The sequence below is a fragment of the Neovison vison genome, chromosome 7 (genome assembly GCF_020171115.1).
Source record: "Neovison vison isolate M4711 chromosome 7, ASM_NN_V1, whole genome shotgun sequence".
NCBI lineage: Eukaryota > Metazoa > Chordata > Mammalia > Carnivora > Mustelidae > Neogale > Neogale vison.
In genome coordinates this window covers 156,777,071-156,921,249 of record NC_058097.1, presented here as the reverse complement: position 1 = coordinate 156,921,249, position 144,179 = coordinate 156,777,071, and the positions used below count along the sequence as shown (strand labels likewise).

General features: G+C 38.3%; 1 protein-coding gene across 1 annotated transcript; it reads left to right on the top strand.

The window, feature by feature from the left end:
* The first annotated feature begins 60,632 nt into the window (after window positions 1-60,632).
* Window positions 60,633-129,603, top strand: STK33 (serine/threonine kinase 33). The gene is made up of 12 exons (XM_044260896.1): window positions 60,633-60,952; window positions 62,096-62,209; window positions 66,332-66,445; window positions 68,693-68,797; window positions 73,137-73,275; window positions 75,624-75,712; window positions 77,564-77,648; window positions 84,267-84,342; window positions 89,489-89,601; window positions 90,040-90,125; window positions 110,556-110,762; window positions 128,776-129,603. Exons 1-12 carry the CDS (start codon window positions 60,728-60,730, stop codon window positions 128,986-128,988), a joined length of 1,566 nt encoding a protein of 521 aa, XP_044116831.1. The 5' UTR covers window positions 60,633-60,727; the 3' UTR covers window positions 128,989-129,603.
* Window positions 129,604-144,179: the final 14,576 nt, after the last annotated feature.

Sequence of the window (144,179 nt, the reverse complement as noted above, 5' to 3'; positions counted from 1 at the left end):
TTTGATTTATTTTGACAAAATAACATAGAATTCTTAACCTAGCAGTACCATGTGACACTGGATCCACAAGTGCCAGAATTCCCTTCTAAGTCTGTAGTGGAATTCTCTAAGGCCAAAGTGCCTACTTTCTTCCAAGAGGCTTTTGGGATTGAATTTACTTCTCTATTTTCAATCCATAGATGTCCAAAGTGAGTTCTCTCTCCCATTTGCTATTTCATAGAGAAAGAAGATATTTGATGGGAATTTCCCTACCAACCAAATCTACAAACCTGCTTGTACCCAACCATTCTTCCTCAAATAGCTTCCCAACCCGCTTTCCTACTGGTTTCTGCCCTTGATTCTCCTATATCCTGTAAATAAAGTCATATTTTACAAAGGCAGATCAGATCATGTCATAGAGTTTACATATTACTTTTATATTGCTCTTAGGATAAAGGCCGAAATCTTTAATGTAGACTACCAGCCTCTTTACGAGACGGACCCTGGCCTCCCTCATCATCTTTGACTGACAAAAGCATAGCCCTTCTTCACAGTCCAACCATCCTGGTCTCCTTTGGTTTCCTCAGGTCTGCCATGTTCCTGCCTGGATCCTCCTTTTGGAACACATTTTTTGCTTCCCCTAGTTAACTGCTCATGGTCCTTCAGATCTCTGCTCAAGTGTCATTCTTCAAGAGAAATCCCAATGTAGTCATATCTCTTTTAATATCAACTTAATTGCATTTTTTCTACATGTTTTTATTGTCAAAAAGTTAAGTTTCTCCCTGATGAGGACTCTCCCTTCACTTTATATATTGTCTGAGAACCTGAAGTTTCCAAATGAGTGTTAGTTTCGGGTGCCAGGTAGAGAGGGACTGGAAATCTGGAAAGTACAATACAGCTGTATAAAGACTTGCTGTTGAAGACTGATCCTGCATAGCCCCAAAGGGCAAATTATCTCTGACATTGTGATGACCTGCCCAAATTACAGGATGTGTCAGTATTTGACACTCATACACGAAGTCATCATTCCCCAACACATAATCTTGTGTTATGGCGGTTATAGGCTAGGCTAGAGCCATTCATCGCTCCTCCTACATGAGCACTTGGGTTGAGTTGAGCTTGAGTCACCAACTAAGACAGCTCCTGCTTAGCAAGTACTCTTTCAGTGACATTTGCTTCCCTTTTTGCCAGAAGACTTCAGTCATGGCCATGTCACGTTTACCCCAACAGGTTTCCTTAACTTTGAATCTCAAGGAATACTCTCAGAAGGCCTATGGGCTTTGCATTCCAAGAAGAAAGGTAGTTATTTTTAGGTTCTACAGCTAAAGAAAAATTCTATTACATCAGATATAGGGTACTTACTCATCGTGCAGTCTGTCACTAAGGGAGGCAAACCCAAGAGACACTTTACAAAATAAAATTAGACTCAAGGTCCCTTTTGCCTCTCCCCATACTGAGAAGCACGATTTCTAGCTAAAATAATTTAATCCATACCTCGTGGGCACTCTATTTAATCTCTGCTTTAGCAACCACCCCTTTACTCACTTATTGATCTATTATCCTTGTGATTATTTGTTTAAAACCTGGCTTCCTTGCTATAATGTAGGTTCCTAGAAGGTACCAACTATTTCTGTCTTCTTAACTGATATATCCTCCATGCCTTTCAAAGTGCTTTGCACATAGTTAACATTCCATGCATATTTGGTGAGTAAATGTATTGTAAGTTTTTCAAAGTAGATTTTAATAGTAACAATGACTTCTAAAGATTCAGGAGATATTTAAAAAGTAAAGGCATATTACCCATACTCCTAATCATGGAAATAATTAAAAACTCAACAAGCATAATGAAACACAAAGAAAAATTCTGCATAACTAGGAAATGGCTCAGTTCTAGGCATGGACTGGTATCTAAGAAGTATAGTGAAATATGGATCAAATCTAGGAGGATGCTAAAAGCTGATACACACTTCTCTGGTCTATAAACAGAGTGTGAATTTCACTAAAGGGAAGTGGAAGGCTTTGAGTGTCCATCCTATGAGGTTTAGGAGTTGGAGCAGGCCATGTGAAAAATTGGAAAATCCCAAAGGGAGCTAGTTCCATATCTCAGAATAGTGGGAAAATAAGGATAAGAGAACAGTATATATATTTTTTTAATATTTGGCTTCTAACCTGTATTGAAATGAGAGGGGAGAAAGGAAGAAGTGAGCTTTGCAGAAGTTGACCAGAATCAAATGAATCAAGAAATAAATTAGCATACCAAAGTTGGCCAAATTGCTTTACTCTAATTATACAGAAAAAGTGCATTTTAAGTTAAGAATTATTTCAGGGGATGGGGTGCCTGGGTGGCTCAGTGGGTTAAAGCCGCTGCCTTCAGCTCAGGTCATGATCCCGGGGTCCTGGGATCAAGCCCCGCATCTGGCTCTCTGCTCAGCGGGGAACCTGCTTCCTCCCTCTCTCTGCCTGCCTCTCTGCCTGCTTGTGATCTCTCTCTCTCTCTCTCTCTCTTTGTCAAATAAATAAATAAGATCTTAAAAAAAAAAGAATTATTTCAGGGGAAAAAATTATTTTGGGAAACAGAAATTCCAGAAAAATGCATCTCTGTTCACTCAAATAATATGAAGGGAACATAGAGTTTTTAAAAATTGGACTTAAGGAAAAGAAGGCAATTCCCTTCTAGTGATGAGAACCATGGGCTATGAGGCTTTGGAGCTGTTGCAGCCACATTCTCTGCCTCATGAAGGAAGCTGGTCTCTATGATAGTAAGAGCAAGTCAACATGTAGAAGCAGAAAAAAAGACAGGAGACAAACCATCCTGGTTGAGACAAAAAGGTATGGTGATAGTGACATTCAAGTGTTATCAATAAGGTCCTGATACTTTTTATGCATTTCTTAAAGATAGATGAGGTACTCCAGTATCCTTCTAATACATTGCTTTTCTTTGAGCTAGTTCACATTAGGCTTCTACCATATGCTTGCAACTAAGAGTTTTGTAAAAATATAATTTAGATATAAAGACAGGCAGAGAAGATCCAACATATGCATTATTGGTGTGCCTGATAAAGAGAGCAGAACCGATGGACCGAAAAAATTTAGATAGGTAATAAGAAAAAAACTTTAGAAATTAAGGAATTTTGTAGTAGGTAGAATCAAAAAGGCACATGTGCTTTCTAGGAAAAACTGAAACAGGATGATCAACAGCAAGTAAGCACAAGGTAGTAAAGTTAGTGTGCTTCAAGTTTAAGAATCTTATAGGCATCTGGGCAGAAAAAGTGAGTCACTCAAAAGGTAGAGAATCAGAGTGGCCTCAAATATGGTGATAGTCAAAGCTAGGAGGCAGTGGATAAGTGTTTCTAGAGCTTTGGTGGGGTATGTGTGGGAAGACCCAGTACCTGGTCAAGCTATGGTTTATGTTTATAGTTTATATTTAAACAAAATTCTCAAGTATTCAAGAACCTTGAATAACTGGTTCCTGAATAACTGGTTCCTGAAAAACTGCCTCGTGAGTCAAATCAGTTATTTATGTGACAAATAAGGGAAAAGAACTTAGGAATGGAGAAGCAGATACTCTTTGAAAGGATTGGCAGGACATGTGGAATCCACTTAAAATACTGAACTAAGTCAAATCTAAATAACTGCATTTTATGAAAACAGAAAAAATGTAAGGACTATACAATTAGTAGCGATGGAGGATTTATAACAAGTATAAGGTGGAGGAAGATAGAAGAGGTAAAGTTATATATAAATGGGTGAACTCATTTTTCTTTTTTCTTTTTTTTTTTAAAGATTTTATTTATTTATTTGACAGACAAAGATCACAAGTAGGCAGAGAGGCAGGCAGAGAGAGAGGAGGAAGCAGGCTCTCTGCGGAGAAGAGAGCCCGATGCGGGGCTCGATCCCAGGACCTTGGGACCACGACCCAAGCTGAAGGCAGAGACTTTAACCCACTGAGTCACCCAGGTGCCCCTGAACTCATTTTTCTTAGTGGAGAGAGAGTCAGTAGATCCAGCCTAACGTTGATGAATTTGCTGGTCTGAGGTGAATCTTGGCACTGCCACATACAAGCTGTGTAACTTTAGATAAGTTTAAACCTCATCTGTAGTCACAGAATCTTCATCTGTGTCATGGAGATAATGACACTACCAACCTATTGAGATTGTGGCGAGGATTAAATGCAGTAATGTATGTGAAGTGCTCCAACCAGTGCCCAGCCCAGAATGAGAAGTCAATAAAATTGACTCTTATATATTATTATTATTATTATTTTAAGGAAAAAATATGGGCAGATAGTTTTATGAAATTAGGATGTGGGGGTCTTTCTAAGCATAACTCTAAGCCCGGAGACCATAAAGGAAAAGATTAATAACTTGACCTCAGAAAAAGTAGAGGCTTTTGCATAGCAAAGCCACCATGATAAGAATCAATGAACAAATACTCAAGTAGGGGAGAATAACTGCCATCTATTTGACAGAAGAAGGGTTGATATTATTAACATTCAGGGGTCACAGATAGGTAAGCTAATGAGAAATATAAAGAACCCAGTGTAAAAACAGATAATCTAAGTGAATATTTTGCAGAAAAATAGCAATGATAAAAATTTGAAAAAATAGTCTTACTTATAATTAAAGAGGTAGAAATTTAAAAGGAGATGCCATTTTTCACTTATCAAATTGATGCAGATGAGAAAGTTTGAAAATATTTAATGATAGGGTATGACAAAATAGGCATTATTGGACCTTTTCTGGGGGGCAAGTTGGCATTTTCAAAATTAGAAATGTTCATACCTTTTATCTCTGCAATACTACTTTTAAGAATATATTTTACAAATATATTGAGAGTACAATGATATATGTAAAAGGGTATTGTTTTATAGCATTGCTTAAAGGAGAAGGGATTTGGAAACAATTTACTTGTCTACTGATAAGAGTTTTTAAAGTAACTTAAGGTTCTTATGTACCTTGGAATATTATATAGCCATTAAAACAAAAGATATATAAATTTATGTACTGATAATGGGAAAGTGGCCAGGCTATAGTATTTAGACAAAAAAGTAAGTTATATGAGACTAGATACAGTATTATTTTATTTACTAAAAATAATACATAATTTATTCATATAAATGCATAGAAGAATTCTAGAATGTTACATAAGAACCATTAAAAGTAGCTGTCTCTGAGGTGGAAAATGGAGATGTTATGAACTTCTGTTTTCATTTCACACCTTCTGGACTCTTCCAAATTTTATTGCAGGAGTCATCTTTTAATTTTATAGTAACTAAAAAAAAAAGTAATCTTCCATTGATGGTGACTGGTGACTATGTTGGTTTTGAAAATTGAATTTAATATTTTGGGAATAAAATTGTGTGGGATAAATAGCAAAACAAATCAAATAAGGTCAACTATTCAACAGAGATTATAAGTCCTAACTTTGCATGAAGCACTGAATGGACTTTTCCTGATGCTTGTGGTCCTGGGGAACAGATAATGCCTGATAAATGCTATGAAGAGAGATTCAGACATTTCTCCTAGAGGTTGTGTTTTCCTAATTAAAACCAGATGAAAGGAGATCTGTTTGCAAACACTGTTTTCACTACACGACCATTGTGGCAATACCAACCCAGAAACTAGCATCAAGGACAAAAGCAGTGCTTGTTCAGCTTTCTGAATTCAGCTATGCCAGTTTGTTGTCTTTGGTTTCAGTTATCATAAATAATGGCTGCTGATGGGGGAGAGAAAATGTGAGCAGGTGTGCTCATGATGATACTGATGGTGATAGGAAAAGGAGATGCAGTATTCCTGAGCAAAAACTGGGTTTGATCAAATCCTCTATCAGTGATGCTTAACTTTTATGTCACTACATACTTATTGTTGTAAAGGCAATGATTTTATGAAGAAGATTGTACTTTCATGGAACCAAGCAGATCCCAGCATTTCCTGGAGGATGGCCATATAATTCATACAAATCTATTTAGAAATTGTGACTTTTTTCTATTAGAGACCCTGTGATTTCTCAAAATCTTGTGATTCCATTGAGCTCAAGACATTTGAACAATAGGAAATGATTCCACTCTCTCATTGGCATTGGCTGTTTGATCCTAAATATCCACATAGTTCTGATATTTTTAAAATTTTTATTTATAGTCATTCAATTAACATATAACGTAATGTTGGCTTCAGATGTAGAGTTCAGTGATTCATCAGTTACATGTAAACCCAGTGCTCATTACATCAGGTGCCTTCCTTAATGCCCATCCCCCGTTTACTCCTTCTCCCTACACTTCCCTCCAGTATACTACCCTCTCCTCCCCTCCAGCAACCCTCCGTTTGTTTCCTAGAATTAAGAGTCTCTTATGATTTGTCTCCCTCTCTGATTTCATCTTACTTTATTTTTCCCTCCCTTCCCCTGTGCTCCTTTGTTTTGTTTCTTAAATTCCACATAGGAGTAAAAGCCATAGTTCTGCTATGAACTGAGCGCTTGTTTTGAAAACCTGAATTTGCTGCAGAGTAGCTGATATATTAGGAAACACTTTGAGCATAAATGAGCTTTGTATTTGCTTATGCGCAATTTTGTCAGCAAGAAATACCAGGTGAACCACAGAATACTGCATCTAGTTGAACTGAACCGTGCAGGAGTGTACAAAACGGCACCTCCACACGCCTGGGATGTCTCCCAGCTACCTCACTCGGTGTGCTATGAGCCACACCCACCTACGGCTGCCGCCACACCCCTTCTCTCTGATTCGCTCTGATTTCCGAGAGCCTTCTCTTCGGGGCTTAGCAGTTTAGCTCCTGAACTCCAGCCTTCCCAACACTCACATTCACAAGCAAACTTCAGGTCTTTTTCAAAATAAGGTAGCCCTCAGGGAGAATCAAATTAAAACCACATTGAGATATCACCTTACACCAGTTAGAATGGTCAAAATTAGCAAGACCGGAAACAACATGTGTTGGAGAGGATGTGGAGAAAGGGGAACCTTCTTACACTGTTGGTGGGGATGCAAGTTGGTGCAGCCTCTTTGGAGAACAGTGTGGAGATTCCTCAAGAAATTAAAAATAGAACTTCCCTATGACGCTGCCATTGCACTCCTGGGTATTTACCCCAAAGATACAGATGTAGTGAAAAGAAGGGCCATCTGTACCCCAATGTTTATAGCAGCAATGGCCATGGTCGCCAAACTATGGAAAGAACCAAGATGCCCTTCAACGGAGGAATGGATAAGGAAGATGTGGTCCATATACACTATGGAGTATTATGCCTCCATCAGAAAGGATGAATACCCAACTTTTGTAGCAACATGGACGGGACTGGAAGAGATTATGCTGAGTGAAATAAGTCAAGCAGAGAGAGTCAATTATCATATGGTTTCACTTATTTGTGGAGCATAACAAATAGCATGGAGGACATGGGGAGTTAGAGAGGAGAAAGGAGTTGGGGTAAATTGGAAGGGGAGGTGAATCATGAGAGACTATGGACTCTGAAAAACAATTTGAGGGGTTTGAAGTGGCGGGGGAGTGGGAGGTTGTGGTACCAGGTGGTGGGTATTATAGAGGGCACGGATTGCATAATGAATACTGGGCACCTGGGTGGCTCAGTGGGTTAAGCCACTGCCTTCGGCTCAGGTCATGATCTCAGGGTCCTGGGATCGAGTCCCGCATCGGGCTCCCTGCTCATCAGGGAGCCTGCTTCCTCCTCTCTCTCTCTGCCTGCCTCTCTGCCTATTTGTGATCTCTCTCTGTCAAATAAATAAATAAATAAATAAATAATAAAAAATAATGAATACTGTTATGCTGAAAATAAATAAATTTAATTAAAAAAATAAGGTAATAAACTTATGTCTTTCTTAACCATTTAACATATATAAAGCTGGGCTACCATTTTTCTTAGGTTCCTATCTTTTGTGTGTGTATCACAAAGTTTTTGAGTATTGTGTTCCAAACTGCATTTCCCTCATAAGTCCTGTGTTTTCTAGTGTGTGATTTTTCTAGTGTAGTGATTTTTAGGGATGTAGATGTCTCTTTATAGCAAAAATAACAACCTCTTTGAGCAAATCTATGCTGATCCTTTTTCCTTTTCATTTTAAGTTTATATAGCGCATCTGATTTGCAAAATTTCTTGAGCAAACACCCCCTAACAGATGATGGAAATCTCCTTTTTCCTTTTGTTGCAGGTACTCCATTGCACCAAGTTAGCCAGCATTTCCAGGGATAAGCCGACTTCTCTAGTTCTTTACTGACAATTGGTTAGGCCTTTATAGTTCACATATACTAATGAATTAAGTGATTTTTCAACATTAAAATTTTGCAAAGAACTTCATCTTGGAAAAAGACCTCAAATACTCCATGTTGAACTCCTCTGGACTTCTCTAGATCTCTATGACTTAAGTTTCATTATACTGCTGACTTTCCATACATTTATTGTTATATGAAGAAAATACCATACCAAATTTGTGGTGTGAAATACAAAGGTCAAGTAGCATGGGATTGAAAGCCATATATTTATTATTTGGAAATGAATTATTTGGGAAGAAGTTAGCCATCTTTCTTTGAGGGTTTTGTCTACTACAGTGATGATTTAGGTTTACATAAAATCTTTCATGTTGCAAGTTGAAGTTCTTTTTGAGGTTCTAACATGATATGCATAGATCCAAGGAGTCACAAGTTTATAGTCACCTTCTTAACATCTGACTTAGAACGCTTACCCTGTACTCAGATTCTGTTCCCTGTTGTATTTTGCTCATTAGTTGCCTTGTGAATTATTTCTGTAAAATATGAAGAGTAGGAATGTATATTTTGGCTTGATACTTGGTTTAAGATTTACTTTATGTTAAAGTACAGACTTAAAAAAAGATTATTTATTTATTTATTTATTTGAGAGAGAGAGAGAGAGAGAGACAGAGACAGAGATAGCAAGAGGGAGCATGAGTGGGGAGGAGAGGGAGAGGCAGGTTCCCTGCTGAGCAGGAGCCTGATATGGGGTTCAATCCCAGGACTCTGGGATCATGGTCTGAGCTGAAGGCAGATGCTTAACCAATTGAGCTACCCAGGCACCCCTGAAGTATAGACTTTTACTCTAACTTTGGAAGATGGGAATGTGGCCTTCCTTAATTGACATTTAAGAATTCTTTTAATTTTCTCTTTGAAAGAAAGTATCTTTGCCAGTTTAGCAGAGGGACATTACAGCCATGACCTTAAAATCTCCTCCTTTTCTTCACTCATTCTTCAGAGAATACATACTTGTTAAGTGCCTACTATGTATTGTACTGTTTTATATCTGGATAATATGATGATGAGTAAAAACAGTACTGTCCTTCCTCTCTAATCTAGTGGGGAAGATAGACATTCATCAATTACTGACCAAAATATGTAATTATAAATTGTGTTAAGTGCAATGAAGAAAAAAGCACAAGTTCCTTTGGAGGAGAAAAAACCAGGGAGACCTAATTTGGATAAGTGATTAAAAAAGGCCTTTCTGAGGAAGTGACATTTAAACTGAGACCTACAGGATAAGGAGTTTACCGGAAGGGAAAGGGGGTGGAAGGATTTCCAGGCAGAGGCAAGAGGTTTTGTGATATCACTTTATAGTACTTATGACCTTTTTAGATGCTTATATAATTAGGTACTAGTCTATGAGCAAGACAGTTTATAGAGCTGTGTTACTGAAAAGATGCATATAAATTACATTTTTATAAATGAATTCCTGAATTCCTGCAGGCTTACATTATATTCACTGTGCTATATCATCTGCATTTGATTGATGTTCAGTTACTTCAATTACTGCTAGATTGATCTTTCTAAAGCACAACTTTGATGATGCTTTTTCCTGCTCAGAAATCTTTACCAGCTCCCCAATTACTCAATAAAGTCCAGACTTCTCAGCCTTATGGTCAAGCTATTCCAAATTGGTCCTAGTTTCAATGTCCTCCTTCATCTTTAGTTATTCTTCTTCGGGCAGTACTCTGTGTTAACCAACAGAATTTCTAGATGAGTATGGATACTTTCCTATATGTCTGCATTCACTTGTGTTAGCTTCTCTTTCCTTGCAATATGTCTGCCTTCTTCCAAGCTGGTCATGCATATTTCCAGGCCCATCGCAAATGTTCCCATCTAATCTCAGCATCTTTCTCCTATCCCTCAAGCTGTATGTCACTTCTTTCTCTTCTCACTTCTTATGACATTTTATTTTTACTGATCTTGAGGCACTTCTCCCTTCTTACTTTGTTTTGAAATTATTTCTAGGCATGTCTTATCTTCCCAGCTACTTATAAGCTTCTTGAGGCCAAAGTCTGTGATGGGTAAGTCTTTGCTTCTCTTGCTGTGCCTGACACAGTCCCTTGCAAATGTAGCCTCCAAAGAAAAATTTTGGAAGGAATTTGTAAGTTAATTTTTGGTTGCTTGATTGCTCTTCAAAAGTAGTTAATGATTTCTAAACAGATGTATCCAGGGACTGAAATATAAATATATATAAGAATCTTTTGTAATGTTAGTCTTCCTAAATTCAGATTTTCTTACAAAGGGATGCTAGTTGTTTGGGATGTTTATATGTCTTTTTGCCCATTTCAGTGACATTGATTCACAGAGATTATTTTAGATTCATAAGTGGTGCTGTCATTTCCATTTTTGCCTCCCTTTTGAAGGTTTGCATGCTCATTTAGCCGTAAAAAAGAATGAAAAGAACAAATCAGCACCCTCTCTGGTTGTTGATACCCAGCGGGGAGAAATAGATTTGAAAGCATGTCTAGGTAATGTATTTATTTTGATTGTTTTGGGTTTTCCAAGTGAATGTGACTTTAAATGAGTTTGGAATAGTTCCATATAGAATTTCGTTATTCATTGGTTCATTTGGACCTATACTTTTGGTAAACAACTTCCTATTTATAACTTTTTATTAAAACCTATTTCCCTTTGAGAAGTTGTGCCCTTCACTTCTATTTGAATAAACATTTGAACAGCTTTTAGATAGCTCTTCAACGTATGACTGTAAGACCCATGTCATGACTTTAGTTGATATAATTCTGAGGGTTTTTTTTTTAACTGAAATAACATTATCTCAAGCGATATTTAAATATACAAGTGGTGATATATTTCTTATAGAAATGTGTATCTCCAAGGACAATTAAAACAAAGTATGTGTAAATATTTATAATTGATTTAGTATTTGTAATTAACTTTATTGTTTTGGCTAGAAGCATTTCCTTATAAGTCTCAGTTATATTCATTTTTTCCTCCTTTTATAAGTGGTAGTTTTTAAAATGAGAAATCATTTAGGAATTCCACATCTTTACAATTAGCTCTGTTGTTCTTAAAATTTAGCCCTGGGATAGGCTAAATGATTCTGTACCAGTTAATGAGTGTATATGAATTATCAGAGGGTTTTTTCCTTAAATATATTCTTTACTTTTCATATAAAATTATAAAAAAACAAAAATATTAAAGAGTTAGAAGGAAAATGTGTCCTTCATTCAGAATTCTTCAGAAACAATCATCACACTAGCTATTTGTTAATAAAGATCAATCTCTGACTACATAGTAATTATGACCACATATAAATCTGGGTTAAAAAAATCTGACTTCCTCTCTGGAGGCAGTTTTCATATTGGATTAAGTTGGGGACCCTAGATTTTTCAATATTTTTTAAAGATTATTTTGACATGATAATTGTGGATTACTATTTAGGAAGGTCATGTGACAGGAGACTATTAAATTTTTCTAGTTACAGTTGTTCACATGATGAGTATTTCTAAAGACTGTGTGTTTTATTTTTCTAGTCTTATAAATTTGAAATACCTTGTTTTATCAACAAATGTGGCCGAGAAAAGTAGTAGTGCTGTAATTCCCATAGTTAAAAACTATGTGTTTTTGAGCCATTAATCACTGAAGGCATTTGAAAATGTTTTCATCTGCTAATTTGAGTGATGGTTCAATTGTCAATGTAGTGTTCCTCTCTTTGATTCCTTGGATCCATGTCATAGGGCAAGATCCTTTATGTAATTTTCATTTGGTCATATGTGACAGCATGTCGGGATCCAATAAATGACTAGAAAAAGACCTTGAGAACAGATATAGAGTCTGTATTCAGCAGCATCAAATTGAAGGAGGTAATAAGAATCTCTAAAAGGTGGAGATGAAATCATTTTGTTTATTAAGGTTCTTTCATGCATTCAGAAGTTTGATTTCATTGAATTATGTACTTGATATTGTTTTGGAGTTTTTCAGCCCTGGCACTACTGATAGTTTGGACTAGACAATTCTTTTTGAGGGGTCATCCTATGCATTGTAGATGTTCAGCGGCATCTCTGGCTTCTATCCTAAGATGCCACTAGTGCGATCCCAGTTGTCACAATTAAATATGACCCCAGATATTGCCAGATATCCTCCAGGGGACAAAAATCACCTCTGGTTGAGAATCATTGTTTTAGATGAACACTGTAAAAGCAAATTTTTTGAAATGCATTTTGCATTTTTTCCCTGTTTCAAATATTGTACATGTTCCATGTGATTTGATCTTTCAATATTTTCCAGGTAGTGCCCTACCTGAAAAAAATGGCTTAGGTGCTATAATGGAATATGGAACTAGCCATATTAGCTATAGAACTGCTGAAAAACCTTACATTTGAAAATTAACAAGTGATTTAATCATGACTATATAGCATTTGTAACATCCTGGATCAAAGAATCTACCTCTTTCTTGATCTTTTGAAAAATATGTTGGAGCCTAAGAAAAAATTTTTACAAAGAAACCTTCTAATGCCTGTTATTTTTCCTCCTCTAAGTATGATCCTATTCATCTTTTGTTTTAAAGGCTCTGTAACTTATTGGTACTGCATAAAAATTCCATTATTATAGAGACTCTTCTCTGCTGCATCCTTTTCTGAAGTTATGAGAGATGGGAAACATATTCTGAAAATTCATTCAAAGCTTTAAAACTTATTATATCCAGGAGAGACAGATTTAAGATTGCTGAAGTTTCTGGTTGGGGTACTTCAAGTAGAAATCCATACTCCATTAGGCTGTATAACATTGTGACCTTAATTTTCCAGATATTTTACCCTTTAAATTGAAAGCAGTATTTTAATACTATTTAAGTCTTCTGGAGGGGCTTGTAATATTACAGACTTAAGTTGTGAAACATTTGAAACAAATGAAAAGTAAAATAGCAAGTGATTTAGGCCTGTAGAATTTTATATATTTTTTATTCTAAAATATACAATGATAGAAAGATATGCATGGAATGTGCTTAATGCACTGAAGTTGGTGGGGGAATAAAAGCTATTTAGTAAGGAATTGTTCATACTGTACTTGAGCAGAATTTCTTTCATGGGTTTTTTTTCTTGACATTGCCTAAAGAGTTTCTCATTAGGAATAGTTAAGTTCTCTGAAGTTAGGAAATTTACTTTGTATAAAACTATGGTCTGGGTGAAATGAAAATCTACTTGGACAATAGCTACCGAGTTATCTTGCTTCAGCAGATAAAGCAGAAAATGTAAAACTGTATTATACCACAGAGTCAAGAAACCGAGAACTATTTAAAAAAAAAAAAACACAAAAACCTCTATGGAAAAGGAGAGATGAAAAGCCTCTTGTTCTTTCATTAGTAAATTAGGTCAGTTTTAAAATAATACACTCATTGAAAAATGTACACATTTCTCAAGTAATTGATATAATTTAATCCAATTCCTATCTTAAGGTATAAAACTGAATTCTTTAGGGGCTCTTAATTGCTTCATCTATTTTCCATTGTAAAATGTTGTTTAGAACCTAAATTGATCATATAATCTTTTCTTGTGGCTCACTGAAGGATGATGCATCAAATATTCTTTTTTAATCTATAGAAGCTTAAAATTTATTTTAGTCTCTGTTTGTGTATTATTTTAGTTATGAGTTAGCTATTAAGGGGATATGATAACCTACCTCCCTGAGTTCTTTTTACACATATTCTTGTTAGTTAAGTGCCAAGTAAATTACATGATTATGTTAATGTCAAGTGATTATTCCATGAATTACTAGGGGGCTTTCTTTAACATAAAGAAGCAATTGCAGGTAGATTCTCCAAATCTCTTGCTGTCCTGTTGCACTCCAAAATTAGAGCAGTTTATCTTTATTGGTATTGATGTTTTATGGGTGCTCCATTACTTAAGGCTAAAGGTGAAAAGATTCTTGCCTGTTTGTAGGATGTATAGCCAGTTTTTCTTTTTCCTCTGTACTTTACATATCTTTCTTTTTAAAAATTTTTTTATAAACATATAATGTATTATTAGCCCCAGGGGTACAGGTCTGTGAATTGCCAGGTTTACACACTTCACAGCACTCACCATAGCACATACCCTCCCCAATGTCCATAACCCCACCACCCTCTCCCTAACCCTCCTCTGCAACCCTCAGTTTGTTTTGTGACAGTAAGAGTCTCTTATGGTTTGTCTCCCTCCCGATCCCATCTTGTTTCATTTATTCTTTTCCTACCCCCAAACCCCCCACATTGCATCTCCACTTCCTCATATCAGGGAGAGCATATGATAGTTGTCTTTCTCTGATTGACTTATATCGCTAAGCATAATACCCTCTAGTTCCGTCCATGTCGTCGCAAATGGCAAGATTTCATTTCTTTTGATGGCTGCATTATATATATATACACACATACCACATCTTCTTGATCCATTAATCTGTTGATGGAAATCTAGGTTCTTTCCATAGTTTGGCTATTGTGGACATTGCTGCTATAAACGTTCGGGTGCACGTGCCCCTTTGGATTACTACGTTTGTATCTTTAGGGTAAATACCCAATAGTATAGCCTGTTTTTTGCTGAAAGCTTGGTTCACCGAGTCTCCGGGTCCATGTTTAGTCTCTGTCTTACTCCTTTACCTTACTCAGATACACTATCTCCCAAATGATTACTCACGGCCTCATCAGACCAGGGCACGAGAGATCAGTCCTGCTGAGAGAACAACTTTAAAGTTGCAGGGCAGTGTTCCAAGATGGCTCTCAAACACCACCCCTTCCCCCAACAAGATTGGCCTTGATATCGATATATGAATGTCTTTTCTAGGGGCACCTGGGTGGCTTGGTCAGTTAAGCAGACCACTCTTGGTTTCAGCTCAGATCCTGATCTCAGGATTGTGAGATTGAGCTCTGAGTGGAGCCCTGAGCGTGGAGCCTGCTTAGGGTTCTCTCTCTCCCTCTTCCTCTGCCCCCTCCCTACTTCCTGCCACTGTGCGCCTGCTCTCTCTCTTTCTCACTTACTCTTGGTGTCTCTCAAAAATAAAACAAGTATTTTCTATAAATTTTGAAAATCATTCAGTCATAAAACCCTTCTGGCTAGATCTGACATTTCTTGGATGGGCTGAACACCAAAGGGAGAACAGATTCTGGACGGCTCTTCAACTTACTCATTCCAGTTTATATCATCAGTATATTTAGAAACATTCCTTTTAGATTTCACGTACTGTCCTCCAGTCAGAGTGGTGAACTGGCCAGACAGCAGTGGTTCATTGTCCCATAATCATCACCTGAAACATTTCCCGGCCCCAGACTTTTAGGGATTCTTTTCTTAGGGGATTGTAACCCTAGAGCCTTCCCCTCTTTAGTACCTTTTGAAAGTAGTAGACATTCTGCTCCTTGTTCAAAGCTTGTAGGAGGTGCATATACACGTGTGTTCATTTGTTCATTCGTTCATTCCTTCATTCATTTGGCCTTTGTTGAACATCAGGCACTAGTGCAGGACACATCTTGTCTGTTTGGTCACTCAGCAAAATTCATGGGAAATTGCCTATGTCCCCAAACAATTCATTTTTCCAGAAAAATTCCTGCTATTGGCTTTTTTCTTTAGTTAGTAGCAACAAAGAAATCTATAAAATTATACTTAAGATTGCTAAAATGACATGATTCACCCTTAATATTTCCCTTAATAGAACATCTCAGCATAGGAATAGAGGACATAAAGAAAACCAAATGAAATTTTAAGGTCCTGAAAAATATAACAATTGAAAAAAAATCACTTGTATTTCAACTTAGGCTTAATTAAATTCTAGTTCAACAGTTAAATAATAATACTTGACAGGCGGTGCTGTATATTTCCTGTTGTATCACATAATGAGCACCACACCACATCATCAGACACGGGGTCTGGTTGTCCTGCTTTTGGTGAGGCTTTTGGTGAGGCTGATACTTACCAGTGAGCTCAGGTGTTGTCACCCTGACTCCCTCCCCACCCACCCCATTGTGCAGTTCCTTACCAACCTTTCTTTTCTGTAATATTTGTGTTCTGAAATTTTATGATTACTGATGTGGATCATTTTTCATTAATTTTGCTGTGAACTCTGTGGACTCTTCCAATTTGGAAATCCATGTTCTTTACTCCTGAGAAGTTTTTTTTTTTTGTTTGTTTGTTTTTCCAATTTATTTATTTTCAGAAAAACATTATTCATTATTTTTTCACCACACCCAGTGCTCCATGCAAGCCGTGCCCTCTATAATACCCACCACCTGGTACCCCAACCTCCCACCCCCCTGCCACTTCAAACCCCTCAGACTGTTTTTCAGAGTCCATAGTCTCTCATGGTTCACCTCCCCTTCCAATTTACCCAAATTCCCTTCTCCTCTCTAACACCCCTTGTCCTCCATGCTATTGGTTATGCTCCACAAATAAATGAAACCATATGATAATTGACTCTCTCTGCTTGACTTATTTCACTCAGCATAATCTCTTCCAGTCCCATCCATGTTGCTACAAAAGTTGGGTATTCATCCTTTCTGATGGAGGCATAATACTCCATAGTGTATATGGACCACATCTTCCTTATCCATTCCTCCGTTGAAGGGCATCTTGGTTCTTTCCATAGTTTGGCGACCGTGGCCATTGCTGCTATAAACATTGGGGTACAGATGGCCCTTCTTTTCACGACATCTGTATCCTTGGGGTAAATACCCAGGAGTGCAATTGCAGGGTCATAGGGAAGCTCTATTTTTAATTTCTTGAGGAATCTCCACACTGTTCTCCAAAGAGGCTGCACCAACCTGCATTCCCACCAACAGTGGAAGAGGGTTCCCCTTTCTCCACATCCTCTCCAACACATGTTGTTTCCTGTTTTGTTAATTTTGGCCATTCTAACTGGTGTAAGGTGATATCTCAATGTGGTTTTTTTTTTTGATGTTTCTTATAAAAATGTTAATGAGGATATAATTTAATATAGTTATAGTGTCTTCTTTATGAAGGCTTACGTGAATTTTCTTTTTTTTCCCAATTTATTTATTTTCAGAAAAACAGTATTCATTATTTTTTCACCACACCCAGTGCTCCATGCAAGCTGTGCCCTCTATAATACCCACCACCTGGTACCCCAACCTCCCACCCCCCCGCCACTTCAAACCCCTCAGACTGTTTCTCAATGTGGTTTTAATTTGAATCTCCCTGAGGGCTAATGATGATGAACATTTTTTCATGTGTCTGATAGCTATTTGTATGTCTTGATTGGAGAAGTGTCTGTTCATATCTTCTGCCCATTTTTTGATATGTTTGCCTGTTTCATGTGTGTTGAGTTTGAGGAGTTCATTATAGATCCTGGATATCAACCTTTTGTCTGTACTGTCATTTGCAAATATCTTCTCCCATTCCGTGGGTTGCCTCTTTGTTTTTTTGACTGTTTCCTTTGCTGAGCAGAAGTTACCTGATTTCAAGCTTTATTACAAAGCTGTGATCACCAAGACAGCATGGTACTGGCATAAAAACAGACACATAGACCAGTGGAACAAGGTAGAGAGCCCAGATATGGACCCTCTACTCTATGGTCAATTAATCTTCGACAAAACAGGAAAAAATATACAGTGGAAAAAAGACAGTCTCTTCAATAAATGGTGCTGGGAAAACTGGACAGCTATATGTAGAAGAATGAAACTCGACCATTCTCTTACACCGTACACAAAGATAAACTCAAAATGGATAAAAGACCTCAACGTGAGACAGGAATCCATCAGAATCCTAGAGGAGAACATAGGCAGTAATCTCTTCGATATCAGCCACAGCAACTTCTTTCAAGATACGTCTCCAAAGGCAAAGGAAACAAAAGCGAAAATAAACTTCTGAGAAGTTTATTTGTATTATTTCTTTGATCATTTCTTCTCTTTCAATTTCTTTATCTTTTTTCACTTGAACTCGTTATTCATGACCTCCTGGACATATCATTTAATTTTTCTCATCCATTCACTCTCATTTTCCATCTTTTTGTCATTGGGGTCTATTTTCTAAGACATTTCTCAAATTTACCTTCTAACTCTTTTAATTTTTTTTAAAGGATTTTAAGAACTCCCTCTGGTTTCTGAATGTTCTTTTGTTGTAGCTTTTTATTTTATGGATATGATATCTTTTAACTTTGGGGAATGTTACAATATGGCATAATTCTGCTCCTGGCCTTCCCTCTGTTTTCTTTGAGTTCCTTTTCCCCCATTTGTTTTTGTTTTCTTTCACTTTTGTGTCTTGCATAAAATGTCTAGCTGTACTTGCCCGTGTTTTCCCATTTAAGAATGAGGTATCAAGATTGTATGACAGGCTGTATGTCGGCTAGTCAAGGCAACCTGGTGAGGATCTAAGTCTTTTTTTCTGGGGGCTGCAGGAAAGGAAACCTTATATGTCAGTATCTGTGCATCTGGTGTGTGTGTGTGTGAGCTTCTCCAGTGAGACAGCTCTGGTCTCCTGTGTGCTCGCTATAAGCCTGGCTCCCAGCACTCTGGGACAGAAGCTGTGGATGATGACTGCAGAAACTCAGTATGGTGCTTCACTTTTGATCTCAGATATACTTGCATCCCAAGCCAGAGAAGGTACCTGCCTGAGAGGGTAACTTCTGGTCTTTTGTGGGTTGGGGAGGAAAAGTGGTCTGGCTGTGTAGAATGTAGGGTTACTTTTGAAATTTTTGCATTGATTGGGACAACTCAAATCTGTAAAGTGTTTTAGTAACATTTTAGATAATAAGCCAAATTCGGTGTCTGGACCATTTACGTTTCTTGTATTGAGGCCCCGAAGAGGTAGCGAACAGTACCAGACACGGGTAACTGGGACTAAAGTGACACCCTACACCCAGGCGGTCGTGGCAAATTTACCATATTTTTCTGTCTGGTTTGTGTAAAAGAAATAATATTTTTTCTAAACCTCATTGCTGTACCAGGTTTAGGGGTGAGTTTCCACACGCTTTCCTTCCTGAATATCTTTCTAAGGTGCTTAGAGAATTCTGTCCTCCCAGGAAATATTTGTCCTCTTCTCTTCCTTAATGTTTTATTCAGTATTTTACATTTTCTCTGAGACACCCAGTGTACAGGCTCCTTTCAGAGGCGACTTCTTCATAGTTGTTGATCTAAAGATCAATAGGACCTTACAAAGACATACTTTTACTTCTGAGGATTGCAGATTGCAGTTCTTTAATAACTGCAATTTCATTTTGGTGGATCAGGTGTCACTCCAAACAGTAGAATGCCCACTGGAACCACAGATCACCTAATTGTTTTCAATGGATGATGATTTAATATGTTACAAAATTGTATAGAGCCATTTCTCATGCCTTAGAGCAGTGGCTTTCAAACATTTTTAACCCTGACCTCAGGATGAAAAAACTTACCTTGCTGCACACACACAGACACACATACATTTGAAGAAATAATTTATAATAACACTTTATGACAAGTGTTAGACTCTCATATTTTTCTATTCTACTTAATTTTAGAATGTTGTGCCCCACAAGTGACTTACAATTCAAAATCCCTGTACTTGTGGTGCTTAATATTTGAGGGCATGATGGCAGATTGTGGACCATCTTGGCGTTCTGATGAAAGTATCGGTATCTCCTCTCAGAAAAATGGACATACACACATTTTTGCATACATTTTCAGGAGACTCACAGTCTTTAGGCATAAACATGGACTCCTTAGTTCTAGAAGCTTCTATTCTAGATAAAATTTGGAATTATCTTGCTTTCCTGGTAGATTTTCCCCAGCATGCCCAGACAAATATCAACAGCACAGCAGATATTCTCCTCTTCCTCCCTTCCTCTTTCTAAATATTATTAACATAGGCTTGTAGACCAGAGAAATAATGTGAACAGCAAAACTTCCTCTTGTGTATCAAGGTTAAAAGTTTCAGAGGAATGCAAGTTGGTGCAGCCACTTTGGAAAACAGTGTGGAGATTCCTTAAGAAATTAAAAATAGAGCTACCAAGGCCCCTGGATGGCTCAGTGGGTTAAGCTCTGCCTTCCGCTCAGGTCACGATCCCAGAGTCCTGGGATCGAGCCCTGCGTCGGGCTCTCTGCTCAGCAGGGAGCCTGCTTCCCTTTCTCTCTCTGCCTGCTTCTCTGCCTACTTGTGATCTCTGTCTGACCAATAAATAAATAAAATCTTAAAAAAAAAATGGAGCTCCCTTATAACCCTGCAATTGCACTACTGGGTATTTACCCCAAAGATACAGATGTAGTGAAAAGAAGGGCCATCTGTACCCCAATGTTCATAGCAGCAATGGCCACAGCTGCCAAACTGGAAGGAACCAAGATGCCATTCAGTGGATGAATGGATAAAGAAGATAAGGTCCATATATACAATGGAGTATTATGCCTCCATCAGGAAGAATGAATACCCAACTTTTGTATCAACATGGACGGGACTAGAGGGGATTATGTTGAGTGAAATAAGTCAAGCAGAGAGAGTCAATTATCATATGGTTTCATTTACTTATGGAGCATAAGGAATTAACACAGAGGACATTGAGAGATGGAGAGGAGAAGTGAGTTGGGGGAAATTGGAGGGGGAGATGAACCATGAGAGACTGTGGACTCTGAGAATCAAACTGAGGGTTTTGGAGGGGAGGTGGGTGAGGGGATAGGTGAGCCTGGTGGTGGGTATTTAAGGAGGGCACATATTGCATGGAGCACTGGGTGGGGTGCATAAACAATGAATTCTGGAACACTGAAAAAAAATTTTTTTTTAAATTAAAAATAAAGTTTCAGAGGAGCCTTATTCTTCCTGGGCATAGAGTTGTCTCTGTAGTATTTAGAGTCAGGGCACGAGGACTCATGCTGGTATCTGACATGTCAGGAGCCATTGTGTCCTTTGCAGAGCTGTTCCTTTGCTAGGAACTTCACATATCAGTCCTCTAGCAATTGCACACTGACTTCTGGCCGTCTTTGTTTCTGGTGGAGAAACTTATTTATTACCGGTCACCTTCCACAACTGTTCTTTATAGCCACCATCTGGTAGCGAGAATGGAGCTGTGGCTTTGTTTTGTGAACTTCTGCCTTCTCTCCCTTTCATCTTTCCTGCTTTCTGTCCTTCCTTCCACTAATATTTGTTGAGTTCTTTCTATGTGCCAAGCTTTGTTAATGTGAGAAAATCTCCATGTCTGGGTGTGCCCAGCGGACCTTGCCTCATTCTTCTGTGGTTCATTCTCTTGTGCCACCATTCTTGGACTCCATGGTGGCCTTCCTCCTTACTTCCTGCCTCACTGGGATTTGGCATTTAACTGTTTCCTGCCCACACTGGAAATTTTCATCTGTAATTTTTCTTCTATACTGTTCTATACTGTTGTTGTTATACTATAACAACAAATGTATATATTTTCTTTTGCCTAGTACCACAAATGCATTTTTCCCTTTTAAATAATAATGCAAACATGCAAATCTTAAAATGTTTCTGTTGTTAATATGTCCTGGGTCACTACTTTGGAACTAACATCATGGGAATATGGTGTTAAAGTGCAAAAATCACCCCCTGGGTTGAGAGTTAGGATCTTTGAAAGATGTCTTAATAATGGGGGCATTTTCAACTGATAAAATATAGGCTCGTAGCGTTTGAAACATTATTAGTATTCTTTCAAGAGCGGACATCAATCTCAGAAATCTTGTGTACAAACATGACAAAATTGGTCTGTATTACACTCTGATAAAATCACAAAATGATTTTATTTTCTTCACTTGTTTATGAATGTGGAATATTTGCATATTATTACAATAACTTCCACTGTAGTTGGAATGAAATCTGATACATTGTTAATGGTGTAGTTAAAAATGTGTGCATTATATCCATATTTTGTGGCAGTTTTCCAGCAGTTGTTTGGAAAGATTCATAAACCTTGTGTGTTTTACAATCAGGGTGGGCAAATAGACACCACGCATGCTTCAGGTTACTTCTTTCAGGGCCCTTGATAGATCAAACATCTTGTCTCGCTGAACTTGGACAGTCTTACATCCCTTTTAACTTAGTGATCCAGGCTGTTGTTAACTAAGTGCAAATAGTGAGACGAAAGAAAGCTATGTGTTTCAGTTTTGCACCCTAACCATCAGAATTAACAGAGGATACCAAAGTGCCGAAGACAAAGGTTGGCCAGTTTGGGGGGCAAAGGGCCAGAACAGTAAGTATGTTAGGCTTTGTGGGTCAGATGGTCTCTGTTGTGCCACTGTAGTGCCCAAGAAGGCTTAAGCAGTATGGAAATGAATTGATATGGCTGTATTCCGGTAAAACTTTACTTATAGGAATGGGCGGCAGACCACATCTGGCCTACAAGCCAGAGCTTGCTAGCCTCTGGTTTAAATCACTGCTACTCGAAGTGGACTCTGTGGACAAGAGGTATCAAGGTCATCTACATGCTCGTTAGAAATGCGGATGCTCGTTCTGCACCCTAGACCCATTGGATGGGAATCTTTGGGGATGGGGCCCAGGAATCCGCATATTTACTGGCTAGCAAGGTGATTCTGGTGCCCACTAATGTTTGATAGCCCCTAGTTTAAATAACATGGCACTTCTCTTCTTGAAAATCTTTGTGGAAGTCAGCTGAGAAACCACCTCATGCATTGAGATCTTTAACCACTTTTCTTGTCTCTTCTATGGAATTCGATCTATTCAAACTTTCCACTTCTTGGGTCATTTTTGGTAATTCACATTTTGCTAGCCAATGATCTGTTTCCTCTTAGACTTCAAATTTGTTGCTGGTGGTGATTTTAAAACATTTCTGTGAAACTTTTAACATTCCTATTAAGACATGGACTTCTGTTCACTCCCCTTGTATCTAGGCAGTCTTATGACCACTTCAACCAACAGTTTTGGCTGAAGTGCTTATGACCACTTCAACCAACAGTTTTGGCTGAAGTGATGCCATGTACCTTCCAAGTCTGGTTCAGAAAAGGCCACACAGCTTTTACCTAGGTCTCAGAGGTACTCGGGGTGGGGGTGGGAGGCTGTCTACGGCCATGTAAGAAGTCTGATGACTCCAGCTCCACTCTGTAAGCTCCCAGCTCTCAGCTAGTACAGTGGAGGGAGCCATATTGGACAGACAGTCTAAACTGAACCCTTGATTGACTGCAACTCTGCTGGCATCTCAGTGAAGTGACATGAAGGATGTTCCCCCAGATGAGCCCTTTCTCACTTCTGGACTGATACAGTCTGTGAGCACAGTACCTGCCTTTTTAAGCCACTAAGTTTGAGGGGGGAGGTTGTTACATGGCAATTGTACACAGGAAAGTTACCCTAGAATTCCAGTATTAATGATCGTCTTGTCCTTCTTATCTGTGCTTGTGATTTTCTTTCATACTCTAAATCATATATATTTTGCTCTCAATTTTTTTTTTGATTAGAGTTGAAGGGTTTTTTAAAATTTTATTAATCACGCCAAAGAATCAGTTTGTAGAATTATTATTCTACCATTTAAGATATTTCTGTTTTGGGCGCCTGGGTGGCTCAGTGGGTTAAAGCCTCTGCCTTCGGCTCAGGTCATGATCCCAGGGTCCTGGGATCGAGGCCCGCATTGGGCTCTCTGCTCAGTGGGGGGCCTGTTTCCCTTCCTCTCTCTCTGCCTGCCTCTCTGCCTACTTGTGATCTCTGTCTGTCAAATAAATAAATTTTTAAAATCTTTAAAAATATTTCTGTTTCCACAAAACAAACTGAGGGTTGCTGGGGGGAGGGGGGTTGGGAGAAGGGGGGTAGGGTTATGGACATTGGGGAGGGTATGTGCTTTGGTGAGTGCTGTGAAGTGTGTAAACCTGGCGATTCACAGACCTGTACCCCTGGGGATAAAGATATATGTTTATAAAAAATAAAAAAATAATAAATTTAAAAAAATCAATAAAGCTTTGAAAATTATTAAAATAAAAAAAATTTCTGTTTCATTAATAGAAGTTTTCCTTTATTCATTTCTTTGTTCCTACTTTCTGCTTATTTAATTGTTCTTTTCCTAGTTGCTAAAGGTAAGTATGAGGTTAGTTTCCTTTTTCATTTTTCTTCTTTCATAGGAAGTACATTAAAAACTATAAGCTTTTTTTCTGAGTACAGCTTTCACCTGTGTCCCATAAGTTTGGTAGGAAATATTTTCCTCCTCATATTTTTCTGGTGAGTTTGTAATTTCAATTTTGATTTTCTTATATCCAAGCATTTTGGAAAGTGTTTCAAAATTTCTAAGTAGTTAAATTTTTCTTGTTTCTGGGGTAGGAAGATTTTCCATTTTTCCAACATCTGTAATAAGGACCTATTGCTCTGCTACAAGAAAACACAATTCCAACTATTGTCCCCAGCAGGAACTTCTTTTTTTCCCTTACCAGTAAGTTTGCTTAATGCTTCAGAATGCTTTTACTTCCTAACTCCCCATATGAGTTCCTTAAATGCTTTTGCTTCTGCTGTCTCCCTGTGCTTGACTTCACAAACCTAAGCTGATTTTCCCCCCCAAAAGTTTAGTAATATTTGTTTCAGACTGTGATTAGGTGCTTATTCATTATTTAGTTCTGATATTGTATCTTCGTTCTCATTCCCTTTCAAGATACTGAGTGATGCTCCCCCATTCTTCACTCCATAGATGCAAAGGTTTTCTTAGAACCTAAGAAACAGGCAGGACTTGGCACACCTTTTCATCCCCCACTCCCACCAGCCTCAAGACCTACTGGAAAATGCTTAATAAATAATATGTTTATTTTAATTCTACTCCTGATTAATTTGGGTGTGTTTTCATAATCCAAATGTTTTATTTAGCATGTTGATTTCATTGAAAACTTTGGAAAGAAATATTGCTACACATACAAAGTTACAAAATGGAAATCAATTAAAGTTACATGGAAGGTTTTCATTAAAAATATCTCTTCCTATATATTTCAAAAAGATAAAGATTTAATAACTCAACCCTTATCCTTTAAATGAGAAGTATACTTGAGGTAGATTGAATTTTACCATTTAATATTTTAATATTAAAATAGTAAGTAAGTAAGTTGTAGTAAGTGCCATGTAGATTTGTTTGGGATCTTGATGACCATTCATTTAAGCTCCTATTTAAGGAAAAACCCATTCTCCACATTTCCCAACTCCTCTGTAGTGACTTCTGCGTTTTATGGAGTCAAGTGGATTTTTTTTCCTGCTTCCTTGGGCTAACATGCTTTCCTATGTCTTATAATATTTTATCTTTAAGTAACCTGCTGAGATTTTTTCTTTTCCAATTTTAAAGGTATATCAACTAATTTTTAAATTAAACATGATCTAAACTTTGGTAAACTAAAAATTGGGATTGATAGCGTTTTCTCTTACGTAAGTTGGAAAAGTTTGCTCTTTTTATCTTGTACTTTATACCTTTGTTTTTCTGCCTTGAACTAAAATTATTTGATTTGATGCTACATTATTTCCTTTTGTATAAGGGGTTAAGGACCTTACTTCTTGTTTCTTTCATAGGGCCCATAATTCCTTACACATAATGGGATCTTGACCAATATTATTAAATAAGTGACTGAATAAATACTTGTAACTGCCATTGTGATGAGAGTAAAATGATTTCAGTAATGTTCCTACAATTTTGCTATGGTAACTTTTTTTCTATTATATGGAATATCCTGTTACAGCAAAATTATTTTCTGTATATAATCAAAATATGGTACATAGTACATATACACAGAAGGCAAAATTCTAAGAAACCTATTCATATATGGATCTCAAAGTCTTTAGACACTTGTTGGTGCTTCCATTATCTGGATATGGCAAGATCAATGAGGTAAGTAGTAATTTAGCTATTCAGCACAGAGGAAGCATGCATATGTGATAGAATACTACTTCTTTTACCTCTCCAAAACATCTGGAATAGACTTTGACCAAGTTTTGATAATTCCTACCAATGCCATGTAGTGTTGGGAAGTAGGGAAATTATATGACAGGGCAAAACTGGGGACTGAAAAGCCCTCAGTACCTTGGAAATCTGAACAGAGGCAGAGACAGTTACCTTGGACAATAAATGAAATTTAGTCACTAGGCACTGGGGATTCCATGGGATCAATTGTTCATCCCAGAGGAAGACAGCAAAGACAAAAAAAAAAAATAGTATCTAAGCAACGAACCAGATAACTTTCAAATTTATGTCTTGGCTTTGCTGTTAGTTGGTGTATCAAATATTTTAGCAGCTTGTCTTCCACCCAGACTGGGGAAATAGTAGTAAAATAGTAAAATGGAAACCCATTATGACAAGTTCTTTTTTTTTATAGTTTTATGGTTTTATTAGCAAGAAATACTATGTGCACATAAGCTGTCTATTCATTTTCTTTGCTGTGTAGCCTGGCTTTGGGTATTGGTGACTCTGCTGGCCAGCTGGGTTGTTCTTTCCACAATGGCTTTGTGGTTCTTAGAGGAAAGATTTTTTCAGTATAGTTGTCTCTTTTCTCCCTTCCTTCCTTCCTTCTAAGGGGGGATTGGCAGAGGGAAAGGGAGAGAGAAAATGTTAAGCAGGCTCCATGTCCAGTTGGAGCCAACTGGGCTGGACCTCACAACGCCAAGATCATGAACTGAGCCAAAATCAAGAGTCAGATGCTTAACTAGCTGAGCCACCCAGGTGCTCCTAGTTGTCTCTTTTCAATTAATGTTTTGATGCTTTGTGGACTGAGTTTGGGATAGGTAGCCAGATGCTTTGCCATTTAAGACAAAGCCGTATTTAGTCTGCCCCTTCCAATTTACTTGGTTGACAAATTTTTTTTTATTTTTTTCCAATTTATTTATTTTCAGAAAAACAGTATTCATTATTTTTTCACCACACCCAGTGCTCCATGCAAGCCGTGCCCTCTATAATACCCACCACCTGGTACCCCCAACCTCCCACTCCCCCGACACTTCAAACCCCTCAGATTGTTTTTCAGAGTCCATAGTCTCTCATGGTTCACCTCCACTTCCAATTTACCCAAAAGCACATACCCTCCCCAATGTCCATAACCCTACCCCTCTTCTCCCAACCCCCCTCCCCCCAGCAACCCACAGTTTGTTTCGTGAGATTAAGAGTCACTTATGGTTTGTCTCCCTCCCAATCCCATCTTGTTTCATAGATTCTTCTCCTACCCACTTGTGGTGATGCAACATGGGGGCTTAAGTGGGTAGGAGAAGAATCCTTGGTTGGCAAATTTTCAGGGACAACTTAATTTTTAGAAATTTAGATATGATTTGCGTAATATGGAAGTTACTACTTTGAAGTGTATACCTCCAAGGTTATACAGCCATCACTACCTTCTAATTTAAGAACATTTTCCTCCCCACAAAAGAAACCTTGTAAATTAGTAGTGGCTTCCTTTCCTCCCCTTCCTTCCAGGCTCAGTTATATACAAATTTACTTTCTGTATTTATGGATTTGCCTATTCGGGACAATTTTTATCAATAGAATCATAGAATATGTGGCCTTCAATCTGTTTTCTTTTACTTAGCATGATCTTTTCAAGGTTAATTCACATTGTACATATATCAGTGGCCGAACAGTATTCCAATATATATGTCACATTTTGTTTATCTATTTATCAGTTGATGAACATCTGGATTGTTTCCAACTTTTTGACTACTGTGACTAATGTTTCCATGTTCATTCATGTATAAGTTTTTGTGTGAATATATGTTTTCAATTTTCTTGGGTCTATACCTAGACAATGCTGGGTCGTATGGTAACTTTATGTTTGACTTTTTGAGGAACTGCCAAATTGTTTTCCAAAGCAGTTACACTATTTTATATTCCCACCAACAATATGTGAGGGTTTCAAGTTCCAATTACCCCACAACCTCTCCAACACTTGTTATTTTTATCTGTTTGTTTTACTACAGCAACTGTGATGTAGTATCTCATTATGGTTTTGATTTACATTACTATAATGACTAAAGGAATTGTGCGTATGTTCATTTGCTTATTGGCATTTGTATATCTTCTTTGGGGAAATTTCTATGCAAATCCTTTGTTCTCTTTTTTAAAAAAGATTTTTATTTATTTATTATATATAGAGAGAAAGTGGGGGGAGTTTGAGGATCTGAGGGAGAGGGACAAGCAGACTGTGCTGAGCACGGAGCTGAATATGGGGCTCTATCCCAGGACCCCGAGATCATGACCTGAACTGAAATCAAATTAAAACCACATTGAGATATCACCTTACACCAGAATGGCCAAAATTAACAAGACAGGAAACAACATGTGTTGGAGGGGATGTGGAGAAAGGGGAACCCTCTTACACTGTTGGTGGGAATGCAAGTTGGTGCAGCCTCTTTAGAGAACAGTGTGGAGATACCTCAAGAAATTAAAAATAGAACTTCCCTATGACCCTGCCATTGCACTCTTGGGTATTTACCCCAAAGATACAGATGTAGTGAAAAGAGGGGCCATCTGTACCCCAGTGTTTATAGCAGCAATGGCCACGGTCACCAAACTGTGGAAAGAACCAAGATGCCTTTCAACGGACGAATGTATAAGGAAGATGTGGTCCATATACACTATGGAGTATTATGCCTCCATCAGAAAGGATGAATTTCCAACTTCTGTAGCAACATGCATCAGACTGGAAGAGATGATGCTGAGTGAAATCAGTCAAGCAGAGAGAGTCAATTATCATATGGTTTCACTTATTTGTGGAGTATAACAAATGGCATGGAGGACATGGGGAGTTAGAGAGGAGAAGGGAGTTGGGGGAAGTTGGAGGAGGAGGTGAATCATGAGAGACTATGGACTCTGAAAAACAATCTGAGGGGTTTGAAGGGGCGGAGGGTGGGAGGTTGGGGTACCAGGTGGTGGGTATTATAGAGGGCACGGATTGCATGGAGCACTGGGTGTGGTGAAAAAATAATGAATACTGTTATGCTGAAAAAAAAAAAAAGTCAGACACTCAACTGACTGAACCACCAGGTGCCTCTGTTCACTTTCTAACTAGGTTGTCTTTTTATTTTCAAATTTTATGAGTTCTTCATATATTCTGGATACTAGATTCTCATTAGCTATATGATTTGCAAATATTTCCTCCAATTCTGTGGGTTGTTTTTCTACTTTCTAGATAATGTCTTTTGAATCACGAGTGTTTTTAATTTTGATGAAATCCAATGATCTATTTTTATTTTGGTTGCTTGTGCTTTAGGTATCATATCTAAGAAACTGTTGCCTAATCCAAGGTCAAAGAAATTTATTATCTCTGTGTTTTCTTCTAAGAGCTTTATTTTATTTTATTATAAGAGTTTTAGTTCTTGCATTTAGGTCTTTGATCTTTTTTGAGTTAATTTTATATATAGTGTGAGGTAGGTGTTCTCATTCATTGTTTTGCACATAAATATTTAGCTATCCTAGTACCATTTGTTGAGAAGACTGTTCTTTCCCCATTGAATTATCTTAGTACCTTTCTCAAAAATGACTCAACTACAGATATATAGGTTTATTTCTGGACTTTCAATTCCATTCTGCTGATCTGTGTGTTTATCCTAGGCCAGTAACACATTATTTTTATTAGTGTAGTTTCAAAGTAAGCTTTGAAATTTTGGAAATTCAAATCCTCCAGTTTTGTTCTTTATTTTTAAAGTTGTTTGGCTATTCTGTATCCCTTGAATTTACATATGAATGTTATGATTACCAATTTCTGCAAAAAAAGAATGATGGAATTTTGATATTGAATTGTAGATCAATTTGGGGAATACTGCTATGTTAACATTAATGGGTCCTCTGACACCTGAAGACAAAGTGTCTTTTCATTTGTTTAATTTCTTTTAACAGTTTTTATAGATTTCAGTGTATAAGTCTTGTACTTATTTTGTCACTCTTGTTTATTGATTCTATTGGATTGAATTACTTTCTTATTTCATTTTCAGATTGTTCATTACTAATATATAGAAATATAACTGATTTTTTTACATTAATCTTGTATCCTGCAACCTTTCTAAACTTGTTTTTTAGCTCGTGTTTGTGTGTGTATTCCTTTAGGATTGTCTGTTTCCAGGATCATGTCATTTGCAAATAGAAATAATTTTTTATTTCTTCCTTTCTAATCTGAATGCTTTTTATTTTATTTTCAAATTTAATGCTGGAATCCAGGCTGGAGCTTTCAGTACAATGTTAAATTAAAGTGGCAAAAGTAGGTATCTTGTTCTGTTCCTGATCTTAGGGAGATAGCTTTCAGTCTTTTACCATTAAGTATGATGTTAACTTTGGGTATTTTATAGATGCCCTTTGTTATTTTGAGGCAGTTCCTTTCTATTGCTAGTTTATTGAGTGCTTTTATCATGAGAGGATGTTGAATTCTGTCAAATACTTTTTTTCTGTGGGTGTTAAAATGATTACGTGTTTATTTTTTCCTATATTCCATTAATATTATATATATTATACATATAATATATGTATACACTATATTAATACTATAGTATATATATACACTATAGTATGCACTATATTAATATTTATATTATTATATATTGTATATTGTATATAATTATTATAACTAAAAATAGAATTAATATTCTATTAATATAGTGTATACATATATACATATACATACATATACACATAATATAGTGTATTACATTGTATACATATAATATATACATATACATATAATATAGTGTATTACATTGATATTAAATGTTGAGACAACTTTGTATTCCTAGTATAAGTCTCCCTTTATCATATTGTATAAGCCTTTTTATATGCCGCTAGATTCATTGTTTTGCTGGTACATGCTGCTAATATTTCATTGAGGGTATTTGCGTTTATTTGCATCTCATAAGGAATATTGATCCATTGTACTAGTAGTACTACTACTACTACAAGTAGTAGGTAGTTAGTAATTAGTAATTAGTAGTGGTCATAGTAGTAGTGGGGGCATGTGTGTGTGTGTGTGTGTGTGTGTGTGTGAGAGAGAGAGAGAGAGAGAGAGAAAAAGAGAGAGAGATCTTTGATTGGATTTGATATCTGTGTAATCCTGGCCTCAGGCTAGTCACTTCATTTTTGAAGGATAGCTTTTGCTGGATTTAGAAACTTTAGTTGACAGGATATTTTTTCTTTTAGAACTTTGAATGTGTCATCTCACTTCCTTTTGATTCCATAGTTTCTGATGAGAATTCAGCTGTTAATCATATTGAACATTCCTTGTGATTAATCACTGCTCTCTGTTACTACTTTCGAGATTCTGTCTTTTTCTTTTGACAGTTTGATTAATATGTGTCCAGATGTGAATCTTTTTGAAGTTATCTTACATAGAGTTTTTGAGCTTATTGGATGAGGAGATTAATGTTTTTTGTTATATTTGCAAGTTTTTGGCCATTATCTTTTCAAATATTCTTTTTGCCTCTTTCTGTTTCTTGTTTTTTCTGAGACTCCCATTATGCATATATTGGTACATTCAATGGTGTCTTCACAGTTATGTAAGGCTATGTTAATTTTCTTCATTCTTTTTACTTATTTTGTTCCTCAGATGAGATAATCTCAGTTAACCTATCTTCATTTCATTATTTCTTTCTTCTGCCTGCTCATATCTGCTATTGAGCATCTCTAATGTAGTATTCATTTTAATTATTGTGCTTTTTAACTCCAGAATTTGTATTTAAATAAATAGTTTATGCATCTTTTTTATAATTTCTGGTAGTATATCCTCATGTATGGGTTCCTTCAGCTCTTTGAACATATTTAAAATAGTTTATATAAAGTTTTTGTACAATATTCTGGCCTCAAGATCAGCCAGTGATGGGGCTTAGGGGCTTCTCAGATCTTACCTGTATATGGTATACCCCTCTGTGTATGTGTGGTGTCTTAGATTCCCAAGAATATGTTGGAGCTTTCCAAAGCACCTATGGACATCTTATTTTCCAGCTTTTTCTTTTAAAGCTTTTTGATTAGCTTTTTGGCTGTTATTGCTGCAAGAATTAACCTCTGCTTCGGGTAGCTGTGAAGTTACTAACTTGATTGTAATTGTTTTCAACAAATGTCCGATGAAAGAAGACACTTTGTACAAAGTAAGCCCTGATTCAGGTCATGTACAGACTAACTTATAAGTAGGGTCTTCTAGAGAATCATCAGAAATGTCAAGTAATGAGAATTCTTTGGGAATGAGCATTTGAAAGAGCTCTAGTTCCATCTCACTACACTCTACTCCACTGCTCTTCTCAGCAACTACTAGGCTGTATCAGAAATGTGGGTTATTTTTTGGGAAGGCTATTGCAAATAAAGTGTGAGGGTTTTGGAGAGGTTGGGGGATGGGAGGTCACGTGAGCCTGGTGGTGGGTATTATGGAGGGCACATATTGCATGGAACACTGGGTGTGGTGCATAAACAATGAATTCTAGAACACTGAAAAGAAATTAAAAATATAAATAATGAATACTGTTTTTCTGAAAATAAATAAATTGGAAAAAAAAAGTTAGCTTTCTTTTAATAAACAGAGTACTATTCAAAAAATATAAATTTAAAAAAAGAGTGGGAGATGGGACTAAGGGAAGTTAAAATGTGACAAAGCATCTGTTCTTGCTTAAGTACAACTATTTACTTATTTAAAAATAAATGCTTCCTGTGTTGCTTGCTATAGGCCTTTGGTTAATTTCCATATCTCTGAAAAAGTTTATTCTAGTAATTTTGGTCAGTTTTTTCATTGCTTTTATGCAAGAACAAATTTGGGAGTTCCTAATCTGCCATTTTCACCAACAATACCCCATAACTTATATTTTAAATATAATTTTCCAGCCCTCATCTCTCTTGAAATTTTTGATCCCTTTAGCTTTCTTGACCAGTCTTTCCTTCATTAAACACCCTCCTTGCTGCCCCTATGGACATTCCTTTCCATTGTTCAGTAGACTCTCTTCCTCTGGTTAACCTTTAGAAGTTGATGTTCCTAAAAATTCTGTCCTTGGCTCTTTTTTAAACTTTAATTCCAGTGTAGTTAGTATGCAGTGCTAATTAGTTTCAGGTGTACAAATTAGTGATTCAGCAATTCCATATATTTTTCAGTGCTCATCAAGCAAAGTCTACTCTTATTCCTCTTCAACTATTTCACCCATTCCCCACCTATATCCCCTCTAGTAACCATCTCTTTATTCTCTATAGTTAAGTGTCTTGTTTTTTGATTTGCCTTCCTTTTTTCCCCCTTTGTTCATTTTTGTTTCTTAAATTCCACATTTGAGTGAAATCATACAATATTTGTCTTTCTCTGACTAGCTTTTCTGCTTAGCATTATACTCTCCAGATCCATCCATGTTGTTCCAAATGGCAAGCTTTCATTCTTTTTTATGGCTAAATTATATTCCATTCTATGTATATGCCACATCTTCTTTTTAAGTTTTTATTTAAATTCTGGTTAGTTAACATATAGTGTAATATTAGTTTCAGGGTATACAGTATAGTGATTCAGTACTTCCATACATTACCTGATGTTAATCATAAGTGCACTTCTTAATCTCCATCACCTATTTAACCTATCTCCCCACCCATCTCTATTCTGGTAACCATTAGTTTTTTCTCTGTAGTCAAGAGTCTGTCTTGGTTTGCCTCTCTCTCTGTCTTTCCCCCTTTGCTCATTTATTTTGTTTCTTAGATTTTATTTATTTATTTATTTTAAGTAATCTTTGTAGGGCTTGAAATCACAACCCTGAGATCAAGGGTTGCATGCTGTACTGACTGAGTCATCAAGGCACCCCTATTTTGTTTTTTAAATTCCACATATGAGTGAAATCATATGGTATTTGTCTTTCTCTGACTCTTTTTTTGCTTAGCATAATACTCTCCAGCTCCATCCATGTTGTTGCAAATGATGAGATTTCATTCTTTTTTATGGTTGCGTAATATTCCATTGTGTATATATACATCACATCCTCTTTATCCATTTATCAATTGTTGGACACTTAAACTCTTTCCTTAATTTGTCTATTGTTGGTAATGCTGGTATAAACATCAGGGTGCGTGTCCCTTTGAATTAGTATTTTTGTATTCTTTGGGTAAATATCTACTAGTTCATTGGATTATAGGGTAGTTCCATTTTTAACTTTTTGAGGAAACTCCATACTGTTTTCCAGAGTGGATGTACCAGTTTGCATTTCCACCAATAGCGTAGAAGGGTTTCCCTTTCTCCACATCCTCGCCAACACTTGCTTTTTCTTGTTTTAATGATTTTAGCCTTTCTGACTGGTATGAGATGTTATTTCATTATAGTTTCAATTTGCATTTCTCTAATGATAAGTGATATTGAGCATCTTTTCATGGGTCTGTTGGGCATCTGTATGTCTTTGGGAAAATGTCTATTCATGTGTTCTGCCCATTCTTAAATTGGTTTCTTTGATTTTGGGGTGTTGAGTTTTAGAAGTTCTTTATATACTTTGTATAATAACTCTTTATTGGATATGTCATTTGCAATGTCAGTAGGTTGTCTTTAATTTTGTTGATTGTTTTCTTTGCTGTGTAGGAACTTTTTATCTTGATATAGTCCAATAGTTTATTTTTGCTTTTGTTTCCTTTACTTCAGGAGAGAGATCTAGAAAGGTATTATTATGGCTGATGTCAGACAAATTACTGTCTCTGTTCTCTTCTAGGATTTTTAGAATTTCAGGCCTCACATTTAAGTCCTTAATCCATCTTGATTTTGGTTTTGTGTGTGGTGTATGAAAGTGGTCTGGTTTCATTCTTTTGTATGTAGCTGTCCATTTTCCCCAGCACCCTTAGTTGAAAGATTGTCAGACTGTCTTTTTCCCATTGCATTTTATTCCTTCCTTTGTGGAAGATTAATTGACCACATAGTCTTGGGTTTATTTCTGGGCTTTCTATTCTCTTCCATTGATCTTGTGTCTATTTTGTGCCAGTACCATACTGTTTTGACTATTAAAGTTTTGCAATATATCTTGAAGTCTGGAATTTTGATACCTTTAGTTTTGCTTTTCATTTTCAGGATTGTGGTTCCATACAAATTTTAGGATTTTTTTTCTAGTTCTGTGAAAAAGGCTGTTGGTATTTTGTTAGGGATTGCATTAAATCTGTAGATTGCTTTGGGTAGTATAAACATTTTGACAATACTTGTTCTTCTAACTCATGAGCATGGAATGTCTTTCCATTTGTTTGTATCATCTTTAATAATTTCTTTCATCAATTTTATAGTTTTCAGAGTACAGATCTTTCAACATTTTTGATTAGCATTTTATTATTTGAAGTGCAATTGTAAATGGGATTGTTTTCTCAATTTCTCTTTCTACTGCTTCATTATTAGTGTATAGAAATGCAGTGGATTTCTGTACATTGATTTTGTGTCCTGTGACCTTACTGAATTTATTTATCAGATCTAGTAGGTTTTTTTAAGGAGTATTTAGGTTTTTCTATATGGAGTATCATGTCCTCTGCAAACAGTGAAAGTTTTATTTCTTCCTTACCATTTTGGATGTCTTTTATTTCTTTTTGTTGTCTGATTGCAGTGGCTAGGACTTCCAGTACTACATTGAATAAAAGTGATGACAGTGGATACCCTTGCCTTGTTCCTGATGTTAGGGGAAAAGCTCTCAGTTTTTCCTCATTGAGTATGGTGTCAGCTGTAGGTTTTTCCTAGAAGGCCTTTATAATGTTGAGGTATGTTCCCTCTAAACCTACTTTGTTGAGGGTTTTTATCATGAATGGATGTTGTACTTTGTCAGATGCTTTTGTGCAATTATTGAAATGATCACATGGTTTTTATTCTTTCTCTTTTTGTTGTGATATATTACATTGACAGATTTGCGATCACTGAACCACCATGGCATCCTGGGAATAAATCCCACTTGATAGTAGTAAATGATTTTTTAAAATATATTATTGGATTCAGTTTGCTAATACTGTATTGAAAGTTTTTACATCTATATTTATCAGAGATATGGGAATGTAGTTTTCTTTTTTTAGTGGTGTCTTTATTTGCTTTTGTTATCAAGGTAATGCTGCCCTTACAGAATGAATTTGGAAGTTTTCCTTCCTGTTCTATTTTTTGGAAAAGTTTAAGAATAGGTAGAACCACCTGTGAGACTATCTGGTCCTAGACTTGTTGGTTGGGTTTTTTTTGATTCCTGATTCAGTTTCATTACTGGTGATCAATCTGTTTAAATTTTCTATTTCTTCCTGCTCAAGTTTTAGTAGGTTATGTGTTCTAGGAGTATATCCATTTCTTCTAGGTTTATCTCATTTGTTGGCATATGTTTTTCATAATATTCTCTTATCATCTTTTGTATTTCTGTGGTGTCAGTTGTTATTTCTCCTCTTTCATTTCTGATCTTGTTTGCTCCCCCCTACCAATACCTCTTTTTAAAGAGTCTGGCTATAGGTTGTTGATCTTTCAAAAGAACCAACTCCTGCTTTCATTGATCTGTTCTATTGTTTGTTGTTGTTATTGTTGTTGTTGTTTTTTAGTCTCTATATAATTTATTTCTGCTCTAATCTTTAGTATTTTCTTCTTCCTTCTGGTTTGGGGTTTTTTGGTTCTTTTTCTAGCTCTTTTAGGTGCAAGGTCAGTTTGTTTATTTGAGATTTTTCTTGCTTCTTGAGGTAGGTCTGTGTTGCTATAAACCTCCCTCTAACAACTGATTTTGCTGCATCCCAATGATATTGAACCATTGTGTTTTGATTTTCATTTGTCTCCATGTAATTTTTTATTTCTTCTTTGTTTTCTTGCTTGGCCTATTGATTGTTTTGTAGTATGTTACTTAACCTCTGTGTATTCATACTCTTTCCAGATTTTTTCTTATGGTTGATTTCTAAGAAGTTTCATAGCATTGTGATCAGAAAAGATACATGGTATGACTTTTGTCTTTTTTAATTTGTTGAGACTTGTTTTGTGGCTTAACTTGTGATCTATTCTGAAGATGTTTCCATGCACACTTGAAAAGAATGTGCATTCTGCTGTTTTAGGATAGAATGTTCTGAATATATCTTTTAAACCCATCTGGCCCAGTGTGTCATTCAGAGCCACTGTTTCCTTGCTGATCTGTTTGTTGATATAGGTGGGGTGAGAAAGTCCCTTACTATTATTGTATTACTATTGATTAGTTCCTTTATGTTTGTTATTAACTGGTTTATATATTTGGGTGCTCCTTCTTTGTCTCTTGTTACAGTCATTGTTTTAAAGCCTATTTTGTTCGATGTAAGTTATTTCTACCCTGACTTTCTTTTGACAGCTAACTTGCATGATAAATATTTCTCCATTCCCTCACTTTCATTCTGCATGTGTCTTTAGGTCTGAAATGAATCTTTTGTAGATAGCATACTGATAAGTCTTGGATTTTTTTTAAAATAAAGATTGTGCTTTTTTAATTTATTTGAGAGAGTTAGAGCAAGAAAAGAAGCAGAGGGAGAGGGACAAGCAGACTCCTCACTGAGCATGGAGCCTAACATGGGGCTCAATTTCATGACCCTGAGATTGTGACCTGGCCAAAATCAAGAGCTGTCACTTAACTGACTGAGCTACCCAGGTGCCCTAGTAAGACAATTTTTTTTTTTAAATCCATTTTGTCACCCTATGTCTTTTGATTGGAAGGTTAAGTGCATTTACATTCAAAGTAATTATTGATAAGTATGCATTTTAGCCATTTTGTTACTTTTTTGTGGTTGTTTTGTAGTTCTTCTCTGATCCCTTCTTCTCTCATGGTTTGTTGGCTTTCTTTAATGATATATTTGGGTTCCTTTCTCTTTATTTTTTACATGTCTATTTTTTTTTAATTTGCGGTTACCATTAGGTTTGTACTATAACACTCTCTGCATATAGAAGTCTCCATTAAGTTGCTGGTTGCTTGGGTTTCAACCTGTTTTTACTACTCTTCCCCCTATATTTTAGGTATATGGTATCATACTTTACATCCTTTTATTTTTTTAGTTAGTTGACTGATTTTTACAGATATACTTATTTTTATTGCTTTTGTGCTTCCTACTTTTCTTACTCTTACTTATGGCCTTTCCTTTCCACTCAGAAAGTTACCTTTAACACTTCTTGTTTAGTGCTCATGAACTCCTTTAGCTTTTGTTTATCTGAGAAACTCTTCATCTCTCCTTCTAATCTGAAGAATTAGCCTTGCTGGATAGACTATTCTTGGCTGCAGGTTTTTTTCCTTTCAGCACTTTGAGTATATCATGCTGCTTTCTCTGATTTGCAACATTTCTGCTGAAAAACCTTCTAATAGCCTTATGGGGTTTCCCTTGTATAAAACTGTCTTCTTTTTTCTTGATGCTTTAAAAATTCTTTATCATTATTTTTTGCCATTTTAATTACTATGTCTTTTTTTTCCAATTTATTTATTTTCAGAAAAACATTATTCATTATTTTTTCACCACACCCAGTGCTCCATGCAAGCCGTGCCCTCTATAATACCCACCACCTGGTACTCCAACCTCCCACCCCCCCCTGCCACTTCAAACCCCTCAGATTGTTAATTACTATGTCTTGGTGTGGGCCTCCCTGGGTTTATTTTGGAGGGGGATATCTCTGTACTTTTCTGAATCTAGGTATCTTTTTCCTTCCTTTTGGGAAGTTTTCAGCGATTATGTCTTCACATGAATTTTCTGCCCCCTTTTCTCTCTCTTCTTCTGGGTCCCTATAAGGCACTGTTATTAGCTTTGATGGAATCACTACATTTCCTAAGTCTTTTTTCGTTTTGCATGATTTTTTTCCCCCCTCATCTGCTCAGCTTGATTACTTTCCATTACTCTGTCATTCAGGTCACTAATTCATTCTGCTTTCTCTAGTCTGCTTTTTATTCCATCTAGTGTATTTTTTTTCCCTCGAGTGTATTTTTAATTTCATTTATTGTGTTCTTCATTTATGATTGCTTCTTTTTTTTTCATCTCTTTGTTAAAGGTCTCACTGATGTCTTCTGCTCTTTTTTTAAGTCCAATGAGTATGATTATTACTTTAAATTCTCTGTGAGGCATATTATTTATGTCTATTTTGCTTAGGTCTTTTCTGTGGTTAGGTCCTACTCTTTCATTTGGAAAATATTCCTCTGTTTCCTCATTTTGTCTAACTCCCTGTGTCTATTTCTGTGTATTAGGAAAATCAGGTACCTCTCCTGTTCTTGAAAGTAATGGGCTTATGAAGAAGAGGTTCTGTAGGGCTCTGCAATCCAGTGTTCCTTGTTCACCAGAACCTGGCACTTCAAGTGTATCTCCTTTGTTTGTTCTCTGCACCCTGCTGTTGTGTCCTGGCCACTTACCTTCAGTCCAATCATCTCTAGTAGTTCAGTTTGCCTGTTATGGGCAGTGATTGATCCCTAGCTGGGGTTGGGTGTGAAGTTTTAACAAGGTTTTCCTTACTCTTCTGTGGGACCACGGTCTTCACCTGGACTGAAACCTCTAAAGTGCGCAGGTTGGGAGATGTGGTATTGGCAAATTTTGTTCTAGCCTTCTCAGGGAGGGGACCTACAGCACCAGGACTGAGGCAAAAGTGACTGGAAAGGGCAAATCTTGGTGTAAGCAGGTTAGGCAGTGAATTCTGTGCCACACTAGTTCCTACAGATGTTTGTGTTGGGGGAAGGGTTGGGGAGAGAGATGATAACTGCCAGCTTCTTTGGTCCTAGAGGGGTCTCTCTGCAAAAACTGCCCTTCCCAGACATGTTCTGAGATGAGTAAATGCTCTCTCCTGTATGCCTCAGGCAATTTTCAAACTGTAGCTTCTATGCTGTATCTCCATAGCCTTTGTTTGACGTTTTTGTCATGTTTGTCATTCTGTCTTTTTAAGGGTGGAGGCTCAACTTCCTGTCACCTTCTGGCTCTTCCAGAATGAAGCTTGCTCATTTTTAAAATTCCGGGTTTAAATCCTCCTGGTTGTAATAACTCATGAAATTTGCTTTCAAAGCCAAATGATTTGAGGATTCATTTTCTCCATCTGAGCTCCCAGTTGTAAGAGTCTTTTTCTCTCCCTTCTCCACCCTCATAGCTCTCTCTCTCCTCTGGGCAGCCATAGTCCTATGTTTAGCTCTCTCCTCCAATTCCCAATGGGAGAAAAATATGACCTTTCCTCTACCTTTAGTTGTTGAGTTCATTCTGCCAGTCTTTGCGTCATTTTCTAGGTTATTTACACTGATGTGTGTGTTACCTAGCTGTATCTGAGGTATGAGGTGAGCTTAGGGTCCTCCTACTCTTCCATCTTTGCAGCCCTCTTCCCTCTGTTTTCTGTCCTTGGCTCTCCTATGTTTTCATTCCATGCATCCTTCTTGGGTGATCTCACCTACACCCATAATTTCAGTTGTCTCTTCTAAGATGTAAGTCTTAAATCCAAGTTTCTAACTAGATTTCTCTTTATGTCTGGACTTACATATCTACTACTTCTTAGGCTTATCTCTTTCAGAGTCCTGAAGGCAAAATTAACTTAGCATATCCCAAACCAAACAGATTATCTTACTCCAAATCTATTCTTCCTCCTCTCCTTACTTCTTGCTGTCTTACTAATTGGATCATCTACCTCAGTATTCAAGGTGTTCTTGATTTTTCCTTCTCTCTCTCTCTCTCTTTTTTCCCCCCATTTTAAAGATTTATTTATTTAGGGACACCTGGTGGCTCAGTCATTAAGTATCTGCTTTCAACTCAGGTCACAATTCCAGGGTCATGGGATTGAGCCCCACATCTGGCTTCCTGCTCAGTGGGGAGCCTGCTTCTCCCTCTCCCACTCCCCCTGCTTGTGTTCCCTCTCTTGCTGTGTCTATCTTATTTATTTGAGAGAGAGAGAAAGAGAGAGCGTACCAGTGGGAGAAGGTGCAGAGAGAGAGAGAGAGAGAGAATCTCAAGCAGACTCTCTGTTGAGGGTGGAGGCCAACACAGAGCTCAACCTCATGACCCTGGGATCATGACCTGAGCTGAAATCAAGAGTTGAACACCTAACTGGCTGAGCTACCCAGGCACCCCAACTTTTCTCTTTCTCTCACTATGGTCATAATTAATCATTTACCACGTTCTATTACTCCATTTCTTAAATATCTCCAGAATCTAGCTATTTTCCCCATCCCTGATGCTGCTTTCTTAATTAAGGCCACATTTATATCTTTACCTGAACTATTATAAGACTTTCTTGTGTTTCCATCTCTAGTCTTGTCTTGCCCTTCACACATTTTCTATACTGCAGGAATAATATGCTTTATAAAAAGCACATTTCGTTTTGTCTTTCTCTTGCCAGCTAAACAATAGCTAGGAATATAGATACTATTGCTGCATTAAGGGAACTTGGGTGTAGTGAGGGATACAGACAAATAACCAAGTACAATTCAGAGTGAGATAGAGTGAGTGAGTATAGGGAACTGAAGTGAGTGGCAAACACTCAACTGAACTTAATTCATGGACCCTCAACTCTATGGCCAATTAATCTTCGACAAAACAGAAAAAAATATACAGTGGAAAAAAGACAGTCGTTTCAATAAATGGTGCTGGGAAAACTGGACAGCTATATGTAGAAGAATGAAACTCGACCATTCTCTTACACCGTACACAAAGATAAACTCAAAATGGACAAAAGACCTCAACATGAGACAGGAATCCATCAGAATCCTAGAGGAGAACATAGGCAGTAATCTTTTCGATATCAGCCACAGCAACTTCTTTCAAGATATGTCTCAAAAGGCAAAGGAAACAAAAGCGAAAATAAACTTTTGGGACTTCATCAAAATCAAAAGCTTCTGCACAACAAAGGAAACAGTCAAAAAAACAAAGAGGCAACCACGGAATGGGAGAAGATATTTGCAAATGACAGTACAGACAAAAGGTTGATATCCAGGATCTATAATGAACTCCTCAAACTCAACACACACGAAACAGGCAAACATATCAAAAAATGGGCAGAAGATATGAACAGACACTTCTCCAATCAAGACATACAAATGGCTATCAGACACATGAAAAAATGTTCATCATCATTAGCCCTCAGGGAGATTCAAATTAAAACCACATTGAGATATCACCTTACACCAGTTAGAATGGCCAAAATTAACAAAACAGGAAACAACATGTGTTGGAGAGGATGTGGAGAAAGGGGAACCCTCTTCCACTGTTGGTGGGAATGCAGGTTGGTGCAGCCTCTTTGGAGAACAGTGTGGAGATTCCTCAAGAAATTAAAAATAGAGCTTCCCTCTGACCTTGCAATTGCACTCCTGGGTATTTACCCCAAGGATACAGATGTCGTGAAAAGAAGGGCCATCTGTACCCCAATGTTTATAGCAGCAATGGCCATGGTCGCCAAACTATGGAAAGAACCAAGATGCCCTTCAGCGGAGGAATGGATAAGGAAGATGTGGTCCATATACACTATGGAGTATTATGCCTCCATCAGACAGGATGAATACCCAACTTTTGTAGCAACATGGACGGGACTGGAAGAGATTATGCTGAGTGAAATAAGTCAAGCAGAGAGAGTCAATTATCATATGGTTTCACTTATTTGTGGAGCATAACAAATAGCATGGAGGACAAGGGGTGTTAGAGAGGAGAAGGGAGTTGGGGTAAATTGGAAGGGGAGGTGAACCATGAGAGACTATGGACTCTGAAAATCAATCTGAGGGGTTTGAAGTGGCGGGGGGGTGGGAGGTTGGGGTACCAGGTGGTGTGCATTATAGAGAGCACGGCTTGCATGGAGCACTGGATGTGGTGAAAAAATAATGAATACTGTTTTTCTGAAAATAAATAAATTGGGAAAAAAAGATATCAAGAAAATTTGAGAGGAGGTGATGTCTAAGTTGAGATCTGCAGGAAAAGTAGGAATTATAATGATGAAGGGAAGAATGGGAAAGAGTGTTCCTGGCTGAGAGTGCATGAAGGAAGATGTAAAGAAGGCATAGGATTGTAGGAAATGAAAGAAGTTTTGTAGGTTGGAAAACTTTAGGTTAGAAATAGGTTGGAAATGAAGAAGTACACCAGAGCCACATCATATAGGCTCCTGTTTGTCATGTTAAGGACTCTGTGCTGTTGGGGACCATGGAAATAATTTTTATTGGAAGGAAACGTGATCAGATTTGGATGTTAGAAAGAACACCCTGGCTATAGTGAGAAGAATGCTTTGGTTGAGACATCTGACTTGGAATCAGGATGACCAGTTAGCAAGCTCTTGCATTAATCCAGGTAAGAGGTGACATTGGTGTGAACATTTGGAATGAAGAAAATTGGATGGATTTGAGAATTGTTTTGGAAGCGGAATGGACTTGTCATAGTTGAATGCAGAGGTTAAAGGAGAGGAAAGAACAGAGGAAAATTTTATATTATTCCATTAATTAAGCTATCTATTTCAATAGTTATCTATTTAGGACATAAAATTATTAGGTATTATAGAGGGCACAGCTTGCATGGAGCACTGGGTGTGGTGAAAAAATAATGAATGCTGTTTTTCTGAAAATAAATAAATTGGAAAAAAAAATTATTAGGTACTTATGTAAGTATGTATGTACATTAGTGGCAAGAAAATGTATGGTGTTTTGTAGTTTTTTTTTTTCAAATAATCTACATCTGATGTAGGTCTAAAGACCTAAACTCCCTTGAATAGACTTTACTGTTTACTTGGTAAAAGCTAGTAAGTGTAGGCCTAGTGCCTGGGTCAATTTATTTCTTTCTATGAGCCTAACTTCTCATTTCCTACTGGGATTCATGATTAAAATATATCACTTCTTCTAGTCAACATTTTTTTCTATCCTAAGCTTAAAACTACATGTTTGATTCAACCCCTTTCCTTAGCTACAGAAGGATGTTTCTACTATGGAATTTGCACTACAAAGCAATTCAAAACTTGCAAATTTTCTGTTTGTAGTGTAGTAGATCTCGCTAGGGTAAAAGGACTTGCTGATTTTAGGTTCAGTTTTATTTGGTCAGTTTTTATCAAATGAATTTATATCTACATGACTAAGTTTGCTATTTGATTAAAAAGCATACCATAAAAATAGCATTCTTTGAATTTAAAGATCTATTTAAAAGTTTATCATTTCATCACTAAGACATGAAAAGAGAATCATTGCTCCTTTTTGCAGAAGAGGTTTGGAAGCTCATTTTTTGGACTTTCATATTCTTTTATATGGAGTTTGCAAAAATAATAATCTTACAGTCACTATTTCCTAAATTATTTCTAGTATTTGTTAAGTTGATATGTGGTTGGATATAGTAGCTTTATTTTTATTTTAGGAAATCAAGGAAATTTTAATATTAGTATTATTTTTATATGTTATAGAGGACATTTTAAATCTTCTTCATAAAAAATTTCTTTTTAATTGAAGAGAAAAATTTCTTCTCCCACAAAAAAGAAATCCTCTCTGTTCTCAGTTGCTTTTTAAAATCTTGAACCTGCCAGTGAAATTGTGTAATCTAGTAATAACATGCCTAAGGCTTATTGCCTTTTCTTGGGCAACAGTATCAGCAAATGATGTGCTCTATCGATTTTAATCACATTGTTTTTACAGTTCCATTGCAAGGTTTTGAAAACTCACCAAGTAAATACATCTGTGGATATAGACACCTCCTTTCTCTGAAAACCTAACCACTTACATATTATTCCTTTTTGATCAGTTGTTAAGGTAATACATAAACTAGTAATATTTTGAGAAAATATTTGGCCTTTGCTAGTCTAAAACATTCTGCTTGATAGTCAGCATTACCTATTTAAAAAATAAAATTCTTATAAAGGGGATATTTGACTGCCTGTAGAATTCAGAATTTAATGTGTAACTGTATGGGCAAGACATTTCCTCAAAACTCAGCTGCATACATCTTGAGGAAGCCCTTGTAATTGTTTTATAAGCCAGCTCTGAGCTAATTCGATGACAATTTGTATATTGGAGCCCGCAAAGAACAATATTTGAGCATTAGACTGAGAGATTGTTACTGAGTGATAAAATAATTTTCTGATGCTTCCATCCATTGGGTTTTGACAGAGTTTCTTCATAATAATAATAATAATAATAATAATAATAACTTCCATTTATTTAGTGCTTACAATGTATCAGTACTTTACATACATTATATTTCATCCTCATAACAATTTTGCCATGTAAGTATATAAACATCATCTATGTATATATACTTTGCATATGAGGAAGCTGAGACCAGATGGGTTAAGTAAGTCATGGGTGGGGAATTTGAGCCTTGGTCTAACAGTAGTGAAGCTTGGGTTCTTTTTCATTACCAAAGGCAAACACATTTCATCTGTAATTTTCTGTACATGTAAAATGGAGTCATTCTGAGACTTGTAAGATTTTAGTGTTCATAAATTATTTAGAAATTTGGGGTTTTTATACCCCATATGGTAGAATACTGGTATCCTGTTTTTTGGGTCTGATATAGCTTTGTTTGTAATAGTGCTAAATTTGGAGTAGGGGTGTGTGTGTGTGTGTGTGTGTATAAAATAAATAACTTAATATTTTATGTAGGATTTATAGTGGGAATCTTTCTTTTGTATTTTTTGTTACTTTGAAACTAATTAGAACTATATAATTTACATTGCAACATTGACTCTAGTCAATTTGTCACTAAATTCTAATTTGTTCCTATGTCAATAGATCTTGATTGATTACACTGGCTGGAGTCAAAAGTCTTCCTACTTTTGAGCTTTATAGTTTATATTTTCAGCATACACTGATATCCTGTGTCCCCTCCACAGCTGAGTTTCATATGCTTGCTGGAGGAGGTAGTATTGGTGTTTTGGTGGCCACTTTCTAATCACTCCAGATCTATGGCTGATTATTGTCAGGGTTGGAAGGGCTCACCTCAGCTGATTCAATTATAGAAGCCCTTTCTTTTTGGAAGCTCTCAGAATGAGAACCTTCCGTCCCACTCTACCCCACCTTTTTTTTTTTTTTAAATTAAATTAATTTATTTATTTTCAGAAAAACAGTATTCATTATATTTTTCAGCACACCCAGTGCTCCATGCAATCCATGCCCTCCATAATGTCTTTTGTGCCTGGTAGAGCCACTATTCTTCAGCAAAGACACTCTTGTTTAACCCTGATATTTTTGGGAAGTGCTTTTTCTCTCTTCTTGTCTTAACCCTGTTGGGGCTTTCTCACTCCCATTGTTCTTGGAAATCACCTTTGGAAATACTCTTCTGGATCTGTAGACTCTGGGCCCTTGCATATGCTGGTGTCTCTCTCTGGAAAGCTCTTCCTTGGCTTGTATACCGGGTGGACTCCAATTCATTCTTGAAGACTTAGTTTAAGTATTACCTGTCCCATGAAACCTTCTGTGACTTTTCCCTCAGCAAGTCAGTAATAATGATTTTTAAAGCAATAATGTAGTATATCTACCAGGCAAAGTACTAGACCGTTTACAAGTGTTATCTACTTAGTCCTCGCAAAAGTCATTTAAGATAGTAGTTAACTATCCTCCACTTTACATGTGGAGGAACTGAGCTAGTTAAGTGATGGAAAGTAGAGTTTGAATTCTGTTTTCTTCTCATTCTAAAGATTTTTTGTTTCCCATTAGACTATGTTACTTCCTTGATCACCCCCCTTTTGTATCACTTTTTACTTTGTACATACCTATTTGTCATCTTTCTCATAATCATTGTTAGGCCCATGTCTTTATTCCCAATATCCAACACAATCCTTGGTATGTAATAAGTATTCAAAAAATGTTTGCTGGATACATACATAAACTATTAGATGATTAGATTCCCAGTTGGCCTGTTCTCCTACTTGGACCTCTGGTGCTTTTTGCTTATTGCCTTTCAAATACTCTTTTTGGCCAGACTTACAGAACCCTAGCAATTAAGCACATTTTTGGTCTTATTTCCCCATTCTTTCCTAGCTTGCTGAAATTAACAGCCAAGACACATTGATTTCTGAGATGCCATATTCTAAATGCTTTTGTCTGGCTATGAGTCTGGGGTTTGTGTGCTTCACAAAGAGTGAAGAAAACAGATTCTTCCAGAAAATAAATATCCTTACTTGAGGTCATGTGGCTATGGATCCTGAGAAGGTTAACTAATATATTTTACATGATTTGTTTGTTTGTTTGACTGTGATATACATGTTTTATTTTGAAGGAAAGAATGAACTCCATTATTGCTAATTATACCATCTGCCAAAAATAGTGATCTTTTGTTGAATATAAGGATGCTAGTAATAAGGTTTATTATGACCAAGGCCTATTGGTCATAATAAAGTTCTTGTTGGGAACTCTAGTGGAAACTTTTTGAGTTTGACAGTATGGTCCATCCCTCAAAAAATACTTAATGGGTTTATATCTTTTCAGATCCCTGAAAACCACAGTCTTGAGTAGAGCATAAATATGGGAGTACAATTATAACTTCTTATCTGATAGGGAAACGTTCAGAAGCAGGTAGAAATTTAGAGGATTGGGGTCAGGACACTGTGGGGGTTTCAATGTTTTGCTCTAGAAAGAGAGCTTCAGGGTAGAGTGAGGGTTTGGATGTAGTACATTTTTTGACCAGGAGACTTCCACAAAGATTTTCTGATTTTGTTTACATGATAGGCCACTGTTCTCTTGCACTATTTGCAATATTTTATTTGTAAGCTCTAAGACATTGTTTCCCTCAATTAGTAAATGACCTTCAATCAATAATCCTTATTTAATGGAGCCCTTCTACTGGACACAAGCTGACAAGGTGAAGAGAATGTAGTTCCTGCCCAGAGGGGCTCCCAGTTAAGAGAAGTAGCTTTTGTTGTTGTTTTCTGTTACTAAATTAATATGACTTCTGCAGAAACTTTAAAATAGGGATCATGGAACCTGCTCTTGGTGTTTTGTTGTAGGCTGTTAGGAGTTGCTGAGTTTTCAGAGATCTGGCCACAGGAGGGAAGTTTCCCAGATATGTCTAAATTGTGCTTCCGGTATTGGAACATGATCTTGAGGGTCAGAATGCCTTTTCTAATATGGTATGCAACATCTGGGTTGGAGCATTATATCACACATTTTCTTAGCTAACTAAATAGCTTCAGGGAAAGTTTCTGGCTTTGGACATTTCCTCTTTTTTAGTACTTCTGGCAATATTTGACACACAGGAAAGGCATTCTCACCACACAATTTTGTTTGTATTAACATATTTTATTAATGCAAAATTATTAATCAGTGCTTGATAAATGAAGCTAGGAAATTTTTCACATTTATCATTGATTTCTTTATCTTATTGATCCATTGCTAATTGGATTAAGATTATCGAATACATATTTGCTTTTTTTTGAAAGCTCTATTCTCTTAGGAAATTTCAGTTATATAATACAATGTTATCAACTATAATCACGCATTATACATTAGATTCTCAGACCTTATTCATCTTCTCAGTGAAAGTTTGTATCCGATATGTGAGGTGATGGATGTGTTCATTAACTTGATGGGAGAACCCTTGCATATGTATAGGTATATCAAATTATCATGTTGCATACTTGAAACATCTTCCAATTTTATTTGTCAACTATACCTCAGAAGAGCTGGGAAAACACATTCCTGAGTACAAGAAGACTATTCTCTTAAGCATCCTGGGTGGAGCACAGCTGAGTGTTCATACCACACTGCTCAGTGAGGTTCTACTTCTCTTCTAGAATCTATTGGCAGCATTAAATCTCAACTGCTTTAACTGCACTTGGGCCCGTTTGCTAACTCTTTTTTTTTAAAAAAGATTTAATTAATTTATTTGACAGACAGAGATCACAAGTAGGCAGAGAGACAAGCAGAGAGAGAGGGGGAAGCAGGCTCCCTGCCGAGCAGAAAGCCCGACTTGGGGCTCGATCCCAGGACCCTGAATCATGACCTGAGCCGAAGGCAGAGGCCTAACCCACTGAGCCACCCAGGTGCTCCCCGTTTGCTAACTCTTTACCTTTCATTCTCCAATTTCATGCATGGGAAGGAAGTCTTTTTCCTTTTTCTTATGATACCTTTCCTTCTATATTTTATTTAGCTTTTTCTTTCCAAGCCAGGGCCACTCTCCTTAGCACATCCAGCCTTCCAGCTCATCCCCTTCTTTTTCATGATGACCCTGAGCCCATGGTAAATTCTAACGATGCTGCTCTGTTACAGGTGAAATTCAGGTTGGCTAAGGTGAACTTGGGGGCTAGAACTAGTGTGGCCTGGTCTGTGGTAGGAAAACAGATCCCCATTATGATATTGAGCCTCCCCAGTGGAGGTGAGGTCCACTGCCACTTGGTTCCGCTAAATGTCTGCTTCACCTCAGCTGATCATTAGGAGTGATTCATCGTTATAGACTTTTAGAGCTAGAAGGAACCAGAAGACATGCTAGTCTATGCTTCGAGACCTGTGGTTTCCTGCCAACCGACTGTCTAGCCTCTTCTTGGACACATCTAGTGACTGAGAGATCGTCTTTCCTTTTATCTTTGACAGTTCTACCTGTTAGGAAGCCCTTTTATCTTGGATTGGCACTCCCTTTTTGAATCACACAGAAGCCTAATTCCTTATGCCTCATCAATCCCCCCCCCCGTACTTATGAAGAGCTCCCTCACAGTCTTTTTAAAACCCCCTTCTTTCATGGGACCCGTCTCTTTACTTTGATGACTCTTCTTATACACCTGCCTATTTTTCTGCCCAAGTGATTTGTGACTCTGGCTCTTTCCCACAAAATGAACACCCAGAAATTTTCATTTTGTGCAAGGATGGGCCTGTGCTGGCAGAAAGGTACCTGACTTGAGGTCGCTTATGATGTATGGCAAAAAAGATACTGGATGACAACAGGGAAAAAATCAGGGCGAGGTTTCTTAGTTTTCTTCAGGCTCTTGAAGTCAAACTTTCTTAGTGACATCTCTGTTCGTGTCTTACACTGTCAGCAGGACCACACTGAAGTCCGTCCTTCCAGATGACAGCTCAATCAGTGAGGTATAGTATGCAAATTAAAATAGGGGGAAAAAAACACAATAGCACGTATCAGCTATTAAACATTTTTAAACATCTTTGTAATGATGTAAATTCTGAACACACCGTACATCCTCTCCTAAAACAACATAGACTAATTTCCCTAATCAGGCCCTTAATGGAAATAGTAAACAAGGGCTGATCTCCTTTAAAATATAGCACTACAACATAGGAAGCACATTTTGCCCCTCTTTAGGCTCTATAAGCATGTTGGGAAAACAAGTAGTTGAAAGTGAATATACAGTCATTCAGCTTGGTCTGCATAATGTCAGACAATCCAGTTTTTTTTTTTTCTTCACTTGAATAGAACACATTTTTGACTGAATTGACTGACTGTTTAGGTTCCTTGTAGACACAGTCTTAGTAAAGAAAACTAAAAATTGCTTTTGGGGAAGAAAATTGTAGCTAGTTATATCTCATAAAACCATTCTTGTGTTCATTTTCTTGAGGAAATTGCTGTGAGTGTATCTTCTAGGGCCAAAATGTAAGAGACCTTTTTATGCTTAAATAAAAGCTCAGAGATTTTCTGTATCAGAGTTGTTCCATTGACTTGTCTTAGTTCTGAAAATAAAATGAAAACCTCTAGTCAAAAGAAAGCTCACACTTCAGGTAAATACTGACATAATTTTGAACTTACTTTATTTGTTTACATTATTAGTCTAAAACCCACGTTGTCCAGTCCTTGGAGACACAAAGAAACACTACTACGTCAGAAGATTCTTTGGTTTTCTAATACCTCTTTTTATACCTCAGGTCCTGTTTAAACACAATTCCATGATTCCATAGAAAAAGAGTTATTCATCTTTGAGTTTACATAAGGATAGGTTTGCAACACTTGATTAATATTATGCCTCTAAAATATGAATGACATCATTTGGCCTGTTAGATAGTAGATTTATTTTAGTAACAAATCTTTCAGATCAATTCATAAATGAGAAAGAAATAAATGTGAGTAAACATTTGTTCTCTTTTGGTTTTTAAGCTAAAATGATTAGAACCCAGCCAGCCAAAAAGAAATTAAATTTGAAATCTAATTCTTGTCAAGAAATTTTGCATGTGGCTATTCAGCTCATTGTTTTAGAATCGCTGTGGTGAGAAAGTAGAACATTACTTTGGCAGATGCGGTGGTTGGGAGGTTGGAGAGTAGAAAAGAAACTCATTGAGTAATAGGAACTCCTGTGCCTTCTGAGTATAGCTCCTAAAAACATGTAGGGCAACAGATAAATCAGAAACTGGAGCAAGAAAGTCCTTAGAAGTCTACATCAGTGTCAGTGATATGATGAAAATATGATTTATTTTGAGAAATTGATGGAAAAATGTAAGGAAATGCTTTCTGAGCAAAGCTAAGAAAAAGATAATTGTTTTTAGATCCACAAAAAAAAGCCATCTTGAAAATGGGAAATTTAATATGTACCAATTCTGTTGAAATTTGTAGATAGAAATAGAGTAAAACTTGAAGGATATGGTTACCATGTTTTAGGAGTACTGTTTATGATGAAGGGACTTAGCTACACTTTAAATACACCTTCACATTATGAACCCTTCTTTTAGTTTCTTATAAAAAGTTCTATAAAGTCAGTATTCTTAATGCATGCATAAAATAATGCCTTACACATCTTACCTGGGACTTTTCTACACCTGCAGAGAGAAAACACAATTTTTCCTGCACAGAAAAGCTGTTATTTGCAGATCTACTCGACTGCTCTGAGTCATTGATGGTTACAGGCTTTTTATTTAACTTGAAATGCAAAGCATTTTCTTCTAAAGCCTGAAGTTAAATCATTTTGCAAAGTGTATATAGGTACATTCTGAGTTTTCTTTGTCTTGCTACCTATACTTGAAAAAACAAGGTCTGACATTTGTAAGAGAGTTTGTGTGTGTGTGTGTGTGTGTGTGTGTGTGTTTTAGTGGCCTCGGTTGCATTCTTTTTTCCCTCCACCTGTCTGGAGGGTACTTTTTATATACCTTTTCCAGTGTTTGCCATTGTGAGTTTTGATCACAGCAGGAAAATTTTTTTCACACAACTTTGATAAGAGGTCATACTTATTGGGATGACTTGCCCATTTTTTCTATCTAAATTCTTAAAATATGCTGTACACATTACCTGGGGTAAATATATGTATAGCATTTAGGATTTTTGTATCTATTCACAAGTAAGATTGGGTTGTAAGGTCTTTTCCTTTTTTGAGAAACTGCCCTAGTCAGGTTTTGGTTATTCTTGCTGAGTGAAATGAATTGGATGGTGTTTTATTACTCCAAAATAGTTTATATGAGAATCATCTGGTCCCTAAAAGTGGGAAGGAACTTTGATACAGAACTTCTTGAATGAAATGATATGTGCTATGAATACAAATGAAGGGATGTAAGAGGACAGAGTGAATGGGCCTGCTGCAGTTTCTGATGAGGTGGTTAGAAAGGTTTGCTCAAGTGAGCAGAGACCACCTTGAAGAGAGGGAGCGTCTGTGTAGATGTCTGTGGGAAGGGCATCTTGGACAAAGGAAACAAATGTTTAAAGCCATAGGAATGGAATAGGGCTGACATATTCGAGGAACAATGAGAATGCTAGCATATCTAGAGCAAGGAAGATGATATAAAATATGAAATCTGAGTGGTAGTGAGGAGTCTGTGTATTTGGGGCCCTACAGGCAAAAGTCAACTAAAGTACAGTTCTTTGTTCTGTTCATCTTAAATTTTATTCTTTAATCATGTTTTTCTGTTTTTGATTTGACTGCTCATATATATTTTTATCCCTTTTTATTTTTTAATAAAGGATTAAGAATATAATTTTTTTAAAATACGGCTTTGCTTGCACTCTGTAAGGTTCATGGTCATAAGTCACATGGCCATCTCTAAACTACATAAAAGGTGGGGAAATGGAGGATTTTGATGAGTACATTATAGTCCTGGTCAAAATCAGGATCCTCTTAGTAAAGAATTATGGGAAGAATAAATATTGGATAAACTACTAGCAATATTTTTCATAAAATCCTATGTGCCTGGAGATTTTCTTGTAGATTCTAAACTATGCAAATTGTTACCAAACATTGTGAGATGGAAGATACCCAACTTATTTGATGAAACCATCCAGAACCTTGTATCCAAAGTTAACAAAGATGGCTGAAAGGATAATTATAGACTAGTTTAATTTATGAATACAACTGAAAGCTCAAAATATAAATGTACCTGTTTTTTAACATTTGAAGACTCATCCATTGTGATTACATAGGGTTCATACTGTAAGTGTAAGAATGCCTTAATATCAGGAAACCTTCTTAAACAATGCAACATATCAAAAGATCCAATAAGGGAAAAGTATGAAAGTTACAATAGGTAAGAATTGACAAGAGGTAGACCTCACTTCTGATTAGAAAACTAGTCTTTTTTTTTTTTTAAGATTTTATTTATTTATTTGACAGAGAGAGGGATCACAAGTAGGCAGAGAGGCAGGCAGAGAGAGGGGAGGAAACAGGCTCCCCACAGAGCAGGTAGCCCAACATGGGGCTCAATCCCAGGATCCTGAGATCATGATCTGAGCGGAAGGCAGAGGCTTAACCCACTGAGCCACCCAGGTGCCCCTAGAAAACCAGTCTTATTAGACAACTGAAACTAGAAAGACATTTCTCAAAGGATATAAAAATATATAACTTCCTCTTCTGGTCAAGTTTATTCCAGTTCAAAGAGCAAAGGTATATTCCATATATCTCTAGCCTTATTAATCTGGGGCTACAAAATATACTTTCATGTAATATATGAAATGGTATGGTAAAAACCATCATAATGTACTCCCAGTTACTTCTGGAAGTTTCTCAAGGTATTATATGTACTGAAGAACACATTTCTCTTTCCTTCCTCAGCTCACATCTCTCCAACTTGCCACCAGATAGCTGCCAATAACTCCACTTCGGCAGAATGTTGGGCATACCTATTTCTACGCTCATGGAAAAATAGCACCCAAGATTTCCCTTTTTTGCTATTTGAGTATAAAATTGAATACACTTCTAATAGTGCCTTTGAACTTTCACAAATAAGTAGTTTTATAAAATCAAATTATCTACTCCTTTGTGAAAGGCTTTAATATGAATTTGCTGTAATAATAAGCTGAGTGAGGCTTAAAATTTGAAACCCTAGTAATAAATGTTTTATGCCAGTATTTTTAAGCCCTTTATTTATTTATTTTTTATTTTTTGCCACACAACCCACATTAAGAAGGAAAGGGTAGGAGGAGGAAGCAAGATGGCTGAGGAGTAAGAAACTGAAATAGCATTAGGCCCCAGGAGTTCAGCTAGATAGGTATCAAACCATTCTGAACACCTACAAACTCAACAGGAGACAGAAGAGAAGAGCAGCAATTCTAGGAAGAGAAAATCAACCACTTTGGGGATGAATCTCCTTTACTTTCCATCTTTACAGTCATATTTCATCCCTTCATCGTGTTTACCCTTATTTTTGTATATATATAAGTTTTTCTTTCTTTAAAATTTTGGGAGGTAGTTTCTTCTAAGAGACCAGAATACACCCAAAATCAAGTGGGTGGCTCTGTTCTATTCACCATCCTAATATACATATATATTAATATTATTTATTATTTAATATTAATATAATATATATTATATATATTTTACATTTCCCCTCCTTTCTTCTCCCCCCAGTTTTGGGGTCTCTTCTGATTTGGTTAGCATATACTTTTCTGGGATCTTTGTCACCCTTTTAGTATTTTACTCTCTCACTCATATATTCTTATCTGGATAAAATGACAAGGGGGAAACACTCACCACACACACAAAAAAGAACAAGAGGCAATACCGATGGCTAGGAACCTAATCAATATGGACATTGGTAATATGTCAGAACTAGAGTTCAGAATGACGATTATCAAAGTGCTAGCTGGGCTTGAAAAAGACATGGAAGATACCAGAGAATTCCTTTCTGGAGAAATAAAATACCTTTCTGGAGAAATAAAAGAACTAAAATCTAACCAAATTGAAATTTAAAAAGCTATTAATGAGGTGCAATAAAAAATAGAGCGTAATTACTGCTAGAATAAATGAGGCAGAAGAAAGAATTAGTGATATAGAAGACCAAATGACAGACAATAAAGAAGCTGAGCAAGAGAGACAAACAACTACTGGACCACGAGGGGGGAATTCAAGAGGTAAGTGATACCATAAGACGAAACAAATATTAGAAAAATTAGGATCCCAGAGGAAGAAGAAAGAGAGAAAAGGGAAGAAGGTATATTGGAGCAAATTATAATAGAGAATTTCCCTAATATGGCAAAGGGAACAAGCACCAACATCCAGGAGACACAGAGAACCCCCCTCAAAATCAATAAAATTAGGGACGCCTGGGTGGCTCAGTTGGTTAAGCAGCTGCCTTCGGCTCAGGTCATGATCCCAGCGTCCTGGGATCGAGTCCCACATCGGGCTCCTTGCTCCGCAGGGAGCCTGCTTCTCCCTCTGACTCTCACTTCCACTCTGTCTGCCTGTGCTCGCTCTCGCTTTCCCTCTGAAAAATAAATAAATAAAATCTTTAAAAAAAAAAATCAATAAAATTAGGTCTACACCCCGTCTTCTAATAGTAAAGCTTACAAGTCTTAGTAACAAAGAGAAAATCCTGAAAACAGCTTGGGACAAGAAGTCTGTAACATAAAATGGTAGACATATTAGATTGACAGCAGACTTATCCACAGAGACCTGGCAGGCCAGAAAGGACTGGCAGGTTATATTCAGAGCACTAAATGAGAAAGATACGCAGCCAAGAATACTATATCCAGCTAGCATTGAAAATAAAAGAAGAGATAAAAGCTTCTAGGACAAACAAAAATTAAAGGAATTGGTAAACACCAAACCAGCCCTACAGGAAATATTGAAAGGGGTCCCCTAAGCAAAGAGAGAGCCTAAAAGAAATAGACCAGAAAGGAACAGAGACAATACAGTAACAGTCGCCTTACAGGCAATACAATGGCACTAAATTCATATCTTTCAATATTTACCCTGAATGTAAATGGACTAAATGCCCCAATCAAAAGACACAGCATATCAGAATGGATTAAAAAAATAGAACCCATCAATATAGTGTCTACAAGAAACTCATTTTAGATCCAAAGACACCTCCAGATTTAAGGTGAGGGAGTGGAAAACAATTTACCATGCTAATGGACATCAAAAGAAAGTTGGGGGTGGCAATCCTTCTATCAGATAAATTAGACTTTAAGCCAAAGAGATAATAAGAGATGAGGAAGGACACTATAGCATACCTAAAGGGTCTGTCCAACAAGATCTAACAATTTAAAAAATCTATACCCCTAACATGAGAGCAGCCAATTATATAAACAAATTAAAACAAAATCAAAGAAACACATTGACAATGATACAAAAATAGTAGGGGACTTTAACACCCCCCCCTCACTGAAAGGACAGATCATCTAAGCAAAAGATCAACAAGTAAATAAAGGCCTTAAATGGCACACTGGACCAGATGGACATCACAGATATATTCAGAACATTCCATCCCAAGGCAACAGAATATACATTCTTCTCTAATGTGCATGGAACATTCTCCAGAATAGATCACACCCTGGGCCACAAATGAGGTGTCAGCCAGTACCAAAAGATTGAGATCATTCCTTGCATATTTTCAGACCACAGTGCTCTGAAACTAGAACTCAATCACAAGAGGAAAGTTGGAAAGAACTCAATACATGAAAGCTAAAGAGCATCCTACTAAAGAATGAATGGGTCAACCAGGAAATTAAAGAATTGAAAAAATTCATGGAAACAAATGAAAATGAAAACACAACTGTTCAAAATCTTTGGGACAAGCAGAGGAGGTCCTGAGAGGAAACTATATAGTGATACAAGCCTTCTCAAGAAACAAAAAAGGTCCAAGTACACAAGCTAACCTTACACATAAAGGAGCTGGAGAAAGAACAGCAAAGAAAGCCTAACCCCAGCAAGAGAAGAGAAATCATAAAGATCAGAGCAGAAATCAATGAAATAGAAATAAAAAGAATGATAGAACAAATCAAGAAAACTAAGAGCTGGTTCTTTGAAAGAATTAATAAGATTGATAAACCCCTGGCCAGACTTATCAAAAAGAAAAGAGAAAGGACCCAAATGAATAAAATCATGAACGAAGGAGGAGAGATCACAACCAACACTAAAGAAATACAATTATAAGAACACATTGTGAGCAACTATACACCAGCAAATTTGACAATCTGAAAGAAATGGATGGATTCCTAGAGATATATAGATTACCACAACTGAACCAGGAAGAAATAGAAGACCTGAACAGATCCATAACCAATAAGGAGATTGAAGCTGTCATCAAACATCTCCGAACAAACAAGAGCCCAGGGCCAGACACCTTCCCGGGGGAATTCACCAAACATTTAAAGAAGAATTAATACCTATTCTCCTGAAACTGTTCCAAAAAATAGAAATGGAAGGAAAACTTCCAAACTCATTTTATGAGGCCAGCATCATCTTGATCCCAAAACCAGACAAAAAGCAGAATTACAGACCAATATCCTTGATGAATGTGGATGCAAAAATTCTCACCACAATACTAGCCAATAGAATCCAACAGTACATTAAAAGGATTATTCACCATGACAAAGTGGGATTTATTCCTGGGCTGCAAGGATGGTTCAACATCTGCAAATCAATCAACGTGCTACAATACATTAATAAAAGAAAGAACAAGAACCATATGATATTCTCAATAGATGCTGAAAAAGCATTTGACAAAGTACAGCATCCTTTCTTGATCAAAACTCTTCACAGTGTAGGGATAAAGGGCCGATACCTCAATACCATCAAAGCCATCTACGAAAAAACCACAGCGAATATCATTTTCAATGGGGAAAAACTGAGAGCTTTCCCCCTTAAGGTCAGGAATATGAGAGGGATGTCCACTATTACCACTGCTATTCAACATAGTACTAGAAGTCCCAGCCACAGCAACTAGACAACAGAAAGAAATAAAAGGCATCCAAATCAGCAAAGAAGAAGTCAAACTATCACTATTTGCAGATGATATGATACTTTATGTGGAAAACCCTAAAGACTCCACTCCCAAACTGTTAGAACTCATACAGGAATTCAGTAAAGTGTCAGGATTTAAAATCAATGCTCAGAAATCAGTTGCATTTCTATACACAAACAGCAAGATAAAAGAAAGAGAAATTAAGGAGTTGATCCCATTTACAATTGCACCCAAAACCATAAGAGACCTAGGAATAAATCTAATCAAAGAGGCAAATAATCTATACTCAGTAAACTGTAAGGTACTCATGAAAGAAACTGAGGAAGACACAAAGAAATGGAAAAACGTTCCATGTTCATGGATTGGAAGAACAAACATTGTAAAAATGTCTATGCTACCTAAAGCATCTACACATTTAATGCAATCCCTATCAAAATCCCATCCATTTTTTTCAAAGAAATGGAACAAATAATCCTAAAATTTATATGGAACAAGAAAAGATCCTGAATAGCCAGAAAATGTTGAAAAAGCATGCCAAAGTTGGTGGCATCACAATTCCAAACTTCAAGCTCTATTACAAAGCTGTCATCATCAAGACAGTATGGTACTGACACAAAAACAGACACATAGATCAATGGAACAGATTAGAGAGCCCAGAAATAGACCCTCAACTCTATGGTCAACTAATCTTCAACAAAGCAGGAAAGAATGTCCAATGGAAAAAAGACAGTTTTCTTCAATAAATGGTGTTGGGAAAATTGGACAGCCACATGCAGAAAAATGAAATGACTATTTCCTTACACTACACACAAAAATAGACTCAAAATGGATGAAGGACCTCAATGTGAGAAAGAAATCCATCAAAATCCTTGAGGAGAACTCAGGCAGCAACCTCTTCGACCTCAGCTCATATACATATACATATGTATATGTATATATACATATATACACATAGTATATACTATGTATACTATGCAGATAGTATACTATAGTGTATACTGATACTGTATATAGTATAGTGTATACTGTAGTGTATACTGTAGTATACTATACTGCATAGTATTCCTATATATATAGGAATTCCTATATATATAGGAATACTATGCATCCATCAAGAGAAATGAAATCTTGCCATTTGCAATGACGTGGATGTAACTAGAGGGCATTACGCTGAGCGAAATAAGTCAATCAGAGAGATAATTCTCATGTGATCTTTCTGATATGAGGAATTTGAGAGGCAGGGTAGGAGGTCATGGGGGATAGGGAAGGAAAAAATGAAACAAGATTGGATCGGGACAGAGACAAACCATTAGAGATTCTTAATCTCACAAAACAAACTGAGGGTTGTTGGGGGGGTGGGGGGATAGGGATAGGGTAGTTGGGTTATGGACATTGGGGAGGGTGTGTGATATGGTGAGTATGATATGTGTAAGCTTGAAGATTCACAGACATGTACCCCTGGGGCAAATAATACATTATATGTTAATAAAAATATTTTTTTAAAAAAATTTTTATTTCTTTTCAATGTAACAGTATTCATTCTTTTTGCACCACACGCAGTGTTCCATGCAATCCATGCCCTCCCTAATACCCACCGCATGGTTCCCCCAATCTTCCACCCCCCGGTCCCTTCAGAACCCTCAGGTTGTTTTTCAGAGTCCATAGTCTCTCGTGGCTCACCTCCCCTTCCAATTTCCCTCAACTCCCTTTCCTCTCCATCTCCCCATGTCCTCCATGTTATTTGCTATGCTCCACAAATAAGTGAAACCATATGATAACTGACTCTCTCTGCTTGACTTATTTCACTCAGCATAATCTCTTCCAGTCCTGTCCGTGTTGCTACAGAAGTTGGGTATTCATCCTTTCTGAATACTCCATAGTGTATATGGACTACACCTTCCTTAATAATTAAAAAAAAAGCAGGAAGGTGTAGTGGATGGATAAAACAGCTGAAGGGGTTAAAACAAACTTCATTACAAATCACAAGAATGTAAAAAATACAGCACAGGAAATATAGTCAATAATATTGTAATAAATGGTGACAAACTAGAGTTTCCATGGTGATAATTTTGTAATGAATATAAATGTTGAATCATTACATTGTATATCTAAAGGTAATATAGTACTGTATGTTAATTATATTTCAATAAACAAAACCTTATACTGTGACGGAGTACGTACAGGAACACAAACATTCTCCATCTATATATCTTTATAATTAGAAGTTTTGTTGAAATTATCATGGATCTATACAAAATACTCATACTATCTTCTTAGAACTAAAAAAAATTAAATTGATGTCAGCCCACCAAATTGATTTCCTTAGACCATGCTTTTCAGCAATTTTATGGTTCTGGACAAAAATGATTCTTTCAATTGTTAAGTAAATAAAATGTCTGGAGTTAAAGAATTAAGTTTTGAAAGATGACCATCATTGGTTTTTAGAAATATGTCCTAATTTTGCTGAAAATGTTAACTTTTCATCTCTAGGCAGGATGCTTTTGGGGCTAGCTCCTAGTTTTTCTCTGATTTATAGGAGTGTGACAGAATAAGAAAGAACTTTCTAAATTATATTTCTTTTCTTTCTACAGCTCTCATGTGTGAATGTAGGTGTAGTGCATCATTACCCTGAGGACCTCACCAACTGGAAGTTACAGTTTTCACCATCAGCTTACCTTATCCCATTTGGTCTGGTTCTTTTCCTCAAAGAGTGGAAACTTCTTTCTTTCAAGTTGCTTTTATTGCAGAGTTAAGCAAATGGCCAATAGTGGCTCTGATAAAAAATCCACAAAATGTTCCAACTGTTCATCTACTTCTAAGAAAGGTTCACTTTTGATATGTCCCTGTAAATCAAGGCTTTCTCCGATGTCTGTGGTGGAAATGTCCCAAGCATCAAGCATTGGCAGCTCAGAGTTTATGGTTTCCCCGGAGAGGAAAAAAGAAAACCAAGCCAGCATCGATAGTTCCTCTGGGAAAGATATGGTAAATATTGAAGATTCTCTATCCCAACATAAATTGGCCTCTCATTTCCTAATCCCATCCTCAGATTCATCTGTATCCCTTGGGCTCTTGTCCACTAATTCATTGCCTTCTTAACTATTAAAGGAACATTCTTTCTTACATAAGAGGTGAGCAAAATTGGTTAATAATTTCTTTTATGATATTTCCATCTACTACCAAATTAGTTATTTGCCAGAATCATGAATAATTTGGAATGTTATTCCAGCTTCTTTATTTTTTAATGGTTTTTTCAGAAATGAGTGGGTTTTCAAGTTGGATTAAATCTGAATTTGGGGGCATTTTCTTCAACTGATGCAGAATGGGATTTATGGTTGTAGTTAAATATGGGGTGATTATTATTTAAGACAATTCCTGGTTATCTGGATGGGATATCCCAATATACTTTGGGATATTGGATGGGATTCCCAATATACTTTGCAAAACCAATTTGCATTAATTACAATCTATGACTACCTGGTTGGACTGGTTTGGGTGTCTTCCACCTTTATAGAGAAGAGGCAAGGGTGGAAGATTGTAGTTGATACAAAACAACTTTGGAGACAGAGAGCAGTCAGTTTAAGAAAAGTTGGGTTCCCAGTCCTCAGAGTTGCACATTTTTCAAAATTTCACCTTAAATTATTATTTTTAATTTGTATTATGGTATAGTTATTGCCATATAGGCATCTCTGAGTGTCTTGTTACTATATTGTTTTCATTCAAAGGATATTTTGTGAATGGTCAATAATTTTTTATATATAATCTACTGGGGATGACTATTATGTTTTGAAACAAGGGTGATTGAGAAAGCTCTGAAGTTGCCTTCTCTTGTGATTTTAAAGAGTCATTAGGTAAGTTCTGTTAGATTTGTGATGCAGGTTATCATGTAGACTTGCCTGGATTCAGGAGATTAGATTGAATGACTGGCTTCTTGTGGTCCCTTTTAGCGTAATGAGCCAATGAATCATACAGGGTTTAGACTTTGGAAAAAATAATAAATACCATGGCACACATTAAAGAGTTGTCAGATTATTGAAATTGGGATTTTTATTTTGTTAAGATATGAGCATATTGTATTTGTACTACACTTCTATTATATCTTAATTATTTTATTCCTTTTGGTGTAAGCCCTCGAAAACCTCAAATGTGGAGAGAAAACCATCTCAACAACAGTGGAGTCGGGGCAACATTACAGAAGGAAAGGTTCCTCACATAAGGATGGAAAATGGAGCTGCTATTCAGGTACAAAGAAAACAAAGTGAAACTGCTAGGAACGTCTAAGTCAATGGTTAATGGCAAAAATGATTAAAAAATTAGTCTCTAGGGACGCCTGGGTGGCTCAGTTGGTTAAGCAGCTGCCTTCGGCTCAGGTCATGATCTCAGCGTCCTGGGATCGAGTCCCACATCGGGCTCCTTGCTCGGCAGGGAGCCTGCTTCTCCCTCTGCCTCTGCCTGCCTCTCTGTCTGCCTGTGCTCGCTCTCTCTCCCTCTCTCTCTCTGACAAATAAATAAATAAATAAAATCTTTAAAAAAAAATTAGTCTCTAAGGAAAGGAAGAGAAGAGAAAATTTAAAGTTTCAAGTATGTCAAAGTCTTTACAAAAGAAAATGCAGACTATTTTTTTTTATATAGAGGACCAAATAGACTTTAATTAAAGCAGAGGGCATTTTTATTAACAAAATGAGAACATTTTGGTCTTTAGGTCTTGCCTATTGCTGAGAGCAATCTTGGAGTCTTTGGGTAGACCTCTTCAAGACAGATGACTTGAGATGGTTTGGCTATTCATTTCTTTGATGACTGGTAGTGAAGCCAGAAATTCCCTCATGGACCCCTCCATTTTTTCTAGTCGGTGATTGGATGGATACCAATATGACTGTTCCAAGGACTCTAATTATGGATTGAATGTTATTATCCTTTTAGAAATTAAAATGTGTTCCTTTAACATCAGATTAAAAGAACCACAATAAGAATAACTACAAGAAGAAAATTGCATTAATGTTAAATAACTTTAAAATTTTGTTTCAAGAGATATTTGACAATTTACTTGAAGGGATCAGAGAAACTTCCTGAGTAATTCTGACTTGAAAAGTTTGATTTTCCACTGAAAAGGTCTGGAATTTTTTTAATCCACAAACTTACTGAGTTTTAAATTTAGCCAAAAGAGCTTTTGTAAAAACAAAATGCACTCATTGCAAAATGGTAGGAAAATATAGATAGAAAAGTGAAAAAAATAAAAATCATGAGCCAAACAGAACCAATTTTAACATTTATTACCTTTATTTTTCCTGTGCTTGTATAAGTGTTATTTTGTCTTTTCAGTTTTTTTCCTGTTTTAAATTATGAAATATTTTAAATATATACAGATTTTAAAGAAATAAACTTAACTGGTATAATCGAAGTTTTCCTCCTCCCATGAAATGGACAGGCTCATTGTAAAGTTTTTAAACACTCCAGAAGAGTATAAAAGAGGAAGTTATAGTCACCCCAAATTCTACTACCCAGAGATAACTACTCTCAATATTTAGATGAGCATCTTTCCAAATACCAGTGTCAGTACCCTTACACTCACACATTTTCATAATGGGACCATATCATACATGTTTTCACACTCTACACTATATCATGGACTTCTATATCAATGAAAATAGATCTACATTACCATTTTTATGGCATCCCCTTAAGATTATTACAAATAAGAAGTCATTTTCTCCTTATTTTCACCATGACGTAATGACGTCAGAGCAATTGAAAAAGAAAAACTAGTTATGAAGAAGAAAAACTAGTTATAAAACTAGTTGGCAGTTGGGCTATTTCTATATCTATTCCTCATTTTAAAAATCCTATTTAAATGAATACTGTTATGCTGAAAATAAAAAATAAATTAAAACAACAACAACAACAAAATAAATAAAAAATTTTTTAAAATCCTATTTAAATGGCATTAAATGCCTGTGTCCCAAGTTGTGGTTCTGTGCATTTAAGAGAAAATGGGAGTTTAGTTTTTAAAGGTCAAAAAAGTTGGGGAGATGATTATAGAGTTTAGATCTTTTTGTTCTGTGGAAAACAAAATGGATAAATGGTCATTTAAGTTGGGATTTTACTTAGTTTTCATAATATGTAGTTGGGAGTTGGATATAAATATGATTTTTAAAAAGTGTTTTATCTTATTTTAGTCATCTTAGTTTTCTGACTTTGATTCTCACTAGTAAGTAGCAGTAGGAAGAATGAGCCAAAGTAATTATAAATCACTGAAAGTAGTGCTTTGGGGACCATCCCTTGTTCAGGATGTACCCTGTGTGAGTCTAGGAATCACCATTCACAACACTCAAGACCATAAATCTAAAGCTCTTCCTCCAGGGTTCACCAGTCCATCCCTTCTCTTACAGGTGTATATAGGTAGAGGGTTCCTGACTGCTTGGCATGCTGACTGGATGTATTGATTAATTCATTCATTTACCAATTCACTCATTCATTCCAAATTTGCACTATTGTTCCTCTGGAATGCCTTCCTTGCTTTGTTTGCCTTATAAGAAAAAAGTTCTCAGTTATTTGCCTTTGTTCCCTCACATGCCAGTCTCACAAACTACCTCTTTTGTAATGTTTTCCCCTATTCTCCCAGCATTTTAGCTCTGGTCTCTGGCCCCAATGTTGTTTTGTATTTTTTTTTTTTTTGAACTTAAGACTTTATGACTTAAGTGATAACTTTGTCTTTTGAGCAGATTACAAATTCTGAGAAAACAGGAAGTGTGTTTTATCCCTTTTTTGTACAAAATATGTATCACAAGGAACTATCTAAGGCAAGTCTAATGTGTTGCAGCTGAACATTTTCCCTCCTTTCCTTTCCTTTCTTCCTTCCTTCCTTCCTTCCACTTTCCCCCCTATGTGCTAAGCATGAATATTTTACCTACAAAATTTCAGGGTAAGCTTTTTAAAGGAATCAAAAGGAACAGCTTCTTAAGAAGCTTCTTGGCCATCTTGGGAGAAAAACATGAACTGAAGTGTTTGTAAGAGAGTAATAGTAGTGCTTGAGGACCAGTGCATACATGCTGTGAGGTTAGCCAAAATAATGGAACAGCCACCACAGTGCAGTCAGGGAACCCCTTCATGAAGCAGGTGAGTAGTTTTTTGGGCATTTTCTTATGAAAGTAAGACAGTAATGTAAGCAGCAGAAGATATGAAGATGAGCAGGTTCTGTATCTATTGTGTGGTAAAGGTGAAAGTGGTTGCAGAGAAAGAGCTGCATCCATCTCCAGGAAAGACTTTGGCTGCTGACCCAGCAGAGTCTTCACCTAGTGGCATTCCTTCAGCTCTTCTGTCCTGTCCTAATCCCCAGGCATGATGTGTCCAGACTCTGATCTTATTAATGCCCTGATACTGATTTGGATCAAGGAGACTGACTACCTGCCCCCCACCTACCGCCCAACCAAACTCACAAGAAATGGAAGTATAAATGAATTACTTGTTTGTTATTTTACAGTGTGAACCAGGATGCTGGTGTTGGCAAAAACAGTGCATTCTCCTCCTCCTCCTCCTCCTCCTCTTTCTTCTTTTTAAATAATATTAACTTTTATTGAATGCTCAATATGTCCAACACTATGCTTTTATTAAAAAGTGGAAATGTAGTTGAATACAATGTTATATTAGTTGCAGATGGACAATTTAGTGATTCAACAATTCTGCTCATTTCACTATGCTCACCATGATAAGTGTAGTTACCATCAGAAGTTAAAAAATAAGCAGAAGGATTCTTGGTCTGGATAATGCTACTGTGGATCCTGTTTTTATTTTCTTCACAGGGCTGACTTGCATTAAAATTTCTGTCAGATATTGCTCTTTCTAAAACAAAAAGAATAAAACAACAAGAGCAATTTTTGATCGAAATAATGAAGATGAAGTGTTACTTGGTAAACAGAAAAGCAGTATTCAATGATTAATATATGTTGATTTTATAGTATAGCTCTCTGAATTTAGGGATAATTTCTTTGTTGAATGTATTTGATACACATAAACACACAAATATGTATGCATTAATATTCCATTTCTCCTTTTTTATTATGAAGACATTTCCTTAATATTGTAGTTTGTAAGAGATTCATTTTTATACTTTTGAGGTTTTCCATATTTCTCCATTAGGATTTTTATCATTTTCCTCCAAAGGACATTTAACGAAATTTGTCAAATCTTATTTTTGGTTAATTAAGATGTGTTTATTAATATTGCAAAGATGTGGTATCTCGTATTTGATTTTACCCTGGAGCAGAAACCCTCTTCCCTTGGGTAGATATCTGTCACTATTATGTGTTCATTTTTAATACGTGATGAATGGCAGAGAGAGACAAAGGAGCTCTTATTTTTTTTATTCAGGAATTCTATACCTTTGGAAGAATATTGGGACAAGGGAGCTTTGGAATGGTCATTGAAGCCACAGACAAGGAAACAGACACTAAGTGGGCAATTAAAAAAGTGAACAAAGAAAAGGTAAGACTTACTAGCAGCACAGCACTGAGGGCTCAGTGCCCGGGCTGGGGGAGGGGGAGGCAGGAGGTCTCCACATTGACACAGCTGAGCCTGAGGGGAGCGCTGTGGCAGTTGCCCTGGGGAACTGAGGCCATTTCCTTTGGCTCAGGAAGGGACCCATTCTTGAACCCCAGTAGACAAGCGCTATCTGGGAAAAACAAATGAAGGACTAACTAACATAACCAATATAACCAAATAAGGGCCAAGTTTTCCGGAGTGGGCTGAAAGTAAGGGCCAATTCTCTGACTGTGTAGTTGTCGGGCTGTGAGATGGGCCTAGCCAGAACGAAGTCTCGCCACTGTCTCCTGATGTATGTGGTTCTGAACCACTCTTCTCCTATCCTTTCCTCTCCTTTGATTCCCTGTTTCCTCATGTGATTATTTATCTCACCTGCTCTTCCAGTGTGAACCAATTTTTCAGCAACTATGAAACATACTGTTTAGTTGTAGCCACTGCATTCCTCCCTGGATCTCTCCTGGAGTGGACAATGACTGGCTTTCACTTTAAGGGAGATTCTAGCTTCTTAGACTTTACATCTTGAACATTTCATTAACTAAAAAAAAAAAAAAAAAAAAAAAAAAATCTGTGCCTGGAAAAACCAAAACACAAAATATGGTGTTTTTTTCTTGGACTTGTGATGATAAATATTATATTTACAAAATGAAATAGTAAATCTTATGTATTCTTTAAAACAAGCTCTAGTAAATTACATACCATTTCTTCCTAAAGCTTAATAGAGTAACATCTCAAGGGAGATCTAGAGCCTTACTAGTAATCTTCAGCATCTAGAATCGTGGGGCTGTTATTTCCTTTGCCCGTTTGGTGTCAGGTAGGGTTAGGGGCCAGGTTTTAGGTTTACGTAGCCAGGTACCTGCTTGCAACTTTAGGAATTCATCACCTTGCACACACATATTGGTGATGAGCATTTACAAACACTAATATAGTTAAACAGATTTTTACAGTAAGTATATGAATTGGACAATATATGACTGCCTTATACGCAGGTCAAGCCATTTGGAGAGGGAGGTATGAACAGAATGGAGACTGATGTTAGGAGAAATTGTGGTAACTTTCCACATCTAGTCTAGATAAGAATTCACACTTCATGGTTACTTTTTCTGCTGACCTTCTAGGACAACCTTAAAATGTGACTTGCATCCTCCTTGGGCGGGACATAGTGGGCAGGTGGTTTCCTACTCACTCCTGAGATAGTAATGGTAGAAGGGTAGAGAGAGGTCTTTGGAAAAGGGGAGTTTGCCCTATGATCCATCCCTTTTCAGTCCTTTAGGAACTAGTCTCTATTCTCCAAACTTGCTGGGGAGGGGAGAGGAGGGTTAAGACCTCTGTTATCCCTTTCAGGCATATTTTTATGTGGATGAGGGCAATGCTTTTGTTCAGATAAGGATGTTAATTTAGATATCAATAACAGTGATGATTTGGGTGGGGGTAGTGGTGCTAGGAGTAGAAAAAGCCCTTCCGGAATTTCTTAGATGACTCTGTAGAAAATCAGTTGCACCTTGATTTGTGGTCCTTGGGCTGTGCCGGCCTTCACATTTTGCCATCAGGTATGGTTAAGGGGTACATGCAAGGAGATAAAGCCAGAGTTAGACTGATCTGCAGGCAAACGCTCTTTCTCTCTGTCTCTTTGAGGTGATTTTGAAGCTGAGGGTATGGGGAAGTGATATATTGCAGGGCCACATGTAGAATCTCACTGCCAATTATTTCTTTTATATATAAATATATAGACTTTATATACAAGTACATATAAATGCAATCAAAACAAAACAATAACAAAGCAGAAGAAAAACATTTTGTTTTTATCTTCTCCAAATGATGTCCCTGGAAAGTAGATTTTGGTTTTATTATGCTAACATCAAAGGATGAACATGATTTTGAAGGAAATACCGAAAGGCATATTCAAAATTGGAATAATTCTGTCAGGGGGACAGAGACCATGTTGTAGTTAATTTATAGAAACAGTCCAAGAAACAGATGTGGCTTGAGGCCAAATTATATATAACTTAAAATTGGACAAAGGAAAGAAGGACCATAATTTAATCTTATCATGGAAATAAGTTATATGTTATCTTTTGAAAAAGGAACTTCTCCAGAAAATGTTGGAAAAAATGTAAAAATAACTGTAACTGTTATATGAGGTATGTAGTAGTGACATTCATATGTGAAATCTATGCGTCCTCATTATGAAAGGCTGGAAGCTCTGCTGTGAAGTTACTCGAACGGGAGGTGAACATCCTAAAAAGTGTGAAACACGAACACATCATACATCTGGAACAAGTGTTTGAGACGCCTAAGGTGAGGCTTGATCAGGGGCTGCATTTCAAAGTTGTTACTATCACAAACGAACATCGTTCCCTTCTGAAGTATCCCCTGTAGGGCACGGTTGCTCATGTCCTTGGCATGTGTCTGTCACTGGAGATTGATGGAGGCATTCTAGAGGGCTTTTATTATTGATTATATAATTAGGTGTCTGATGATTAGATTGATGTCTTTAGTGATGTTTCTAGGTGGCTTGTTGCAAAGAAATGCTTAGAATTGAAACAACTTCATGCACAACCAGATAGTGATTAGAGCTTCCTTAGAGATGGCTTTCCTTTCGCTTTGGTCTTTGGTTTCTCCATTAAAGTCTTCTGGAATATCGTCATCATTTTGCAAGGTTAGCTTTCAATAAAGTTGGCATGGTTATATCTGGCACTGTGCAGAAGATATATTATCATATGTGATTTACCAATGTGTTTAATTGTTCTTTTTTCCTAGATGTTCTCCTTCTTCTCTTTAAAGGCCTGTAATTTTCATTTTCAGTTGTTGTGAAGCCTGGGCATATGCCATTCTGCCTCTGGGTAGTTTAAGGCCGGTGGGTTTGGGTGTTTCTCTGCTTGGAGGCAGATGATCTGTGGTTAGGCATGTGGACTGGCATCAGATTGCCTGTGCTTTCAAATCCTGGCTCTACCTCTTATTAGCCATGAGACTATGATATTACTTAACCTCTCTGTACTTCAGTTTTCTCATCTGACAAATGGGTTTAATATTAGTATCAACCTCATTTAGTTGTTGAAGGATTAAATGGGAAAAATGGATATAAAGCATCTGTCTCTTTCATTGTTAGCGGTTGTTCTTTGTTTCCTTTGTCAGTCTGTAAGGCAGAAGTAGTCAGTTTGGGTTATGTATTATGCTTGATTCACTAGGAGTGTTTAATAACTATGAAAGACCAGTTTATCCCTTACGGGGGCAGTATGCAACAATGGTGCTGAAAGCCTACTCAGTTCAGTCTTAGAGTTGTTATTTTTTTAATCCCCTAAACTTCTTAGAATAGTGTTGCTCTTTATCATCAGTTTTAAGCAATTTAGCAGTTTTAAGCTATAGTTTTCCTCATGTTTCTTGTGCTTAGGGTTCATGGAGCCTCTTGGATCTGTGAGTTTGTGGTTTTTCTCAAATTTAGGAAATCTCTGGCCATTATTTGTTCTAATATTTTTCCTGCCTTCCCCCACTGTGGGGACTCTAAATACCCATGTTAGGTTTTCCACAGCTTACTGATGTTCTATTCACTTTTATCAATATTTTTTTCTCTTTGTTTCGTTTAATAGAGTTTTCATCACAACATCTTCAGATTCAGTCATCGCTTTTCCTGTAAAATCTTGTGTGCTGTTTCTCTTTTCCAATGGAAATTTGATTTGATTTGTTTGTATATCTTCCAGGTTTTTACTTAACATGCTCAGTATTTACTCTTCCTTCTTAAGTATAGTTGTAATAACTTTTAATGTTCTTTCCTACTAATTTATCATGTGTGTCATTTCTAAGTCAATTTGACTATTTTTGTCGATTGACTGATTTTTTTTTTCCATTATGGGTTATATTTTCCTTCTTTTTTACATGCCTGTTAGGTTTTGATTGGACACTAGGTACTTTTATATTCTTATAACTACTCTTGAGCTTTGTTGTAGGATATAGTTATTTGGAAACAGTCTGATACTTCTGAAGCTTGCTTTAAGCTTTGTTGGATGATACCAGAGAAGCCTTTGATCTGGGGCTATTTTTTCCTTACTAAAGAAATAAGACCCTTTGAGAGTACTCTACCTGATGTCCTGTGAATTATGAGATTTTCCACTCTGGCTGCTTTGAATACAAGCTCTTTCTGGCCATGTATACGCTCCAATGATTGTTCTCTCTGTTCCTCTTGCATGGTTCCTTACCCGGCTTTGGTAGTTCCTTCATACACATGAACTGAGCAGTACTCTGTTTAAGACCTGTGGGGCAGCCTCTGCAAATCTTTGGAGCTTTCTCTATGTACAGCTTTCTCCTCTTTGGTACCCTGTCCTGTGAACTTAAGTTGTCTTGGCCTTTCTGGACTCCCAGGTCTCTTTCTCAATTCACAGAGACTGCTGGGTTCTCTTTGTATTCCTTTGCACTGCCCCATGGCCTAGAAACTCTCTCCAGACAGTAAGCTGGGATGATCATGGCACTTGCTTTGTATGTGTCCCTTCTTTCAGGAATCATTGCCCTTTGCTGCTTGAGGTCTAATGTATGAAAATTGTTGTTTTATAGATTTTGTCCATTTCTTAAGTTGTTTCAGGAGGAAGGGTCAGTCTAGTCTCTCTTACTCCATCTTGGCACAAGTGGGAGCCCAAACCTAGAGTAGTTTGAAGGAAAAGGAAATCATCATCTGTGACTGGTTTATTGGTTTGTTTCTTTTTTAATGCATTGCTGGCTCTTGATTCATGAGATCAGACCTGCCTCCTCCCAACCCCAACTCACAAAAATGCCTAGACCTTCTACTGAAGCTATCTGAAAGATGAATGGAAATTGTTACTTGATTGGGTAGGCCATGGCATTAGTACTATGATCTAGTCAGAATTTGTTTTGGTTTCTTGTGAGTCTAAATGTTCTCCAGATCTACACAATTATTTCTAGTTATTATAAAGACTTCAAAAAACTTTTATTGATATAACTTTTATCAACTTATACATATTTAAAATTGACACCAATTTATATTATAAGCATTGCTAAAGTCACTTTTCTTTCCAAATAGTTCGCTTACTATTTTATGTACCTATGATTCCTACACTGCTCTCAGTGGAAAAAAATATGACATAGTTCAAAACTCATTAATATGTTAGACTTTGCACAACTCTTTAGTTACTTTTGAAATTCCAAAGCATCCTGAGGTTTAGGGTATCAGAGTTTTGACTATTGGAAGACAGGATGTTAATCTTTTGTTCCTGTTTGCATGCTTGCTGATTGAATACAGAAGTTGCATTAGTAGTGGCTATAGAATAGAATCAGACCCCCAAATCTTAAAAAACATTTACAAAAATTTAGCAGCAGAGGATGCAATGGAGACATGGAGGGTAGTCTATGAAAGGTAAGAAATAAGTATGAAAGAGGCTTATATTTTAGTTGACGGTGAATCTTTTTGACTCAAGAAATGACCTGACTTTTGGAAAACCTAAAGTGATTTTAATATACATCAACAGGAACAGCAAATATAGAAGAGATATTTCATCCGTGGGTTTTCCCCACATAAACCTAATTAGTTACTAAGTCCCACTATTTCTTCCTCTTAAGTATTTTTCATGTATTTTTTTTTCTTCCCCTTCTTGTGTCCGTTCTGTATGTTATACCTACGCTCCATAAACAGGTCAGCCTACTGTAGTGTGCAAGTTGAATCTGGTCTGCTGCCTATATTTTTATGGCCCACAAGAAAAAGTAATATTTGATGACATGTGAAATGTATATGAAACTAAAGTTTCAGAGTATGTAAAAAAAGTTTTGTTGTTAAAGTATGTAAATAAAGTTATAGCTGCTATTATGCTGTAACAACAGAGCTGAGTAGTTGCAAAAGAGATTGTATGACCTGTGAAGGCAAAAATATTTACACTCTGAATCTGGCCTTTGGAGAAAAAGTTCACTGAGCCCTGCTGCACGTTACTGTTGGAGTGTCCATTTAGAAATGCAAAACTGATCATTGCACACACCTTTCCCCCCACTCCTGACACCAGCTTAAAAGACTTCAGTGGCTCCTTATTGCATATGGGGAAAAAAATCCAAACTTCTCTGCCTGACATCTGAGAGTCTTTACAACCTGGCACCAACCTGTCTTTTCTGTCCTCACACTTCACCACTCCACTCTTCTCTGCCCCACCAAACTCCTAATGCTGTTAACATGGAGATATTCATGATTCTTTCAACAGCCTGTGCTGTGTCAATCTTTGGAATCTTTGCAAATACCATGCGTTAAACCTTTTCTTACCCACATCCTTTACCCATAAATCTCTATTCATTTATCCAGACTCCCTTTGATATCACCTCCTCAGGGAGCATTCTTTAAGCAGAGGCTTCTTTCCTCTGGAACCTCGTGCCGTTTTGGCTATTCCTCTTCTGTTAGCACTCACCATGCGGTATTGTATTTATAACTCTTCTGTGAGCTCTGAGAGGTTAAGAACTATGCCTTATGCCTCCTTGTTCCTCTAGTATCCTGAGTGTCATGTACATGACAGTAAAGAATTTTGAATGAATAGATTGATGATTTAGGTTGTGATCATATTTCTATGACATGTGTGCAATATATAATGTTTTTAAAAATCCTCAACTATAAAAATTGCTCTCTCTCTCTCTTTTTATAAATCTATAATGTCAGAAAATGTACCTGGTGATGGAGCTTTGTGAGGATGGAGAACTCAAAGAAATTCTGGATAGGAAAGGGCATTTCTCCGAGAATGAGACAAGGTGGATCATTCGAAGTCTCGCATCAGCTATAGCCTATCTTCATAATAAAGGTAAGAAGAGGGTCTTCCAAGCTCACTGACGCCACGAATGCAGGTGGCGCTTTTGTTTAAGGGTGATTGTATTCAGGGTTCAGAGTCACAGAGATGATCCCTACTGAAATAGGAGATTTCATTTGAAAATTTTTCTAAATTTTTTTCTTTTTAAAACTTTAATTAAACATAAAAAGTATATTTTAATTAGAAACAAGGCAGGTATAACAATTACATTTTACACAGACAGGGATGAATATCTCTATTTAACAGTTTGGAAAGCAGATAATCTTGTCAAATTACAAGTAGACAGGTCAATAATAAAAATGAAATTTTAAAATACATTGTTTGGAGTTGTTGAATTACTATGTCATATGCCTGAGATTAATATTAGAATGTATGCTAACTGACTGGAATTTAAATAAAAGGTAAAAATAAACTATATATTCTAGCCAGCTATATATTCCAGGCATGTATATAATATATATACATAAATATATATTAATTAAATAAAAATTTAAAAAATTTTTATAGAGTTAATTTTTAGAGCAGTTTTAGATTTGCAACAAAACTGAGCAGTCATTGCAGAGATAGCCCATATACCCTTGCCCATACACGCACAGCCTCCACCTGTTATCAACATCCCCACCAGAATGGTTCATGTCTTACCAGCCACGAGCCCACACTGACACGTCGTTATCATCCAAAGTCCATAGTTCACGTTAGGGTTCATGTTGGTGGTATATGTTCTGTGGGTTTCGACAAATGGAGAGTGACATGTATCTGCTGTTATGGTATCATACAGAATAGTTTCACTACCTTAAAAGTCACATCTAGAAATTAGTCTAATTCTTTTCCTGTTTTTTGGTGTTATTGCTGCTTTTCCTCAGGCTCCTTTCTTTCTTCAAGGTTAGTTCGTCTTACGTGTGACTTTAATCCCTTCTTATTTTACACATGAGGAAAAAGTTTGTTCCAGAGAGGTGAAGTGACACAGGGAGGGGTGGCAGGCTAGTGCTAGAACCCAGCAGCCATTCCATGGACGTTTCCTGAGCTCCTCCTGCAAGTGGTCGGTCCTGAAATTAGAATGATACAGAGACAAGGCCCCCAGCCCTCAAGGAATTCAGGCTGGTGGGAGCTGGAATATAGAAAGCAAACAGTAATTCACTGTAATAATTTCTCTAATAGAGAGCCACATAAAGCCCAAGGAACATTAGGATCGTCAGTGCCTCATTTGGTTTGGAAAGTCAGGGAAGGATTCACAGAGGAAAACAAAATTTGAGCTGAGGAATACAAGCTCAGACAAGAAGGGAAGGCCTTCTAGGCAGAGGCAACGATTTTTGCAGGGACAGGAAACCCATGGCTTCCTATGGTGCTAATGTCAATTCTCCCAAATTAAGCGATAAATTCAGTATAATCCCAACCAAAATCTCTGCAGGGTTTTTTCATGGAACCTGATAGAAATATTCTGAAGTGGGCAAAAATAGCAAAGAAAACAATGAAAAAGAAGAACAATGGAGGCAGACGGGAGACTTGCCGTGCTGTATTTATGTAAGAAGAGGTCAGCAGCACACATTGCACAAACCCATCCTGGGAGCTGTGTGAGGGAACTGAAAATGGGTGGGGAGGGTGGCCAGTCCACCGCTCTTCAGCTGTGTTTCTCCGGCAGCCATAAATGTACCTTGTTACATGGAGGTAAAAGATGGCTCTGGATATGAACTGAATTAGTTGCAACAGAAGTGCTTGGTGTGTGATTATTTGCATGCACGTAAAAATCCTACCTGATGTCTGACACGTTTAACTGGAGATTTGGGGTCTCAGGGTTTCTGTTTGTTTTTCATTTTAACATATAAAAACTAGGAAAGTATGAGTTCATGTTATAGAAAAATACATTGAAATAAGTGTAGTATAGTATGTATACACGTAGCCAAATTGCAGTATGTTAAGTGTTTAGATTGACAATAGAACATGCATGGAAGTAAATAAGTAATCCTCTACTTGAAAACCCAAGGATATGGGAAACCTTACTGGGTTTGTAACTACTTTTGTCTCTTTCTGCCTGGGAATGCCTGAGCACAGGCAGGATCCTCCTCTCCATTCAACAGGCCACTGGTTAAAAAGAGAAGACTTCAAGGCAGCAGGGGGTTGGGGAGAGAGGAGGGAGTCAAAGAAAATGTCTCCTTGAGGATAAACTTGTGAAGAAAAGGGACTGGAATATAAGGGAATGGAACAGGACAGAATTATGCTTGGCCGTCCTTGAAGTTTTTAACAGTGGGACATTAATTTGTCATATATATTTATTTGTTCTATTTGTGTCCCCTCTTTTTCCATTATTCACTATTCATTTGATTTGTTGTTTATTTTCTTGGTAGATATAGTACATAGAGATCTAAAACTGGAAAACATAATGGTTAAAAGCAGCTTTATTGATGATAACAATGAAATGAACTTAAACATAAAGGTAAGGTATAAGAAATCATGGTAAATATTTGCCTGTAAACAGTTTGATAGCAAAGTACTTCCTCTTTTTAGATACATTTTGGAAGCTTTTGAGCAGCAAAATAAATGGCTTGTGCTAAAAAAAAAAACTAAAATTTTGCAAAAGAGGTTGTAACTGACAAGAATAATTTTACAAGATAAGTGGTGCTATTGAATCTTTTTTAATGTACATATTCATTTGGATAGTCCTAAATCATTAGTTAATAGCAAGCAAACAGATGCTCTGAATTCTAATTAATTTCAAAATTATGCCTGGTAGTTTGATGTAAATGTGTTACAGATTTAGAAAAAAAAACACACCTTGGCTGTGCCTTTGATATTAAATTAACACTAAAGTCTATATTTCTCATTGAAAATTTTCCTGGGTATTAATATTTATGTCCTAAGCACAATTAATGTGCCAAGTGTTTATTCTTTAAGATTTTATTCAAATTAAGTGTTTCTTAATGCCAAATAAATGATAGGATACATTATTTATTACTTAGCACTTTAATAGCGGCTGCTTTCAAAATATATGAATGTGTTAATTTAGGAATAAAATGTTGTCTGTGAATAACTCGCTCTGTTGTAGAAGCTAAATCCCTATGTAATATAAGTGGGTTTAACAGCATTGTTGTTTTATCAAAGTAAATAAATATTCTTGAATATTTTCATTTTAAACTCTGTGAAGGGCAGGAATTATGCATGTTTTATTCACCATTGGTACCTGAAAACATAGTATGTGCTCACTTAGTATTTGGTAAATGAAGGAATAATTGCACTCCAAAGAACCGAATTAATCGTGAAAACTTTTATATATTTGAGATCTGTGTAGATTTTCTGTGGAGAAGGATATATATTATAATGCTCCAAGTGGGATAATTGTGAAAACTCCTGGAGAAATGGATTTTTCTATTTAGAAAAATAGTGGTATCACATATTGATAGGAACATTTTCTTATTCCAGAAGTCCCTGGAAACTTTGCATTCAGTGTCTGTGGACCAAGAGCCTATCTTTGGTTGTATGATCAATAAATGTACCTGTTTTTCTGCTTTCAGCCCAAGGCTGTTCCAACCTGAGAGACAAGACCAAGGGCACATACTGAATATTTAATAACCGTATGTGTACTGGCCCCGATTTGGAACTGAGCAGGAAGAATGCAGTTGCAGCAGCAGGCCTCTGGTGGATTTGTAGCTCTGTGGCCGCTTTTTTCCCTGCTAATTTGCTTCTTGTAGTTTTTAATAGTGTAGTAATTGTTTTAATTAATAAACTCTAGAAACACAAAGGAAGTCATAGTAAAGAAAAGACAGTATTTACCAGAGATAGTGTCTCATAAATAATTATAGAAAGAGGCAGCTTCTGTGAGTCCTGACAAGGATCATGATTGCATTTGTAACAGGGCTTTAAACTGGAACATAGCTTGAGTGTCAGAAAAAATAGGTAATAAACATACTACAGCCAGAATGTATTTTACAATGAAAGAGGTTTTCAAAAATAACTTTTTTATCTGAAAAAGTTAAATGCTTTCTTTCGACATATAACTTCCTATGCTGAACTGCTAAGTTGAATTAGAAAGAATGAGCAATCAGTATCAGGGGTGTTTCCTCCAGGTGGGAGAAACCAAGGTTCTCTTTGTCACTGTTTTGTTTCTTCTTCACAAAGAGGGGTGGATGGGAAGTGATAGCAAGGTCCTCAGTGGTAGTACAAGCAAAGCCCCTCCATCTGCTGGTATCTCTGAATTAAATACAGTGCAATTACAGTGTGTTGGAACTCCTACCTTTGAATGAGTAAACTCTGGGACAAGGAAAGCAGGTGACTGAGTTTCTTTTTCCAGGTGACTGATTTTGGTTTAGCAGTGAAGAAGCACGGAAGGAGTGAAGCCATGCTGCAGACCACATGTGGGACTCCTATCTATATGGGTAAGTTAGTTGATTTAAAATGATCTCTATATATAAAGAGGTAGAACCATTACTGTAGATTAAAACTTGAGCAACTTGAAAGAACTCTTAAAACTCAATACCAAAAAAACCAATTCGATTAAAAAAAATGGGCAGATGACATGAGCACACATTTCTCCAAAGAAGACACCCAGATGGCCAACAGACACATAAAAAGACGCTCAACCTCACTCATCATCAGAGAAATGCAAATCAAAACCACAAGAAGGTAACACCTTACACCTGCCAGAATGGCTAAAATCAACAACACAAGAAACAACACATGTTGGCAAGAATGAGGAGAAAAGGCCCCCTTGTGAACTGTTGGTGGGAATGTAAATTGGTGTAACCATGATGGAAAACAATGTGGTGGTTCCTCAAAAAGTTAAAAATAGGAATGCCATATGATACAATAATTCCACTTCTAAGTATGTGAAGAAAACAAAGACCTAATTTGGAAAGGTATGTGTACGTCCATGTTCACTGCAGCATTATTTACAGTAGCCATGACAGGGAAGCAACTTATGTGTCCATCACTAGAGGAATAGATAAAGAAGATGTGGTATGGAAGAGTGTTATTACTCAGCCATAAGAAAGAATGAAATCTTGCCTTTTGCAACAACACAGATGGACCTAGAGAGTATTATGCTAAGTTAAATAAATCAGACAGAGAAGAAAATACCATATGACTTCACTTAAATGAGGAATCTAAAAAAATAAAACAAATGAACAAACAAAACAAAACAGAAACAGACTTGTAGATACAGAGAACAAACTGGTAGTTTAGGGGTAGATGGGCAAAATAAGTAAAGGGGATTAAGAGGTATAATCTTCCAATTATAAAATAAGTAAGTCATGGGGATGTAAAGTATGGCATAGAGAATATAGTCAATAATATTATTATAACTTTGTGTAGTACCTAGACTTTTCATGGTAATCACTTAATAATGTACATAAACGTAGAATCACTATGTCATATATCTGAAACTAATATAATATTGTATGTCAACTACAATTAAAAAAAAAAACAGAGAAAAACCCTCAAGCAATTTGATTTTGCCCATAATTTGACTTACTGGCCCTGATCAAGATACTTTTTCTTTTCTTAGATCAAATAATCTCACTGTTTCAGCATTTTTCTCCCAGTTCTTATCTTTAAAGATTGTAGTTTTTATTGTTTTCCTTTTTGGGATTCTTCTTATAGTTGTTTGTATCTCTTAGGTAATCATACCCCAAGCTTAATTATTGGTTTCGTTAACTCATGCTGAAATCATGTGTGTGTGTTGCTTCTTTCCAATTCCTATCCAATTTTATTGCCATCAGTTGGTACATCCTAAAGCTACTGATTAAATATATTTTGTAAAGCAACAGTTTACCATTTTTCTGAGTGAAACTTTTAATAGCTTTACTGAAGTACTATTTAAATGCCATAAAAATGTACTATTCAGTGATTTTTTCCTACATTCACAGAGTTGTACAGCCATCACCACAATTCAGTTTTAGAATAATTCTACCTCAGAATATTGCCTCATGCGCATTTGACCTTGATTTCATTCCCATCCCAGCCCCAGCTAACCACGAATCTATATTTATTTTTTCTGGACATTTCATCTAAACAGAGTCATACATATGTTATCTTTTATGTCAGACTTCTTTCACTTAGCATAATGTTTTTGAAGTATCTTCTTGTTGTATCTGTAGTCTAGCCCTTTATATTTCTGAACTGTTGTGGGTTGTATGGAGATGGCACATTTTATTTATCCATTAGCTGATGGACATATAGATTGTTTCCAGTTTGTGGCTATTATTAATAATGCTGCTATGAACCACTGTGTACAAATTTTAATGTGGACACATTTTCCTTGGGTAGCTACCTAAGAGTGAAGTTGCTGGGTTGCAGACTATGTTTAACTTTTTAAAAAAATTATTTATTTATTTATTAGAGAGAGAGCACAAGTGGGGGAGCAGAGGAGGCAGAGGGAGAACCAGGCAGAGGGAGAACCAGGCTCCCCGCTGAGCAGGGAACCTGATGCAGGTCTCTATCCCAGAACCCCAGGAGAATGACCTGAATCCAAGCAGACCCTTAACCAACTGAACCACCCAGACACCTGCATCTTTATGTTTGATTTTTTTAAGAAACTGCCAAATGTTTTTTCAAAGTGAATGTAGCATTTACCTTTCTACTAACAACTGTATGAGGGTTCCAGTTTCTTTGTATCCTTGTTGACTCTTGATAATTACCTTTCTTTCTATTATAACCACTCTAATGGGTATAAAGTAGTCTTTCATTGTGGTTTTTAATTTGGTAATTTAATTTTCCTAATGATCAATGATGTTGAGCATCTTTTCATGTAGTTATTAGTCATTGATAATCTTCTTTGATGAAATGTCTATTCAAATCTGTACCCAAGAAATGATTATATATTTTTCTCTTTAAATTTATTGGTGAAATAATTGATAGGTTTCGAAAATGTTGAACCATCCTTTCACTTTTAGATTAAACTCCACTTGCGTTAATAAACTGCCTTATTCAATTTGTCACCACTTAAGAGTTTTGAGTGTTGATTTCTTTCTTTTGTGCTGCCTTTGTCTTTTTTGATGTCAGTGTTATGCTAGCCTCATTTAAAAAATAAAATGGCATGCGCTCAAATCACTTAAGTAACAGAAGTTATCTGTTACATTAATAAACTACTAATTTGATGAAATTTCCCCTAAAAATTTTTTTGGCCCTAATACCTTTTGGTAGATTAAGTTTCTATTATATTTTCAACTTACATTGGGTTATTCAAGTTTTCCACACCTTTTTGAATCATTTTGATAATTTATATTTTTCTAGAAAATTGCACATTACTTTGAGATTTTAAGTTTTATTGGCATAAATATGCATATATTATAATTTTCTGATTCTCGTATGTATCTATGTCTATCCCCCTAATAACTCCTAATATTTTTTAAGATGGTCATGTGATATAAGAGTAGCAATATGGCCTGTGACGTCACTTGGTTAACTCAGGAGTCCAGCTCTTCTACTTAGTCTGGTGAGCCCTGGGCAAACAATTTAACTCATTTGTCTTGGTTCTACAGCTGTATAATGGAGATTATGTCATCCACTTATCAAATTGTTGAGGGTCTACTTTGTGTCAGGACTGGTCTGGGTATTGGGAATACAACAGTGAACAAAGCATAAAAATGTCATGTTGGTGCAAACATTAAAATAAAAAAGTAAAATGTCTGCTATTACCTAGGATGTTAGAAAGAAGTGCTAAGAAAGAAAAATAAAACAGGAAGGGGAGAGGATATACTTAGGATGGTAATAATAAGATCTTTCTTATCAGGTTGACGTGAGAATTAAACAAGAAAATATATGTAAAGTGCTTAGCACAATACCAGACAGTGCTCAATTTAAGCTCTTGTAATAATACAAACCATTTTTTTCTTGATCAAATTTGTTAGTGGTTAGGACAATTTATTGGGCTTTCAAGGAACCAGCTCAAGTCTAATATTATTTGGTTGACTTTTTCATTAATTTCTGTTTTTAGGGGCACCTGGGTGGCTCAGTGGGTTAAGCCTCTGCCTTCAGCTGAGGTCATGATCTCAGGGTCCTGGCATCCGAGCCCCACATCTGGCTTTCTGCTCGGGGGAGCCTGCTTTCCCCTCTCTCTGCCTGCCTTTCTGCCTATTTGTCATTTCTCTCTCTCTCTCTCAAATAAATAAATAAAATCTTTTTTAAAAATTTCTGCTTTCATTTTTCTGGATTCATTCTATTTTCTTTTGGTTTAATTTTTAACTTCCTAAGTTAAATGTTTTTTAAAAAATGGTTATTTTTTAAATGGTTATTTTTTTAAATGGTTATTTATGTTCAGTCTTAGTATTTCTTTGCTCACTCCAAGTATTTTCTTGACCATTTTTTTTTGCTAGACAGTCTTCTATTATTCATTTCTTAATAGTCTATCATTTTAGTTTTAGTCTTTAATCTAAGAATTATTTAGAAGTGCTTTTATAATTTTCCAGGTGATTAGAATGTGTTTGACATTCATGTGATTACGTGGTAGTTTTCCTAGCCTTTTGGTTTTTCTGTCTGGTTTTCTTCATTGGCGTAGGCAATTGTAACTTAATGGTTTTCAACTTTTAGGAATTTTTTTGTGATTGAACACATGGTTGGTTTTTGCAAATGTTGCACTGGATATTTAGAAAATATGTATATTCCTCCTTTGTTGACCACAAAAATTTCTCTGCGTATGTATTTATAAAATCGAATGTGATACCTTTGTGATTTAAACTTTCCATGTTGTTAATTTTGTTTGCCTCTGTTGATTTCTGAGAGAGTTATTAAAGTCATCCACCAAGATGAGGCTTTGACAAATCTTTTTGTACTTTTTAGAGATTTCTTTAGAAAAATCTTACTTTATTGAAATATAATTTCCATATAATAAAATGCACAAATTTTAAGTGTAAAGTTTGATGACTTTTGACCAGTGCATATGCTTATAGAATCACCACCCCAGTGAAGCTACAGAACATCTCTGTCACCCCAGAAAATTCCTTTGTGTCTCTCTCTGTTAGTCTCCCACCCAGACCACAGCAACCACAGATGATTTTTATCACCAAAGCTTAATTCTGCTTGTCTAGAACTTCATTTAAATTGAATCAGACAGCGTACGTTCTTGTGTCTGTCTTTGTTCCATGTCATGATTTTGAGACTTAACCCATGTCGTATCTGTAGTTCATTCATTTTTCTTGCCGAGGAGTATACCTAGTTCTGGTTTTGTTGTTGTTGTTTTCCCCCCTCCTTGATGTATTAAGTCTTGAAACTGTTTTATCTTATTTGGGAAAAGGCTACTTTAGATTCTGTTCATATCCTCCTGTTGGCAAAAGACATCTGGTCTGTAGTTACATGGGGAAAATATATCCAAGCACCCTGAGTTTTATGCCTGCTTATTAGCTGTCTACACTGATAACAAGTGAGAGAACAAGAGAGAAGACAGATGGTTTGTAGAGCTTTGCTGACTTCCTAAATGGCTCCCTGGCACCGTTACTCTGGCCTCTGCCTCCCTGTGAGAGCTGTGATGGCAGCACACACGGAGACACCCCCCCCCCCCCCGCCCCGGTCATTAAGATGACTCTGAGAGACTGAGGCCGCCGGCACCCAGGGTGGATGCAAGTCATAGACTTGCCCTTGTCGGAGACTCAATACCACAGAGCCACCTGAACTTTAGTGATTCAGTATTTAAAGAGTTTAAGTAGAGGTAAGGAATAATAGTTGCTTAGAGGAAAATGCTAATTATTTTTCAATGACTTGGAAATGAGTAACTCAGTTTTGTTAATTATCTATAGTTGAGCCTTTGCTCATCGTTTCTTCTTTTTACTTTTTGGTTCCTTTTTGTTGCTTTTTAGTTCCTTTGACAGGAGGCAGAGGAAGTGAAATGCCATTTGCTTTTAGTAGTTATAAAAGGGGTGTGTGTGTGTGTGTGTGTGTGTGTGTGTGTATGGCAGGAGAATGAAACTCTTCTAAAATAAAAACACCTTTTATGTGGGAGGCACTCGGTAGCTGTGTAACTTGAGGCAAGTCACTTCCTATACCTGAACCTTAGTCTCCTCACTAGCAAAGTGAGCCAAATGCCTATATAATCATCTCACAAGTTTCTTCATGTGATTTCCAGAAATAACATAATTTACAAAAAAGTGATTTTGTAAACATTAAAATTCTATTGAAATATATACACCTATATTTCATTTTTATGTTTATATCTGTTCTATTCTTTCTTTTTCCTTAAAGAAAGATGTTTGCTCCCTAGCCATAGAGGCACAGTAGACTATTCCTGAAATATCATATGTGACATTTTAAAAGCCATCTAAAAAGCCAGCCATTATAAAGTTATCTAATCATTAAAACGTGCTACCTTAAAGTAAATTGCTCCCCCCACCACCACCACACAACTACTTTGAGGAGATTGTTTAAAGGAGCCGTATTATGAACACATTATAAAGTATGGAGCACAGAGTTGGGGAGTCAGGAGTACCCGGATCCTGGTCCTAGTTGGCTTTTGATCCAGTTTTGTTGTAGGAGCTTTCTCTTTGTCTTAGTTTTCTCATTTAGAAAATGTGTAAATTAACTCATATTCTCTCATAGGAGTGATATTATTATTCTTATTATTATTTTACTATAATGATTTTAACCATTTATCTTAGTTTCTCTGTGAATCCAGATTTCCACATATTGGGCTTGCTTTAAATTATATCCACTTAAGGCATATATTCAGTTCTATTTTGGGAAAAGAACTGAGATACTGTTGTCTTCTACTATAACTACACAATCTTCACAAAATCATTTCTTAACAATTTCAGAGGAATGGAGAGTAGTACATTTAGTTACACAGTTTATGCCATCGTTCCATTAGAAGCTAATGACAGGAGTGAGGGTACAGTGACATCAATTGTTAAGTCCCGTACATTATTCATTTAACATCTGCTGTTGGTTCTCTTTTTCCCTGTGGGGGAATAAATTACAACACATCAGCACATTTTTCATGCTTTGTGTTTAAGCGTTTAAACTTCATTTATTGTATTATTAATACTATTTCATTTCTGCTTATTTGGCAGCCCCTGAAGTTATCAATGCCCATGACTACAGCCAGCAGTGTGACATTTGGAGCATAGGTGTCATAATGTACCTTCTGTAAGTAGCCCGCTAAACGTGCAGTTTAAAATGAATGGATGGTCTCTAACAGCAGACTAGAATTACATAGACTTTAAATGAAGACTCGACGATAGAGATTTTTAAAAAGTGACTGAAAACACAATTGGGAAGCCATTTTAAAAGCTCTCTTATTAGTTGTCAGCTAAATTCAGTACATAGTTTTTAATACTATAAACTTATACCATACAGCTTTGCTTTTCATTGACTTCTGAATGCTGCAATGCCTGGTCTCTCTGAGCCAAGTGAAAACTTGCTTAACATCCCCACCCCTCTGATCTTCTGCTACAGACCAGGAAGTTTCTTTCTATTTTCTCAAGAGAGTCACTTATAGCCCATGGGGTAGAGAGAGGTACTGGGGCCTGGTACTTGACTGCCCTGGGCACCGGGCATATTTGAGGAGTGAACACTAATTGGACAGGGGCTCCGCCCAGGATCTGGGGACTATCCTATGGTTCCCAGTCCTCTTACTGCTACCGAAAACATCGCTGTTTTGGGCTCACCCTCAAGATTCCATCAAACCCCACGTCCTGTTCATTTTTTCTTTGCAGTGTCCTCACCTCTTCCTTCATTTCTCTTCACTCGTATCATTTCTCCTTATGATCCATCTTCTAGAATATTATAATGTCTGTCTGACTGTTCTCCCTGCTTCCAGTCTCCGTCCCCAATTCATCCTTCCCATCGCTGTCAGGATTGTCTTTCTAAATCACAGATCTGATTGTACTGTTTTTCTGATTCACAACCTCTGGTAATTCTCCCTTGTTATAGAAGAATGTCAGAGCCTCCCTGCATGGCACAGCGAGCGGCAAGCCTCCCAACCTAGCTCCAGCATGCCTTTCCAGTCTCGGGCTAACTGTGTTTCCATGCACCTGCCATATGCTTTAGGCACTCTAGGCCATTCTTTATGAGTCACATACCCTGTATCACATGTCTGAGTCTTTGCTCATGCAGTTCCCTCTGCTTACAATGTTTTTTCACTTCTCTACTAACCTTTCTCCTGGGCCCTCCAGCTCAAACATTAATGCCTTCTGTTTCCCTAATTCCTATCTACCCCAGCAGAGTTCCTGCATTCATTATGTACATACATTCCCACACTCTGCAGAGGATTTAAAGAAACAGACAAAAATGCATGTGAAACAATAACACTGAGAGAAAAACAATAATATTTCATCAGGAGAATTGGCACATGTGTGAATTTGATAGAATTATTCACTTTCCTATGTTCTCATAGCACTTTTAAAAACTGGATTATATTATTGTAATATAATTATTATTGAGTGTTTCCTTTGCTGTGCAGAAACTTTTGATCTTGATGAAGTCCCAAAAGTTCATTTTCACTTTTGTTTCCTTTGCCTTTGGAGACATGTCTTTAAAGAAGTTGCCATGGCCCATGTCGAAGAGGTTACTGCCTATGTTCTTCTCTAGGATTTTGATAGATTTCCTGCCTCATGTTGAGGTCTTTTATCCATTTCGAGTTTATCTTTGTGTATGGTGTAAGAGAATGGTCGAGTTTCATTCTTCTATATACATAGCTGTCCAATTTTCCCAGCACCATTTATTGAAAAGACTGTCTTTTTTCCACCAAATATTTTTTCCTGCTTGTCGAAGATTATTTGACCATAGCATTGATGGCCCATATCTGGGCTCTCTACTCTGTTTCACGGGTCTCTGTGTGTGTTTTTGTGCCAGCACCATGCTGTCTCAGTGACCACAGCTTTGTAGTAAAGCTTGAAATCAGGCAATGTGATGCCGCCAGTTTTGTTTTCCTTTTTCAACATTTCCTTAGCAATTCGGGGTCACTTCTGGTTCCATACAAATTTTGGGATTGTGATATAATTATTAGAGTGTGTGTATTTTTTTCTGTTTTTGTTCTCCTTGCTCCAAAGTCCATAGAGTTTATATTATTCATCTTTGCATCCCTCATATCTGGTACCATAGTAGGCATGAAGACGTGCTCAATATATGTTTGTAAAATTGAATTAAAACGAATTGTCTAAGAGGCGTTCTGAGAAGTTAGTGGCCATTGTTCTGCCTCATGGTGAGTATGAACATTTTTATGCTGATGCAACATTAGTTTTATGGTCATACTGGAGATTTCACTGTGCACTCCCTCTTCCAGACCATTTCTAAATATTGACATCAGAATAGTTATATTTTCGCAGTGCTGTGAAATGGAATCACAGGCAGTAGGAACTGGAAGATCTGATTGTAGCTGTAACTCAGATGGTCAACACACATCACTGCATAGATTTCATAAAGTGTAAATGTATTCACAAAGTTTTTGATCATTGTTTTGTGCTAATTAGAATTGTACCGTAAAAATTCTGAGTCTCAGTTTTTAATTAAAAGTATCATGACTACATGATATTTTAAATTAGTGTTTTATACTTGCAAGAATTTCCAGACAAGGGGCGCCTGGGTGGCTCAGTGGATTAAGCCGCTGCCTTCGGCTCAGGTCATGATCTCAGTGTCCTGGGATCGAGCCCCACATCGGGCTCTTTGCTTGGCGGGAGCCTGCTTCTCTCTCTCTCTCTCTCTGCCTGACTCACCGCCTGCTTGTGATCTCTCTCTCTCTGTCAAATAAATAAATAAAATCTTAAAAAAAAAAAAAAAGAATTTCCAGACAAGTCAAACAGAATATATGTAATCTATTATTACACAATTCATGTGATGTTTGCTGCCTGCTTAGTTTGAATTTAAGAGTGTAGTACACATCTAAAATTTTTTCTCCTTCTTAAAGATATAATTTTAATTTTTCTGCTTCAGAGCATGGCTGCATGTCATTGTAATGACATCTTTTTTCCTTTACAGTAGACTTTTACTTAGCTAATCAGTGCCTATTCATTAATTTGCCTGAGCCTGGTGTTCTTATAGATAATTTCTTTCACCAAGGGCACAAACATATTACCTTCTCCAGGGGGGTTATTTTCTTGTTTATCAGTTACCCCTGATTCATTTCTGCTTAATTGGACAATGATAACATACTTTCTCAAGGTGAAATTAACATGAATACTCTTCACGGATACTATCCTCTGCTGTTGTGATTCCTGGAACATAGGCAACTGAAAATAATAGAAAGGCTTTAAGAGGCATTTTTCATGTCTTGGATTCCCTTTTACTGGATGTGCAGAAAATTGCTGTCATAAAATTTCATATGCTGCTGATTGACCAACCATTAGATACATTTTGTGTAAATAAAATTGCAAAGGACAGAAAAAAGGGGGACTTTTTTTTAAACACAGCCCTTGAGCTATAGCTGCATGCTAGTCAGGCAGTGCAGGAGCAGCTAAGAAATTGGTGAATGTGCATATCACTGGTTGTTAACAGACTCAATGAGCTGGACTTTTGCTGGCCTGTACTTGTTATAATAGATAGTAATTGTCCATAAGACCATTTTTCTGGCCTTTTTTTATTGCATTTTAAAACTAAACACTAGTGAGGCAAATAAAATCAGAGACAGGAGGGTCAGAATGAACTGGAGAAATAAAAAGTATTAAAATAAGAGATTGTAGAACAACTTTATAAATACTGATCTCCTAGCAAGAAGCTATTGCAAATGAAAAGCTCTGTTTTCCAGCCTAGGTTGATAAACTACAAGGATGAAAGCAACTTTTTCCCTAGGAAATCATCATCATCCTCATCCTCATTATCATGTTAAATATGTATCAAATTTAGATTAATTAAAAAAAATTCATGGCAAAGATTTTAAAAGAACTTTAAAAATTAGTAAAAATCTAACTGCTTGGAGACTTAGAGATAATTAGACTTAAGTACATGATGGGCTAGCATTTGGGAAGTATAATGAGGTTATGCCATTTTATTCGTTAAGTCATAAAGTTAGAAAAATATAATCCTGAGAATTGAACAATAGACATACAGTGTTGCCTCTGTGACAAGTCCCGGTCCAGCTTCTGTCTCATCATCATTGGGAAGATCTGTTGGCTACAGTTTTGTACTTAGTTTTCGGGGTTGACAGTAAAGATAATGACTAACATGTGTTGAGAATATACAATGAAGAATTGAACTTGGCTTTTAAGCAAGTTCTTGTAGTTTTGGACTGGATTACTTACTGAAGTACAGGCTTACCAGGCTCATTGTGAAATATAGTATAATGCTTCCTTAAAAAAAAAGAAAAAGATTGATTGATTTTAGAGAGAGAGTGTGTACATGTGTGCATGAGGTGGGGAGGGCCTACAGGGGATGAGATGGACAAGCATTGTGGAGCTGTCTCTGGGCTTAGGGCTCAATCTCATGACCCTGAGATCATGACCTGAGCTGAAATCGAGAGCCAGAGGCTTAACCAACAGAGCCACAGGCATACTAATACAATACTTCCTTTTACAAGATCTTGAAGACACACAGTCCCTGTGCTACAGAATGTGCCACAAGCCCATGTTTGCTTTATACATACTGCCAGTGGTTTTACTGATGTTGGATTATGTATGCTCAGCTTTCATTCTAGAATAAAGGGTCAAATCAGTATCATCATCTGACTTTCCTCATCCAGACTCTCTTCATTTTGTATGCCATTTTTGAAGAGTTGTGGCCTTTTCAGTGGATTTTTGGCTTTGACTCAGAGCATATAGACCACAGGATTATTCTTAATAACGTTGGTATAGTGTTTTACCATGGATAAAGCCCTTACATAGTCATTAGACTCTGAAAATGCCCAAAGGACTCTGATAACTCAGAGGCAGTGCAGGAGCAGCTAAGATTTTCCTAAGCAGCTAATATTTTCCCTTAAGTCCAGTTTGAATTATGTACCTTATGTACCTTTCATACCTTACCTTTGCTCACATTGAGGTGTATCTCCACTATTATTTGTGCATTTAAAATTACACATCTGCCTGTATTTTGGTCCTATTTAAGCTATTTAAGTTTTCCCCATCTGGAAGACCTTTGGGTAATGTGGAGATCTGGAGATTGCAGTGTATATAAGGTCCTATCACTGATATTGGAAAACCTCCTTTGCTCCCATTTCTACATCCAGAGAGAGATAACCATCTCTAGCTACGCTTTACTTAAATTTGAAGCACCACTACTTCGAAGTTCTACGGAAACTTAATTTTTGGTAGGCTCATTTTGATTATTAAAAAAAATCTAAACAAAACAATTGCCTTTGTTGTAGATTATGTGGAGAACCACCCTTTTTGGCAAGCTCAGAAGAGAAGCTTTTTGAGCTAATAAGAAAGGGAGAACTACGTTTTGAAGATCCAATCTGGGAGTCCATAAGTGATAGTGGTAAGTATAGATCTGTCATTATTTACTAAAGCAAATGTACATAAGAAGAAACTTGGCCAATAATTCAAATACTCTCAATCTCTATTTCGTCATCAAATTTACTCATAAAAATAAACACTATTTACTTGTGGAAATGGTGACCTCTTCACTGTGATTGTTGCAGTCAAAACTTCCAACAAAAACAAATTACATAATAAAAATTAAAGAGGAAATTGTTGATCATTTAGCCCATTTTTACTGTAGACCATTTACAAGCAAATCCAGGCAATAAAACCTTACTTTAGGCCTGAAACTTTATTTATTAGCCATTTATTCTGATGATATTTATTTTATAATTGGAATCTTCCCCTCACATTATATTGACCTAATCCCAAATAGACTAGAAAATGTATGGTGTTAATTGCAGTTAAGATTTTCAGGATTTTCCCTTATTTGCAGCTAAAAGTGTTTTGAAACAGCTTATGAAAGTAGATCCTGCTCACAGAATCACAGCTAAGGAACTACTAGATAACCAGTGGATAACGGTACGTTACAAGATGACCTCTTTTTTTTCTTTTTGATGTGCTACCATTGCTTTTTTTTTTTTTTTTTAAATTTGGTCTTGTAGTTTGTAATCTTAAAACAGTCAATAAGTTTCATCTTCTGACAAGTTAAAAAAAATTATTGAGTCTTAATACATTTCTGAATTGGGCATTTTAAAACCATTAAAACTATTACCAGAGTTGTTTAGACGCGTTTATAGAGGTTTGAATGAACTCTACTTTGCCCTGTACCATAACAATATCAAGTCTGGTAGAAGAGAACTGAGAAATGCCCATGATGAAAACCATAATATTGAAACAGTCTGTATAGATAAGTGATATAAATCCCTGGAACAACAGTCCACTTCTCTTTCAACTCTTTGGATGCAAGGAATATTTGGGGACTTAGAAAAACCAAGATCTTCTAAGACTGGCCCGAAATCTTGAGTAGTTACTCATTTACATATTGTTTTCCCCATCAGACTACCTGCCTTCAGCATAGATCGTATTTTTTTTTTCTTTAAGATTTTATTTATTTATTTGACAGACAGAGATCACAAGTAGACAGAGAGGCAGGCAGGTGATGGTGGGAAGCAGATTCCCTGCTGAGCAGAGAGCCCGATGCAGGGCTCGATTCCAGGACCCTGGGATCATGACCTGAGTTGAAGGCAGAGGCTTTAACCCACTGAGCCACGCAGGCGCCCCAGTTCGTATGTCTTACCAAGCTTTGTATTCCAGTACCAGAACATTACGCGGTCATAATAGGAACTTTGGAAGAACCTGCTCCTTACCTCTCAATATTTATCCTCTTTTGTCCTCTGGTGATGAGGATCCTCACTTGTAGCTGGAAACATTGTTATCTATCTAGTCTTTGTTGCTGGTTATCCCCAGTTTTTGTCAGTTATCATGATGGTGGAAGTAGGAGCAATTTTCGGGACGTGCCCTTAAATGGGGGGCATATGGCATTCCTCAGGCACATCTTCTTTCCTGGTGAATGGAATACAGACGTGATGGCTGGAGGCGGACTAGCCATATTAGACCGTAAAGTGGAATCCATAAACAGCATGGCAGAACAACAAGATGCAAAGAAACAGAGCTCTTAGCTCCCAGAGCTACTGTGCCAGCTCCTTGCCTGCCCACCACCAAACTTTTTCACAGGAGCAGGATACAAATTTCTGTCATCTTTAAGACACTATCAGATATGTTATGGGGCCTAGTACCAATTAATCTCTACTCAATAACTGTTGAATGAGTGAATGATTCAATAAGTGAATAAGTCTGTAGGTATCTCTGAAAATGTCTGGGAACTGAGATTGGAGATTTCTAAAGACACATGGGAATTACTGCTAAGCAGTATTCGTCTATGAAAAAATTATTGCACATCCATTATTTGCTAGACACTGTGCTAGGTACTAGAGATACCTGATAGGCTTACACTGCAGTAGCATTGTTGCAAAATGATGGCGGCTTGGATGGGGTGGTAGCAACAGAGTCAGAGAGAAATAAATGCAATACATTTTTCAGGTATAGTTGATGGGACTTGGTGGTGGCTTAGATGAGGAATGAGGATAAGGGAGGAATCAAGGATGACTTCCAGATTTTGCTGTAATAGCTGCTGGGGCCATGCTGGTGCCATTTACTGAGATGGGGAACACTGCAGGAAAAATTGCTTTTTATCCGGGGGAAAGGTAGTAGATCAAGAGTTCCAACTTGATATGCAAAATCTGAAATGCCTATGTGGTATCCAAGTGGAGATAGTAAATAGATAATCAAATATATGAGCCTGGAACTGGGGAAGTTTGAGCTGGAGATATAAATTTGGGAATCATGAGTGTATAGAGTGTATAGACATTAGGTGTCATGAGTGTAAGGTCATTAGGCTAAGAGATAAATTAGGAAGAAAATATAGAGAGAAAGGAGAAGAGGCCCCAGGACCCTGCCATTGGACACTATGATAACCAGAAGAGGAGAAGCCAGCTATGGGTGCTGAGAAGGGATGGCTGATGCAGAGAGAAGAAAATCGGGAGAGTGGTGCCAGCAAAGTTAGATAAGAATGTTTGAGAAAGTGAGAGCAGTCAGCTCCCAGGTAAACGCTGCTGAGAGGTCAAGGAGTAATGAAGAGTTTCCATTAGACCCTTGAGGGCCCAAGTAACTTTAGATACAGATCAGAAACTTACAGGGATATCACTCCTCTTTTCAACTCTCTAGTATTCCTTTGGTAATTTCTAATCATTTTTTGGAATAATATCTTTTTCCTTCAAGAGCTAAAAATCCAGTCTGCACTGGAAGCTGGGTTATATCTGCCCTCTTCTGTGAATGTGTTGATCTCTGAAATGATTCTGTGCAATAAGTATTTCTGGCCTGAAGTAATTGTGCAAACGAGCTAGCAACTAGATCATTGCAAAACCATTCTGAGGAGATTTGTAGTACAGCAAAATCAAAAACTGTAAAACAGATGGTGTGCCTTAGAAATCTCTCTCTTTTCAGCATCACATAACATTCGGGCTTGGCCATTTAATTATTTGTTTTCTAATTAGTACAACTTTATTTCTGGCTTTGGTCATTTTTCCAGAAGTCTCCATTTTTGAGCCTCTGTAACATTTGTCTCTATGTAGTCTTTGCCAAATGGATAGAGAAGTGACAGATAGCGTGTACTATATCAGACTACCCTAAGGAGTTCAGTGTGTGAAGTTTAGAATACTGGCATTTTATAAACTTCTGAAAGGCAAAACTCTTTTCTACTTAACCACTTGAAGTCTTCCTGTAATTCATATCCCCTGTTTGAAATAATCTAAAAAGAATACATTACTTCTCTCAGTACCTGGCTGCTTTATAACCAGAACTTATCTTTTGCAATATCTAACATGTAGTGACATTTTTTTCAAAGAGCTTTATTGGATAAAAAGTTTTTATAGTTCAGCCTATGTATTGTGCAATTTGAAATATGGTCTGTATCTGCAAAGTGTTCTGAGAAAAAGAGTCCTTGTTTCTCTAGGTACATTTAAGTGAATGGAACTTAAAATAAACACATTTGTCATCCTGATTTCAAAAGTCAAAGATTAGATGTAAGGAAAACCAGCCAAGAAATGACTTTCCTACAAAGGAAGGGTTTGATGATGACTCCCACGGCCAGGAGTGTGCCTGCGATCCTCTTGGGTCTGTTTCTTCCTTTCCATCCTCTTTCCTCTCAACAGTGGCTCAGGAGTTTATTCCATCTTATAAGGCAATTACAGTTGCTTCTTGGTATTCCTTCAAGTCCCCTGTGACAACTAACAACAAGAATTTTCATGTTCAACAAGTTTCCCAGATATTTTTAAAGCCTACTTATATTTAAGAACCCAGCTATAAATTAAAGGAACATTTTTTTCCCTATGGCTTGTCATAAAGTAGTTTCCAGATTTGAGGTCTTTCGGTTTTATTCATACATTCAGTAATTCCTTTGGCAGATTGTGTGTGTGTGTGTGTGTGTGTGTGTGTGCCTACCACGTTGTGCTAGGTAACAAAATATCGTTAAGGATATATAGGATATGGTCTCTGATATAAGGAATTTATAACCTGGTAAGAGAGACAAGCTATGTATAAGATAAAATCAAGGAAGAAAATGATAAATGGCATAAGAAGATCAGAGACACAGAGGCAAGGAAGTGTAAAATCGGGAAGCTCAATCTAACTGGCAGAGAAAATACTTGAAGGAAAGAAGTGGGAAACAAACTTTTAAAAAAGGAAAAAGAATTGTGAGAGGACTTGAATCTCAGGCTAAAAAGTTGTAACTTGCTGTCATAGATGGTAGAGAACAATGTACACACTTTGAAATGGGGTAGATTATTGTTGTAGTGCATCAGTCTTGCAAGGTGACTTATTTTAAATGGGGCAACCGTCATTTAAATGTCTTTATTGATATTAACAAGTACCTTTGGATTTTAATCCCAAGGCCCTATTGGAGTTCAAAGATGAATAAACAGTCTCTCCCCTTAAGTAATTTACCACAAAGTACAATGTACTTTTTTTTATGGTCACACTTTGCAAAGGCACTTGTCATCAAGGTGGGGGGTCTAATCTCAGCAAGGTCTTTCCTAGTGTGTGAACAAGGCCCTTCTTCATTAATTTACAAGTTATTATCCAGGTTTTTGTCATTAGCTTTTGACCATTAGCCTTAACATATACACTCTACATAAGAGAATGGAACTTTTCTGATGCCTAATTGTGGGGCATTTTTTCCAACTGTATGTTTCCAACCTAACTATGTCAAAACTTTTTTCTTTATTTTACTATATTTAGTTATTCTTAAATTGCGAATTATCTCATGTTTATGAATATGTCAAAATCCTATTTAATTTTATTTAATAAAGGTTTTTATAAAAATTATGTTACAAAGAAGTTCATGAACCAGGAACCTTGGAGATTTATTCAATATCCAATGATAGGTAGATAGTTAATAATTCAGTAAATAGTTATCAATTAACTACTATATGCTGTAGAGGACACAGGGATGAGTCTGGTACAGCCCCTGCCCACTGGTTGCCCACAGCTTAGTAGAGGGTTTAAAATAAAAACACAGGCAGTGAATGAGTATATAATAATGTGTGTGTGCATATAAACATAAGTACGATATAAAATATTATGTATTTATATATTTATATCACACATATAAATATAATATGGTATATTATATAATACACATATATTTTATATATAACATAAATGTATATGTTATGTATAAATATACAATGACATGTGTTCTATCAAGATAAAATATATATTTATATATTGTATATATAATGTACTATCTAATATTGTAATATACAGTATGATACAATGTACAATATAGTGTTATATAACATGGTACAATATTATGTGGTAGTCATAGTAGTAGGTTTTCAAGAAGAGAGCTATTATTCCCTTTAAGGGATTACGAAAACTATTTAAAGTGAGGGTAGTATGTGACCTGGCTCTGAAAGAGTGGGTAAAAGTAGAAATTAGTGTTATAACTGTGGTAAGAAGGATGGGAATTCTAGATAGGAAGAACTTTACAAATATTTATGTAGAGAAAAATGTGCAAGATATTCAGAGGACATGCAGTATAGTAGTAATTCTGTTTTTCTAGAACCATAGAAAACATGTAAGGAAGGAGTGGGAAATTAAGCTAAATTAAGTAAAGGTGGGTTAGAACTGTTTTACTCTAGACTTTGACTTATCTGGAGGGGACTTTGTGTTTGACGTGTTTGACAGTGGGTTGCTACTGGAAGGCACTGCAGGACCCTGATCACAGCCGAACCTACTCTAGTTTTTCCTTTGTCCCTCTGACCCTGATTTTGGGTGGACTTGGATGAAGTCTGTGGGCTAGATTCTGAGGAGAGAACACCTATTCTAATGGAGTGTCCTTACTGCAAGAATAAGAAGCTGGAAAACCCCTAGGAGTACATTTAAGTTGAAGGTCTTGAGGGAGCCTTACACACAGGTTACAGCTTAAGGGCAGAAGAAGGATCTTGATGGAGAGATAGTAAATTGAGAGTCAGTGTCTCAATGGAAATAGAATGGGCATTGGAGCAGGTTGGAGACAAGCAACAAGTGTCTGAGATGCCTCAAGGATCAGCTCCATCAGTTAGTGGGCTGGTAGATGTATTGCTGGCAAGACAGAACTTCAGGAAGAATAATCTGGCAACAGTGTGTGTGTGGTACAGCTTGCCTGGTGGCAAGCAGAAGCTGGAGCACTGAGGTGCCTGGGTGGGTCAGTTGGTTGAGTATCTCGTTGTTGATCTTGGCTCAGATCATGATCTCAGGGTCGTGGGATCAAGCCCCACATTGGGCTCCACATTCAGCAGGGAGTCTGCTTGAGATTCTCCCTCCCTCCCTCTTCCCTTATGCCCCCCCCACTCTACCCACACACACACTCTCTCTGTCTCTGTTTCTCTCTCAAATAAATAAATATTTTTTTAAAAAAAGAAGTTGGAGCACTGAAATAGGACTTGGGTGGGATGATGAAGACAAGAACTTGGGCAAAGAGAGTGGTACAGAAAGGTCAGGGAGAATCAGACGTTAGGAAGAGAACCAACAATTTAGAGTACAAGGACCCAAAACTGTTTTTCCGATGACTGGGAAAGACAAAAAGAAAGTCTAGAATTGCTGGTTTTGTAGATTAGAAAAAGAGTGAGGTGGTTTTTTGGAACAGTATATTCAAACGTTTGTGCTTGAGTAACTCTGAAAAAAGTATTGAAAAAATGGTGAATCTCCTAAGATATTTTTAGGTAGAGCCTAAAAAATTTTCACCTTAACTTTAATTACTTGCAAAAGATAGAATTTCCTTAATATTGATAATTAAAAATAAACTAATATTGTTTTTACATGCATAGTACATTCATCATACCCATTTATAAATGTTTATGTTCAGTCTCTTCTTTAACAGGAACTACAGGTTATTCATTCTTTTCTTCGAACTTCTGTTTCTATTCCACTTCTTTCACAGAATTTTATCCCAATATATATTTTTGTTTTAAAGGTTTTTGTTAATAGTTCTATCATTTGTCTCATTTTGGAAAAAAAAAATGTTCAAATACATATTTAATTTTTTGTTTTTCTTTGCTGGATTTTTGGGTTTCTAAATGTTTAAAAACTACTTAACGATGACTTATTATGATTAGTACTAATTGATCAAGAGATCATAATTATAATTTGCTATAATTAATAAGCATCACAAATACAATTATATTGGAAATGCATCTCTGTAGTGATGGACAGAGTTGCATTTCCCCACCCCAAATACTTTATTCATCCATGATTTACTATTACTTATTGTTAGGAAGAGACAGCATTCAGCTTCAATTGTACTGTTGTTTTAGCTTTTAAAGATATAGACACCAAGAACCCTATGTAAATAAGTAGATAGGACTGGAAGGAGTTTCAACATAGCAGTCACTCAGCTCTTTAAATCTCTGAGTTAATTGTCAAAACCACCCAGGGAAAGGCCTGCTAGAGAAGGTCTGGTTCCCACTAAGATGTTGAATTAGCACAGATTACTACATATTCTCTGAAGATTAATCTAGAATAACTTTGGAGAAAAACTTCAGGACACCAGGATTCAGAGAACGGCATGAGAAGTCCTTGGGAAAATGGAGGATTCATTTTGAGTTGGGATGTATGACGGATAAGGCAACAGCCTGGAGCCAGGACAGGATGTTAAAATAGGAAGACAAAAAAACCCCAAGATTCCCTTTTGCTTATCTTCCTTTGCCTTGGGACATCAATGCCTGTGCCCTCATAGGGGTCTGAAGAGATAAAATCCAAGCAGCACTGAAGCCCTGTTTTGAGTGAGAAGCTAAGAAAAATGGATGAGAATTGACTGGTTTTCAGCATTGACTCCTTATCTGTTGAACTCCAAATGCTAGGACTGGCAGATTGTATTTTTAGAAGTGCCTCATCCGAAGGTTGTTTCTCCAGGGAGAAGGTTGATGAGGATGAAACCCTAGACTGAGGAGTAGCTTCGAGAGGACAGGTGTTTGGTGCCTAAGTTTCTTACTCCTTACTCTTCCTTGAGCTTCTGGACTGAGAGCCTGGATATGACCTTAGAACCAAGCCCTGTTCTCCAAAGGAGCCAGTACTCCCTGGGGAAGATGAGATCACAGGGCAAGTTTCAGACACCATTAGGAGAGTTTTGAAGAGACAGTCTAAAATTTAAAAGTCAACAAACGGAGCATACTGAAAGAGATAAGGGAAGATGTTAATAATATGGGGCAAGAATATGAAATAATACAACAAAACAAAGTAGAACAATTTAGGTATAATAGTTGAAATACAGAATGCAACTATATAGGGTAAAGAAGTGAAATGGGTGCAGCTGAAGAATGAGTTAAAAAAAACTAGGCGGTCAGATTATGGCACTTTATAGAAGGAAACGGGAAGATAAACAAATTGAAAATATTTTAAAAGTAGGAAAATAAAGTTAAGATATGTGGAATTAAAAGTGCCTAAATTCCTATAATGGCAATTTGTGAGAGAAAAGTAAAAAAGGGGGAGGAGAAAATCTTTAAAGAAATAACAGAGATAAAATAATCAGAATTAAAGAAGAAAGACTTTAGCTTTCAACAGATGATAGAATACTAAATAGGAGAGATAAGCAAAACTGACAAAAGAGGCATGATGAAATTTAAGGAAATTCAAGGCAAAAAACTCTAAAATTGCCCAGAAAGAAATAGCAGAACATATAAAAAAGAACAAGAATCACATTGACATCTTACTTTTGGGGAGCAACATTGGTTATAAGCATAAATAGGGTAATACTCTAAATATATTCAAAGACCAAGAAATTTTTTTTCCCAATTTATTTATTTTCAGAAAAACATTATTCATTACTTTTTCACCACACCCAGTGCTCCATGCAAGCTGTGCCCTCTATAATACCCACCACCTGATACCCCAACCTCCCACCCCTCTGCCACTTCAAACCCCTCAGACTGTTTTTCAGAGTCCATAGTCTCTCATGGTTCACCCCCCCTTCCAATTTACCCAAATTCCCTTCTCCTCTCTAACGCCCCTTGTCCTCCATGCTATTTGTTATGCGCCACAAATAAGTGAAACCATATGATAATTGACTCTCTCTGCTTGACTTATTTCACTCAGCATAATCTCTTCCAGTCCCGTCCATGTTGCTACAAAAGTTGGGTATTCATCCTTTCTGATGGAGGCATAATACTCCATAGTGTATATGGACCACATCTTCCTTATCCATTCATCTGTTGAAGGGCATCTTGGTTCTTTCCATAGTTTGGCGACCGTGGCCATTGCTGCTATAAACATTGGGGTACAGATGGCCCTTCTTTTCACGACATCTGTGTCTTTGGGGTAAATACCCAGGAGTGCAATGGCAGGGTCATAGGGAAGCTCTATTTTTAATTTCTTGAGGAATCTCCACACTGTTCTCCAAAGAGGCTGCACCAACTTGCATACCCACCAACAGTGTAAGAGGGTTCCCCTTTCTCCACATCCTCTCCAACACGTGTGGTTTCCTGTTTTCAAAGACCAAGAACTTTAAACTTGGAATTCTGTATCCATCCAAATTAGCATTCAAATGAAAAGAATTATAAAAATATTTTCGGAGCACCTGGGTGGCTCAGTGGATTAAGCAGCTGCCTTCGGCTCAGGTCATGATCTCAGGGTCCTGGGATCAAGTCCTGCATCAGGTTCTCTGCTCAGTGGGGAGCCTGCTTCCCTCTCTTTCTCTCTCTGCCTGCCTCTCTGCCTACTTGTGATCTTTCTCTGTCAAGTAAATAAATAAAATCTTTAAAAAAATATTTTCAAATATACAAGACCTCAGAAGGATTGACACGTAAAATACTTGGTTGAAATAATTAAATAAGAAAACCAAATCTAGAAGCTGCTACCACAGCTATGTGCAGTTAAAGTCTTTAAATACCTTGATAAATTTTGCTGGTGTCAAAAAAGCAAAACTAAAAAATCGCAAAACCAGAGAATAAGAGGAGAAATTATCTCCACAATAACAAGAATCAAAATGCATAGAGAAGGGAGAGAGAACATTGATCCACTGAGAGGGTGTTAAATGGAAGATGTAGACATCAGATTTTTAAAAATTTTTAAATGTATTATTAGCCTCAGGGGTACAGGTCTGTGAATTGCCAGGTTTATACACTTCACAGCACTCACCATATCACATGCCCTCCCCAATGCCCATAACCCCATCACCTTCTCCCTAGCCCCCTCCCACTGGTCATCCACAGTTTGTTTTGTGACAGCAAGAGTCTCTTTATGGTTTGTCTCCCTCCCGATCCCATCTTCTTTCATTTATTCTTTTCCTACCCCCTAAACCCCTCACGTTGCATCTCCACTTCCTCATATCAGGAAGATCATATAATAGTTGTCTTTCTCTAATTGACTTATTTCACTAAGCACAATACCCTCTAGCTCCATCCACGTCATCACAAATAGCAAGATTTCATTTCTTTTTTTTTTTAAAGATTTTATTTATTTATCTGACAGACAGAGGTCACAAGTAGGCAGAGAAGCAGGTAGAGAGAGAGGAGGAAGCAGGCTCCCTGCTGAGCAGAGAGCCTGATGCGGGACTCGATCTCAGGACCCTGTGATCATGACCTGAGCCGAAGGCAGAGGCTTTAAACCACTGAGCCACCCAGGCACCCCAGATTTCATTTCTTTTGATGGCTGTATAGTATTCCATTGTGTGTGTGTGTGTGTGTGTGTGTGTGTGTGTGTGTACATATACATATACCACATCTTCTTTATCCATTCATCTGTTGATGGACATCTAGGTTCTTTCCATAGTTTGGCTATTGTAGACATTGCTGCTATAAACATTCGATGCACGTGCCCCTTTGGATCACTACATTTGTATCTTTAGGGTAAATACCCAGTAGTGCAATTGCTGGGTCATAAGGTAGCTCTATTTTCAACTTTTTAAGGAACCTCCATGCTGTTTTCGAGTGGTTGCACCAGCTTGCATTCCCACCAACAGTGTAGGAGGGTTCCTCTTTCTCCAGATCCTCGCCGGCATCTAGACATCAGATTTATTTTTTTTTTAAGATTTTATTTATTTATTTGACAGAGAGAAATCACAAGTAGGCAGAGAGGCAGGCAGAGAGAGAGAGAGGGAAGCAGGCTCCCCGCTGAGCAGAGAGCCCGATGCGGGACTCGATCCCAGGACTCCGAGATCATGACCCGAGCCGAAGGCAGCGGTCCAACCCACTGAGCCACCCAGGCGACATCAGATTTTTAAAGTGGGAAAGAATTAAAAAACAAAGAATGGGGCAAATTGAGGTAGTAAACATAAATGATAGAAACAAGTCCAAATATAAAAATAATTACAAATAAATGAGTTAGAAAGACCCGTTAAAAGACATTGTCAGGTTGAATTTTTAGTAGAATGTAACTAGGTACTTTTTACAAGAAACACATCTGAAGCATAAGGACAGAAAAATATTGAAAAAAAAAAAAGAAGAAATGGAAAAGGACATACCAGGCAAACAGTAACCTATGTCACTGAAGTAAAGCCTGTCTAACTGGATAAGTATCAGATAATATTTTAACACAACTTAATACAACAAATCATCACTAGAGATAAAGAAGGTCACTTTATTATGATAAAAATTCAACTGAACCAGATTATATAATAATTTTAAACATGTATGCAACGAATAAAATAACCTGAAAAACATGGTATTTCAGAAGCTGACAAAATTACATGGAGAAATGGGCAAATTCTTCATTGTGGGAGACTTTAATGCACTTTTCTCAATTACGGATAATGTAAAGCTAATGAAAACAAAAACAAAGGTACAGAGATTTTAACAACACAGTCACTAAGCATATCCTATTGAATACATATACAATTCTGTACCTAACAATTAGAGAACATATAGTTTTCTTAAGCACATGTGAAGCATTTATCAAAATTGATCTTACACAAGTCCATGAAGCAAGCAAGCAAGCTTCAGTAAATTCCTCACAGAAAATATTCTCTAACAATATGCAGTCATGTCAGAAGTCAATAGCAGTGACAGTAAATATCTGCTTGTGTTTGGAAATCACATCACATGCTTCTAGAGAAGTCCTGGGTTAAAGAATAAACACTAACGAGGAAAAAAATGAAATCCTTAGAACTGAATGACAATGAAAATACAACATGTCAAAACTTGTAGGATGCTGTAAAGTGTGTTTTATAGCCCAAAACATTTATATTAGAAAAGAAGGAAGGCTAAAAATTAATAAACTACTGATCCAACTTAAAATTGCAGGGGAAAAGTCCGGCAGAATATACCCAAATAAAGTAATGGGGAAAAAAACTAAGTGAAAATAAACTAGAAAGCAAAGGTAGAGGAGAAAAGATAACAAGACCAACATCTGAGTCTTCCAAAAGACCGAGAAATAGAGAAAACTTTGGAAAAAGTAATCAAGAAAGAAAAAGAAAAGACAACAGGAAGAGATTATATATGAAAAAGAGAATTCAATCACAGGTAAAGCACAGAAAAAGGATTATGATTTAAAAGATAAATTTAAAAGCCAAGGGAATCCTACCAACAACTGTATATCAATAAATCTGAAACCTTGGCCAAATGGACAAAATTTCTTGTTCCAGAAAAGTTTTACAGCTTCATAAAACTGTCTCAAGAATAAACAGAAAACTTGAATGGTCCTATAATTATTAAAGAAATAAAGTAGTAGTTTAAAATCTTCCATAAGAAAGATGATGAAGATTAAGAGTACACTTACCATGATGAACTCCGGGTAATGTATGGAAATGTTGAATCACTGTATTGTACACCTGAAACTAATATAGCATAACACTGTATGTTAACTCCACTGGAATTAAAATTCAAAACTATGTGTGTGTGTATATACACACACCCACACCTATATACACACATATACACACACACACATACACACACACATGCACATATATATGTATATATATGTTAATTAATAATAAAATCTTCCCTAAGGAAAACACCAGGCTCAAAATTCAATGATTTTACAGATAAGTCCTATAAGACTTTCATCTCAAATTTGTAACTCACCTCCCACCCCCAACAAGAGGGAACTTTACTTATTCAAAAAGTCTAACATAACTCTGTATACTATAGTATAACAAAACTAGACCAATGGAAGCAAAACCTGTGAAAAAGGAAAATGATCCATTTTACTTATTAATTTTGATATAAAACCTTAAACAAAATATTAGCAAATTGGATCTAACTCTGTATATAAAAAGGTAGTACATCATGACCAAGTTGGATTTTTGTTCAGTACACAATGATAGTTTAACTTCAGAAAAATGTCTATAAATATAAATTTTCACATTAACATATTAAAAGAGAAAAAGCACGTGATCATTTCAAAGGAAACAATAAGACTCAACAAACGTTCACAATTTAAAAGGGAAACTTCTCAAACCTGATATAAAATATTATAGCAAATATTCTAAATAGGAAATATGAGAACTTCCTTTAAAGTAAAGCAGTAGTCAAAGGAAGTCAGCTTTCAATATTTTTTTCCAAGATTGTGGTTTTTAGTTAACTTGAGACAAGGAAAAGATATTAAAGACATGAGAATTGGAAAGTAGAAATAAAACATATTATTTATCATAATATACAAATTATTAGACACATTATTTGAAATAATAGGAAAGCTGAGTAAGATAGCTGGATTTGTTATTGATATATAGTTAACCCTTGAACAGCATGGAGGTTGGGGTGCTGACCCCCTGTGCAGTTGACTCTCCAGAAATTTAACTACTAATACCAGACTGTTGACTAAAGCCTTGCTGATGACATGAGCAGTTAATTAACAAATATTTTTATGTTATATGTACTATGTGCTATATTTTTGTAATAAAGTAAGTGAGAGAAAAGAAAATGTTATTGAGAAAACCATAAGAGAAAATACATTTATAGTAACCTACTGTATTTACTGAAAAAAATCTGCATATAAGTGGATCTGCACAGTTCAAACCCATATTGTTCCCGGGTCAGCATATATCAGTATAGAAGTGTATCAAATCAACACATGTACACCTTAAACTTACACCATGTTATTACATGTCAATTATATTTCAACAGAGCTGGGAAGAAAAAATGGTATACAAGGTTCAATTACATTTCTATTCACAAGCAACCAACAATAGAAAATGTAATAAAAATGAAGACTTGTAAAGCAGTATCCAAGAATATTGGATATCCAGAAATAAATCTAACATAAGATTCCTAAGACCTCTTTGGCTAACGTTATGAAATTTTATTGGAAGACATTGAAAAAGACTTAAAAATGAGTAAATTGTGGTATGGTCTAACAATGGAATATTGTATAGCAGTGAAAGTGATTAAACTGCATGTAGTAATATCTCTGAGGCTATGAAATTTATCTTTAAATCATCATAGTTTTGTTAAATTATAATCTCACTCTAAAATATACATATTTTAAGTATATAGCCTGATGAATCTTTATATATTTATGTATTTGTGTAACTACCAGCCAGAACAAAATATGGAACATTTCCATCCCCAACCAGAAAGTTCCATTGTTCCATTTTCCAGAGTGATTGTACCATTCACAGGTGATGTGTGAGTTCTAGTTTTGCTCCCCATCTTCTTCAATGCTTGCATTGTCAATATTTTTAATTTAGATACTCTGGTAGATATGTAATAGCATCTCATTGTGGCTTTAATCTGCATTCCCTGAATGACAGATGAAACTGGTCATCTTTATTTATGCTTATTGGACTTTGGATATCTTCTTTTGTGAAATGGCTGTTCAGGTCTTCCCCATGCCCCTCCATTTTTCTATTTGGTTTTATGTCTTTTACTTATTGATTTGTAGGAGTTCATTATTTTAGATAAATGAGCATCCTGTGGCACACAAACAAATATATATAAAATAACAAGAACTGGAAGAAGCTGACTTAAGAAAAAGAACATGGAAAGGATTACTGCAAATCCTTGCTCAAGGAGATGACTTTGGAAAAAAAATAGATCACTGGGAATTGAGGGTCTTGAAATGGATTCTCTGCAGACTCCATCCTTGCCCATGCATCCTTTCAAAAGCCTTCATGTACAATCAGGTGTACACAGTTTGAAGAATGTTCATTTGGGATATATTGAGTTTGTTTTTATTTTTCCAGCTTTATTGAGATATAAGTGATGTATAACATTGTATAAATTTCAGGTGTACAACATAATGGTTTGACATATGTATGTGTTGTGAAATGATTACCACAATTAGTTTAGTTAAAACATCCATCAGCTCACATGGTTATAATTTTTTTCTTTTGATGGGAACTTTTAAGATCTGTCTTAGCAACTTTTGAATATACAATATAGTACTGAAGGCTCCACAACACCTCTAGCTAGAAATTCTTGGCAAGCAGTTGGAAATACACTTCTGGAACGAGGTAAGTGACTACACTTCTCAAGCTGCTTCCCCCTGAAGAATAGGAATATCAACACTAACCTTGTATATTCGTGTAGTTGCTACACTTACCAAAGAAAATCACTGAAATGACTTTTAGGAAAAATTTTGAAGTGGCATGCAGTGGCTTACTTCAGTGATCATTATTACCTTGATAATGATGCTGCCTAGCACTCATCGAGGCCCATTAGGATCAGTTTGGTTGTTTTACTAGGTGCTTTTAGTTCATGTGGGTATCTGCAACTTACATTGTTTCTTTTCTTACCGTAAGGTACATTAATTACTAGTCATATAAAGGTAATAGCTGAGATTATGCATGATAAGTGATTTTAATGGTAAACAAAAAAGGAAGAATAACTTTTCTTCCTCCATTCCCTCATTCCCTCTTACTAAAGATAGCCTTTGTTAAGTTTCTACACATTCTTTCAAAAAAAAATTCTACGCATTTTGATGTATATACCTTACACAATAGGGTTCATGTTATGCAAGCTATTCTTTTCTACCTAAAATATCTTGGAAAGATTTCTTTATTTTTGAAAAAGCAGCATTGGATCCCAAATTATGGATATACTATTATTTTCTAAGTATTCCCCTATGAATATGGAACATTTAAATCGGTTCAGATTGTTTCTATTACAGTAGTGCAACCAATGTTCTTATAAATATGTTTGCATGCTGTGTTATCAGACAAATTCCTAACAGTGGACTTACTGGTCAGAGAGGGTGTGTATTATATATTTTGATAGGTTATTGTTAATTTACCTTCCCACAGAAAGCAAGCAAATGAGAAAACCTGTTTGCCCACACCTTCACCAACACAGAGTATTATTAAATTTAAATTTATGTCCATCTGTTAAGTGAAGATTGGCATCTCATTGTTTTGATTTGGGTTTTGTTAATTTTGTGAAGTTTGACATACATTTATTTATTTATTTATTTATTTTACAAAGTAATATTCCATTTTCCTACTGAAAAAATTTTATTCCTAGGTATCAACTATACCCAAGTTAAAAAACCATGAACTTGTTCTTTGGAACATTATAAAATAAAGAGTTCTGGCTATTTATAAAAAGTAGAAATGATGGCCAGAAGCTAAAGATCTAGAATGTCCAGGTGTCAACTGTATTCAAGTAAGACAAAACCAAAAAACAAAAAAACAAACAAAAAACCCCACAAGCTTATTCTTAGGAACATTATAAAATAGAGTTCTGGCTATTTACAAAAAGTAGAAATGATGACCAGAAGCTAAAGACCTAGGATGTTTCCTTTTAGTTTTGTCATTTTTTAAAAAAACAATTTTATTTATTTATTTGACAAAAGAGAGAGAGAGCACAAGCAGTGGGGAAAGGCAGAGGGGGAGGGAGAAGCAGGCTCTCCACTGAGCAGGGAGCCCAGACGGGACTCATTTCCAGGACTCCGGGATCATGACCTGACAGACAGTTAACCAGCTGATCCACCCAGGCGTCCCTTGCTCTGCCAACTTTATGTTTCATACTACTCACATCAGCTCATAAATATAATTCATTCATACTCATTAAATACTTATTGTTTATAAAATTGTGATAGTCACCGTCCTTGACAGGCAAAGTATGTTAGATAGGGACATATGTTTAGGTCTCCAGTTTTGGTCTCCACCTAATACTAAGGTATTATGCCAAATCTTAGTTTTTTGCCAGTGCTTCTCCATGAGTGTTCATTTTTCCATTTTTCAAAATAACACAGTCTCAAATCTCTGTTAGTTAACCAAGTAGAAATCTAGTAACCAGAAGGTTGGTGTTCTACTTCTGAAAGCCTCAGATTATTGACCTGTTACTGTTGCCATCTTGCCATTTACTACTTCACAGTTGATGAGTTCAGTATCTGACCCCTTATTACAGCCAATAAAGGGAATTCAGAGGTTAATGTCCTGATAGTGAAATGACATACACTTCACAGTGTCTGCCCTAATAATTCTGCCCATTTTTGTTGGTTCATTTGGAGTTTCTGTTGAACCTAGAAGGATCATGACACATAGCCCTGGCCCACTTATTCATTGGTCAGTCCAAGTGTTTGATACAATTCCTCCTCCAGCTGCTAGCAAGCAAGAAGTGGGTAGTCTAGTAATTATTGACTAGACTTTAGATGCCACGGAAAGTCTGAAATTGAGGTCACCATTTGTGCTGTTTGATATCACACATGAATGTAGGACGAAAAGAGTTAAAGATTTCCAAGTAGTTGGGTGTTTCTGGGGGGATAATGTCCTATTCTGAATGCTTTCTCTTCTTTACAGTCTCTTTGGAGTGAGAAATAGGGTCATTTCTTTGAGTACAAAGGCACTCTACTATGGGCATATAGAGGATCAAACTCTTATGTGTATTACGAGCGTTTGAAAGATTGCTAGAGATGCAGATTCAAGATAATATGGGGAATCCTTGCCTTTGTATAGTAGCACAGGACCATAAAAGTAACAGTTTGAACAGCAGTTTGAAACAGCAACAGGATCTTAATAATCACTGGGGGAAATTACAATTGTTCCATGCCCTTTAAAATTTTTTGTTAAATAGTAAAAACTAACTGTTGGTTATAATACTTAGAAAATGAAAGAAAAGAAAAACTAATTTTTCTTAGTGCATTGTAATTTTAAACATTAGAAATGTTAAGAACTAAAGTGTCTTTTTTTTTAATAAAAACTTAACAAAATTAGTTTAAACAGTGCTTACCTTCTTCCCCTTGTTCTATAACTTACAATACAGAGGGGAGCATCTTTTTTTAAAATTTTAGTGAGTTCTAATACTATTCTCCAAGTTTGGATACCTTCCGACATTTTATCCTTTGTGCTTTCAATGTCATGAATTATCTCTGAAAATTTTTAAAATATCACCTTCTTTGAGGGCATCACTTTCTCCAGGGTGCCTCTCTCCTTTCTGCACACCACTCTTCCTCTCATTTATGTTCATGAGTTTGCCTGCAACAACTTCCTTTGGTTGCATATCTAGGATCTCAAACAGTGGCAGCAGCAGAGTTTCCAAGGTCAGCTACTTCTTCTGGTACTCCCTTGACCTTTGATTCAGATTTCACTTCCAGCACGACCACTTTCATTTATTTGCTGCACTTTCATCTTAGCTGACAGATTCTGGGGAGGCGAGGAGGCAACACAACTGCATACTTTGCTGCCTGTGTGTGAAGTGAGTAGCAGATGCCAGGTGGCCCGTCACCAACTGACTGTGAAAGAAGTGACATGATTCGTCACTGATCACATTGCACATCTGTAATTTATATGGTGACTGTGGCTTGAAGAGCTGGCAGTGAAGTTTGAACTTGATGTAATTATTGTTAGTATACTGCAGTGACTGAAATCCGGACTGTGTTGTTGGGGGACTGAGATTATTTAGCTAAGTCATGATGGTTGAAATTCATGCATATCAGGACTGTGTAAAGCAAGGACAACCTAAATAAATGGGCTATCACAGGGTACTAATGGGATAGCATTTCTGTAGTAGTTATAATTTTGTTGGGTACATGGGTTGTACAGTGGGTTCATTCTTTTTATGGGCTTTTTGGAAGTGACTTACCAAATAGAATGCTTAATTTGCTATTTATGCCAGGATGGGCTAAATGGGCTAAATTATGCTATGGTAACAAATGACCCCCAAATCTCAGTGGTCTTGATGCCTCCCTTTGCAGATTAGCTAGGATGAGGGGAGGAGGCTTTATTTTACTTTGTCTTCACTCAGGGACCCAGGCTGAGGGAGGCTCCATCTCTATGTTCCTATAGTTACTAAGGTAGGAATAGGGAACATGATAAATTGCATGTTGTCTCTTATGGTTTCCACCCCAAATTATATATACTATTTCCAATAACATTTCACTGGCCAAAACAAGTCACGTAGTCATATCCTAAAAGACATGGAGAAGCAGAGTTCTACAACATGCCTAGCAGAAAGGAATGTTAGGTGAGTATCATTAGTGACTAGTACGGTATCCAAAGAGTTACCTTATAGAAGGTTTATCAGGGAAAGGCAACGGAGGACTGGAAATAAAGGCATAGACAATATCAGATTGTCTGTCTGCTAGTGAAAGAATCAAGTGGAGGCAGAGTTTTGTGTACTTGCATTCCAGGAGCCTAGATATTATGAGTACATGAAAATTAGGGTCAAAGGTCAGGATGAAACCAGAAAGTTGTAATAGAGTCCAGATGGATCCTAGGGATCAAGCAGGACTATTGGCAGAGCCCTGGAGGTTAGAACTCTCAGAAGGAAGATCAGACTCTACCATTCTAGACAATTCCAACTCTTTAATGGTCTGAGACTCCATCCATACTTCCTCTGAGTTTAAGTTGACAACATTTTTTAAAGTTCCGGGATGCTTGACAGAGTTGACTCTCAAATTGAGCCTTGGAGGAAACGTAGGCTATGGGTTAGCAGAAGGCATGATGAGGGTGTTCTGGGAGCGAACGGGTCGAGGATGCTATGGGTTGAATGTAACCAAAAGCCGGATGCTATGAAAGTGGTAATATAGAATTTCTTTTAACAAGATGAAATAGAAGAACCACGAGGAATTAATTGCGTAATGATCCTCAGTAATTACCATTCTATGCTTAGTGCGTGTCTATGTCTTTAACCACAAATATATTAAAGTCTACAGACCCTCGATGGTGTACTCACATGTCTGCCCTTAAAGTGGTCTGTTTCATAGTGTTCTGGGTCACTGATGCTTAATGCTTCAATCCACCCACATACCAGATTAACATAACACTTCATAGCTGTGCCCAAAGCCCACACCTGAACTTCCCATTTTAATCTAAATGCGATCCAAACGTGTCTAAACTTCTCTACTATAGTAGTCTGAGTGAGGAGCAGAAATATTTAAAGCCTACCAACTCTAGCGGGAGCCATATGAGACTGTGTTCATGTATTTCTTGGCATTAAGTGGAATATTGTATTTGAGAAAAATACTATTAATATAAAACAGTCAATTTTGGTATGGTGTGGTCACATTGAAGATTAAAGCAGTGTGCTGAATTAGTTATAATCATGACCACTTTATATTTAAATCTTCCAGTCCACTAAAAGCTTTCAAATCAAACACCTATGTTCTTGGACACATTAAGTACTTAATGAGTTTAGCTTTCCTACCTGGAGATTTTTATATTCTTTAAGTTTGCCCTTAGTGTTGGGCCCACTAGACGGGGGGCAACATTTTTCATTCTTTCTGCTTCCCTGTTGGTTTTCTAAGAATTGCTCTATTAGAGGGTCTTTGGATTCCAGGGAATTTCCATGTCTAGTGTGCGTTGCACGAGCATGTTGCATTGTTCCTTCAAACCTGAGTATTTCCCCCAACCCTAACTTGTTGCATGTGATCTCAATCAAGAGGCATGAGCTGTGTCAGCAAAGGGAATGCTCCAAAGAGCAGCAGAAGTTTCACTATTTATTCAGCATTATAGTTTGTATAATGTATTACTAGAAGATGTAAAAATTTTTTCAGTTTTCTAAACTGTTTCTAATGCCAAAAATTCACTGTTAATGTTAGGGCAATACGCTTTCTTCAGCAAGACCAACCAATGTGTTAGAAATGATGAAGGAGTGGAAAAATAACCCAGAAAGTGATGAGGAAGACACGACAGATCAAAAGGACAACTGGTCCGTTCAAGAAAAGCTGAAAGGTTACCAACTCCACAGCCGCAGAGGAAACGCCCAGGATATCAGTAGCACCTCAGATGAAGAGGAGGAGAAACAGGTAGGAGGAACCAAGAAAACAAGTAGGAAGAACAATTGTTCCATTTCTCCAAACTTTAAAATACTCTCACAACACTGGAGCAGTTTTTGCAATGCTGTCTTTTGTTGTTGTTGTTAGTTTGTGAGGAAGGACTTACAGGACAAAGCAAAGTTCTCTCTTCCCTTCAGACTATCATGATTTAGCACGGTAGCCCACGTGTTTATTTTAAGGTCTGTGATTATATAGGGCAGGGGTCTGCAGACTTTTTCCATAAAGGAACAGAGGAGATATTTTAGCCTTGCGGCTAAACTTCTTTCAGCCCTGTGTCACAACTTCTCAACTCGGATGTCATAGGATGAAAATAGGCATAGACAGCAAACTAATGAGCATGGCCACGTGCCAATAAAACTTTATTTACAAAAACAGATGGTGTGTGATATTTGGCCCATGGGTCAAAATTAATAATATTTGTGCTTTACCAGGCTCTACAATTTGGAATGGATTTATGTATTACCTAGAAAAAGGTTTATTACATTATGCAGTTATTTGTTTCCAATTTTATGACAACTAAAACTGTTCACATGAGTTTATAATTTTGCCTTATTAGATATGAATAGAGCTTTATTCTTTCTGGTGAATAAAATTTAGTAATATTTTATAAATTTATTTTTATGTATAAAATATTTTATGTATATAAATATGTATATAAATATTTATGTATAAAGTATTAGTAATATTTTTATTAATTCTAGATAGTATTCTACTAACTAGATATGCCAACAATTTACCCAAATCCTTTTTTCTTTTGTTTCTGTGTTTATGGAATATGCTTCTGTGACCTTGTTCTCTTTCTTATCTTGAAATCTAGTGAACGTATTTGAGTTCTTTTTTAATAATTGAGTGTCCCTCTGGTGGGGACTATGTTTACCTCACGGCAGCCCCGACCCCGTGAGGAGCTGTTACTTTCTAGCATTCTGGGGTGTAGCGTGGGCAGAGTGCCACTCAGGCCTCAGAAGGCTGGTTCTGAGCTGCTCCCAGGAGGGTGCATCGCTGGCCTGTCCCTCCCATGCTAACAAGGCCATCAGAAACCTGCAGAAAGAGACTTGGTAGAGTGATCTACTGGTTGGTTTTTACTCACCGGTTGAGAACTTCATCATCTACTCAATCGCAAATGTCTAGATAATAAGTTTAACATTTAATGACTCCGATATTTTGAAATAATCATATATAGTATAAACATGAGTATGTTGCATTCCCTTCATCTTCTCTGGTCTGTTAACAACTACTGAAATGCTTGGCAGCCATGTGTATTTTATATTGTTGAAAATAATACCCTAAAAACCCATGTTCGCATTCCTTATTAAATACTGTTTGAAGATTTTTCTATTAGCAGACTTGGCATTTTATGCATACGTATTTAGATGCGCACACACACGCACACACACACACACCTTCTTACACATATGCACATGCACCGTATACATATATGCAGTTGATGCTTGAATAACATGGTGCGGTTGGGGCACTGACCCCCATACAGTCGAAAATTTTCATATAACTTTTGACACCCCCCAAACTTAACTACTAATAGCCTACCGTTGACTGAAACCTTTCCAGTAACATTAGTAGCTGATTAACACATATTTTGTATATGTGTTATGTACTGTATTCCTACAACAAAGTAGGCTAGAAAAAAGAAAATGTTATTAAGAAAACCATAAGGAAAAGACATTTATAGTACTGTGCTGTGCTTAGCCAAAAAGATCCATGTATAAGTGGACCCACACAGTTCAAACCCCTGTTGTTCAAGGGTCAAGTGTACATATACTCACACTCAGATGTGTGTATTATACATATATACACATGTGCATTTACATATACGTATGTATAGACAAACACAAATACTTACACATACACCACATACGACCACATTATCTTGTATTTTGTAGTCTTGGATTTTATCTGTGTTTGTTACTGAATCTGACATAAAATACCCTTGTGAACCAAATATTGGGTTGGTTGTCTTCCATCACCTTCTCCATGGCTCTGTCACACACCTCCCCTCCCTTCCCAGCGCTTGCAAGTCACAGAGTGATGCGAATTGTTATGCTGTTCTCAGCTACTACTTCCAACTAAGGGACAGAAGCATTGGAATTTGAGGTGCTCATGGGTGCTAGAGCTATAACCAGTGGTATAAATTTTATACCAGGTAGGTTGAAGTTTTAAGAACATAGATTTCTACTCATCAGCAGGAAGAATTTTTCTACAGTCAGAGCTCACTTGCAATAAAATGGGCTGGACCATGGATAGGGAACCCCTTCTCCCAGTTCATGCAAGTGTTCATGCAGACTCTAGAAAGCTACTTGTCATGACTGCTATAGCAGGAATTCCTGCAAGATGGGTAGGAGTTTGTCCTGGATGTCCTCTAAGGAACTTTCCCACACTTGGGCATTGGTTGTGATGTCTTGAAAGAAATACATTACCTTGTGTGGTAGTTTTTCTGAAAAGTGTTACCCCTTAAAAGAAAGACTTCTTATACATTTAACATATTAAGTTCTTTCACGGGTTTTTATAAGTATGTTACTTTGTTAATTATATTGAAGCTGAGCTTGTGCTAAGAAATTACTTCTTTTCTTTCAAATCTTCATTAACAATAGTAAATAGTGGAGTATAAGTTCTCAAGTGATAAATGAAAATAGAGCTTGCCATTTACCCTTGAGTCCATGCAGGATTCATATTGTAATGAATATTCTTAAGAGTGAAATTTAAATTTTATTAAAATTATTCTTTGAATATTAAAATATTTCCCATGAGGAAAATTTTGTTTGTAAAAATTAAATTATATGAATGATTTAATGTGATAATATAAATTATTTATACCTACTAAATTAAGGAAATTCTTTTTCCATTAAAATTTTTAAAATTTGGCTTTAAGTGGAAATCTACCAGCAATTCCTGTTTTCCATTGTATCATTGTTCTCTCTTCTGAAGAATCTCATAAACCCATTTAGAGCTCTGATTTTTTTTTTTTTAACAAGCCAGGGTAATCATGCTTTTTGGCTAAGTGGCAGAGCTCTTGGAAGACTAGCAGAGAAAGTGAGGATTGGTTATAAATCAAACACTTGAACTGAGCATTTTCCTCTGTCACACCTTTTCTTGGTTCCAAATGCTGTGGTCATTATGGAAAAATATAGTCTACCTCTCCTCATTGTTCATGTTTGGACTAAGATATCACACTACACTCTTCCAAACTTGTCTTCCAATAGTTGGCATTTGGCCAAGTGCTTTTTTATTTTTTCTTTCTTTTTATGTTTTTTTTCTTCTTTTTTTCAATTTATTTATTTTCAGAAAAACATTATTCATTATTTTTTCACTACACCCAGTGCTCCATGCAAGCCGTGCCCTCTATAATACCCACTACCTGGTACCCCAACCTCCACCCCCCTGCCACTTCAAACCCCTCAGATTGTTTTTCAGAGTCCATAGTCTCTCATGGTTCACCTCCCCTTCCAATTTACCCAAATTCCCTTCTCCTCTCTAACGCCCCTTGTCCTCCATGCTATTGGTTATGCTCCACAAATAAGTGAAACCATATGATAATTGACTCTCTCTGCTTGACTTATTTCACTCAGCATAATCTCTTCCAGTCCCGTCCATGTTGCTACAAAAGTTGGGTATTCATCCTTTCTGATGGAGGCATAATACTCCATAGTGTATATGGACCACATCTTCCTTATCCATTCATCTGTTGAAGGGCATCTTGGTTCTTTCCATAGTTTGGTGACTGTGGCCATTGCTGCTATAAACATTGGGGTACAGATGGCCCTTCTTTTCACGACATCTGTGTCTTTGGGGTAAATACCCAGGAGTGCAATTGCAAGGTCAGAGGGAAGCTCTATTTTTAATTTCTTGAGGAATCTCCACACTGTTCTCCAAAGAGGCTGCACCAACTTGCATTCCCACCAACAGTGTAAGAGGGTTCCCCTTTCTCCACATCCTCTCCAACACATGTTGTTTCCTGTTTTGTTAATTTTGGCCATTCTAACTGGTGTAAGGTGATATTTCAATGTGGTTTTAATTTGAATCTCCCTGAGGGCTAATGATGGTGAACATTTTTTCATGTGTCTGATAGCCATTTGTATGTCTTGATTGGAGAAGTGTCTGTTCATATCTTCTGCCCATTTTTTATGTGTTTGCCCGTTTCCTGTGTGTTGAGTTTGAGGAGTTCGTTATAGATCCTGGATATCAACCTTTTGTCTGTACTGTCATTTGCAAATATCTTCTCCCATTCCATGGGTTGCCTCTTTGTTTTTTTGACTGTTTCCTTTGCTGTGCAGAAGCTTTTGATTTTGATGAAGTCCCAAAAGTTTATTTTCGCTTTTGTTTCCTTTGCCTTTGGAGACATATCTTGAAAGAAGTTGCTATGGCTGATATCAAAGAGATTACTGCCTATGTTCTCCTCCAGGATTCTGATGGATTCCTGTCTCATGTTGAGGTCTTTTATCCATTTTGAGTTTATCTTTGTGTACGGTGTAAGAGAATGGTCGAGTTTCATTCTTCTACATATAGCTGTCCAGTTTTCCCAGCACCATTTATTGAAGAGACTGTCTTTTTTCCACTGTATATTTTTTCCTGTTTTGTCAAAAATTAATTGACCATAGAGTTGAGGGTCCATATCTGGGCTCTCTACTCTGTTCCACTGGTCTATGTGTCTGTTTTTATGCCAGTACCATGCTGTCTTGGTGATCACAGCTTTGTAATAAAGCTTGAAATCAGGTAAGGTGATGCCGCCAGCTTTATTTTTGTTTTTCAACATTTCCTTAGCGATTCGGGGTCTCTTCTGATTCCATACAAATTTTGGGATTATTTGCTCCAGCTCTTTGAAGAATGCCGGTGGAATTTTGATCGGAATGGCATTAAAAGTATAGATTGCTCTAGGCAGTATAGACATTTTAACAATGTTTATTCTTCCAATCCAAGAGCATGGAATGGTCTTCCATCTATTTGTGTCTTCTTCAGTTTTTTTCATGAGTGTTCTGTAGTTCCTCAAGTACAGATTACCCACCATGATCAGGTGGGATACATCCCTGGGCTACAAGGATGGTTCAACATTCACATATCAATCAATGTGATACAACAAATTAATATGAGAAGAGAGAAGAACCACATGATCCTCTCAATTGATGCAGAAAAAGCATTTGACAAAATCCAACATCCGTTCCTGATTAAAACGCTTCAAAGTATAGGGATAGAGGGAACATTCCTGAACCTCATCAAATCTATCTATGAAAGACCCACAGCAAATATCATCCTCAATGGGAAAAAGCTTGCAGCCTTCCCATTGAGATCAGGAACAAGTCAAGGATGCCCACTTTCACCACTCTTGTTCAACATAGTATTAGAAGTCCTAGCAACAGCAATCAGACAACGGAGAGAAATAAAAGGTATCCAAATTGGTAATGAAGAAGTCAAACTCTCTCTCTTCGCAGATGACATGATTCTTTATATGGAAAACCCAAAAGACTCCACCCCCAAACTACTAGAACTCATACAGCATTTCAGCAATGTGGCAGGATACAAAGTCAATGTGCACTAACAATGAAAATACAGAAAGGGAAATTAGAGAGTCGATTCCATTTACTATAGCACCAAGAACCATAAGATACCTGGGAATAAACCTAACCAAAGATGTAAAGGATCTGTACTTGAGGAACTACAGAATACTCATGAAAGAAATTATTTTTTCTTTTTATTATGAAATTTTAGCCTAATTTAGGTGTGTTCTTTAAAGATAGAATCTTTAAGGACAGAAATGTTCTCTTGTGTATATCTTGTGTCTTATAGGCTGAGTACATCTAAGTAGTGTTTTATGTCCTTAGTAACCCTCTAAATTCCCCACAGTGGGTTCTTAATCTGTTCTATCAAGTAGACCCAAGACTTCAATTCCTAAAACAGCATTTACTCATCTTCAAATGAGATGCTTGGCAGACCATTGCTTATTTCAAGAACATGCCTTTTAACATTATGTCCTCAGTGATTTCTTATAAGTAGTACAATACTTTCATTATTTATTAAGCTCAGAAAACAACTGAGAAATAAATGTCTGGTAATTAAAATGCACTTCCACATAACCAAGGAGAGAGGGACTAAAAACTCCAGACGTATATTTACATTATGGAATTCTTGCTTCATAAAAGAGATACTTTATCATTGTTAAATTATTTATCAAATACAGTCTTGAACGTACTTATTTAGTGAAAATGGAAAATTTTTCTGATTGTTTCCTTTTGTGATTATTTTTCTCCACTGAAAACATGGCCTTTACAGTGTCACAGGAGATGGTACATGAAGCAGATACTTTCGTATAGAAAGTAGAAATTCAAGGTTGCTTAGAAACTTTGAAAAGTTATTTTGATCAATGAAATGTATTCATGTAGCAGTTCTTCAAAGACAAGAAACGTTTGAATTTAAATAACATTGAAATTAAACAGTTGAACTGTGGTATGTTGGTACATTTCTATGAGAGTCAGGTTTTCTTGGTATTTTCGTTGAGTAGGATAAAAATTTTCTTCTCTTGACAAATTAAACCTTAGCTTTCTGAGCCCATGTGAATCATGTGCAAATTTGGTGGTGCTTCCACAACTTTGGCATACTTTTGTAGTTCAATATTGAAACCTTGCAATCTGGCATGCACTTAAAATATAATGGTTAAAAGCACACGCTCCAGATCCAGGCTGCATGTATTCAAATCCTGGCTTCACTGCTTATAAACTTTATGACCTTGTACAAACCTCTTGGCCTCCTGTTCCTCATCTGTAAAATGGGAATAATGATGGTATCAACCAGGGATTAAGTAAAATAATGTATGTGACACTCTTGACATGGTAAGCACTTTGTAATGTTAGCCTTTATTGCTTCTATTATTATATTGCTAACGAACTTGCATAGAATATTACAAAAATTGCACGTTTTTTCCCCTGCCAGTTTCATGACTCCTTTGGGTATATCTCCTTTTGGGTATGAACAAACCAAGAAATATCATTTTCAAAGGTTATGAGGTGATGCTTCCAACCTCATTTGCCCTCTGACTTTTTTGAGGTCCCTAGCATACTATGATAGATAAGATAATTTTTCCCAATTATTTAACCCCTCCCTGTAAGGGATTTGTACATTCATAACCTTTGCCATGTGACATCGCAGTTCTCCCTACGAGAGTAAACGAAGGCTATTTTCTGATCCCACTAATGTTGGTTTTAACTAGATGACTTACTTTGGCTGATAGAATGTAAAAGGTAAGATATGAGTAGCATTCATGTGATTTAGTTTGCTCTCTTGTATTTCTGCTACCTGCTTTGAGAAGAATATGCATTTGGGGAGCCACAGTTCCTGAAATTATGAAGATTTGTGGAACAGACCTCAATCCAGGACAAAACCTAAACTCTGGTCTAGCCAACTCCTACAGCTACTGAGCCTTTTATAGTCATTTGTTATGTAATTGTACAGAAAGGAATTAACATAGCAGACCTAAACTGGTCACCTTGGAAAGGCCTGCTTACAAGGTTGGCCCTTGGGTGACTTCTGAGAACTTGAATTTGGTTGCTATCATTTTCTGATTAAGAATGGCCCATTCTTCCAAAACTGCACAGACAATACGGTTTATGCTGCAACCTGCTTTTCTTCTGGGGGTTCAGGATTTTGGTAGGTGCTGGGCAGAGACTGCCAACATGACCAGCTCCCAATAAAAACCCAGGGTTCCATCTCTTAAGACCTTCTGTGGTTGGCAACATTTGACATGTGTGGTCACAGCTCATTGCTGGGGTAATTAAGTACATTCCATGTGACTCTTGAGAAAGGACCCTTGGAAGCTTGAGCCTGGTTTCTGCTGGACTTCACCTTAAGTGCATTTTACCTTTGCTAACTGCAGTCTGTAATAAATTGTAGCAGTGAGTACAATTATGTGCTGAGTCCTTTGAGTCTTCCTAGTGAATCATGAACCTGGCGGTGACTTGGGGGACCTCCCAAGCACTGTAAGGTAACTGCAGCAATAGATGACTAATACAGGTACAAATAATTGGGTTAACATGAATCCTGACATGTTATTTTTTTTAAAAGATTTTATTTATTTATTTGACAGAGAGAGAGAGAGATCACAAGTATGCAGAGAGAGAGGAAGGGAAGCAGGCTCCCTGCCTAGCAGAGAGCCCGATGTGGGGCTCGATCCCAGGACCCTGGGATCATGACCTGAGCTGAAGGCAGAGGCTTTAACCCACTGAGCCACCCAGGTGCCCCCTGACATGTTATTTTTGACCCATGCTTTTTATAATGCCATTTGCTAGTTTGGATTCATAGGATTTTGTCCCTACTATTCCCACTAGAACCTTCTGTGTAGGCTTAGTTTGCACCACAAACTTAGCCAGGCTTCCACAGATGAAGGGAAGTATTAGTGAATCCTTTCAAATCATTTTTGTCCTCTCCCAAGCCTGGCTTTTGCTCAGCTCCTCTTAGGGACTATAGCTGTTAGGCTATGCTATGTATCTTTTCCCTATGGAGAACCAACCCATTGGGTTGGGTTATAACAAATATTGCTTTAATTCCACGTATATTAATTTGGGGTCTATTCATCTCTTATCCTGCATTTAGGCTATAACTGTCACATGTATTATGTATTATAGCTACATAATTACAAACCCCACAAAACAATGTTTTGATTTTTGCTTTAAATAGCCATATATATTTCCAAGAAATTAAGAGGACATTTTGTCTGTTATATATACCAAGGCATTTACCATTTCTGATGTTCTTTTTTCTTTTCTGAAATCCAGTTTTCCATCTGGTATCATTTCTCTTCAGTTTGATTCAGTCTCTATTTCTCTGTTAAATCTACCTGGTGAATATTTAATTTTAGGTATTCTAAAATTTCCATTTGATCCTGTTTTATTATTTCTAGTTCTCTTCAGAGATTTCTTATATTCCTAAAAGAATATTTTCCTTTATATTACTGGTAATAGTTATGATGACTGCTTTAAAATCCTTGTTTGCTAATTCCAACATCTGGGTCACCTCAGGATCTGTCTCTATTAATTATTATTTCTGTTGAGTAGTTTGGGATTGTATCTCAGACACTGGAAATGTTATGTTGTGCTGACTCTGGATTTGACTGTGTTCCTCCAAAAAGCATTGATGTTTCTGTTTTGTCAGGGAAATAGTTGGTTGGGTACAAATTGCAAATTGTCTCTTAGTCAGCAGTTCAAATCTTAGGTCAGTTCATTTCTCTTTCGCTGGGCAGAATTTAGGGTGCCCCTTCTCTGGCTATCTCCTTTAAGGGATTCCCTCATTACTTTCTCGTGTCTGTGGTTGCTCTGAATTCAGTCCTCTAATTCTTTAAACTAGAGAGAGAAGATTGTAAGTGTCCAAGGTTGGGAGAGTGGTGGTGAGGAACACATTGAAGAAGCAACGTTTGATATATAACAGAAATAATGGAAGCCAGAAGACAATGGAGTCACATTGTTAAAGTGCTAAGTAGAAAATGAAACAAAACTAAAAAAAACTGCCATCTTGGAATTCTATATCTCGTGATAATTTTCTTCAAAAATAAAGATAGAATAAAAAATATTTTCAAGTATGTAAAAGATGAGAGAATATGTTACCAGCATGTCTTAATTATAAGAAATACTAAAAGAAAATTCTCCAGGTTAAAAAAAAGTGATCCCAGATGGAAATCCTGACTAAAGGAAGGTATGAAGGGCAACAGCAAGGGTAAATATGTGAATAAATGTAAAATAATATTGACTTCTTGAAATAATAGCAATAATAATGAATCTAAGCTTTCATCTCAAAAAGCTAGGAAGAGAATAACAAATTAAAGCACCCTTCACACAAGAGGATATTGTGAATGATTTAGTCCCAATAAATTAGAATATTTATACAAAATGGTCAGATTTCTTTAAAAAGCATCAAAGCAGATATACAAAAATACAAAATCTGAATAATTTTATATTTACTTCAAAAATTGAATCTCTAATTTAAAAACTCCCAGTAAAGAAAATTTCAGTCTCAAATTTCTTCACTGGCTAATTCCTTTAAGTTTTGCAGATGAAAAAGCTTGTTACACAAACTCCTGAGACTATTTCCCAACTCATTTATAAGGGAAGTATAACTTTAACACCAAAATATGACAGGGATATTATAAGGAAAGAAAATTGTTAGCCAATATCTCTCATAAATAGATATAAAAATAGATATAGATTTTGTCAAATAGATATAGATTTATAGATATCTCTCATAAATAGATATAAAAATCCCAAACTCAGTATTAGCAAACTGAATCCAGAAATCTACAAAAAGAGACAGCACATTCTTGATCAAGTATACAGGTATACACTTATTCCAGGGATGTCTATTTGAATTAACATACAAAAATCAACCAATATAATTCACCCCATTAATAAGTAAAGGAGAAAAACCATATGGAAAAAAAATTTTGATGAAATTCAACACTCAAACATGAGTAGTAAACTAGGAACAGATGGTAACTTCTTTTAAATATTAAAGGATTTTTTTTATTTAAAAAATCTCTAAAGCTAATATTCTTCTTTTTTAAAGATTTATTCATTTATCTGAGGGAGATAGAGGGAAGGAGAAAGTGGGGGTGGGGACAGAGAGAGAATTTTCAAGCAGACTCCCTGCTAAGTGAGGAGACTGATGTGGGGCTCAATCTCATGACCCATGATATCATGACCTGAGCCAACATCAAGATTCAGATGCTCAATCAACTGAACCACACAGACACCCCAAAACTATCTTCATTCCTAATGATGACATATTGAACACTTTCCAACTGAAGGCAGGTGAAAAGCAAAGATGCCCCTTTGTACTTCTCTTTAATATTGTACTAGCGATCTTAGCCTACGCAACAAGACACATAAAAGAAAATTATATAGCTGGAAAAGAAGAATAAAGCTATCTCTATTTGCAGATGACATGACTGTGCACAAAAAAAATCCCTGGAATCTACAAAGTGTGAATTAAACAGTTTTCAGTGTGTAAGATCTATATACAAAAATAAAATATATTTTCACATACTAGCAATGAATAATTAGAAAACAGAATATTAAAATACCATTTAAGACATCACAAAATGTGGGGCACCTGGGTGGCTCAGCAGGTTAGGCCTCTGCCTTTGGCTCAGGTCATGAACTCAGGGTCCTGAGATCGAGCCCCGCATCGGGCTCTCTGCTCAGCAAGAGCTTGCTTCCCCGTCTCTCTCTGCCTGCCTCTCTGCCTACTTGTGTGATCTCTCTCTGTTAAATAAATAAGTAAAATCTTTAAAAAAAAAATCACAAAATGTAAAATACTTAGTCTTAACTCTTACAAAATATATGTAAAATGTTTATGTCAAATCTGACAACACATTGAAATTGAAGAAGACTGAAATATTTTGAAAGAAATACCATATTTATGGACTGGAAGCTTTGATACTGTTAAGAGGTCAGTTCTCCCCAAACTGACTTATAACTTTAAAGCAATCCCAATTGAAATTGAGAGCTTTGCTTTTCTGTTAGAAATTGACAAGATGCTTCTAAAATTTGTTTGGAAATACATAAGACCTAGAATACCCCAAAATCACTCAAAAGAACAAAGTTGGAGAACTTACATGATGTGATTTCAGCACTTACAATATAGCTATGGTAATTAATACAATGTGGTATTGTATTGAGGAAACAAAATACAATCTAGAATTGTCCCCCACTTAGGCAGTCAGTTGATTTTAAAGATTTTATTTATTTATTTGACAGAGAGAGGTCACAAGTAGGCAGAGAGGCAGGCAGACTGAGAAGGGAGAAGCAGGCTCCCTGCTGAGCAGAGAGCCCGATGTGGGGCTCGATCCCAGGACCCTGGGATCATGACCTGAGCAGAAGGCAGAGGCTTTAACCCACTGAGCCACCCAGGTGCCCCAGTCAGTTGAATTTTGACAGAGATTTCAAAGCCATTCAATAGGGAGAAAGATAGGGTTTTTTCCCCAATAAATAGTGCTGAACTAATAAGATATCTATATGCAGAAAAAAGAACTTTGACCCCCCGAGCTTACACTGTACACAAAAATTAGTTTGAAATGGTAGTAGACCTAAATCTAAAAGCTAAACTGTAATGCTCATAGGAGAAAACTTAGGAGAATATCTTCCAACCAGTGAGTAGTCGAAGATTTCTTAGAACACCAGGCATCATGCTAAAAAGTTCTTCAAAGTACATGCATTTTCTTATCTAAGGCATTTTAAGAAACAGAATAGGCAAGCCACAGACAGGGGAGAAAAAAAATTCAATAGACCTAACAAAGGACTTGTTTAGAAAATATTGAGACAGTTCTTACAACTCAATAATAATAATGCGACTCCACTTTTAAAATATGCATAAGATTTGAACAGACATTTCAGATAGGAAAATATACTAATAGTCAACATATGAAAAAATATGCAACATCAGTAGTTATCAGGAAAATGCAAATGATAACAGGAAAAGCTACAATGATATATCACTATATCCTTTCTAGAATGGCCAAAATTTAAAAAGACAAGTTCATATTTTAGCAAATATTAGAGCAAGTGGAATTTTCCTGTATTGTCTGTGGATTGCAAAATGGTACAGATTCTTTGGAATACAGTCAGGCAGTTACTTATAAAGTTAAACATTTACTTACCATTTATCCAGAAATACCAAATTTGAGTTCAAAAAAGGATTTGTAGAATATATTTATAACAGTTTTATATATAAAGAGTCCCAAACTGGAAAGAGCCGAAATATCCATTAATAGAAGAATGGATAAACAAATTGTGGTATATCCATTTAATGGAATACTACTTGATAGTAAAAAGGAATAAACTACAATTGGTGATTCACTGATTGGTGAATCTCAAGACATATGTGGTAATACCATGAGACTCAATAATTATCTCAATAAAAATTTCCTTTTTTAGAATATTAATATAAATTTCAAATTAATATGTTAAGCAAAGAAAGTCAGACACAAGATTACACACTGCATGTTTTCTTTACACAAAGTTTTAGAGAAGTAATTATGTTGATAAATATCAGAACACTGGTAGCCTCAGGATGGGAGGGAGTTGAGTGGGATGTGACCCCCGGGAAATTTGTGGGGAGTTGTTCTATTTCTTGATTGGGGTGTTGGTTATACAGGTCTGTATCAAAACTCATCAAACTGTACACTTGAGATTTGTACAATCTACTGTATGTAAATTGTACTTTAACTAAAAAAGAAAAGAGAAATTTATATCTCTCTAATTTGCAAGTTAGATTTTATTTTCATTAACTCCCTACAAGGCCCAGCTATTTGTGTAGGTAGCCTTATAAAAGAAATCTATATATTTGGAAGTTAATTACTCTTTGTCCCTTTGGTTTTTTCTTTCCCTTCCTTCTTCCTTCTGAAAACCACAGGAATGTGAGAGAAAGTGGGTGACCATTGTGAGCAGAACTGGAGCTGAAAACTTGTATCAGAATGTTCTGTCACTTGGACCTTGTGCAGGCCTATAATTTGAATGTGTGACTCTAGAAATGGTTGCTATGGTGATAAACCACTTTACTTAAATAGCATGTATTTTACTCAAAATTCAGAGAAATGGTAACAGTTTCTAGTAATCATGTACTGGTATTAACTTGCAGGGATATGCCTAGAGCTTACAGGTTTTGCATCCATTATCACCAGATGAGTTCATCAGGTTAAAGTTATGCCAGTGAATAATGAAATACGTATATTTAGCCCAATTTTCTTGTTACATATCTCCCCTTGCACACATGGAGCCCCTTTCCAAGATTAATAATATGAGCTGGAGAAATCAGGCCAAGGGTGCTGAATTACTAAGAGATGGAACTGGAGGGAACTTGTAAGGTCATCTTTTCCATCATCCCGCCTCTAGGAGGACTGAATATTCTTCAACCGTCCCAAGTGGTAAGAGTCTGTCAAGGATGAAGAACAATTGAGATGCTGCTTGTGCCAGCCCCTAGTGTAACCATCCTGATTGCAGCACTCAGAGACACCTTCTAGCTCCACAGAGCTGAGCTCTGTCCCCTCTGCATTCTACCGAGTGTGATTACGTATGTCCTCTATTCTTTGTATTTCTAGACTGAAGAGCTTTCTTGTAAAGAAACCTCCATCCATTAATCATATTAGTAACCTGTCTGTAAACCTTCTCTGGTTCCTTTATCTCTGTTCAAGTTGATTGCAGTGTTTCAGGTATGAATTCTTTATGATTTTACATAAGGATAGAAGGATTTTTTTCTTTGTTTCTAAGGTGCTTTCTGATGATAGTCAGGTTTTCTTGATCACTGTGCAACAGTATGTTACACCAGCATCTAAAGAGAACGATCTATAGTGATTTGTAGATCCTTTCTTAGACTGATAATGATGGCCAACAATCTCATAATGATCATTTGGACTCTTTTCCCCCAGAATATTGAAATTCCCCTCTCATCTTCCTCCCCCTTTGTGCAATCTTACGGGAGATCCTCACCCTCTATTTGCCTTTTATGACCTGGAAGATCTTAGTATTTCTTATAGCCTTGGCAATTTCACTTTTCATTTCTTTGTCATGTTACTTAGAAAACTATAAAATTGCATCAGTGACAGCATAGATCCCCGAGGATTCCCCTCAAGTAGGAGAGTGGAGAAAGAGAAACCTAAAATTTAGATAACCTGTAACCTCCAAAGGAAATCCCTGAAACATTAAGATTTGTTTACATTACTAGAGAAAAGCCTGGAAGCTGGAATTTGCCTTGGCCATTTGCATTCAAGGAGATGAGAGGCTCGGCTTTTGGTGACAAAAGCTACAGCTCAATCTGCCCGACACCACAAGGGCCAGCCTGCATATGTGTTTTATTAACATCAGAGCACAGTTTCAGTAGGGTGATATTTAATAGAGGAGACTCAGAGTCTTCAGGAAAACTCTTACAATTCTGATTCTTAAACAGTGACATCCTAAACTTAATGCAATTACAAATTAGCAAAGAGAAATGTTAATGTGCGCGCGCGCGCACACACACACACGAAACACAGGATACACACGTATACACAGAAGCTTCTAAGCATTTGCAATAAACATTTGCATAAAGGTGAGTAGATTTGCATTGATGTTACCAGCGAGTAAAGGTACAAATACGGACATTTGTTCCAGTGCAACCAGTTTCAGGCCAACTTGGAGTTCCATTAAACTATAGCTGACTATATTACTTTTAATACGTATTAAAATTGAGACAGAAATAAGGAAACAGACACTTATATGTTGCTGGTAAGAGTCTAAGTTGGTACAGTTGCAGTGGAAGGCAACATGGCAGTAGATTTCAAAATTACAAATCCGTATACATTTTGACCCAGGAGTCTCACTTCTAAACTATCCATCTTGTAGACATACTTACACACCCACAAAATGACACAAGTACAAGATTATTCACAGCAGCACTATTTGTACTAGGAAAAGATTGGAAACAACCTGAATGCCCACTGTGAAGGGACTAGCTAAATAAATTGTAGTCCCTTCAAACAAGAGAAGACTGCATAGCCAAAAAGAAGAATGAACACCCTTTTTATATATGGACATGAAAGGATCCTTAAGATAATCATTTAGTTGAAAAAAATCATGACAGTAAAAGAGGGCTTACAGTGGGCTACCTTTTGTGTTAAAAAAAAAGGGGGGGGGAGCATGTCAATATACCAATTAGACTGAACCATATGAAATTGCCATTATTGGGCTGTTTTTGACCTGTAGAAATGCCTACCAATTCAGTTTGGTTCCACTTAATATTTGCTCAAAGATGCATGACCTCTCTCTGGAAATGTACTCTGTAAATTGATAATATTGGTTGTCTTTGATGTGGGTCAGAGCTGAGTTAACTGGGGGGCAGGGAGGAGATTTTTAACACTGTGAATATTAAATCATGGGGGTGTGCCACCTATTTAAAAAAATACATCACTAAAATTAGATATGAATAAATAAAGAAATGTAGCTGAGGAATATCATTTTCTCATCTTGCTTTAGCATGAAATTGAGAAATATTTCTGCACCAAAGCAAGCAAACATTTTGGTCTAGCTTCCTCTTCCCTTCCCCTTTGCCAGAAAATTCTGAGGATTATCTTAAGATATCTTATCCAAGAAGAAAATACCAGAGCCTCTAGTCATTTTGGAAAAACTAATCTACATCACTGCCCCCACCCACAGAGACTGTTTCTGAGTATTTCTTCCTGGTGATGCAACTCCTAGTCTCATTTAGCAACCCAAGCCCATTAACAAATGGAACTATGGAGAAGAATGGAAGTGTTAAGCCAGATATGAATATGCACACATTAAAAAGAAAATGCCAGAGTCTCTGTTCCTACACTCTAGAGAGCAGTACTTGTAGTAGACATGTTGAAAAACATTTCCTCGACTACTTGGATGATAGTTCCAAAGGTGGAAATGTCAAAAGGGAGAAGGTTACACTGAGATTCACCTTTTAATAGGATTTGTATGTCAAGTGAATTAAACTTTCATGAATTGAAATTTCCAAGATAGGTTTCCTGTCTCAGAGATCAGTGCTGCACACAACAAAGCAGCTTCTTTCCACTGGACGTGGGAACATCGGGGGAGTTGACTCTCACCCCATTGTTGCACGTGGGCGTTCTCAGTGAGAGGGTAGGCTGGATTGCCGAATGCTAATGCATTTTCAGTATTTTCTATTTCATGGAAGGATACACAGAAAAGCAACATAGAAATTTTGTTGGAAAAAAAAATCTATGGAGAAAAGGACTTTTTTTACATTTCCAAATGTAGACAAATTAATTCTTCAAGTACAAATAATACAAGCTCAAGAATTAAGCATACACTGTTATGAAGCCATACACAAGTGATCGTCTGTCTGCGATACAGCACAACATCAGGTGAACTTTCTCCTCTAAATATAGCTACCAAAATCATAAGTGACCTGAAGTTCTGCTGGAGCCCTGGGAGGTCACTTGTTCATCAGGCAAATCTATATTAAGTGCCTACTACCATATATAAATCATGGCCACTGGTATCATAAGAGCCTGTGTGATCAAAGAAACTAGGTTTATTTGTAGTGTGTTACCTGTAATCTTTTCACATCCTTTGAAAATTGCTAATCTGATTATTAACTCCTATGTAGAATAACTTTGCATTCACCAGAGTGTTAGACGTATGAACACTTTCCAGACTGTTGTGTGTTATGTGAGGCCTACTGTACCTATGCTCCCATGTCTCATCCCCCACCCTGCTGTGTCCCCCTCTCCTAAGACATTCTCTGCTCTCTCAGAACTCTCAGAACTCTGTGCTCGCCTTCATTTCAGGAGAAGTGATCACTTCTAAAATGGGTCTAAGGTCAAAATGGACTCTGCTTCCCTCATGAAAGCAGAATCCAAGACCATTTCCTCTGGCAGGGGTGAGGTGACCTGCGAAAACATAATTGCCTATTGAGATCCCTTCTACCTGGTTTCTCCTTTTAAGAAGCACTTTGAAGGCCACTATCTTCATGCATTTTCCGAGTAAACCCACGTAGTAATTGTACAAATGCAGTTTCCCCATTGACTGGTGAGGTACGGAGACTCCGAGAGCTCCATGGACCTGCCCAAGGGGAGGGACTGGGATTAGAAGCCAGTCCACGGAGTCCAGGAACTGGCATGGCAGAACTGGCCTAGAAAGCTAGTCAAGAGGCAGTGAGCATGGTTCTGTCCTGGCTGACTTCCTTGTGCAAACGTTGCCAGATGTTTATTTTTATTTTGCGTGGCAGAGGATCTGAAATTGTGCCTCTAGTCTGCGCTACACCAAACACTAAACAAGCCTCTTTTCTTGAAGGTGCTAAAGGAACTTACTCTGACATTTAGTAACAGCTTTGCAGTGTGATTAGTTTATGTGTCCCCTCTGGAGAGAGCTCCAACTTGCAGATGCTGGGCAACTTTGTTGTCCCTTGCTTCTTTGAACTGGTGTCTGTTGCTTCCTGTCTGAAAAGTAACCCGGGCCTTTTCTTTTATTTGCAGTCCACTGTTTATGAAAAGAAATTTCCTGTGACCTATAAGAAGGAAAAGGTGGACAACTTGGACACGAAGTATACAAGTTCCACATCTAGCAAACACCTTCCGGCAGGATTCAAGGGAGAACCAGAGAAATCCCCCATGACTTCAAGCCAAGCAAGGGCAACCAAGTACATTGCTAAGTCCAATGCCCTGCCCAGAACCAAAAAGAAACTCTAAGTTTTCTTCACTGATGCGTAGTAAAAACACAGAGCTGCTCTTTCTGGCGCTAAGACAAGGAGATGGGAGTGGAGAGGACAGGACTATGTTGAGCTTTGAGCCTTTTAGCCCCACTGAGCCCTGCCATGGGTCTGCGCCAGCTGAAATGTGAAGCTAGGTGACCCCGGCAGCCTGATGTGAAAGGCCCACCGGCCCTGGGCTTGATGGGGGGCTGCGGCTGAAATCAACCCAAGAGATTTTCAAGAGTTGTTTAGAGGAGCACAGACCCTCAAAGCAAGGCGGTGGGCATGCCTGCTCAGTTTCACTTCAGATTCTTATATTTAGGCACAATTATTTGTAGGAGAAAATGAGAGCCAAATATGGCAATGGAGGTTCTGAATAATTGTGTGCACTTGGCACTAGAAGATTTTGTTAGGAAATCACTAATAAACTTGCCATAGGCATATACCAGCAGAAGCGCTTCAGCCATTCACATGTGTTCTTGTGATTTTAGGTTGCTATAGAATATTTAAGATAACTTATTTTAAATGTAGAAAAATAGGAGATTTTGTAACTGCTTGCCATTAACTTGCTGCTAAATTCCCCATATATTGACTGACTCAATAAAAAAACAGATGTTACCCATGCACGTTAATTTGTATGTTAACAAGAGGTAGATAGAATAAGGTCCTTGAAGCCCTTGTGCAAATTAAGAGTTTGGCCTGCTTCTGCAAAAGTAGGCACATAGCTTTGCGGGGAGGTCATGAAGGTGGGTATGGGGGAAAATACATCGTTACCCTGGGTATTACTGAGTATTTCCTTTTCACCTGGGCAAATAACTTAGCCATTCAAGGTCAAATTGGGTAAAGAGGGCCCTCCAAACAAATTCTAAGGAAGCAATTTGCATTTACTTTCCCCTCCATAAAGTAATAACTTAGTTGCAGTGCACCTCACCCCACGGGATTGTTTTAGACCTCCCAAATGATGTACAGCAGGCCTGCTGAGTACACACTAGTTGCATATAAATCCACTCAGGGGCAGGGGTGGGGGCAGTAATAGAAGTACTTCTCGGGATTAATGTGGACAACACTGTTGTACTGGTGAACAGGGCAAAGGCCCACTTGCCTGTGTTATTGGCCCAGGCTGAGTGGCTTGGTCAGAGCCTTCTCTGTGTGCTTCCCCGGGGTGGGGGATCCACCAGCTACAGTGCACCTGCTTTCAATGGTCTAGACTGTATTTTAAAGCTGGAGTTGGCATGGTTCCTTCCAGGTCTTTCACCCTTACTGGTTATTACCTCCAGTCCTATCAGGAGCCCATAAGGCATCTCCTGAGCTTTATGCCTTCTCTCAGGGTTTAGTGAGCCAGTCTTCGAGGAGTATGTTCTACTTACCTGCCGAGAAGCCCGGCCTCATTAGCTAAGTGGAGATTTTCCTTCCGTAGTAGTCCTCCCGAAGGCAGCGGTAAGAACTGCCTGCTGGTCTCCTTGCCGAAAAGCCAACTGCGACAGTGGCTTTGATTCTTCTTATCCCCTAAACCTGAAAATGGAATATTCCCTGTATCTAAAATGCTCTTACTTTTGTAGTGTAGTCTTTTGTATCACATGCTAGAGAAGTTTGATGTTAAATTTAATATTCTCCAAATTTCTGTCCACATTTCTCTTTGGTCTTGAGTTAGTGATTCTGCTCGATAAGCTTGGCCAAAGGTCCAGAACTAAGCACCAAGTGAAAGGTGATGTCAATTAATAACTTGTTATTGTGTCTGCACATTTTCTCTCCCCAGCACCAAGCCAGGCCAGCCGTCCTTCCTGCCATAAAATCATTGTCAGCTCTCATCTGTCTAGACCTTCATTTTATTTATGTAGGATCATTTTGATAGAAGCTTAGCTCACTCTTTCAAACGGACATTTTAACATAATTTTGATTTGTTATTTATTTGTATGGAACACCCAGGACTGGCCATGTTTGAGCTTTCCCCCTCAACTGTTGTACCTCTTTACAATCTGGGGTTTTGTGACCTCACTCTCTTCATTTGCTTTCATGGCTGTGGAAAAAAAAAAAAAACAGCTTCTTCTGTTACAGAATGGTTTTCGGTGACCAACAGGCCAAATCCAAGGCACTGCTAGCCATCACCGTGAGCCCTCTGGGGCATTGCATAGAGGGATGGGCTTTGCATGACCCAGGGGGACACTAGGACAAGACAGAGCAGGCATCCTTGCCGAGGCATGCAAACGCTGATCGCACTGAGACTTGAATAGCAGATAAGTCAAGACAGGAGATAAAATTGATAACCATAGGCTTGGGGCTGAGTAGAAGTTCAGCCGGGGAGAACAAAAGATGCTATCAGAAAAGGGCTTAAATCAGAGGAGCAAGAGAGACAGGTTGGGGGTTAGGAGCAGAAAGAAAGTATAATTACTCAAGAACACTGGACACCAGCCACATGGTTCTGCCAAACTGGGAGCAGGCTTCAGAGGAGGGCTAGGCTGCAGAGCGCTGGCCCCAGGCCCGGCCAAAGGAGAGCCTGCTCTCCACAGCCCAGGCCCAGACACACCCCGATGAAGACCCAAGCCAAAAAGAGACGAAGACCGGGTGGGGGTGGGGTGCTCAGCGAGGATGCCCTGGTGGCCACAGGACAGCCCTTACCTTTTGAATCTCAATGCTATTCGAGGGGAAAGGAGAAAAAGACCAAAATACGTTGCGCTTATCACTGAACAGCTTTGTTTAAATAATTCTATTTGACTCCAAATTGTAAGTTCCAGGTTAGACACATCAAAAGCAGCCAGTCTTGAAAATGAAGCTTTTTAAATTCCAGCCCTGCTGTTGGAATAGAGAGAATAAAGGCTTTGTTCAAACATGCATTCCCAGCAGTAAGCAGAGCTTTGAAATTGGCCGGGGAGGTTGTGTCCTATAATGGTTGCACTTGGCTGGAGACCAAGAAGCTGTGGCCTCTGGGAAATGCCCCTGCACTGGCTGTTTTCCATCTGCCCCTCTGAGCAGCTCTGCCCTGCTCTGCCCTCTCCGCTCTGAGAGCCCCATCTCCAGGGACCGCATTTGTGGTCTCCCTGGGCTTCTGTCAGTGGGAGGCCCCCACAGGACATCAGAAGGTGGGAGAGCCCTGGGCCAGTCGCTGATTCCCTGGGGCCTTCTGTGCGGGGATGCTGGAAATTCACTGTATTCTCTCGCTGTGGGATCCTACTGGCAGGGAGGAGGGGTTATTGTCCCCGGTACTGTGTCCTGCTTTGTGGGTCCCCTAACTCTCCCAGTCCCTTTACAAATGGTCTCTTTGTGAAACTCTGGAAGATCCCATTTGAGTGTACCATAGGTCTCTCCCTGGGACCGAGAGTGATCCAGACCCTCTCCTTTCCAGTTCTGTCTTTCCTTGTCCTTTGACCTGGGCCGTGCTGTCTGTGGCTGCCAGGCTTCTACCGCATAGCAGTGCAGAGTGAGAAGCCTAGCTGAGTTCTTCCTGAAGCTCATGGTGCACCTGGGTGGTCCCTGGGGGTCGAGGGAGGGCATGGCAGAGGAGATTTCCCAGCATCAAACCTAGACAGAGCAAGATAAATCTTGCATGACCCGACTGAATCTGAAATTGTCTACACCCCTAAGGTTCACATTTAGGTTTAAATTCCAATCGTGGCTCGTGGACCCTAATGGAAGCAGCACTTGCAACAACTACGGGACCTCTGGCCTGGGACGCAGCCATCCTCGCTGTCTCCCAACTGAACTGGAGGCCCTGGGCAGATGCTTCCAGGGGAACCAGCATGGCCAGGAAGCACATGCAACTGGAGGACAAGCCTTCCCCCAGGGCCACGCCTTTCATCTCTGCCGGAGCTCAAGTCACTTTACAAAGCATTTTAAAGTAAAATGTTCCCTCTTCAAAGGTCTCCCCTCGTTCAGTTTTACTCTCCAGGATCCTGTATTTTTCTGAGGGAGCTGGCTTAGAATTGGTTTTGATTTCTGTGCATTACATTGTTATCACTTAATTCTCATTGGTGAGCCAATTTTCTTGGCTTTTGTTCTTCAAAGGAAGGTCATATTCAGTGTCTGTCTTGAATTTTTGTGGCTTCCTTCCTCCATATAATCAGCTTGACTATTTCTTCTGTGCTGGTTCTTTGCGTTGCCCTCAAGTCTGTGGAGCAGCCGTCAGGCATGTTAGGTGGATGCACTGAACCCAATGTGAAGACCTCAGAGGACTTCCTCCCCAAAACATGCAACAGTTTCCATCCTGGTCCAGAGGACAGGGCCATGGACCATTACCGCCGCGTTTCCCTCTCCTAACGGTTCTGCAACCTCTTCAACTCATTCATTCCCCTGGTGCTAACAGACATTGCACTGAGCTCCCTGCCCTTGGGGGTCAGACACACAGTCTTTGACCTCTCACCCACAACAGGCTCCGCCAACAAGATCCTGACACCACGATGTCCTTTAGAAAAGATTTTTCCCATTGCCACAGGAAGTCCTCTCCCCCCCAGGGCAAGTGCAAGGTCTGAGTGTTGGCATCTGCAGTCCAACCCTGGGGGCAAAGCTGGTGGAAGATGAACCAAAGAATATCTTCCCCAGACCCTGAGGAAAAAAGCCTCACAGGGAGGTGGCAACTAGTATTTCCTGGTCCAGGCATTGGTTTACACTGAGTATACTAGAAATCAGAGTCCTCTTAGAAGATGGACTTTGAGCCATATTAGTGGATGGGATCTTGTCTTTTAACAAAAGCCCATCTTCAGGTAATGACATAAACAAGCAGCAACATTCACAAAGCACTTAGCACATGCCAGACACTCTTCTAAGTATTTTACATGTGTTCTTTTAATCCTTACAGCCACCTGTGACTTTGGTACTGTTGTCTCTACAGAGGAGTACATTAAGGCACAGAGAGGTTAAGAAACTTGTCCAAGGTCACACAGCTCAGAAGTAGCAGAACAGAGTTTTGAACCCAGCCGATGGGCTCAAGTATGTCACCGTTGCACTACATGCCTCTCAAGGTCTTGGGAGTTAAGGCAGAGGCTGCTGTCAAGTTCAATCTCGGAGCTGCAAAAAGCCAGCGGCTCATGAACACTTCCCAGCAAAAGCCTAGAGTAGTCGTGTTGGCAAGTTTGGGGTCGAGGTTTCGAAATGGAGTAGGGTTATTTTGCGTCTTGGTGAATTTGAGTAAGGTACAACCACACCATACCACAGAGGACTGCATTCTGAAGGACTCTGCGTGACAAAAATAAATTCTAAATGCTTTGGTCATTGTCAGGAACAGTCTTTGGAAACCTCTGAAATGTTTTGAGACCGAAGAGAGAAAAGAGGCCCCGTGGGCATCCGAACTGCCCTGTCTGCACAGACGCGAAAAACTGATGCTCTCCGGGGCCGGAAGCTGTAGCTCCCACAGCACCTTGAAGCTGCGGGGTTCAGGCTCAAGATCTCGGTTCCATTCCTCACACGGCGTCACCAGGTAGCGGACGCAGTTGCGCAGTGGCAACGCGTGCCAAAGTCCGCGCAGGCGCACTGCTCCGCCTGCCTCTCCCGCGAACTTGTAGCTTCTGCCATCGTGACCACTTTAAGCTTCTGTTTCCTTCGTCACGCTGCCAGCACCTGGTTCAGGGAGCGCAGACTGTTTCCAGAGGCTCAGGCCCATGCTCTGGTGCAAGATGAGGGAAACCTCTGCTCTGGAAAGAAGCCCAGCAGCCAAGGTTGGCGCCTCCTGCCCCGGCAGCAGTCTCTCAGTCGGCTGGAGCAGTCTCTCAGTCGGCTGTCCTCCCCTTGGTCCCAGGAGGAGAGAGGCAGTTCCTATCCTGGGCGCTGCCCTGAACTTTGGAAGAAAGGCTTCCTCCCAAAGCCCACTGATGCGGGTGATCTTTTTACAAGAGGGTCTTCCCTCTGGAAGAGTTACTCAGTTGGCTTAACCCCTTTCGCCCCATCAGTGGGAGCTTCGTCTTGGAACCTTGATGCTTCAACCACAGGACCTTGTCTGAGCCCCATTACCCCCCACCCCCGCCAATCTGGAAGCTTGGCGGGATGTCTTGCCTGTGGTACACTCTGCTTGCCTGGAGGAGGACAGCAGACCGGCCAGTGCTGATGTCTCCAGGGTGACCAGCACCACTCTCTGCAGCAAGGACCAGGAGTCTCACAAAGAATGTTCACTAAATGGAACTGGATTGAGAGACTCCGTTGTCCGTTCCAGAAATATTTATTGATTGACCCTCGGCTATTGCCAGTCACAATGATAGGCACTGGACACGAGAAGGTAAGAGACAGTCAAGGTCCTTGTCTTTGAGGAGCTTGCAGTCTTGGTGTGGGACAGATGATCGGGAGCTGTGCAAATATGTAAAATAATTATGTACTGTGATTAGCACAAGGACGGAAGTAAATAGAATGCCAAAATAGATCATGACAAGTTAGGAGTCTTCTTGGAAGCCTTTCCGAGGAGGCTTGAAGGCTAAAGGAAGGGAAACTTTAGGCAGAGGGACCCCAGGCAGAGCTGGGTGGACTCAAGGACCTTGACCAAAGGCCAGGATGGTGGGGGAAGAGGGGAGGGTCTGGGGCCAGGCCCTGCAGAGCCTTGTTGGGGGTGGGGAGGTCACAGGAAGGAACCCATTTATTCTAAACACAACAGGGAACCCCTGACAGGTTTCCAGATGAGGAATGACATCTGATTAAAGGTTCACCCTGTCTCCTGTGGAACAAATGACTCCAAGGAGAACAAAAAGAGAAGCAGGGAGATTGGTTAAGGGACATTGAGTAAGATGGTAGCAGAGAAGATGGGGAGGAATGGGTGGTGGTAAAATACGCTTTGGAGATAGATTGATAGGTTCCAGTGAGGGATGAGACGTGGAGGGCGAAGAAAACTGGGCAGGGGACCAAGAAGGCGTTTCAGCTTCAGTAACCAGACTGATGGTGGTTTCAGTCACCGAGGAAGGCCTAGTCAGGGGTTGATCATCCTAAGTTGAGATACTTTTGGACTTGGAAGTAGAATTGGCTTCTTGAGGTAGATTTAAAGGGCAGAGTGGGTCACTGTGGCTGGCGAGGAGGGGAAAGGCTATAAAGAGAGAGCCAGGGTTATAGGGAGTTGTTCACTAGGGCTTCTGAACACGAGGCAGGGCCCCTGGACTGTCTGCATGGTTTCTTCAGTCCAACTCCCTGAGAGCAGGACCTCCCCCCTCCAGCTGCTGAGAAAACACTCCCTGGGATGGGGACTCACTAGAAAAGTCTTCCTGTTAACTGACACCTGCTCTTCACTGGTCCCTCTGAAACTCCTTCTCTCACCTAATGGCCCCTCGGGAGTTGGAGGTGACCCCACAGACCTGTGAGCCTTCTCTGGTTTAAACATTTCTGCTGCTCTTGGACTCCTCCTCAGATGACATGTTTCTTGGGCCTTTGTTCTAGTGCATCTGGCTGTTTTTCCACAATGAACCCAGGCCTCCAAGTGTGGCCTGCCACCCCAATCCCCTGGACACTGGTCCCTATCCCGGGGGCTCATCAGGTTCCTGTTAGCCAGAGTTTGTGGACAGTCTGGTTTGAGTTTACTAGCAGAGCCTTTAATGATGAGGCAGCCCTGAAGCACATTTCTTTCCCTATCGATGGCCTTGTGGCCGACTCTCAGTGACCACAAAAGTGCCCTTGCCCTGCAGGATACCAGCAGGGAGCCACAGAACAGGCCTGGGTTGGATCTGGGGCCCCGAGTCCTGGGATCACCCAGGAAGACAGACGCATTTTCCTTTAGTGTCTGTCTAACCACTGCTGAGCTACGGGGAGGGGAGAAGGCACCACACAAGTCACAGGCCTGCTCACCAGCAAAGGCACGGGAGGCTTCGCTACTGTGGGGATGACACTGAGGACCCTCCAAGCAGGATGGGCATGGGGCGTCCTCTGTATCTATGTACCCAAATGTCTGCTGGCCTCCCCCGCCATGGGGACACAGCAACATCTCTGCCTCAAGTAAATAGCCCTGAGCCCTCCCCGGACATTACCGACTGGCATCTGAGTCTCGTCCGAGGACTCCCTTCCCAGACCCCTCCAGCCTTCCCAGGCATGTTCGCATGTGTCCTTGTTCACGTGCTGCCCTTGGCCTGCCAGCAGAGGCTCAGATAGAACTCTTGACACCAAAGCATCACTTCTGATGGCCTCGCTTCCCACCTTCATCTCCAGAGCTTCTGCTTCCCCAGCTTCTGTACAGCTCCTGGGGTGCCGTGTGTCCAAAATGATGAGAGCTGGGCCCTAATCCCAGCTTCCATCCCAATGTGACAGAGCAACCAGGCCTCGGGTCCTGGCGTAGCCCTCACTGCAGGGTGCCCCCTCTTCCCGCCCCTGTGTGGGCTCAGCTTCGTGCTGTGGGTGGATGTGGGTGGATGTGGGTGGCCCGGGGGTGCCAAGGAGCCTGTGCTGCATGGTGTGGGGTGGGAGTAGGTGGGTGTGTGGGAAGGGAGGTCATGTACACTGAAGGAAGCATGGAGGGACTCAGCTGCAAGGGCCCCTGCGCAATCGCTCAGGCATTTCTTGGCCCTGCTGCCGGGTCTCGGAGCACCTCTGGAAATCCTGACACACATGCATAGATCTGCTTCCTCTCTGGGGTCCAAAGCAAGTATGGGATTTGCAGGCAATTTTTGAATGTCAAGAAACGTAATGGAAAGAGCCTATGAGCCTGTGATGAATGGCTCTGACCACACTCACACCTAAAGGTTTTGGTTGACGAAATCTTCAAAACACAGAGCCCATAGAAGCAATTTTAAAAGGCATCTTTGGAAGTGCAAAGGGTGGGATGTAGCCTGACCCCTCACTGTACAGCAGGTGAAAGGGTTGTTCTGACTGCTTGGTCAGAAGCAGGAGGTGGATGCTGGAACAGAAGCCAGGAGGTGAATGCTGAGTGGGCTCTCGGGATCCTGTGCCCAGGATGTTCCCTGTGGGATGAACCTTCTGGATCCCACGTGGGGCTAGGCAGGTGCTGTGCCATAACCTGGCCCCTCACAGCTCTAGTAGTCCCTCACCCAGTAGCCTGCTCTTCTTTCCGAGGGGGCAGAAAGAGCCTAACCCTAAGACACCATGAGGGCGAAGGGCCTGGCAGGAGACCCTCAACTGGCCGGATGTCTTGGAACACCCTTTATCAATCATGTGGGGGCCCCCTTCCCTGCCTCTGGGGGATCAGGGAGATTGAGATGTATTTTAATAAAACAGTTTTTACAGGGATTTGTTGAGGACCAAGGTGAAGGTAGAGGGGTCTACTGTTACCTCACGTAAGCAATGGTAAGAGCCACATCAACCCAAGACAGCAAGCATATTTACTGGCCAGTCTTGGTTAATGGGGGCATAGTCTGTAGCTTCTTGTTTTTGCTTTGGCTGTGACATAGTTGAAGGAAAATGGAGAATTCTACAAGGTGCACAGAGGCACAGTGAGGTTCCTAGCTTTGCTGAATGGACAATTATGCAGGTTATAGGACCACCCAGAAGGAGAGCTCAGATGCTAGCAGAAACAGCTTCAGATTCTGCCACAGAGGATCCTTTCCTGGAAGTTCCTGTGGGGAACTTCCGGGAGGGCAGGAGCCCAGGGCAGCGGCAGAAGATGTGATTATGCTTATTTAAAAGAAATGAAAAATGAAAGCCTGCTGGGAACAGGTGTTATTTCCTAGGTGCTTCTCAGCTCCCAGAGATCCCAGCTGGTGAAGAAATCACCAGGAGAAACAGGAGGAAGGGGAGCTCTACCACCAGTGTCTTCCTTTCTCCCGGCTCGGGCTGAAGGTTCTACATAACAGCCCTCCCTCCAACATACACGTGTGAGCACACTCATGTGCAACTTCTATGCCTCACTGCCACAGGGGACAGATTTGAGCTTACTCTCATGACATGGTCAGACCTATAAAACTCATAGTTACTTTCTACCCTTCCTGTCCAGGACCCAGGTGCCCAACAGTCCTGCCTCGACTGAGTATCACTCAGGAACCACAGCTCCCACCTCACTGGGGCCTCTGGGGAACTCTCTGGAGTTCCCCCAGAGCCCTGGGGCCTCTCTGGAACATTCCATGGGTGGCTGACTCGAGAAGGAAAGAGTGAAGGAAGCAAGGGGAGGCACCTGTCCTGTTAGAAGTCTGGAAATCTCAGTGGCCTGAGTGCCAAGACAGTGGGCTGTGTTCAGCAAGCTGAATTTCCCTCCAAGGCTCAGTGATCCGCTTCCACTTCCTAGGGTGAAGGAACTCACAAATATGTTTCAGACAACTCGCTGTTGGCAACATGTATGAACTGCGTTTTTACCATCAGTGAATATAAGCTTAAACACATTGTAAAAAAGATTCTATGAGTCCTTGAAAACCCTTCTGTGTTCTCTCATTCTCGCCTTGATGGTGCATGGTCAGCTGTTCAAGGAACACACATTCTAGGATTTTACCCCCAGGAAGGGTGTCTCTCTGTGAACAGCCATGTGGGGAGGGAGTGGTGGATAAACTCCATGGCAGGCACAGGTAGAGACGTTTCACGTTTGAACCACCAGGAATGCCCCCCTTCGGTGGGTGGTGGGAAGTCCCACCCCGGACACCCTGGTGTTGCAAATACATGTCACAACACAGGGCAGGCTTAGCCGACAATGATGAGGCTGAACTGGTCGAAGTCTATGGCCAGACTAACACTCGGGACCGTGTTCTTCCAACCCTGCAAGCATGTGTTGGTTTGGGAGCTCTGCCAGACTTCTCACGAGGGCTCTGTGTCAGAATCCTCCGAAGGTTCTGGACGCTCACTAATGAACTGAGTTTATCCTACATGAAGGGAAAATGTTATTGGTTCAAATTCTTCCTATATGGGGAAACATGCTTTGTAAAGCATCCCTTGATGGGTCCTTGGTTTAGAAGAGCTGGCCAACGAGCCTGTATCCAGGTTGAAGTGTTGGGGAGAGAGGGGGTCGGGGACAGTGTTCATCTGGGAGAGGAGGCAAGGGAGGAGCAGTCGGATGGTCAAGATGGTCAAAGCCCTTCATTTTCAATGTGACCTCTCTGTGACGATAGTTCTGTTACAGTCCTGAATGGTACATGCCCTCCCCAAATCATATATTTAAGTGCCTGATCCCTACTGTGATTGTATTTGGAGGCGGGGCCTTGAGGGAGGTCTCTAGGTTAAATGAGGTCATCAGGGTAGGGTCCTGGTATGATGGGATTAGTGTCCCTATAAGGAGAGACACCAGAGAGTGAGGATGTGGGATGTAGTAGGCTGCTGGCTGCAAGCAGTGAAGAGGGTGCTCAGTGGCAGCCAGTCCTATTGGACCTTGACCTTGGACTTCCTAGCCTCCAGAACTGTGAGAAAATAGCATCTGTTGTTTCAGCCATACCATCTGCCATAGTTGGTTAGGGCAGCTGCGGCTGACTCTTCAGGTTCCTGCCTCTACCAGTCTCTCCTCCCAGCTTGCAAAGTACCTGAGTGCAAGGGTTGGGGAAGGGCTGGACTCCCGGCTCTGATTGCCCCTTTGTGGGGGATGCTGGTAGACCCCAGGGCAGTGTGAGAGGTGGCGGGAGCCGAGAGGCAGAGAAGCACCAGAAGCCCAGAGAACCGGAGACCCCTTGGTGGGGCTGTGGAGCCCCACAGGCGGGTCACTGATTTTGAAGCAGCAGAGGTCTCAGCTGAGATGGGGGAGCACACATAAGATGGGGGAGCACACATAAATGTGGGCGTTAGTTAGCAGGAGGCATACAGCAGGAAGTGTTAGTGGGGAGGCCCGGGATGAAGAAAGACAGGAAAGATGGGAAGGGCGAAGACCTGGGAAAGTGCCGGCCCTGGGCCTGGTGGCAAGGAGAGGTGGCCAAAGCTCATCTGAGAATCACCACTCCAAGGCAGGAACCACTTTGGGTGTCTCCAGCTCAGGACTGGAGCTGTGCTCCTCCAGAGGCTCCAGGCTCCTCTTCCTGCCCCTGGGGCCTGGTGGCTGGGATGATCCCCCTATGAGGAAGCCTGTCCCTAAATCCCCGGGTTGCAGAACGGAAGGTGAAAGGGCATGGATGTTTCCTGTCTTGATCTGACTGCCTGCCATCTTGGGGTGGTAGGGGCCTGCCTGGGGCCGGGGGGAATTTGACCTTAAGATGAATGGGATGGGGCGCCTGGGTGGCTCAGTGGGTTAAGCCGCTGCCTTCGACTCAGATCATGATCCCAGGGTCCTGGGATCGAGTCCCGCATCGGGCTCTCTGCTCAGCAGGGAGCCTGCTTCCCTCTCTCTCTCTCTGCCTGCCTCTCTGTCTATTTGTAATCTCTGTCTGTTAAATAAACAAATAAAATCTTAAAAAAAAAAATAAGATGTATGGGAAGCTGCTGCTCAGGAGGGAATTGGCAAGAGCTGGACTGGGGCCCCTGAGGCCGGGGGCCAGGCTTCCATGGGGGACACAGGACTTCAGAACTGGAGGGGTTAATTAAAGAGGGCTTGAGAAATCCATAAACACCCAGCGATGACTGGCAGGTGCTAATTTCTTCTTTGGTATTCACAATGACTTTCTGTTAATTAAGAAGAGAGGGAGAGCCCAGGGGAGGGGCGGCCAGCCAGACATTCTGGCAGAGGCAGGCCCGGCAGGCTGCCTATCCGGGTCCTTCTGAGGGTGAGGGGTGGCCAGGACACAGCTCAACTTTGAGGCCCAAGAGCAAGGCAGACCAGCCTCCGGCCCAGGACAGCCTGGCCTCAGGGAGAGTCCTTGGGCAACAGGCAGCACCGTGCCTGGGCAGGCTGTAGTGTTTAGGTTTCTCTTTAAACCTAACCCTCCCCAGTGGGATGGGGGGACACACAAGGCTTGGGTAGGGACTTGGGCTCTCCCACTTCCCAGAGAGTCCTTTTCATAGGCTTGGGCAGTGGTAAGGTGGGCAGCTTTCACCCCTGGCGGAGATGGGGAGGATGAGGCTGAGCTGGGTCTGCAGAGCTGCTGTGTTTGCTTGGGTGCGGCTGGTGGGGAGGATCCCGCCCTCTCTTTGGGGACTGCCGGGCTCTGGTTATATGGTGGAAACCACTCCCAGCTTCCTGCTTCGGTTCCCCTATCTCCCACACTCACCACCCTACCCCTGCCCCCTCCAATCCCCCATCCATACAAACCCCGGGCTGAACTAGAGCTTTGGGGCAGGTCAGTCTGGACAGCTGGGGCCCCCGGAGACAGCCTGGTGTGTGTATACACGTTTATGTGCATAAGTGTGTGCTCGGCATGTTTGTGTGATCAGGACTATGTGTCCGTTGCCTTATCTACCTGTGCTCTTGTGTCTATCATTGTGCAAACGTGCGTGTGACTGTGTGTACATGTCTGCTTAATCCTGATTGTACCACTTTCAAGCTATGAGTCTTTGGGCAGCCTGCTGGACGTCTTGGACTCATTTTCCTCATCTATGAAATAAAAATAAGATAATGCTCACTTCATAGGCTTGCTATGAAAAGCCCATGAACATGTGTGACACAGTTGGAACGTTTAGCCCGGAACCCCCTTCTCGCCTCTACTTCTCCAATTGCTCAGTGAACTCTTACTCATGGATGAAGGCCTGGCAGCATCAGGTCCACAGCAAGGGCAGGATCTACTCTTAGAACCCTGGGCTGAAGGGCAGAACACCAGTCCCTCTCTTCCCAACACCCACACAGCAGAGAAAGGGCTCTGCTAGCCTGGGCTCCTCACGCTCCACACAAAAGCTTACACGTGAGCACACTGTCACATATCGGTGTTTTGCGCACACCTGGGTAGTGATGCAGGTAGACAAAGAATGGTGCACTTCCCTGTCCACACGCAATCCACGTGGACACAGGAGCTACAAATCCTTAGTGTCCTCAGCTCTTACAGACTCAAACACATGATCTCTGCATACACACGCAATGTACATAGATGTATGCATTACGCTGTGCACAAACAGAATATAGAAGCATAATCTATACGCACACTTTGTACACCTGTAAGGGACATAATTAGGATTCACAGTACTTTGTTCACACATACACAAGATTTACACTTCGTACACACAAATTTGTGCATACCCAGAGCACATACATACACAGAGTGCCTCCATGGGGACAGGCCAGGCACATACCAGTCAAGGATGAACATGCTCTTTATACACAAGGCAATGCAAGGACATATGTGCACAGAAGCTACCCAAACAGGCCCGTGTCTGTCAGCCTGGGGACAAACCACCCTGAGCCGGTGCCCCTCCCTTTAACCTTCAACACTGAAGGCTGCAAGGGACCCACAGATGGGGAATTAATTGGTGTCATTAACATGTGGCGATGATAATGACTTCCCATCGATCCCAATGGCAGACGTATGGTCACCCCCAGGTGGAGCTGGGAGCCCAGGATTGGGGGCCAGGCCTCCCTTGCACAGGAGGAGGAATCCCGGTTCCTCCACCGGTTCCCACAGAGCATAGAAAGAAGGGGGACTAGAAATCCAGGGGAGATTAGCCACTTGGCCCAGGTATCCTGGCCTGCTGGAGGTTGGGGGGTCTGGAGAACAGGACTCCAGTCCCTCCCATCTGACTTTCCTCTCCCTTCCTGCCCCCTTCCACTGCCATTTCCTATTCTCTACCTCTCCATCCTCTCTGTGGGAGAGGCCACTCCGTCTCTCCTTGCAGGCTCTAGACCTGCAAGCTTTCTCCCGTGGGGCTGGCCCTGTTTCAAGTGTCTGTTCTCTGTCCTGGAGCCTTTGGTGGGCCCGAGACCATAGGTGAAGGGGCTCAGGTGTACGGAGGGGAGGGCTGGAATATGGCAAGAGCTGTCAAGGGAAGAAGAGACAGACGGACAAACTCCTATTCCTCCTTTAAGATGCTGCCTCCTCTGGGAAGCCTCTCCTAACATGTCCCACCTCTGAGTCCTGGGGCCCCTCTTCTGCTGCTTCCTTGGTTTCACTCCATTCCATCCCTTACTCATGGAAGTATGTCTCTCTACTCAGTTCCTTCCTTGCTGTGGCATGAGCCTTTTACTGACCTAGCTTTGTAACTACTTCAGACTTAGTCCAGAATAAGCAAATAGCAGATGCCTGACAAATGTTGGATAAGTGCAGGTATACTGAGATGGACAGACATAACGGCTGAGACCAGAGCTGGAGAGACAGAGAGGGATACTGGAGAGCATGCTGTCCAAGACGTAGCAGATAGACAGGCAGACACTCTGGACATCAGACATCGTAGGCTGGCCCCGTGCCCAGGCTTGGGTGGAGAGCCTGGGTTCTCTGTGGCCCCCTAGGGGCTTTGTGGTCCCCCTTGTTATCTTGGAGCCAGGCTACCTCCTTCTGTCTGGACCTTGAAGGAGAAGAGGGT

Coding starts and splice junctions, on each gene's coding strand:
- STK33 (XM_044260896.1), top strand. CDS start 60,728: ATGGCCAATAGTGGCTCTGATAAAAAATCCACAAAATGTTCCAACTGT. Junction 68,798..73,136: donor AAGTGTTTGAGACGCCTAAG/GTGAGGCTTGAT, acceptor CTATAATGTCAG/AAAATGTACCTGGTGATGGA. Junction 110,763..128,775: donor ATGAAGAGGAGGAGAAACAG/GTAGGAGGAACC, acceptor TTTTATTTGCAG/TCCACTGTTTATGAAAAGAA.